The sequence below is a fragment of the Aplidium turbinatum genome, chromosome 14, assembly GCF_918807975.1.
Source record: "Aplidium turbinatum chromosome 14, kaAplTurb1.1, whole genome shotgun sequence".
NCBI lineage: Eukaryota > Metazoa > Chordata > Ascidiacea > Aplousobranchia > Polyclinidae > Aplidium > Aplidium turbinatum.
The window spans coordinates 18312534-18438673 of NC_137485.1; the positions used below are offsets into that span (position 1 = coordinate 18312534).

General features: G+C 37.7%; 4 protein-coding genes and 1 pseudogene across 4 annotated transcripts; 1 reads left to right on the top strand and 4 right to left on the bottom strand.

Annotated features, from left to right (window-relative positions):
• Positions 1-12313: 12313 nt before the first annotated feature.
• Positions 12314-29265, bottom strand: LOC145782701 (phospholipase D1-like). The gene is made up of 11 exons (XM_082594453.1): positions 29136-29265; positions 28806-28924; positions 28214-28333; positions 25240-25350; positions 24706-24860; positions 18201-18301; positions 17593-17730; positions 17033-17135; positions 16387-16600; positions 15718-15831; positions 12314-14576 (listed from the first exon to the last, which is right to left on the bottom strand). Exons 1-11 carry the CDS (start codon positions 29263-29265, stop codon positions 14469-14471), a joined length of 1413 nt encoding a protein of 470 aa, XP_082450579.1. The 3' UTR covers positions 12314-14468.
• Positions 18412-20184, bottom strand: LOC145783556 (SCAN domain-containing protein 3 pseudogene; annotated as a pseudogene).
• A 661-nt stretch (positions 29266-29926) lies between the features above and the next one.
• Positions 29927-71976, bottom strand: LOC145782700 (phospholipase D1-like). Its single transcript, XM_082594451.1, has 27 exons — positions 71856-71976; positions 71061-71217; positions 70418-70546; positions 67384-67498; positions 62386-62451; positions 61464-61522; positions 58377-58484; positions 56112-56255; positions 55270-55419; positions 54495-54660; positions 52413-52554; positions 50984-51135; positions 49987-50133; positions 47756-47786; positions 46985-47034; positions 46111-46192; positions 41570-41725; positions 41239-41357; positions 40647-40766; positions 37993-38103; positions 37473-37627; positions 36439-36539; positions 35390-35527; positions 34804-34906; positions 34148-34361; positions 33338-33451; positions 29927-32162 (listed from the first exon to the last, which is right to left on the bottom strand). The coding sequence occupies exons 1-27, from the start codon at positions 71959-71961 to the stop codon at positions 32055-32057; spliced, it is 3243 nt and encodes a 1080-aa protein (XP_082450577.1). The 5' UTR covers positions 71962-71976; the 3' UTR covers positions 29927-32054.
• Positions 71977-90247: 18271 nt separating this feature from the next.
• On the top strand, positions 90248-95803 carry LOC145783128 (multifunctional protein ADE2-like). Its single transcript, XM_082594910.1, has 5 exons — positions 90248-90731; positions 91142-91330; positions 93311-93430; positions 93950-94087; positions 94777-95803. The coding sequence occupies exons 1-5, from the start codon at positions 90318-90320 to the stop codon at positions 95374-95376; spliced, it is 1461 nt and encodes a 486-aa protein (XP_082451036.1). The 5' UTR covers positions 90248-90317; the 3' UTR covers positions 95377-95803.
• Positions 95804-97572: 1769 nt separating this feature from the next.
• LOC145783493 (adenylyl cyclase-associated protein-like) lies at positions 97573-116962 on the bottom strand. Its single transcript, XM_082595381.1, has 11 exons — positions 116810-116962; positions 112105-112205; positions 111424-111498; positions 107519-107757; positions 105125-105236; positions 103823-104003; positions 103378-103559; positions 100457-100577; positions 100125-100207; positions 99435-99578; positions 97573-98909 (listed from the first exon to the last, which is right to left on the bottom strand). Exons 1-11 carry the CDS (start codon positions 116904-116906, stop codon positions 98820-98822), a joined length of 1425 nt encoding a protein of 474 aa, XP_082451507.1. The 5' UTR covers positions 116907-116962; the 3' UTR covers positions 97573-98819.
• Between the last annotated feature and the right edge of the window lie 9178 nt (positions 116963-126140).

Sequence of the window (126140 nt, forward strand, 5' to 3'; positions counted from 1 at the left end):
ATGTCTCACTGGGTACCTCCATGAATTGTCGTTGCAGCAGCTTCGTTTCCCTTTCCACGTCTTTGCGTCTTCCTGTCCTGTGGACGGCCATACAACGAAAGAAGCATAAGCTGTCTTGACCTCCGCTGGGTGGTGACAAAGACAGCAATCCTTTGTTATTTCTGATGTGGGTAGAAATTTGTGTTGAGTTGCCTATTGGGAAATTGCCCACGCGGTACACGTAAAATGTCACGTTGACAATTTCTTGGACAAACCAACCTGATGATGGTTTTTGCCTATGACACCATTCTAAATAATCCACATCTTCGATTCCATCTAGGAATTCCTCAAAGTCTCTAATGTTTCTAATCAGATAAGGAGTGCTGTTCACTGTCGTGTTTTGTGATGGATGAAAATACCTCTCTTCTCCTGTTCTAATGTGGCGTAGACGAAATCCAAAGCTGAATGTCACTTTAAACTGGGTTTTTTCGTTTGAATATATTTCTTGCAGTTCCTCGCGTACCATATCCGTAACTGTTGTAAAATTTTGTGGCAGGGGAAAGTTGTATACGCTCATGACTTTTTTGGAAATTTTTCTTCTCTTCCTTATACTCGACCAATGTCTTTCCATGAACTTTGATCGCTCACCATCATTTCTTTTGCTTGGGGTGTCTGCTTCTTCAACCCTATATTCGGTTGCGACATCAGAGTGTGCTTGTTCCTGGTGGAACTTCAACTGGAATGGGTTTGCATATACCACTCCACACACTTCGCATTGCGTCTGTTCACTTCCCCTTTCTTCTGCCCCGTTGCTTGCTTCGCTAATCTGACGGAATGGAGTACCACGCTTGGAATGTGCTTGTCTGAAGTGCCGGTACAAATTAAACTCTTTCTTGAACATTTTTCCGCATTCTTCACACTGATACATGGTGCGAGTTTTTGTTATATTTTTACAAGCATCTGCTTTTAACTACCTCTCTTTGATCCCACGGTCTTTCTTTTTCATTTTTACGAATGCTCTGTCATTGCATCAAATAATGCTTGGAATGTGTTTTGCCCGTGAGCTATTTGTGCATGCAAGAACTCTGGGCTGTGCTATTCATTAATTTTTCTTGAACCAGTGGTGACAACTTGATCGCTTCCGGCGGGTTTGTCAAAATAGCTTTTGTGTTGTTTCTTTCTGTTCTGAACAGCATTTTGCTATTCATCAATTTCTCGTACCAGTGGTGCCAAGTCCACTCCTTCTGGCCTTGTTATTAAACGCCTAAGGCTTACTTTAATTTTCACACTGTCTAGCTTTTCCTTGATGGATATCAACTCTGTTCTTAGTCTGTACGTCATTTGCTTTTTGTGTTTTTTCTTTCTATTCTGTACAGTATTTGGTATTCATCGATTTCTCGTACCACTGGTGCTAACTCTATCCCTTCTGGCCTTGTTGTTGGGACGCCTAGGGCTTGCTTTAATCTTGATCTTTTTGGGTATTTATACCGGCCTTGCATCAGTCACTAGCATCTTCTGTTTAATCAACAATTGCAATGTCATTGTCCGACTCATTGTACGATTCTGATGTGACTGAGTTGGATTCGTCTGATCACATTCCGGTTGCGGGTTGGACTCCCCCTTTGAGTCCGGTGGATTTTTATGATCACGTAGTAGACCCTGCTGCTGAGGATGATCCAGGAGCGGTTGAGGACACACCCCCTTATCAGGCTGATGTTTTAGAAGAAGCTCAGCCCTTCCTCGATCAAGACCCCGACATACCCCCTTTTCATGCTGAGATTTTAGAAGACGCTCAGCCCTTCCTTGACCTAGACCCTGTCGATTATTATGGTCAGGTCTCTCCTGATGAATTGGACTGGTTATCAGCGTTTGATCCGGATTATGACCTGGACACTGGATATTTTGAATTGCGAGTGCGTGGAAATCTTCGATATTTGTTTCACCCTTCCTTAGGATGGGTTTTACTACCACGTCTAACCGTTGATGCATTACCACTCGGGTCAGAATCACTGTTATACCAATATAGCAGTTTACATGGGACTGCCTATTCACCTTAATCCATTTTTTTTTTGGTGTCGCATTGCATCGTTTTCACAATGTCTGCTTCGTTTGTTTAATATCAGCGTATGTCTGCTTTTTATTGAGTTGTAATAAATACGTCTTTGCATGCATTTCATAGCAGTTTACATGGGACTGTTTATTTACCTTAATCCATTTGTTTTGTGTCGCATTGCATCGTTTTCACATTGTCTGCTTCGTTGGTTTAATATCAGCGTATCTCTGCTTTATTGAGTTGTAATAAATACGTCTTTGCATGTATTTCATATGTTTTCAACTTTGGTTTAAAATACCTGTGTTTATGAGCCCTCGGGCGTTTGTTACTGCTGTTCGTGTAATATGCCCCGTGTTATTTCATTGCTTTATTACAGTCATGTTTGAATATGATGTCGCATACCGTCTTGATGAAACATGATCTTGGTTATGATGTCATACTTCCGCGCGACGAAACATGTGGGTTTCTAATATCCTGTTATGTCTTGTCACTTTGATGTCCAATGTGCTTCGGTGGTTGTGATGTCACGTATTGTCCTGACGTCACCTGTTTGTTGAAATACCTGTGTTTATGAGCCCTCGGGCGTTTGTTACTGCTGTTCGTGTAATATGCCCCGTGTTATTTCATTGCTTTATTACAGTCATGTTTGAATATGATGTCGCATACCGTCTTGATGAAACATAATCTTGGTTGTGATGTCATACTTCCGCGCGACGAAACATGTGGGTTTCTAATATCCTGTTATGTCTTGTCACTTTGCTGTCCAATGTGCTTCGGTGGTTGTGATGTCACGTATTGTCCTGACGTCACCTGTTTGTTTTCTATAAACTGTCATTCCATGATGGCGTCATCCAAACATCGTTGTCTCAAGTTTCATTGTACGTCATTGCACAATGTCGTCAAACAGCTTCGTCAAGTGCGACTTCACGGCTTCAATGTTCGTCATCTTATGGTGTCGTCATTTCGGTGTCGTAATGTTATTGTGACGTCAATCACCAATCCGATTCGGATTGGTGTTTGCTTTACACTATGAAGCCCGTGGGTTTCCAACATCCCGAAGCACAACAAGCCAGCTCACGTCATCGCATGATGTCGTTATTCCCGTTTCGTCATCGAATGATGTCATCAATCCAGCAACGTTATACGTGATGTCATAGTGACGTCAAGCACCAATCCGGAGGATTAAGCTCACTCTTAACTACTTTTAGGGAACCCCCGAATCAGATTGTGGATAGGCTACTCACCAATTCGTTCGCAAACTAAAAGAATACTTCGCCAGCATCCGCCCTACACCTCCACGCGTTCACAGTGAAGTAACTTCATATGTGGACAAAAACCTCTGGACTTGCAAGTATGTTGTAGTTTGATACGACCACCAACAGGCCCCACTACGTCCCCGATTCAGCGGACCATACGAAGTAATCAAACGAAATGAAAAATATTTTATACTTTCGATAAACGGCAAAGAAAAATCCATTTCTATTGACAAACTGAAAGTTTTTTATAAACCAACCGACGAACCAGAACGGAGTGTCAGCAACGGGCAGAATGGCAGCAATGCTCACCCAATCCCATGCTCTCGGGAAGAGGATACCTGGCAGGCTGTTGTACAGACACGCGCTGGTCGCGTGGTTGTGCCGCCGTCAAGGTACAAACCATAATCCATTCGTATATTATCCTGATTAATATTTTTTCTTTCTTCAGGAAAGTTGCATGGCCGTTCATAGTTGGTAGATCGATTGGTCTGGCCAATTCCAATAATGAACGAAACTCTGACCTGATAAATACCCGGCCGCTCGCTGACCGGCGACGCCGTTACGGTGGCGCCGCCACAAAGGAACGATTGCCGGCGCTCGCGGAGGGACAGGCGCCGTTCAGCCGCACGAGAATGAGCAATAACAGGTCTGTGATGCCCTTACATGTTCGGGGGCACACGCGTTCTACACTGGTCGGATCAGCCGGAGCCTCTTCGCTCGACATCCCGGCTCGAAGGGACCGGGAAAATCCAGCATCCCCGCACCGCCTAGGCACAAGTCTCGCACCCCTTAGTGGTACGTGCACCCCTGGTTAAGAACCCTTGATCTAGACGTAACACATCACTGCGTTTTGTCGAAATCGCCTCCTCTCCTGAAATTACTTGCTGGATCCACCCCTTCACGCTTTCGCATGGTAACGAAAAGGGTTATTAGGACTTTGCTTTCAAAGTGACAAAGTGTAATTTTTTGTACTGATTTGAATAACCTTGTTGAATCTTTGTCAACTTGTTCATCAAAACAAGGGTTGTCTTCGACAGTCTCTTCGATTTCGTTTTCTCTTTTGCAAGCGTGTATGTTGGAATTGATTTCGACCTCCGATTGCTGGCACCAGTTCTTGCGAATTCTCTTTAGGCTTTTTGATCAAACTTGTAATATTTTATCGTGATTTCTTTCTGTTTATTATTTCGTTGTCGTGTTTTGCATACTCTGTTACTTTTTGCATAGAAAAACTTAAGAGTTGATTTTTTTTCTTCAGCCATGTAGAATAAGAAGCTGTTTCTTCTCAATACAAAATCCAAGTTAAACATCGTTTAGGTGATCCTCAGTTATGTTATTGTCACTTTCTTATGTATTGCATTATTTTGTACATCATTCATTTTTTGTCGATTCACCATTTTTGTTTGGATAATCACATGGGTCATCTGGGGAAGGGCTGGTGTGACGTTTGGCTTCGATCACCGCAAGCCCGCGCGAGAAACTAAATTAGTCTCGCGCTTGCCTTCAGATGATCTCACATTTTTTGTAAGTTACACGTTTCATTTTTTGACTACGTTGAGAAAAAATTCATCAGTTCTTAGTTTGGTTGAGGTAAAGAATGGTCGTTTTTTTGCTTGTCACTAAAGTTTGAGAAAAGGAAGAAATAAAACAGAAGATGCACAATTGTTTCTATTTATTTTCATAGCGTCAAAACTTAGACAAAAGAAAACAGAGGAGAACAAGCCCGTTTGCGCACAGCTGCACCTGTCACTCATCGTTTTGTAAATAATAATTGTAGCCTACAATTTGTACATTGCACCTCATTTTATCTAGTGCAGAATAAAACATTCATCTCTTCCAGATCAATCCTTTAATGATAATAGTGAGAATGTATTTCACTCCATCAGTGAAATGTATCCTCGCCATAGATAGGTTAGGTCCAGATAGGATAGATGGGTTAACAAAAGGCGTGGAAGGACTTCACTGAATCTATTAACAAAAACGTCCAGGTTTATTTTCTCGGTCATTTTCTTTTTAAAAGCCAACAGAAGCAAGTTCGCCTGTCTCGTCTGGAACATAGACTACGTGTAGGCTTGTCTCCGGGACATAGTAAAGTCCCGAGCTTGCCGGGAAGCCACTTTCACAAACCGCACCACTGGACCCGAATGATGCCACTGTAGCGGCAAGTTTACATACATTCAGGAATGCCAGTCGTTGATTGTAGCCTACTGTTCTTTTAGTACTACAGTATATCGGAATTCTGGTGTTGTGCAAATTGCACATGGTCATGTAGAAACTCTTTTGCGACTTGTAATTACACCTCTGGTGGAATATCTATCTTCAGTTGCGTATATAGTGGCATGAGCGATTAACGGTCCAAGAAGTTTTCATTTTTTTGGAATGGGCACGAACAGATGTGTAAAACCATGAATTGTCTGCAAATCTAAGTGTCATGTCCAAAACTATTTTGTCTATCACAGCATACATCAGTACCTTTCTCAGATCCCTTTCCTCCTCCATTCCTCCAGCAACTGGTAACTCTTCCATCCCCAGGAAATCAATAATGCTTGTATTTAAAGTAGGCTTAGGCACGGCCCACTAAACGCAGGGCTTCTCAAACTATGGGTCGCGACCCCAAATGGGGTCGCGTAATGAAATTTTGGGGTCGTATGAAATAGTTTAATTTAGTCTAGTGCCGGTAGGTTGTAGTCTTGCCATGATGTCAATTGACTGCAACCGTTGGTGTGAAAAGTCGAACGATAAAATATAACCAATCGGAACTCTTCAAGGAAGAAACTGCAACATTTTTACTTGTAAAGATAAAATTGAAGCTTTTATTAAAAAGCTTACAATGTGGAAAAATAGGGCAGAAAATGGTAATTTGGAAATGTTTGCTGCTACAGATGATTATTCAGCTAACAATAACTTGTCCAATCTCTTGATTGTCAAGGTCATAGTTGATCATTTGAATAACCTTCATGCACACTTTCGGAAATACTTTTCTACCGACATTGATTCAGAAAAAGAAAGTTAGATTCGTGAACCATTCGTAAGCAAACTGTCAGATGTCACACATCTGCCATTAAAAGCCCAAGAAGAGTTTGCAGATTTATCAAGTGACAAAAGTTTGGAACTTATATTTTCAAAACAGACTTTATGTGGTTTTTGGATAAGCACAAGGAATGAATACCCAAACCTTTCTGACCTAGCCCTTGACAAACTCTTGCTTTTTTGCAAAACATATTTATGTGAAGCGGCATTCTCAAAACTCACCACCATCAAGTGTAAAAACCGATCCTCTCTGGAAACTGTTGAAGATGCTCTTCGCTCTGCTTTGTCTTGTATCATTCCACGAACGGATCACTTGTGCAAGAAACATCAAGCGCATCCATCCCATTAATTGATTTGTTTTTATTCACTTTTCATCTTATTAGCGGATTTTTTTGTGATTCGTGAATTGGGTGCATTTGTATTGTTTTGTTATAGTCTTAATTAGGGTCGGATTATTCGTTTGCTATTTCTTGATTTCATTCGTTGCTTTTTTCATGTTTCATTGTTGTTGTTTTCATGCTCCTTTCGAGATTGTTTTACTTTTTCAGTAAGAGAATTATAAAATAAGCCAAGCCAAAAAGAACCGAAACAAATTGAGACAAAAGAACTAACCTCATTTTAATATCATTAACGTGGATGTCCCCATAATGGGGTCGCATAGAAATATATTTTTCAAAATGGGGTCGCAGAACAAAAAAGTTTGAGAAGCCCTGGGAGCACAACCAAACATGTTGCTATTTGGGAAAATTTCTTAGAGCCTTAATTGTTACAATCATAGCCATGACTGTAGAATTTTGACGCAAATTCTAAGTTAAAGAATATCTTTCTCACTGGCGCCAAACAGTGGATGGGACTATTATCTGCGTCGCTTAGTTAATACGGTTTTGCGACCTCCAAAAGACAGAGAAACAAGCCAGTAGATTGAATCTGAACGCGGGCTTGAGTTCTATTGGTTTATTGTGGCGGAAAGGTCAGAAGATCACAAGTTTACAAGATCAGAAGTCGCAAGTTTGCAGGGCACTAGTTTACAAGATCAGAAGTCGCAAGTTTGCAGAGCACTAGTTTACAAGATTGCAAGTTTACAAGATCAGAAGTCGCAAGTTTGCAGGGCACTAGTTTACAAGATCAGAAGTCGCAAGTTTGCAGGGCACTAGTTTACAAGATCAGAAGTCGCAAGTTTGCAGAGCACTAGTTTACAAGATTGCAAGTTTACAAGATGTCGCACGTTTTCAGGGTTGCAGGTCGCAAGTTTACAAAATCAGAAGTTGCAAGTTTACAAGATCAGAAGTCGCAAGTTTACAAGACCAGAAGTCGCAAGTTTGTTTAACAAACTTAGTGCGCAGATATAGGCTGTATACTTCAATCCTAAATAGAGCTGGTGTAAGGGACAGTTCAGTCGACTTACCAGGCGGCAGGACTTGAAGTGATAATCCGTAAAAAATAATAATCCAAATGATAATAAAGTCGTAACAGTCATACAGCAATTGATTCTACTAGTGCATCTTATTCAAATAGAATACAAAATTTACAATTAGTAAATGATCAAGAAATATTCAACATAAAGTTTTTCAATTTATGCTTAAGAATTAAGATTTAAACAGCTCGCTTTAAAAAATGCAGCTAATTTAATTCTGAAGAAAATTTCTGGTCTCTACTTTCACGAGTAAACAATCGTTCGCTTTGCTAGCTATTATGCTGAGATTGCAAAACACAGAGAAGATGCGTTAAATCAAATATAGTTATTACTATCTGAAGCCTTTTTACAAATTGTTTCACCTAACGGATCATCAGAAGGTCTGAAAAAACATGCAAACAGTAAAGAATCGATAATTCTGAAAAGATATTCAATATTACAACTGTAATTTAATCTGCCAAAAAAAATCTCTAAACTTGTACTTCCTGAGAAGATATTAAATATTACAACTGTAATTTAATCTGCAAAAAACCTCTAAACCTGAATTCTTGAAAAGATATTAAATATTATAACCGTAATCCAATCTGCAGAAAAAAAACTTCAGAATTACTAAGGACAATCTCCATCCATTACGACAAAGTTTCAATCAATTTGTCCCAATGGAAACCAAGCAACATGATGGCAACATCTATGACATCACAAAGAATCAAAATGCGATTGTGATGATCAGCGCAAGCTGCAGTAACCTGAACAAAATGAATCAAAATTGTTTTTAAACCTGTAAAAATTAAATGAGATTTATAACCTGTAAAAATCAAATGAAATTTAATTTTTTCAAAATTATAACCTGTGAAAATCCCAAGGAATTGTGATGATTTAACCTGTAGTGACCCTAACAAATGAAATAAAATCTGTTTATAAACCTGTAAAAATTAAATGAGATTTATAGCCTGTAAAAATCAAATGAAATTTTTTTAAAAAAACCTGTGAAAATCAAAAGGAATTCATTTTATTTTGAAGTACTTGAGTTTAAATTTGTTTCTATGACGACATTTGCCGACCAGTTCCGAACGCTTGTTCAAAAGGTGGCCACTATCAGCCTTCAGAATGGCCAGCTTTTCAGCCAAACATAGGCCACAATTGTTACGACCACCTCCACTATAAGGCCGAGCACAGCTGTGGATGGACCAAGTTATTATAGGATCAACACCCTTGTCTTTAAGGTCCCAAACTGCTTTAGATAGTTCGGTGCTGTTTCGTTTAGACCTATCCATGAAGGTACATTTATGGTTGGAAAAACGTTTTTTAAAAGTAGTTTCACAACAACCAATGTAATTAAGAACCTTCGGGCTGTTATCAATGGTGGCTTTGTAAACAACGGCCTTCTGCAAGCATTGCCCATTCAAAGGACAATCTGGCCTCACCCTACAATTGCAACCAGGCTGCGATGTTACATTATCAGCCTGCAATATTGCTTTATTGTGGGAGGATATGACGCTTGCAACATTCGGAGTACAACTGTAGCTCAGCTTAATAGTATTACGGTTGAATATTTTGTGCAATCTATGATGGGGTGGAAAGTGTATGGAAACAAGCCTGAAAAATTCCCTACCAATATTGCTATCAACCTGCAAGCTGAAAGGAGGGTTAAACCATAAAATTTTCCGGCTCCTTTTCCTAGATGTTCGTAAGTTATTAGCAGGGTTGTAGCAAACTCTCTCCGCAAAACCACTTTTCAAAAGGGCATCATTATAAACAGATGCGGTCTTATCAAATTCATATTGGCCAAATGATGTGGCGGACAATCGCTTTGAAATCATAGTCGGGATTTGTCTCTTAATGTTGGGTGGGTGATTGGACTGGGCATGGATGTAAATTGAATCATTATTGGGTTTTCTATAAGGCCAGAATTTACCAGATAGCAAATTCAAAGTGACGTCAAGAAAATCAGTTTCAATTAGTCCAGTATCCACAGTAATATTTAAGCCATGTTGTTTAAATAATTGAATGACATTTTTTCTCAAACGATCAATTTTAGGGCCGGATAAATTACGCAAAATAGCCAGATCATCATCACGATATAAGCCAAGCATGTCTCTGTCAACAATAGCAAAAAGTTCGTTCAAAAGAAACAAGCCGACCAACTCACAAATCTCAGCACCATCAAATGAGCCCATTGTAACATCAAACAAACCATCTTTCTTAGCCCAAGTTTCACCACCATCAAAAAGCAACGATTTCCTAGCATGGAAAATTGTTTGTATGATACAATCATCCAAATCCATAAATGGTTTGGCAAATTCAATTGCTTTACACAAAAGTTCCTCCGTAATGAATGGATAAAAATCAACAATGTCAAATTTCATAAAGGTGCATTGACGTTTAGATGGAATAGCCTTAAACCAGGATAACACAGAGTCTGTGTTTTTCCATTGATTCAGTCGTGATGCATCACGGATGGTTACGTTAATAGAGTCCAAGTATTGTTTACTTACACGGCCAATCTGGGACTTGGAAGGGTTAATCAACCTGCATTTAGGGTTCGATGTAAAGTTCGGTTTATGATCTTTTAGCGTAATAAACGCTGGGTTGCTTGATACTTTTTCAACCCGATCATCAACCTTTAACGCCTTGGCAATCTTTTTAGCCTCAGTATTGATCGTGTCACTGATAGCAGGATTCACCTTTTTGTATTTTGCCGATACATTATCATTAAGCAATTTTTTATAATCCTGGGTTTTAACTTTGTATAAGTTAGTAGTTTTATCTGCTGATATCAACAAATCCGGAGAGTTAATAATGTTCTTAATGTCATTAGTTAGTTTTCTCTGAAAAGAATTGTAAATAGGTTTGAACTTAATATTACGAACCATCTCGTATAAACCATTCTCAAATGGTATCAAAGCACCATGCTGTGGAGGTGTTCTTTCAGTCGTAAAGCCAAAGTTATTAAAATGCTCAGACTGAGAAACATCCTGCTGGTTAAGATCGAAAAAATAGGCCTTCCAACGTAAACGTTTAATAAAATTTTCAATCTTACCTAACATCGTCTTCAAATATCGATCCTTACTTGCGTTATATATTCCTTAATGCGTTATATAAAGACAACGAGGAGAAAAAATAGCTTCAATAATATGCCTTGGTTGAAGCAAGCAAGCGGATAACAATCGTTCGGCAACGTTGATACAAGATCTTTCAAGATGCGGCGAAAGCTTCGAAGAAATACTGTGCTACACCAAATATTTAAAGTCACATACAGACAAACGACATTTAGACGTTGAATTAAACGTTTGCCATGCTATGCCAACATTTAAATGGATGATGAAAAACAACGATTAATTTTCAGCCCACAAGATGACATAAAATTGTTTTTTACAGCAGGAAGTTAAAAATAGCGTTTCTAAAAACAACAAACTACAGATACTCTGGCGCACTCTTATGAGTCAGCTCTTGCAAATTCAGTCCTTTGTCTAAAAACTGACAGCAATTATTTAAACTTGTTTTTCGGGAAGAATAAGGAATTGCTAAAAATGTAAATTGTTTTTGTACAATTCGATAGACCACTAACTCCGTGGAAAGAGAGATACGAAAACGCAAGCTTTATGTCTGTAAAAGTAACGTAATAATTCCATCAACACAAAGACACGATTGACGTTTCAGAGGTTTTCTTAAAACAACAAAGACTCGCTTGTTCGGCTGGTAGGCTACTTGGACATGATATTCAAGTCGCTTATAAAATTAACTATGACAAACCTGTCATTTTCCCACGTAGGCTACAGAAGTTTGTAAAAAAGCAATATTTGCATCTAGACATCTTTTTGGCTTGTTTTGCCTGAGATTAGATATATATGTTAAGCACAATTTATGCAATAATTATGTAAATTATGTAAGACTTTCTAACTGCATCCTGGAGGTAGTCTCATCATACAGTCGTTACGTTTTTTGTAATAATGTCTTTTTAGACATTACTTTTAAAGAAATAAAAAAGAGTCAAAAGGCATGTAAATTTCACTCTGTGTGGAGCTACATGTACTTGAGAGGTTAACTGTTATTTTTTTTATTCAATCAATAAACAGTATCATAGCCGATGCGGCCTTTGATGAACTAGATGCTCAGTTCGTAAATTTTTCCAGTGTTCCCTTTGTCGCGCAGTGTCCCAAAGTGTTCTTGGTTGGCTGATTGATGTATTGAAATTGGATATAACTTAAATGTTGTTCGTTGTCTGCCACGAGCACGTTTCCCGAGAAGGCGGCCGCTTAGATAGAGATTTTCGAAATCTTCTTTTCTGATAATGTGACCGAGAAATTTGAGTTGCCTTTGAGTTATGTTGTTCAATAGTTCCTTATCTTGATGTACCTGGTTTAAAACTTCTGCATTTGTGATGTGATCAGTATATGAAATCCTGAGCATTCTTTTGTAAAACCACATTTCAGCTGCTTCAATGTTACGCCTAGTTTCTGTGTTGAAGGTCCATGTTTCACAACCATACTGGAGAACAGACCACACTAACACTTTGAGAAGTCGCACCTTCAGAAGAATAGAAAGCTTGCGATTCACTTGTTGATTTTTTTATTCACTTGTTGATAAAATTTACTTTTCTCTTCACCATCACATCACTTTTATTTTCTGGAAGCGGTTTGCGCAAACCGCTTCCAGAAAATAAAAGTTTGCAGAACTGATTTGAGGCTAACTCTTTCGAGAGGACCTAAGATATAATCACCGTACGCAGGGTTGCCAGATGTGACTAAATTCAGTCAAAGAGAACCGGTTGCTAACTAGATTAAATCCCACCACTGCCAAATAACTCTGTGTCTTAGGTCATAGCAAACGTATTAGTCACAGAAAACGTCAGAAGAAATACAATACCCACTTTGGAAATTACACATGAAAATTAAATATTCTTCGCACAAAACGAAAACTGAATAATCGACATCACGCGTAAAATATCTGCGTCACCGAACCATCACAGAAGTTTTCAGCACTAGGCAATGCAAAACATTAAGATAATGTCAGGTGTTACATAAAGCAGTCTGCAGAATGCTTTTTTAAGTGTTGGGTCTGTGTTTTCTTGCTGAATTTATTATTTTATTGACCTAACGAAAGTTTGACTGAATGAACCATTGTTTCTTGTATTTTATATTTAAAATAAGGCTACATCAACGAAAAAATGACGTTTTAGTAAACGTTCTTGGAAACTCTGACGTGTCGAATTGAAAAAACGTTACGTAATTTATACGGCAAGTACTGCATAATGAGAGGTTTTTTTAAACGATGGATCTACGTTACTTGATTCGATTTAAAAAATGACGCCTAAATACGTTGAAATAAAAAACAAGTTCTCAGACAGCAAAATCCGCTTTTTTAGACGTTGAATCAATGTAAAAATGGCACACGTTGCTGTCTGGGGTTTCTAGCAAGAAAGTCAGTGCGTCCTTACATTGAATCAACCTCAACAGACGTTGAATTATCACAAATGAGGACCGATCACTCGCTGGGATTTTGCGAGCTCATCAATAAAAAAAGCTGAAAGGCAGGTTCACATTAAGTTGGTCTTGATGAAAACCATACAAGAAACAAGCAATTCTATTGAATTAAAATTATCCTGAAATACATACGCGAGGATGATTTAAGGTGGAGAAGTTTTCACCAGCTTTTCCTCAACACAAGTGCACAATAATGTCCACGCGAAGTTTCTATAGAAGCTTACAACACTGCTTAAAAATTAACATCATATACGCAAAACCAGAAAGGTGGTTTACTCCTAACGTTATTTTTATATTGCTTTATTATGAATATTACACGATTATTAATAAATGCACCAAACGGAACAAAAACGACGATGATCACAGAGGAGATTGTTACATTGATTCAATGTCTGTAGACGTTGAATCAATGCAAAAAAACGGTTGATTTGCTGTCTGGAAAGTCATTGCATGAAACAAAGGAAGCTCAAAGAGTGGAAAAAAACACCAAAACTTAAAAACAGTTACAGAAATTTATATGCCCTTTTTTTGAACTGCTAATGTACTAAAATAACTGAAAAAATTACGTGTTGCTTTGAGAAGTTAGCTAACGGTAAAACAACATCTGCAGGCGTTGAATCAATGCAAAAGAGACTAATTTGATACACGGACATCGCTGGAGTCCAAGAATCAAGTTCAAACAAAACATCGGAGCGGGATAATTGTAAAATATCGACAAAACAATTGCAACGTGTATTATGCTCGTTTACTTTCGCAAGAACTCGATAGATTTTGCGTCAATTTTTGATTATGATTATTATATTGGAAATATTGAGGACGTATTGGAAATATAGGATAAATGGAAATATTGTTACGTGATTGGAGATATTGATAAAAATTAGGCTAATTATTACAGAAAAAAACACAAAAAATAACATAAAAAATACCAATACACACACTTGATCGGCAAATCCATATACTGTACATTCCGGGATCCGTATATATATACGGTATGTCGCACTGACACAATACTCAACGTGTATTATAAACATATACAATATACATACATAGAACTACAAAACAGAAGTTTTACAGACATACAGAAACTGAAAATGGTGCCTCGTGCATTGCTTGTTACGACAGTAAAGATGTGGAGGAATGTTCTTTGATGGCGATCAATCACGTGGCAATACCCACAATGCATCTGTTTCAGGAAGACACAACTTTATCTGGCCAATTGTGAGGTAACTTTACTACAAAAACACGTCGATAAAACATTAAGTCCATAAATCAGTCGGAGCAATGGCTTCTTTTGTCATGGCATCAGGTGTGAGGTCTTCGTCGGTCAGAAAATGCAGAGGAAGCAAGACCAGGTAGCCCTTGACCTGTAAAAATGGATAGCCTTTAATATATAGTGTACTACATAGTATTTTTTCATAGCTAGATACGTACGACTTGAAGCAAGGTAATTTTTTTCAGCATTTAAGTTACAGTCAGTTACAACATAAATTAGGTTAATAATTTCTCAATATCTAATAATCCCCTAAGCATTAGAAATATATGTCTAGAGCACTTGGCCGTTGCTTTTTTTCCCTTAGCATCTATGTACTGATTTTTTTTCCCTTAAGAACGGGTATCGAGCAGTTGACATCGCGAAAACCAAAAAAAAGTTTCCAATGTATACCAATTTGAAAATAATTACATACATAGTACTGTATAATGTAAAATTCAGTACTTCAATCCTACTACATAACGTATTCGGGTCACAGTTGAAGCGTCACCACCATAGCTATAATTGTCCATCACAAAGCGAATAGTAGGCTACGGTTCCAAAAGCAAATCAGTTGTCTGATTTGCTGTCTGGGAGCAACCGGTTGCATTTGGTGTGACGCTAAGCACATCACGCAAATCTACATCTTTTGGCATTTGCGGTACTTGGAGGTGAATCCGGCCACCCTCGGTAACGGGTCATCACCGGGTTAAAACTGGACTACTACTACTACAGGTGGAACATGCAGAAAAAAGCTAAGTCACCTAATTTTACAGAGTTTCGATAAACACAACTAACCAGTTGTCACTAAATGTTGCACCTCTCTTGTAGCGTTGAGATGGGGCATGGCTAACAAGATAAATCAGTTATATGATTAAAGAAATTCCCATACTCTCATAATGGGACCAGCTTGGTCGTACAGTCCCCAAGTGGTATTTTACGTGTTTTTTTCGTGACCCATAATGCCTGATATAAGCTTGGCTAGTCCCAAATTACGATTTTGTTAAAACGAATTCATGAGAAGATCCGGTTCATGAGAAATTTAATTATTTTAATAAATACGAGAGTTTTTAGAAAAAAAGAAAATACAAAATAATTTTGCAGTAGAAATGAATTATAGTCGGCCAAGTGACAACCATTTCTGCTTTTAACATCTGGAATTCATCCCCATGCACCACAAAGGGTGTTGTGAAGTGATGTAACTGAAAATGTGAAAGACTAAAACTATGAAGCATCCCACAGTATTTGTGACCAACCTTATTCAGCTCCTTCTCAGCGGCTTCAACATCGACGTCACACAATGGATCCTTTTGGAAGTCGTGGATTTGCGAAAGTGTGCGGATGTAATCGGAGGGGACACATTTGAACACCTTAGAGGAATCGTAACAATTAGGTCGATTATTATTATTGTATTAAATGCCTTTAATAATTATTTTAAGGTCTGTTTTTTTATTTTAAGGGAGGGTAAGTTCTTTCTTAACTTTCTCCTTTATGTTTTTGGTTGTGTTTGAATTAAGATAACTCATTAACAGCGAAACAACAGCCCAGCTGCGAATTTGACCCAGTGGAATTGGAGTGTGCCGAAAATAAAAATCTCTGACCATCGATGTCCATCTTGCTGCTCTAGTTTGGCCCATAAAGAAACACTTTAAGCCAATTTCTGTTCAGTTTTTGTAAGAGACAACCCCTGCTGCCCATGCATCAACAAAAGCAATTATGCGTAAACACACCATACAGAACAGTTACAAAAGCACATTGACCATCGTTTCCGACATTACTCGTCTGTCCATGAATGTTAAGTAACATGATTTTTATATTCAGATGATTCCAAAAATGCATTTCTTTAAATCTTCTAAACATTTTTCCTTACAACAGTTGTATTACTAAACAGGTCTATTGAACAGTTAATTGTTAGAAATCTCTACCTTTTCATACACTGTTGTGTTGACTGCGGCAGTTTTTGTCCACACGTCCTTAAAAAAGTGATCACTGGCTACGTCTTCGACATTGGAAGCTGATTGGTGGGTCAAGGGGTCAAAGGTCGCATGCGTGCCGTCGAAGTCTTCAGGTAAAAGACCGAGATGTTCGCAGAAACAACGCCGACGCAAAGCTGCCGCATATTTTCCAACCTCAACTTTCCTGGGAATAAAATACGTCAATAAAATTAGGCTGCCTGAGCAAACCAAAGTCTGTAAAACTAAGACTAAAAAAACTTGCCAATAGAGTAAAACTAGGCCTAAAAATGAAACTTCTAAATGCTGTAGGCCAACATTCTTCGTTTAACAGCAATCGAAGTCGGAAGTGGGTATAATGAATGAGGTTCCTTATTACGGCACAGCCATTATATTCCGTATATCCTTGAGTAAATGACATTGCAATTTGTACCTTTGATCCAGCTTCGTGCCATGTAGAAAAAAGTAAAACTATTGTAAACAAAAAGTCATCAAACGAATTTTCCATTGTAAACGCCCTCAAAATATATCTTCTGCTTAAAGTTTGCTACAAGAATCGAGTTGGGATCTGTTTGAATTTCGAAGTTCTCTGGTGAGGAGTGACGTTGTGAATACATACTTTCCACCCAACGTTGCAGGGACAAACTCGGTGTCCTCCACCAACATGGCGACCTCGCTATCCCGCTGACCTGTCATGCTTCTGTCGTTGATGTTGGCGGAACCTGATATACGAAATTCAATGAATGTAAAATCATATCAAGACAACGGGATCAAGAGAGACGTGAGTTCGATCCCAACATAAGTTGTTCTTTTTGTATTTATTTTGGTGATCATCGTCGCAAATATGGTCTTCTTACTGCAAGTCGACTTATAGCTTACACCACGTATTAAAATTAAAGAATAAACGTTTTTCGTTTTCGAAATCAAGGCGGCAAAATTAAACATTGAAAGAAGCATAGAGGCAGATAGAAAGTTAACTTTCTGCTTAACACACAAAAACACAAAGCATTAAAGATAAGCAAATTCAACTGTGATTTTCAACCAACCATATGATGGAGAAAATTTAGCAAGAACCCAGTCAGCAAATCAGTCATTTTTTAACTGACTGAAATGACTAGTTTGCTGATTGGAGAAGCGCAATTGGATCTTTCTAGGTATACGCCAATGGCGGCCACCAACCTATAATAACAAGCCTGTCATCCACAATCAGCATCTTGCTATGGACGTAGATCATCTCCGTGAGTGGCTTTCCGTTTAGTTTTGAATGAGTCCGCAAGCCACAGAAGGAAATGTACTTGGAGGTGTTGTGTTGGCCAACTAAAGCGAAGTTTCAAATGAAATTTATTACGCAAAAAGAAAATTTCAAAGGAATTTACCTGCAATCTAAATGACTTAACATCGAACTGGTAAGATTAAGTTTACTTCAGCAAAACAAGCTTGCGACACACCAAATAAAAAAATTTTAACGCCATAACATTAGCTTACCAGTCGAGGATGTAGTCATTAAAATAAAGTACCACACAAAACAAATATGTTAGTTTCTAATTGGTGGGTCGTGGTAAAACACGTCATTTAAAGATTGGTATGATTAGGATAGACAAGCCTCATGGTCAGGACGAAATGTAAACTAAACATCAAGAAGAAATTTAAAGAAACAAATTAAAACCCTAAAAAATTAGTACAATAAGTTGTATGTTTTGTTAACTTGGGTGTGGACTTTCACAAGGAGAAATATTGGGGCAAAGCATAAACACAAGCTGTTCATATCTGTTGTGGACTATACTCACTAGCCTCGCTCAAATCCTCCATCAGAGACCCGGTTCCTCGACAGATGCTTTTATACTGCCAATGCAAAACCGTGCGAATAGCTTGACTTTTTTTCTGATCACTAAAATTGAAAAAAATGACATGATTTTCAAAACATACAAGCAACAAATTGAAAAAAAGACGTTTGGTCAAAACAAACTAACAACAGAAAGGTCATGTAAGGCAGGGGTCGGCAACCTTTTTTGCTCTGCGGACCGGTTTTAAAAATGAAATTTTTTCGCGGACCGGTCTTTAAAAAAATCTAATGTTCAATAATGAAAGTTTATTGCAGCTCATATACTGCAAGGTCATTATTTAATGTGGGCCTTGGGCTTGTTTTGCCTCAACGAGACGATCCCACCTAGGAAATATAGAACTCAACGACACCCGCAATGTTTCTCTCACGTCCAATCTGTTTCGCGGTTTCGTCTTTGTTGCTGCCATTACAGAAAATCCAGACTCGCATAAATAGGATGTCGGAAATGGCAGCAAGGTTTTTAAGGCTTTTATGGCAAGGTCAGGGTATTCCGGCAAGACTTTCATCCAAAACGTTGGTAGAGTCGTTGTATGAAAAATAACTTTCAAGCTACCGTCATTAGCAATATCCAGGAGCTGGTCCTGTTGTCGAACAGGCAAGGTCGATTCACCAGGTTTGAAAATATGTGGATTACGGATCCAATCCTTTGCATTTCGAGGGCCTTTAGCGCTTGGAAAATAGCGCTTGAATTCTATTAAAAGAGTACGCAAGTGTCTGCCGACAAGTTCGGAGAACTCTTGCTCAGGCTCACTGTCTTTCAAAGTCTCTGCTAATGTTTGAAACATGTCAAAAACCCCTTTGTTTACGCGCTGCTACCACAATTTTAGTTTTTCTGTAAACGCAGCCACTTTATCTGCCAACTTGAATACAGTTGTCATTTTGCCCTGAAGTGAAAGATTTAGTTCATTGAGCAGATTGAATATGTCACACAAGTAGGCAAGTTTGAGAACCCATTTTTCATCAATAAATTTGCTAGCAAGATCTGAATTTTTCTCCAAAAGAAACCTTTGCAGTGGCTCACTTAGTTCAAAAACTCTGTTCAGTGATTTTCCTCTGGTGAGCCACCTTACTTCTGTGTACAACAGAAGGCATTTGTGCTCGGCATCTATGTCCTCACATATCTGCTCAAACAGCCGAGTGTTCAGTGCATGCGCTTTTATAAGGTTGATCATTTTTACTACATCATTGAATACACTATGAAGCTCGGATGATATTTTTCGGCTAGCCAGCATTTCTCTGTGAATGAAACAATGAGTGGCCTCGCACTCTGGTGCGACCTCCTTAATTTGAGCAGTCAAACCAGACAGACGACCAATCATGGCTGCAGCCCCATCCGTACACAGACCGACACAAAAAGACCAGTTTAGTTTCCCTATGAAATATTCATTCAGAGCCTTCCACAGTTCGGAGGCTGTGTTTTTTTTTGGCAAATACAAAGCACATAACATGTCCTCATGAACATCCTCTTCATAAAGATATCGAACAAAAACTAGCAGCACAGCTTTGTTTTCAACATCAGTAGATTCATCACACTGAATCGCAAACCATGGTGACTTCACCAACCGCTCTAACAGTTGAGCTTCAATGTCTATCGCCATGTCCTCAATACGTCTCGCAACAGTGCGCGCAGAAAGCGAAACCTGCGCTATCTTTTTAGCTGCCGATTCTCCTAAAACTTCACGGCAAATATCACTACACGCTGGTAAAATCAATTCTTCTCCGATAGTAAATGGTCTATTAGTCTTAGCGATGCGGTGAGACACCAAGTACGATGCTCTTAGCGCATTTGGCTTTGTTGATAAACCTGTCCTTAGTAATCGTTTTTCAGCTTCGTGATCACTTTTTCTTCTTTTAAAAAAGTCCAAAGGTTTACCTTTTAGTTCGGGATGTTTTGTGTGCAAGTGCCGAATTAGTTTTGAGGGCTTCATAGCGTCGTTTGATAACTTGCTGTTACAAATTAGACAGAGCGGATAAGGTGTTTCGGAATCACAAGTTGAAATGAATCCGTACTTTACATAGGATGACTTATAATGGCGAATGAAAGAAGCCTTCCTTTTTTTTGAGGTTGTAGATGTAGACCCCTCGCTTGCGATATCAGATTTTTCAAATACTGTTGGCCCACGGCCATTTCCAAAAAAACTCAACATAGATGTTTGTTTTGTACTCATTTTTCTCGGATAAATCTGTAATATTTTACCAATTAAGTTTCAGTAACAATTTCTTAGGTCCATCTAATTTACTGAGTGTCGGAATGAGGGTTAATTCACCGTACTACAACCAAAAACCAAATCCAAACCCTAACCCCAACCCTTACTTAATTCTAACCCTAATTCCGAAAAATCGGATATTTCGATATTTTCCTTTCCGACGTTAAGTGTCGGAATTATGGGAATGTTACGGTCTACGGAAACCTAACACTAATCATAACGTTCACCATAAACCTAAATCTAATCCTCAGTCCTCACCCTAAGCTTACCCATAACTTCCTGATAAATTGGCTTTTATTCTAAATATTCCGATACTCCGACGCTCTTTAAATTAGTTGGACCCCAATTTCTGTAGCAGCTGCTTTGTTAAGTGTTATGCTGGTATTACAGTCTAGTCTTACCATAGTTTGACTTTATGAACTTTTAATCAATAGTCAAACTGCTACTCCCAAAAACTTCTGCACTCTATCTTCTAATTTCACACTCACAAATGAATGGTCAACGTAAAAGCAGGGTTGCCAACCTGTCTTCACCAAAAAAAGCCAGACCTAGTCACAAAAAAAGCCTAAAAAAAGCCAGAAGAAAATAGCTGAAAAAGCCAGTATAAAATAGCTGAAACAGCCAAGAAAAAGCCAATTAGTATTCATTAAACATACACATATAAAAATTGCACAACCAAATAGTGTTCCACCGAACTTTGACTTCAGCGACAACGCAGAAACATAGTTAATGAAAAGACAAGCAACTAGAAAATTTTCTCGTTTCGGCTTCAAAACGACATTCGGTCGGACACTACAACCAAATATAAGTTAGAAATTACTGCTCCGATTGACGCTGACTGAATTTTTTTTCTAAAAAAACGGGAAAGATAAAATTAAGCCAAAAAAAGCCAAAATTATGTTGGCTTTTTATTAAGTTGACAAAAAATCGATGAAACATGAAAAAAAGCCAGAAAAAGCCTAATTTTTCTGGCTTTTTTTATTTAAAAAAATAAGCCAAGGGAGTTGAAAAACAGCCAGATTCTCAAAATCTGGCTTCAAAAAAGCCAAATTGGTCACCCTGCGTAAAAGTTAAGTCACTCTTTTTGAAAATGAATCGCACAGTAACTGTTGTAAAATGGCACCTAGAGAAAAGTTACTATGACGTAATAACAGCATTGCTGCCTCGCCAGTCTCAACAAGCTCAAGAAAATGCACGTGGTAGAGGTTAGCAGTTTAATGAAGAAAGGACGCCTCTACACAAGGGCGCGGGAAGTAGGGGTGCTCAAGGGGCTTCAGCCCCCCCTGGAGCTAATTCAGCCCCCCCTGGAATTTTCTAAAACTGCTTCAGCCCCCCCTAGAAAATTCTGAAAATTTAAGGTACATAACACATTTTCAGAAAATTATTCGAGCAATAATTGCTACGATGAATCGAGTTCCTGTTACATGTGGTCGCGCTCATCATTCGCAATAAGAGTCGTCAATCACAGGGAGCTATAATACCTCGCAGTAGCTATACCAGCCACCCTCCTTACTAACACGGCGGTCCATCGTCTATTGGACATCATTCTGCATTTCTGCAATATCCACTTTGCAGCATAAAACAGCAAGAGATCTGGTTGTTATAACGGAGTGCGGGCCAAACTTAAAGCATTATGCCCTGCAGGGCGCGGGAAGTAGAGGTGCTCAAGGAGCTGCAGCCCCCCTAGCACAAATTCAGCCCTCCCTGGAATTTTCAATAATTGATTCAGCCCCCCCTAGAAAATTCTGACAATTTAAGGTAGGCCTACATAACATATTTTCAGAAAAACGTTTTCGAACAATAGTTGCTACGATGAATCGACTTCCTGTTACGTGTGGTCGCGTTCATCATTTGCAATAGCCTAAAGAGTCGTCAATCACAGGGAGCTATACCTCGCAGTAGCGGTACTAGCCACCCTCCCTCCTAACACGGCGGTCCATCGTTTATTGGACACCATTCTGCAATATTTACATTTCATCCGTACTTCTGAACATTACAATAATACATGATATTGCTTTGTCATGTCTGACTGACATGACAGAAGATATTGCAATGAGAGGAGACGCACATGCAAACATAGCCTATTCGGCTTGCTAAAACAAGCACGCACGATGCGGCTTTATTTTGCGATTACCTGCAGCGGTGAAGTTTATCAGCCTACAGAAGCCGTCGCAAGACAGCTCCAAAGCAAGATCTTTACTTCTTCAGCTTTGGAATCAATCTCCATTTGCCGCGAACGGATCAAAAGTCTCAGAAAAGATGAATTTGTTTCCAAGCTTATGGAAGCAGCGAACGTCTTTGCGTCTGTCAATAACCTAAAGACGCCAAAGGATCCCCGAGTGAGCAAAACTCCAGCAAGATTTCGAAACACAGAGGAATCGGATGCTTTGTCGTTTGCGGGAGAAGGAGCTTGGAAATGGCAATACATCGAAGCCCTTGATTTGGTTCAAGCTGAGCTTGATCGAAGATTCGACCAGGCGGATCTTCTTACAGCAGACAACAGAGAGAAGGCCCTTTTGAGGTGTGAAAACGGTAAGGAAAGATCTGATACGGAGATCAGCTTACCCGATGCCATCGCCTAAAAACGGAACTTACTTTGCTCAGCGATGTTGTAACTGGAAAAACCGCAAACTCCGTTAAAGGTTGCTAAGCTATTTCGCAACTAAACCCTCAAACACTAGATCTTTTCAAAAAAACGCGAAAATTCGTGGAGCTCTGCCTTGCCTCTCGGTTTCAGCTGCATCATCACAACGTTCCTTTTCTGCTCTAAGACGCCTGAAAACGTGGTTGAGAAACTCAATGACAAAGAAAAAACGTATGGTGGCCCACTTATCTTGCGTTGATGCATGACCACCAAAACATTTTGGACACTGTCGATGTCAAAAAACTCATGACACAGTTCTTAGAGAAAACACCTGAGTGAAAATCAATCTTCGGAAGCGTGTGAGAACACATTTTCACAAACTGTCGTTTTAATATCACTTTCTAATTTGTTCGTTTTCATTCTTCATTTGTTACAATTTACAATGTGTGTGATTTGGCACCATTTTTGTTTTTACACAGGAGGTGACGAATGCCCACTATCAGTTTGAAATGTTTTCCCACATAAGGGGGTCTGGGGGGCGAAGCCCCCCAGAAGCTGACAACACTACGGCAGCTTCAGCCCCCCCTAGAGAAAAATAGTTCCCGCGCCACTGCCTCTACATGTGTATTGATTAAAAAGATTAATTTGAATTTTTATCAGTTAATCTTAGACCACTATAATAATTCTGAACGTTCACTTAATTTGTAAAAGTATATGAACTCTTCGCGGACCGGCTATGAACTCCTCGCGGACCGGCAGCGGTCCGCGGACCGGTGATTGCCGACCCCTGATGTAAGGAATGCAAACCTTGCACACAGCACTTTCGAGTTCACATTTCAAGGTCAACCATACAACAACAAAAATTTTGTGAACAAAACATTGACGAGATTATTTCAGTGAGAAAACTAATAAGCAGCAAAAGCTTTTTATAATATATACAGTTTCAGTTTTTCTGCTTTCACAATAGAAGTGAAGGAAAAAGAACGTTTTTATTTGATTTTTTTCAACAACTTATAGGAAAGATAGAGCTTCGGTAGAGAGTTTGTCTTGTTGAACCATAGGCATACGAAGCCGAGCAACGTGATTTTATAGGAAAAACAGTGCAACTTTCCAACAATACCCGTTCAGGCTGCAACACTGCATATCATAATTTATTGTAAAGCTACTGCGCATTACGCTAATCTTATTGTATCATAACAGTTTCTCCTATTGGCAGCTGTAGTTAGTATCCAGGAAACTCAGCCAGTGCTACAACTGACCAGATCTTAATCTGGAAAGCCAAACACAGCAAGGGAGTAATCATCGATTTCGTCAGCGATGATAAACATCGTCCGACGAGCGATATTTGCTGAGTTTCCTCACTTACTCAGCAAATGTGTGCTAAATTCTCGCCGGCGCAGTCAAGTAAAGCTGCGAAGACACGCTTGACTTTTGTAACATTTTTTTTCACGAGGAAACTTTCAAAGTAAATACCTTTCATACAAACGGACTAAAATAGAAGCGAAACCAGAGAAGTTAAGTTCATTTTTAAACTATTCTTATTGCATGGTCTTCAAACCTTTCAAATTATTGTAAGTGTGTTCAACGCAACAAATGCAAAGAACAACGTTAAAAGAATAGTGTTAAAAGTTGATCTCTGGTAACCGGCCACTACCCACCTGATATCCCCTTCAAAACCAGGTACCAACGGCATCACAACGTACACCTTGAAGTTCTCTTGCTTACGGTGGGCTTGGACGATCCTTTGGTACAAAGCCTCGGCGATTGTGTTTCTTACTTGATGGTGACCACGACAGGATATGAAGAATTGGTTCTGTGCGATAAGAAGCAAAAGTTTTAAGCTTATAAATTTTTCTTAACAGATGACCAGCAGCAAAATTGGTTCTTTTTACATCGATTTGAATATGTAGCCTCAAATATAACATTTTCTCAGTGAGATACGACAGAACACGGTGCGCATATGAGTACACAGGAAATTGATCGGAATTAAAATCTTGCAGACGGACATGATTTAAATGAATCTACTGTACGTCACAACTAACAAAAGTTGACTTAAAAGTGAAAATAAATGTATTTCACGGCATCGGAATCTTTAAGAAACACCTCTAAGAATCTCTGCCAATAAAAAAGTAAAGAATCTCTAAATAAAAAAGGAAACTTTCAAAAAGCGTGAAAAAATTTATTTCCAGTACCTCTATATAAATAAAGTGTTGAGATTTTTCGATCGCATACAGGTAGGCGTTTTGTATGGATCTGTCCACTACGCTAACTCCCGCCGACCATTCACAGGAGGAACGTATGATCTGCAAAGTAGTGACAATGAAGTGTGTGATGTAATAAGAAATCAATTGCAGATGAACGTAATAAGCAGAATTGAAATCATCAGCACTTGCAAACAAAAATGCCATGTACACATACAACATACAGTATTACACAAAAAGAGACGCTTTTACTGATATACTTGGAAGATTATTCACAACACAAAGTCTTGGGTGTAACGAGCAACGTAGGTTTCTCCAGAAAACTCCAAAACAATTTAAACCTTTGGTTTATAAACCTAACTGTACAAGTAGATATAAAACTACAGTGACACGTTCAGTAATAAATATCAGAGGAATGCTTTGGCTAACGGTAGACAAACCAGAATTTGAGAAGGTCACATATTTTATCGTACCGGCAGAGTACGTCATTCGGCGTACTGGACATACATTTAAAAAAAAAAACGACACTGACAAGTTCTGGGTTTAGTTTAACAACATACAGTAAGCAAATTGGCAAACAGTCTTTCAATACTGTGACCCTTTCAATATCCATTTTGTTCGGATCAGAATAGGAATCAATTAGGTCTGGATGCGATTGTCACTTATTTATGGATATGTCCTTAAGATTACGCTTCGTTCTGTGAAAAGTTAACTTGACACTACTTTTGGCTAATTTAAATTTTAAATATTTGCAGCCAAATGCAAAATTTATATGATATTTAGCTTATCACAAAACGCTACTGTAACAAACACATCCTTTCATTTTTTTTTGCATGATTGCATACTCTCATACTTGCAGTTTCTTATTCTCACGAGGTCAGGTATTTTAGAGATCAAAAGTGGGAAAAACTAACTGGAAAAGGTGATCTGGTACAATGACACTTCCTCAAATGGGCGATCTACCTAATACAGAAAGCAATCACTAAGAAAACAAATCAATAGCTTTTTTTCTTTAGTTTGAACCTTAAAACATTTGACCAGACTAACACTCACAATAGTATTTCAATAAAATTTAATTTGTATTGTGGAACAGGTTTTCTTCCATTAGGATTCGTCAGCACAACTGAATAGAAACAAAAATTAGCCTATAATATAAATAGATGTCAGCACAACTGGACCAAAAACAAACGAAAAATTACATATTAATTAGATAAAAATGTTCATGACCTCCATATGCAAGTGTTTGCCGTTACTTGCTCAAGCTAGGTCAAATTGAAATTATAGTATTCGATAGTTGCGTTTTTGCTAAAACAATGAAGAAAAGGAAGAAATAAAGAAAAGAATATGGAGGTCATGAACATTTTTATCTAATTAATATGTAATTTTTCGTTTGCTTTTGGTCCAGTTGTGCTGACATCTGACGAATCCTAATGGAAGAAAACCGGTTCCACAACACAAATTAAATTTTATTGAAATACTATTGTGAGTGTTAGTCTGGTCAAATGTTTTAAGGTTCAAACTAAGGAAAAAAAGCTATTGATTTGTTTTCTTAGTTATTTTAGAGATTCCATTAACGCATAAGCTGAAAAATCAACTTTTATTTACAATCCAAAAAACGACAAAAAATGTCACAGCAACGCTTGATATAAATGATTTGGTTTCATGTCGAGAAAGATAAACAAATTTATTTTTACGCGAGTCAATTCAATCTTCAACGATTAACAAATCGATTTCGGTTTGCAAAATCATCTTTAGTTATGTTAATTCAAATATAATCATAATATTTTGTCGTCAGTGAAACCTCTACAAGTATGCGAAACTACCAGGATTAAGCTCTGCAAGAAGCTTTCCCAGTCCGAGGATAAAGACTCAATCAATCAATACAAGTGGAATACAATAGGACTCTCCATGTCTATTGCTTTAACATCATGGCAAAGTGCGGAAATTATGCTGCAAACTAAAACAACCTGAGCATGGTGAAAAATATTCTGTTCAGTACAAAACGATATTCAATAAATTATTTTCAAAACTTATCGAGTACCAGCAGTCAAGTGCTTGCGTACCGGCACTGGAAAGCGTATCACAGTTTGAGTGGCATTGGGCTAAACTAAAGATAACATAATGAGGACATGCGGTGGCAAACATAGAATGTTGTATTGAAATCACGCCACAGGGGTTGGTGTTTCAATGTAAACATGTTTACGCAGCGGTTAGAAAAAAACAAATTCACAAAAAAAATTAGGCCCATACACCTTTGATTTCCAGCAATGCAAAAATTTCTGAAGCGGACAGTATTGTTCAAACATAAAATCATTCGGCCAACTTTCAATTTTCCGCATGAGAGATACTGGATAGGAAAACAATAGAAATATTGCCTTAATATTGACGATAATTAGACGGTAATATTGCCTTCATAAACTTGGCAACCCTGCTTCCTAAAATTGAATTGTTTTATTCGTGTCAGTGAATTGTTGTGCACTGCTGAACAAATTCTTTGTGTTATTTTTTGAGAAAATAGCGCACAAAAAAATTATTTTTTGGTTAAAATAAATGTTGGTGGTGATTTAAACGAAATTCCTTTTAATTCTCGTTATACGGCGTATAATGTACTGAATCAATATTCATTAACGTGCTACAGTATATGTTCATCAAAAAAACAAACACACAATAAGGAAATTGTTCTCTATTTAACCGCTTGTTTACATAAAAATACAAGTAATTATGTATTAAAATCATAAAATTAAAGTCTCTACAAGCAGGAATAAACAAGACAGCATACATCGATTTAAACTCAATACTTATTGTTAAACCACAAAAAAGCCAACAATCAAGCATTATCCAAACATTTGAAAAATATTATGGCCACGCCTCTCGCTCATTTGACTCCTGAAAGCGCACTTTTCAACAAAAGCCAGTTTACATTCAATCAACGTGGTATGATGAAAACACTATTATGGCCATCTACCTGCACTTTAGTCTTGACAGCTTCAAGTAGCACCAAGTCTTTGGGGATTTTAATAAGATCATCGAAGTAGGTTTTTGGAAGCAAGAAAGATATGTGCTCTCCTTTCTTTGCTTTTTGAATCTATGAGAAAGTGTTAAAATTGATAAATAATTTATTCTTGGACCAAATCTGGGTTTACTCATTAGCATATCAGGTCACTAACTTTAAAACCTGATCATGAATTAATTCATCATCGCACGATAGCAAGGTACTTTCCCAGAGAGCAAAATCCGTCATTTTGCATTGATTCAAGTAGACGTTGAATCAATGCAAAATGGCGGATTTTGCTGCCTGGGAAAGTAGATGATAGAACTTTACGACAAAATTTACAACAAAGGTTTGTAGTCAAAAATGCAGAAAATACACAACAGCCTTTCTATCTCTCTCACAGAAATGCATAGAATGTTTCTATTTCCTTGCTCGAAATTTTCTGTTGAGGCCAGTCAAGTATTTATGAACTAGAAGTGGACATTGTATCAAAACTGTTACAAGTGATTGTATGTTATTAACTTAATGAAACAGAAAAATGACTTGCGTTATTTCAAACAGTTACTTTCGTAAAGTTCCACCGTTGAATGAAATGTCTTGCCACATCCCTGGCAGCCTTTCCATAAGTGACACAGGCGATGTCATGCCATGGCATCCGTGCCACTTTGTTGCGATCAATCTCGTCTGCGTGAAACACATTTCTTAGGATAGCCGAGACTCGTTATGTTAATAGAAGAAACTCTGAACAAGAAAGTTTCTGAAATTTGAGTAACTGAAATTCTATTTGAATAAATATTAATGATGCAGCACATAAATTGATGAAATATTTTACACACACTGAGTTTTCGTGATGTTTTTTTCTAAAGTAAGATTACAACCGACTACTGCTCCCCACCCTCAAACGGGTCGTCCAAGTTTGTAAGATCCTTGAGAATAAAGTTGTTGTAGTCCTTTCCAATCCAAAGTCGCGCTTGACTGGCTTGTTCCACTTGACTGACCATGGCTTTGTACTTCTCCAGATACATAGATCCCTCACCAGCTTGCTTGCCATCTAAAAGGTGAACTGTTTTTCGACAAAAGGCTTTGCAATTTGATGAGGTGCACAATTTGCTAGTTATTATTAACCATTACGGCAGCGATTTAACTAACCGAGCTATCCCATTGTTGTTGAAGTGTTTTAGCCTACAGGGTATATTCCATCCACCAGATGTCGCTGAGTAGAGAGCTGTCCGTACGCTGCTCAACGTAACGTTTTGCATAAACCCCCCCCTCCCCCTCGAAGGCGTTACGTAATATTTGAACGTTCCCCAGGGCCGGATCAAGCTTTTTGAGGTTCGTGTCATATCAGTATTATTTTTTACATGACAAATCTAAGGTTCCCTGCAATCTTCATCGTTGCATTTCGCTGTCAAACTTCCGATATTCGTACAAATGCCTACTGTGGGAGGGTATTTTTACAACGGCGTCGCTCCAAGTACAAAAAAACAATCTTATGATTAAAACAGTAGAATAGACAATCAATCCGACGAACTAAAGCCGACTAGGAAATTCTCGCTAAATGTAGCAACTTTATTTTGCTTTAGGGTGGGAGGAATCTCTTCTCCGTTACTGTAACGGTAGGTAGGGTGGTCACAGAGTGAATTAAATTGTTTATTGTAATTGAAATTTTCCACATAAAATGCTTACTGATAAAATTTATGTTGCCTCTTCATCACTGCGGAAATAACCAGTGGTGGAATGTAGCCGGTTCGCACCGGTTTGCTCAAACCGCTTCCAAAAAATAAACGTTTGCATAACTGGTTCCTGGCCAACTCTTTCGAGAGGACCTAAGATAATCACCGTACGCAGGGTTGCCAGATGTGGCTAAATTTCAAAGAGAACCGGTGGCTAACTAGATTGAATCTCACCACTGCAAAATAACCCTGTCAGGTCATAGCACACGTATCAGTCATAGCAAACGTCAGAAAAAATAAATACCCGCTTACACATGAAAATTAAATATTCTTCGCACAAAACGAAAACTGTATAATCGACATCAAGTGTAAAATGTCTGCATCACAAAACCATCACAGAAGTTTTCAGCACCAGGCAATGCAAAACACTAAGATAATGTCAGGTGTTACATAATTATAAGCAGTCTGCAGAATTCTTTTTTTAAGTGTTGGGTCTTTTCTTGCTGAATATTAAGTCATGATTTCTAGGGCAAGTTTTTATTGACCTAAAAATCCCAAAAAATTGACTTTATTGACCTAACAAAAATTTAACTGAATGAACCGTTGTTTCTTGTAGGCTATTTTATATTTAAAATAAGGCTACATTAACGAAAAAAGAAAGAAGATTTAGTAAATGTTCTTGGAAACTCTGACGCGTCAAATAGAAGAAACGCTACAAAATTTACACGGCAAGTACTGCATAAGAGGTTTCTTTAAACGTTGGATCTACGTTGCTTGATGCGATTTAAAAAATGATGCCTAAATACGTTGAAATAAAAACAACTTCTCAGACAGCAAAATCCGCCTGTTTTAGACGTTGAATCAATGTAAAAATGACATACTTTGCTGTCTGGGTTTCTAGCAAGAAAGTCAGTGCAATCAACCTGTACAGACGTTGAATCGTCACAAATTAGAACCGATGACTCGCTGGGATTTTGCAAGCTCATCAATAAAGAAAGCTGAAAGGCAGGTTCACACTAATTTGGTCTTGATGAAAACCACGCAAAAAACAAGCAATTCTCTTGAATTAAAAATATCCTGAAATACATATGCGAGGATGCTTAAAGGTGGAGAAGTTTTCACCAGCTTTTCCTCAACACAAGTGCACAATAATGTCTACGCGAAGTTTCTACAGAAGCTTACAACACTGTTTAAAAATTAACATCATATACGCAAAACCAGAAAGGTGGTTTACTCCTAACGTTATTTTTATATTGCTTTATTATGAATATTACACGATTAATAGTAAATGCACCAAACGGAACAAAGAAGACGATACCTACAGAGGAGATTGTTACATTGATTCAACGTCTTTAGACGTTAATGTAAAAAACAGTTGATTTTCTGTCTGGAAAGTTATGGAAGGAAACAAAGGAAGCTCAAAGAGTGGAAAAAACACCAAAATGTAAAAACATTCACAGAAATTTGTATGCCCTTTTTGAATCGCTAATGCACTAAAATCACTGCAAAAATTACGTGTTGCTTTGATAAGTTAGCTAACGGTAAAACAACATCTGCAGGCGTTGAATCAATGCAAAAAAGATTAATTTGATACACGGACATCGCTGAAGTCCAAGAATCAAGTTCAAACAAAACATCGACGCGAGATAATTGTAAAATATCGACAAAATAATTGCAACGTGTATTGCGCATGTTTGCTTTCGCAAAAACTCGATAAATTTTACGTCAATTTTTGGTTATGATTATTACATTGGAAATATTGAGGACGTCACAAAAATTAGGCTAAATATTATAGAAAAAACACAAAAAAAAATAACATAAAAATACCAATACACACACTTGATCGGCAAATCCATATACATTCCGCGATCCGTATATACGGTATGTCGCACTGACACCATACTCAACGTGTATTATAAACATGTACAACGTAGAACTACATAACAGAAGCTTTACAAACATACAGAAACTGAAAATGGTGCCTCGTGCATTGCTTGTTACGACAGTAAAGATGTGGAAGAATGTTCTTTGATGGCAATCAATCACGTGGCAATACCCACAATGCATCTGTTTCAGGAAGACACAACTTTATCTGGCCAACTTGTGAGGTAACTTCACTATAAAAACACGTTGATAAAGCATTAAGTCCATAAATCAGTCGGAGCAATGGCTTCTTTTGTCATGGCATCAGGCGTGAGGTCTTCGTCGGTCAGGAAATGCAGAGGAAGCAAGACTAAGTATCCCTTGACCTGTACAAAGGGACAGCCTTTAATATCTAGTGTTCTACATAGTACGTACGACTTGAAGCACGGTAATTTTTTTCAGCATTTAAGTTGCAAGATAAGTTAGGCTAATAATTTCTCAATATCTATAAATCCCCTAAGCATTAGAAATATACGTCTAGAGCACTTGGCCTTGATTTTTTTTTCCTTAGCATCTATGTAGTTTTCTTAACTAAGAGCTATGACAAAGATTAGATGAGCCGTAATAAAAGCGAGGACATCCATGCACGAAATGACCAACTCTTGACAGCAGTTAGGCTTATTTACCAAAGTTGGTGGTTTTTGAACACGCTATATGTTTTGTTTTTTTATCATCGACTTTTTAAAGAATGGGTATCGAGCAGTTGGCATCACGAAAACCCAAAAAAGTTTCCAATGCATACCAATTTGAAAATAATTACTTACATAGTACTGTATAATGTAAAATTCAGTACTTCAATCCTATTACACTAACGTATTCGGATCACAGTTGAAGCGTCACCCCTATTGTCATAATATTGTTCATCACCAAGCGAATAGCACGGTTCCAAAAAGCAACTCAGCAGTCTGATTTGCTGTCTGGGAGCAACCGGTTATATTTGTTGTGACGCCAAACATATCACGCAAATCTCCATCTTTAGGTGGAACATGCAGAAAAAAGCTAAGTCACTTAATTTTACACAGAGTCTCGATAAACACAACAAACCAGTTGCTACTAAACGTTGCACCTCTCTTGTAGCGTGAGATGGGGCATGGCTAACAACGTAAATCAGTTATGTGATTAAAGCAATTCCTATACTCTCATAATGGGCCCAGTTTGGTCGTACAGTCTCCAAGTGGTATTGTACGTGTTTTTTCGTGACCCATAATATCTGATATAAACTTGGCCAGTCCCAAATTACGATTTTGTTAAAACGTATTTATGAGAAGATTCGGTTCAAGAAAAACTTAATTAGTTTGATAATTACGAGAGTATTCAGAAAAAAGGAAAATGCAAAAATAATTTTGCAGTAGAAATGAATTATATTCGGCCAAACGACAACCATTTCTGCTTTTAATACAGGCACTTCATCCCCATGCACCACAAAGGGTGTTGTGAAGTGATGTAACTGAAAATGTAAAAGACTAAAACTGTGAAGCACCCCACAGTATTTGTGACCAACCTTATCCAGTTCCTTCTCAGCGGCTTCAACATCGACATCACACAATGGATCCTTCTGGAAGTCGTGGATTTGCGAAAGTGTGCGAATGTAATCGGAGGGTACACACTTGAATACCTTGGATGGATCATATCAATTAGGTCGATTGTTATTGTAATTTAGGTATTGCACTTTCAGTGAACTGCAGTGTGTAAAACTAATATAATAACCTGGCTAAACGTTCGAAATTCGAGTACAAACTCGACCAAGCTAACTGACTGCAATAAAACACAGTGCTTTTTCAATAGTGAAAATCATAGTCGAGTAGGCCTACACGAGTAGTAAAACCATGATAGATGGTCTGCGATGTAGGTTAACACTGTATGGCACAGGTGTAATAATGACCGACCGTCTGCTCTTAAAATGCTAGAAATGCAATTATTGACAGATAAAATTTTAGAAATTTGGGGGACCATGGCCCCTTTTGGCCTCCCTTGGCTACGCCTATGTTGTAAACTATCGTTGGCGGAACATTGATCAAAAAAGCCAAAAGCTACTGCTGATCACAAATGAAAGACATCAATTTGATTAGTAATACGTGGATGCGATCGCTTTATAGCATGTTGGCGTCGATGTTAAAATGTTATAGTTTGGAAGTTGCCACTTCATAAAAATTGCAAAGAAAAGGTGAGAAAAAAGTATGTTAAGTAACACGATTTTCCTATTCAGATGATTTCAAAAATGCATTTCTTTAAATCTTCTATGATATTTTCCTTGAAAACAGTTTTATTACTAAACAGGTCTATTGAACAGTTAATTGTTAGAAATCTCTACCTTTTCATACACTGTTGTGTTGACTGCGGCAGTTTTTGTCCACACCTCCTTAAAAAAGTGATCACTGGCTACGTCTTCGACCTTGGAAGCTGCTTGGTGAGTCAAGGGGTCAAAGGTCGCGTGCGTGCCGTCGAAGTCTTTAGGTAAAAGACCGAGATGTTCGCAGAAACAACGCCGACGCAAAGCTGCCGCATATTTTCCAACCTCAACTTTCCTGGGAATAAAATACGTCAATAAAATTAGGCTGCCTGAGCAAACCAAAGTCTGTAAAACTAAGACTAAAAAAATTTGCCAATAGAAAAACTAGGCCTGAAAATGAAACTTCTAAGTGCTGCAGGCCAACGATCTTCGTTTAACAGCAATCGAAGTCGGAAGTGGGTATAATGAATGAGGTTTCTTATTACGGCTCAGCCATTATATCTCATATACCCTTGAGTAAATCACATTGTAATTTGTAAGTTTGATCCAGCTTCGTGCCATGTAGAAAAAAGTAAAACTATTGTAAACAAAAAGTCATCAAATGAATGTCCGTTGTAAACGCCCTCAAAATATATCTTCTGTTTAAGTTTGCTGCAAAAATCGAGTTGGGATCGGTTTGAATTTCGAAATTCTCTGTTTGTGGACATAAGGTGAGTAGTGACGTTGTGAACACTTACTTCCCACCCAACGTTGCAGGGACAAACTCGGTGTCCTCCACCAGCATCGCGACCTCGCTATCCCGCTGACCTGTCATGCTTCTGTCGTTGATGTTGGCGGAACCTGATTTACGAAATTCAATGAATGTATAATCATGTCAATACAGCGGGATCAAGAGAGACGTGGGTTCGATCCCAACATAAGTTTTTTATTATTTATTTATTTAGGTGATCATCGTCGCATATATGGTCATCTTACTGCAAGTCGACTTATAGCTTACGCACCAGAATTTTGTTTTTAAAATCATTCCACGTATTAAAATTAAAGAATAAACGTTAATCGTTTTCGAAAGCAAGGCGGCAAAATTAAACGTTGGAAGAAGCATAGATGCAGACACAAAGTTAACTTTTTGCTTAGCACACAAAAAACGCAAAGCATTAAAGATAAGCAAATTCAACTGTTTTTCAACCAACCATATGATGGAGGAAATTTAGCAAGAACCCAGTCAGCAAATCAGTCATTTTTTGACTGACTGAAATGACTAGTTTGCTTATTGGAGAGGCGCAGTTGGATCTTTCTAGGTATACGCCAAAGGCGACTACCAACCTATGATAACGAGTCTGTCATCCACGATCAGCATCTTGCTGTGGACGTAGATCATCTCCGTGAGTGGCTTTCCGTTTAGTTTCGAATGAGTCCGCAAGCCGCAGAAGGAAATGTACTTGGAGGTGTTGTGTTGGCCAACTGAAACAAAGCTTCAAATAAAATTTATTACGCAAGAAAAAAAAAACATTTCAAAAGAATTTACCTGCAATCTAAATGACTTAATATCGAGCTGGTAAGATTAAGTTTACTCCGGTAAAACAAGTAACACAACAAATAAAATATTGTAAACGCCATAACATTAGCTTACAAGGCGAGGTGTAGTCATTAAAATAAAGTATCACATAAAACAAATATGTTAGTTTTTAAGAATGGTGAGTCGTGGTAAAACACGTCATTTAAAGATTGGTATGATCAAGCATGGCCACCTGGAGATGTGGCCTGATTTGTCACATTTTGCGGATTTTGATTACAGCTACTGCTAGTGCTTGACTGACATTTTTTGAGATGTTTTTACTTTTTGCGGTTTTCTAATGACATAAAACTTTTTTGTTGCCTTGGGGAAGCAGTAGCAAATGAGAAAAAGTAAGTTAAAAAACGCAAAATCAGACTGTTGTTGAAAATTAACAGTCTGACTAAAATCTTCGAAATCAAATTTTCTTTGTTTTTCAACATGTGAGAATGTTAAAACCTACTGTGTCGTCTGGAGAAAAGAATAAAGAAAGCGTAAAAATCTAATTTTTAGAAAAATTTATTTGAACGTTTGTCCAAAGTTAGAAAAACCTGGAAATTTCTGCAAAATGTGACAAATCAGGCCATATCTTTAGGTGGCCATGGATCAAGATAGACAAGCCTCATCAAGTCAGGACGAAATGCAAACTAAACATCCAGAATAAATTTAAAGAAATGAATTAAAAACTTAGAAAATTAGTACAATCAGTTGTATGTTTAGTTAACTTGGGTGTGGACTTCACGTGTGGAGTTCCACAAGGAGAAATATTCGGGCAAAGCATAAACACAAGCTGTTCATATCTCTTTTGCACTATACTCACTAGCCTCGCTTAGATCCTCCATCAGAGACCCCGTTCCTCGACAGATGCTTTTATACTGCCAATGCAAAACTGTGCGAATAGCTTGACTTTTTTTCTGATTGCTAAAATTGAAAAAAATGACATGATTTTCAAAGCATACGAGCAACAAATTGAAAGACGTTTGGTCAAAATAAGCTAACAACAGAAAGGTCATGTAAAGAATGCAAAGCTTGCACACACCTTCCAGTTCACATTTCAACGTCAACCTTATAACAAGAAAGTTTGTGAACCAAACCTTGACGAGATTATTTCAGTGAGAGAACTAATAAGTAGCAAAAGCTTTTTATAATACAGCTTCAGTTTTTCTACTTTTACAATAGAAGTAAGAAGAGATCGTTTTTATTTGATTTTTTTCAACAATTTATAGGAACGATAAAGCTTTGGTAGAGAGTTTGCATTTCTGAACCATAGACAAGTAAAACAAAGTAACCTGAGCGGGTTTAATGTTGTATGTAATACATTATGTTAACCCCGTTAAAGTTACTTTGTTTTGTTGGTTTATAGGAAAGACAGTGCAACTTTCCCGCAATAACCGTTCAGTTTGCAACACTGCATATCATAATAGTATCCAGGAAACTCAGCCAGTGCTACAACTGATCAGATCTTAATCTGCAAAGCAAACACAGCAAGGGCGTAATCATTAATTTCGTCAGCGATGATAAACATCGTCTGACGAGTGATATTTGCTGGGTTTCCTCACTTGCTCAACAAATGTGTGCTAAATTCTCGCCGGCGCAGTTAAGAAAAGCTGCCAAAACACGCTTGACTTTTGTAACATTTTCTTCCAGGAGGAAACTTTTAAAGTAAATACCTTCCATACAAACGAACTAAAATATAAGCGAACCAGAGAAGTTAAGTACATTTTTAAACTATTCTTATTGCATGGTCTTCAAACCTTTCAAATTATTGTCAGTATGTTCAATACAGCAAATGCAAAGAACAGCGTCAAAAGAATAGTGTTAAAAGTTGAACCCTGGTAACCGGCCACTACCCACCTGATATCCCCTTCAAAACCAGGTACCAACGGCATCACAACGTACACTTTGAAGTTCTCTTGCTTGCGGTGGGCTTGGACGATCCTTTGGTACAAAGCCTCAGCGATTGTGTTTCTAACTTGATGGTGACCACGACAGGATATGAAGAATTGGTTCTGTGTGATAAGAAGCAAAAGTTTTTAGTTTATAAACTTTCTTAATAGATAACCAGCAGCAAAATTGGTTCTTTTTACATCGATTTGAAAATGTAGCCTCAAATATAACATTTCCTCAGTGAGATACCGCAGAACACGGTGCGCATAATAAGTACACAGAAAATTGATCGGAATTAAAATCTTGAACCGCACATGATTTAAATGAATCTACTGTACGTCACAACTAACAAAAGTTGACTTAAAAGTGAAAATGAATGTATTTTACGGCATCGGAATCTCTAAGAATCTCTGCCAATAAAAACTAAAGAATCTCTAAATAAAAAAAGAAAACTTTCAAAAAGAGTGAAAAAATTTATTTCCAGTACTTCAATATAAATGAAGTGTTGAGATTTTTCGATTGCATACAGGTAAGCGTTTTGTATGGATCTGTCCACTACGCTCACCCCCGCCGACCATTCACAGGAGGAACGTATAATCTGCAAAGTTGTGACAATGAAGTTTGTGATGCAATAACGAAATCAATTGCAGATGAACGTAATAAGCAGGATTGAAATCATCAGCACTTGTAAACAAAAGTGCCATGTACACTTATAACATACAGTATTACACAGATACAGACGCTTTTACTGATATACGTGGAAGATTATTCACAACACAAAGTCTTAGGTGTGACGAGCAACGTAGGTTTCTCCAGAATATTCCAAAACAATTAAAACCTTTGGTTTACAAACTTAACTGTATAGTGCCGGTCTTAGGGTATTTCGGGCCTTGTGCGGAATATGCTTTGCGGGCCCCAATGACAATGATCCAATCAGTAGCGTAGCTAGGTATTTTGAAAGGGGAGGGGGATTTTGACGGCCAGTGGGGGTCTGGGGGGCGTCCCCCAAAAAATTTTGAAAAATTACTCTAAATTTGGTGCATTCTGAAAGCATGTTCAACAAAAATTTGGGTATGAATATTACTGTAAAATGGTGCTGTCCGGTGGTGGCCCGACGCGACAATCTCAGCGCTTGCCTCACCCTAAAGCCGCAACTGACTCCAAGGATACCGGTACTTGCTTGTGAATCGAATTTAATTTTTTCCATTGGAAACGGCAAAAATTACTGCATTTTCTGAGTAAATTGCGGGCCCTGTGCGATCGCACGGTTTGCACACCCCAAAGACCGGCACTGCTGTATAAGTAGATATAAAACTACAGTGACACGTTCAGTAATAAATATTAGAGGAATGCTTTGGCTAACGGTAGACAAACCAGAACTTGAGGGGCAAAACTTTATCGGTTTCAGCGAAACGTCATGTAGGGCTAGTGCCAGTGCTACTTAAACGTTTATAGCGCGTACCGGAAGAGTACGTCATTCGGCGTACCGGTCATACATTTCAAAAACGACACTGACAAGATCAGGTTTAGTTTAACAAGATACAGCAAGCAAATTGGCAAACAATCTTTCAACACTGTGACCCTTTCAATATCAATTTTGTACGAATCAGAACAGGAACGATTGTCACTTATTTATGGATATGTCCTAAAGATTACGCTTCGTTATATGAAAAGTTAACTTGACACTACTTTTGGCTGATTTCAATTTGCAGCCAAATGCAAAATTTATACGATATTTAGCTTATCACAAAACACCACTGTAACAAACACATCCTTTCATTTATGTATCATTAATTTCTTATTCTTATTATCTTATTACTTTTATTCAAAATCCAAAAAAAAAAAATATGCAATGATCAAAAAAAGGAAAAAATGTATTGATATAAATGATTTGGTTACCTGTCGTGAAAAATAAACAAATTTATTTTCACGCGAGTCAGTTCAATCTTCAGCAGTTAAAAAAACGATTTTGGTTTGCAAAATCGTCTGCAGTTACGTTAATTCAAATATATAATCATATATCAAGTCAGTGAATATAAGTGAAATGCAACAGGGCTATCCATGTCTAACGCTTTAATATCATGGCAAAGTGCGGAAATTATGCCGCAAACGAAAACAACCTGAGCATGGTGGAAAACATGCTGTTCAGTACAAAACGATATTCAATGAATTATTTTCAAAACTTATCGCGTGCCAGCAGTGAAGTGCTTGCGTACCGGCACTGGAAAGCGTATCACAGTTTGAGTGGCATTGGGCTAAACTAAAGATAACATAATGAGAACATGCGGTGGTAAACATGGTATGTTGTATTGAAATCAAGCTACAGAAGTTGGTGTTTTAAAGTAAACATGTTTACGTAGCGATTAAAAAACAAACTCGCAAAAAAAATTTAGTTCCATACACCTTTGATTTCCAGCAATGCAAAAATTTCTGAAGTGGGTAATATTGTTCAAACATAAAATCACTCGGCCAACTTTCCATTTTCCGCATGAGAGATGCTGGATAGGAAAACAATAGAAATATAGTGAAACGGACGTCACAGAAATACTATGACGATAATATTGCCTTCACAAACCTGGCAAAACTGCTTCTTAAAATTGAATTGTAAAATTGTTGTGTAATTGTTGTAATCGCACAACAACAGTAAATTGTTGTGCGCTGCCGAACAAATTCTTTGTGTTAATTTTTGAGAAAATAGCGCACAAAAAAAATTTTTTTTTTCGGTTAAAATGAATGTTGGTGGCGATTTAAACAAAATTCCTTTCAATTCTAGTTATACGGCGTATAATGTACTGAATCAATATTCATTAACGTGCTATATGCTCATCAAAAAACCAGAAACACAATAAGGATATTGTTTCTATTTTAACGCTTGTTTAGTGAAAATACAAGTGATTATGTATTAAAAACATAAAATTAAAGTCTCTACAAGCAGAAATAAACAAGACAACACACATTGATTTAAACTCAATACTTTTTGTTTAACCACAAAAAAGTCTAACAATCAAACATTATCCAAACATTTGAAAAATGCTATGGCTGCGCTTCTCGCTCATTTGACTCCTGAAAGCGCTCTTTCCAATAAAAGCAGTTTATATTTAATCAACGTGGAATGATGAAAACACTGTAATGGCCATCTACCTGCACTTTTGTCTTGACAGCTTCAGGTAGCACCAAGTCTTTGGGGATTTTAATAAGATCATCGAAGTAGGTTTTTGGAAGCAAGAAAGATATGTGCTCTCCTTTCTTTGCTTTTTGAATCTATGAGAAAGTGTTAAAATTGATAAATAATTTATTCTTGGACCAAATCTGGGTTTACTCATTAGCATATCAGGTCACTAACTTTAAAACCTGATCATGAATTAATTCATCATCGCACGATAGCAAGGTACTTTCCCAGAGAGCAAATTCCGTCATTTTGCATTGATTCAAGTAGACGTTGAATCAATGCAAAATGGCGGATTTTGCTGTCTGGGTTAGTAGATGACAGAACTTTACGATAAAATTTACAACAAAGATTTGTAGTCAAAAATGCAGAAAATACACAACAGCCTTTCTATCTCTCTCACAGAAATGCATAGAATGTTTCTATTTCCTTGCTCGAAATTTTCTGTTGAGGCCAGTCAAGTATTTATGAACTAGAAGTGGACATTGTATCAAAACTGTTACAAGTGATTGTATGTTATTAACTTAATGAAACAGAAAAATGACTTGCGTTATTTTAAACAGTTACTTTCGTAAAGTTCCACCGTTGAATGAAATGTCTTGCCACATCCCTGGCAGCCTTTCCATAAGTGACACAGGCGATGTCATGCCATGGCATCCGTGCCACTTTGTTGCGATCAATCTCGTCTGCGTGAAACACATTTCTTAGGATAGCCGAGACTCGATATGTTAATAGAAGAAACTCTGAACAAGAAAGTTTCTGAAATTTGAATAACTGAAATTCTATTTGAATAAATATTAATGATGCAACACATAGATTAATGAAATATCTTACACACATTGAGTTTTCGTGATATTTTTTTTCTAAAGTAAGATTACAACCGACTACTGCTCCCCACCCTCAAACGGATCGTCCAAGTTTGTAAGATCCTTGAGAATAAAGTTGTTGTAGTCCTTTCCAATCCAAAGTCGCGCTTGACTGGCTTGTTCCACTTGACTGACCATGGCTTTGTACTTCTCCAGATACATTGATCCCTCGCCAGCTTGCTTGCCATCTAAAAGGTGAACTGTTTTTTGATAAAAGGTTTTGCAATTTGATGAGATTCACAATTTGCTAGTTATTATCAACCAAGTCATTACGGCAGCGATTTAACCAACCGAGCTATCCCATTGTTTTTGAAGTGTTTTAGTCTACAGGGTTTATTCCATCCACCAGATGTCGCTGAGTAGAGAGCTGTCCGTACACTGCTCAAGCGCATAGCCTACCCTGTTACTTCTTCATTGTAATCTTAGAATTATTCAAAAAAGTACAAACACGAATAAACAAAGTAGGATATTTATTTATGAAAGGTTTAGACTTTAACTAAACAAATCGAGCGTTTTTGGCATTCATGGAGCTAAAAGTTAGTCATTCCACACTGCAACACCCACACTCAATATTCAGGAACACACAGCCTTTATTGGTACCGTAATTTTCATATGTTAAAACAATTCTAAAACTGTCGTATTAATTGGATGTGGTCTGTAGAACTGATTAGTTGTTAACAACTTATCGGGCTTTGTGTTTTTCCATTTGCAGCGTCTTCTGAAAATTTAGCATTATTTCGCGTTTATTTATTGTTTATATTTAAGTAAAACCCTGGTTCGAACTTCAATGTACGGTAGTTCACTTCCCAGACAGCAAATCAACTGATCAATGCAAAAACGGTTGATTTGCTATTTGGGTAATGACATAAGCTGACAAATCAGGTGTCTACAGACGTTGAATCAATATAACAAAAATTGGCAATAAAGTGAAACTGGATAAAAAGTACCACGTTGATAATACGTAAGCAGAAATTGACAATTACAAATGGTGCAGTGGATGTTGGTATCACGTAAATTGATGGGCAAACTACACTATTTCATGAAGAACAAAAGCATTCTCTAGTCCTCATTAGTTCTCGTGTCTACGAGGTGCATAATAGCTGTAGCGGGTGACTTGATACAAGAGAAATGGTTTAAAGTTAGAAGCAAATAAAGCGCACAGCACGTAACCAACATTGACTAAATTTCTTTCATCGAATGCAGCCTGCTCCAGCAACCATTGCAAATGTTAGCAATTGGTACATCGAAAGTCGTTAGTATAGCTAACAGCCATGCTCATACAAAAGGTCAAGTTTGCGCATTTTAACAAGTTTTCAACGTTAGCAGTTCATGCAAGTGATTTACGCTTTTTGGTGAAGTGCTTCTTTTATTAATTAATTTTCAGAATCTTTCCAAACAGAGTCTAGATCAAAAATTCAGTTTGCAAAGCAGGCATATCCTAGCTAGTCCTTTTTAACATTGATTGAATGTCTCATCATCAACAGTATCATAGCCGATGCGGCCTTTGATGAACTAGATGCTCAGTTCGTAAATTTTTCCAGTGTTCCCTTTGTCGCGCAGTGTCCCAAAGTGTTCTTGGTTGGCTGATTGATGTATTGAAATTGGATATAAATGTTGTTCGTTGTCTGCCACGAGCATGTTTCCCGAGAAGGCGGCCGCTTAGACAGAGATTTTCGAAATCTTCTTTTCTGATAATGTGACCGAGAAATTTGAGTTGCCTTTGAGTTATGTTGTTCAATAGTTCTTTATCTTGATGTACCTGGTTTAAAACTTCTGCATTTGTGATGTGATCAGTATATGAAATCCTGAGCATTCTTCTGTAAAACCACATTTCAGCTGCTTCAATGTTACGCCTAGTTTCTGTGTTGAAGGTCCATGTTTCACAACCATACTGGAGAACAGACCACACTAACACTTTGAGAAGTCGCACCTTCAGAAGAATAGAAAGCTTGCGATCCAATAGAATAGGTCGTAGTCTATTAAAAGCGTCTTTAGCTAGGCCTATTCTTCTTCGTATCTCTTTCTTACATCGTGCGTCCGCTGTTAAGAGATAACCAAGATAGTTGAAAGAAGACACTTGTTCAATTGTGTTGCCTCCCTGGTGAAGTACAAAGTGGGGTTCAGGACTATGTTTGGAGATAGTCATGCATTTTGTTTTTTTGTCATTAATTTCAATTCCATATTTTGCACTGATGTCTGAAGTTTTGTTAATTAGTGTTTGTAAACCGTTCGGGGATGTCGCTATGAGCACAGTGTCATCAGCATAGCGAATATTGTTTAATGAGATGCCGTTCACTAAAACTCCCTCATCAATACCTTCTATTTCTCTGAGAATCATTTCACTATACAAGTTAAACAGATCTGGTGACATCACACAGCCTTGTCTGACCCCACGTTGAATTTCAAAATATCTAGACAGACCTTCCGGTAGGCGAACTGCAGCTTGTTGTTGGTAATACACATTCTTAATTATGCGCAGGTCCTTGTGATCAACGTTAATGTTGTCTACAGATGTTATACAGATGTTATATCCATGTTAAAAAGGACTGATACGTTGATTGAATTAGCTTTTCACGAGTGAGGAGATATTGCCTTCATAGTACAAACCCGAATCCCAGTCCCTCAGATTTCGATTCAAAAGCGCTGCAAGTTTGAGCTAACAATAACTGGTTTCTTAGCATGGCAAACACACCATGAAGAGATTTATAGCAACGCATCCAAAGTGTATTTTTGATCCAATAACAATCTAGTTCTACAGTCTACAAGAAAATGTACTTTCTTCATAGAAAATGTTATGTCGTCAAATGTTTTGAATTTGACCAACGAACGCTAGGTTTCGAATTCTGAAAAGTATTAAACTATTTCTTACTTGGAGGTGTTTTCCGGGAGACGTTTTCGCCAGTAACCAAAGGTGTATACTCATCAACAGAGCCGTAACCTGCAGCAGCGAATTAAGCATGCAACAGTAAGCTGTGATTAGTGTGTTAGTACAATTGGAACTAGGTGATAGCAGGGGTGGTCAATTTCAAGCATCAAGCGGCCACCGAGCAAAAGTGATCGTGCATGTTAACTAAATGTTGACTGATGGATTAAAGGTGTGTGACCGGAAAATAAACGCAGGGATTGATTCATTTTCAATGCCAGTAAATTGCACTGAGGATAAAAAAAGTTTAGTTTTCGAAACGTGAGCTGAACATGAGTTTAGTTTTAGCATCTACATGTTCGGTTCTCTATTTTTTCATTAGATTGACCTGCGTTTCAACTATTTTGCTCCTACTAGAGATATTTTTAAAAAGCAAAACTTTTTTTAGTCGATGTAATCAACAACTCAATGAAGTAGAATAATCTGTTACATTGAAATGTTTGGCAAACAAAATATTTCAACGATTCTTTTTATTGGTTGCCCGGTGACGTATGTTTGACCACCCCTGATCGATAACGCCATGAGTGGTCAAGAATTAGTCAGTGAAGTAATTGAGGGCAATTGAAAGTAACCTGTTCTGTTCCGTAGATTAGACCATGGCCACCTGGAAATGTGGCCTGATTTGTCACATTTTGCAGATTTTGATTACAGCTACTGCTAGTGCTTGACTGACATTTTTTGAGATGTTTTTACTTTTTGCGGTTTCCTAATGACATAAAACCTTTTTGTTGCCCTGGGGGAGCAGTAGCAAATAAGAAAAAGTAAGTTGAAAAACGCAAAATCAGACTGTTATTGAAAATTAACAGTCTGACTAAAATCTTCGAAATCAAATTTTCTTTGTTTTTCAACATGTGAGGATGTTAAAACCTATTGTGTCATCTGGGGAAAAGAATAAAGAAAGCGTAAAAATCTAATTTTTAGAAAAATTTATTTAAACGCTCGCCCAAAGTTAGAAAAACCTGGAAATTTTTGCAAAATGTGACAAATCAGGCCATATCTTTAGATGGCCATGATTAGACTAATCAAAAATATGGTGAAACTCCTGTGTTTATTTATAAATAATTGTTTACGTTTCGTCAACAAAGTGTAACTGAATTCATCTTGGATGTACAATTATTAAAACAGGTCCTTGATGAATTCAATCTGATCTCATTGACGAAACGTCTAAAGTGCATCAAGCAACCACTTTTTTCATGAGTGATTAACCCATGAAAAACTATCACGTGATCTATCCGTGTGATACTTTAACTGCTCCTTTCACCGACATTCACTGAACGAAGAGAGCAGCTTCGAAGCCAATAGCTCACTTACGCAGGTTAAACCTTAAGTTTCTTACACCTTTAATATCATCCTTGTTTTCATCGCTTTAAGAATGGATCAAAAGAAAACCATCGCAGTGGTAAGAAAAATTGTTACTACGGGTATTTTCCTTCGATTAGATTGGTTTCTAATATAATTTAAACCTTCACTGAACTTGTGCGAGGAATTACATAACCAGAATCTGTAATACACACGTCAAAACAGCGATAGAAAGCTTTAAAAATTATGGAATATTCACAGCAAAAATAATAAAAGTTCACTCTTCAGCCTTGCTGCACAGAAATCCAAACCCAACGACAGCAGCTTTCGGTGCAAGGCAGAAAAAAGTACCTGAAAACGCGGTGGAGGCTAACGCGGATCCTTCCCTCTTTACCGGGGACTCTTCCGGATTCCTATCAGGCACTGATTGCTCCTGGAAGAAAACAAAGTCAAATTTTAGGCAAAACACCTGGCTCACACTAAGAGGAAGAATCTGATCGACAGAATGAATGCGCACTGAAAGCAAACGATCACACAGTAAGCAATGGATAAATCCAGCTGTGCTACGGTATAAAATTATCGTACAAATTGCCAAAAAAAAAAAACGGCCTTATGTCTTGAACCGGTTTCTAAGATTTAAAACCACATACTGTCCATCAGTTACAACAAAACTGATCACTGTTTGTCCAAATTGCTTTGGTTCAATGTTACAAAAAGACATTCTTATTGATATTATTCAAAACTTTTCAGCAATTATGCTGTGAAACGAATTTAAGGCACTCAGTGGTCGTATGATGCAAACAACAATCACGATCATCGCACACACATTCGGTGCATGGAACCGCGTTGCATTGATTGTGTTAAAAGGAGCGATCCTCCTGGCACCAGCCCAAGGCTGAGTACTCACTATGGGACAGCGAGCATTGCAATTCGGTAACTATATCGGCCAGGTCAGTATCCTTGTTAACCTTCATTACAGAAAAAGCTGCATAGCCGAGTGGTGAAAGCCCTGGAACGGCAATCGAAAGGGCACCGGTTCGACACCGCTCAAGAGCATGCGGCTGTGTCTGTGGCAGGACACTTAAAGACATGCCTGAAGGTGGACACGAAGATTGGCTTCCTTGCCTTCCCGTCCACGTAATCCAAACCTTCAATCACTGGGTGTAAGCCTGGGTGCGGCAAACAAAAACATAGAATAAGCGAAAATTTAGTTTATGTCCCAAACCTTTTTGGCTTTGGAAAGAAATTTCTTTATTTTGTCTCCCTTTTTTGAGCCTGCAAATAGTGGTCGTTTCAGCATTAACAAACGGTAAATATGTAAACTAATGATCACAAATTCAAATAACCAGTACGAAATCATGCCCTTTTCTAATAGTCTATGACCTGTCCTTCAATGAAATGTGTAACGCTGTCTTGCAACTAACTTTGCATGGCGTTAGGTTAGCCTATGATTGCACGGGATGACAGACTGGTGATTTTGCGACTGTTGTAAATACTACTCTTCAAAACAAATCTCATTGCGGTGCACATGGGAAAGAACACGGAAATGAAACAATGTATTTATATTAAAACTAATCAAACATTAATGCCTTGAGAAGGTCTTCAGCTCATAAGACACTTGCGATATCGAACACTAATTTCGGTCATTTTCTGAAGAAGAAATATATAAACATGAAATGAATATTTCACGGGGCGTGGTTAAAGATGTAAATGAAATTATCCGTTATCACCGTGTTTTGACTCATTTTCATAAAAGGTGGTAGCTAAAACCATGATCTTGGATCGAAAACGTCCAGGGGGTGCTGAATAGACATTAGCGGATAATCCACGTTTTGCAATCGGGGAAACTGAAGTCCTGTTTACATTTGTTATCGCAAAAGAATCAATAAAATACGATACGCTGGTTGTACATTAGATCAGACTAGCCTCATCGCAAACGGCTAATTTTACCAGATATCAAGAACATTGCCAAAGTTCGGTGATCGTATCATCGTACCTGCACTTCCATTAGTAGAAGGAGCGATTTCCTATAGAAATACATTAAACAAAGAATTATTCTAAACGCAGTAAAAGCTATGGGTCACCCAGCAAAGACAAACAAAAATATACAGGTCGAGCTTCTTGGCCAGCTGTTGCTAATTTGACAAATACAAGATGCCATAAAAGCAATGCTAGTCTTTATGTACCTCCCATGGTGTATCGTTCGTTAATATAAAGGTTTTAGTTTTCAAACCGTGAAAGTGAAATTCATTTAACCTGTAACTTAGTGCTAATTTCATTCAGCAATGCTTAACTGAGAGCAAAAATTACTGTAAAGAAAAAGAGTTTCGAATTTTATTTTGCGTTGATTTGAAAACATAGCCATCATCAGTAGAGCCCTCGTGCATGCGCGCCAATTTTTGCTACTGGTCATGTTTGAAAAGCATTTATTTAAAGCTATCTGGTTTGAATACTCACATTCTACAACTCTACACTTTTAAACGTACAGAAATGAAAGTAATCGTATTCTCCAAAGTCCAAACCAAGAAACAGAGTTTACCTAGCACAGTGGTTCCCAAACTTTTTTGAACGCGACCCAAATTTGAGTTCTGTTAGCATCTAGCGACCCAAGACACAGGTAACCTGTACAGTGGCGTAGTCAAGGGGGGGGGGGGGGGTTTGGGGGTTACAACACCCCCTTTGGCACGTGTGTGACGTCACGATATTGAGAATGATGCTTTCAGTCTAAAAAAAATTGCCTAATTTTAAACAAAATTGCATTAAAAGAGCGAGTTTTGCCAATAATAAACATTCAAAGATCTCAGCCAGGAATTAGCAACAAGAAAACACAGAGACTTAGCTTTATTTCCGAAAAATGCCGAAGAAAACATGATCTTATCCTTTTGCTATGTTACCGGACAGCACCATTTTACAGGAATATTCGTACCCACATTTTTGTTGAAAATGCTCTCAGAATGCATCAAATTCAAAGTAATTTTTCAAAAGTTTCTGGGGGAGGGCCCCCACACCCCCCGCCGCTGGGTGGTCAAAACCCCCCTTTTCAAAATTCCTGGCTACGTTACTGAACCTGTATAATTAATTTTACCACTCCACTGTTTTTGCAATCTTTGCCTGCTATAAACAAGACACAGACAATCAGTTGTAGGGTGGTCTGCTGTAGCTCGTCTTCCTCATGAGACTAAGCAAAAGTGCTAGATTCGTTGCTGAGTCGAACCGGCTTGGCTCCAGTGCCTTGTCGGTGCTTAAAAATACGCTCATATTTTGCATGCATCGGATGTATCTTTAACTTGTTCTTCTTTAAGAATTCGTTTGACAACATTTTGCATCACAGCCTACGTAGTGGCTTGCCAGCACCAGGGTCGCAGAAAAAATGAACTTCAAATTAAGAAAAAATAGTTTAGAAATCTTAAATTGTCAACTTAAAGAATAATTTACGTTTCCCGTGATTTATTGAAGGAAGTGACTGGAATGCCGGGAAAACTGCTTGCCATATTGATTTTGATAAGAGAAGCCAAATAAAAGCATACTATGAAGCAATAATTGTCGATGTTGGGATTAAAACAACTCAATAGAAAAAAAAGTTTATTTATAAATTAATTTACAACAGTCCGATTTTGGCAGATTTGGATCGTCTCTGCACGACCCATTTTTTGACCCTTTGCGACCCATGTTTGGGTCGCGACCCATAGTTTGGGAACCACTGACCTAGCACAACTCAATTATAACACCGAAAACAAGCTTTTCTCTGAAACGCGACAAGTTTGTGATAAAGCTTGTCGATAAGCCCTTTCGAAAATGGTCTTGGAATGATTTTCTGTCAGAGAAGAATATCCGACTATTCATATTTAATGACGTTTACAGCTAAATTTTTGCTTCAACGCACGGGACAACAAACGAGATGCTGACCTAGCCAGTAAAACAGATCTTTATTAGCATTGATTCAGCGTTTGCAAACGTTGGATCAATGCAACAAATGGCTGAGTTGCAAACTCGGAAAAATCTTTACAGATGACTGAGATGAGTAGCATAGAGCAATGTTGAGGTAATGTAAAATGGTTATCTTTGGTTTTTGAGAAAAAATTATTAAAAACGCAACAACACAGCTTCACTCCAGCTAGCAAAAGTTGATCTTTTCATATCGTTATAAATCAATGTAAAAAAGGCAACTTTTATAGGCGGCAGTGTTTGCAAGAAATTTGAAAGTCCAACTTTTGTGGACGGACTTACCTTCTCTGGCATTTGGTCTTTGGACACTTGGCTCACAACACCCATGGTCATCGCTCCAAACATGCCGAATACCATGCCGGTGGTAGATGGGCCTGCAGGAGATGCAGTTGCTTTCCCCCCTCCTGATGATCCGTCCGTAGCTGTGCACTAAAAAGGGGATGACAATTATGAATTATGTTATTACCCAGGTAGTAAAACTCCATCTTCACATCGTATTAAGGTCTAGCGACGTTGAAATAATGTGAAAAAAAGGTTTTGGTGGAAAGTAGATCATTTCCCCAATACGAGATGGAAAAATAGTAAATGTGGCCCATTTTCATGTCGAAGACGTTGACATAGCGTCAAATAAGTTGATGCATTTCATTTTGAAGCACCGGTAGCATTAAGCAGAAACTAAATTAAAACAAATAAACATGGTAAATGGATATTATATATGTTTATATTTTGTTAAAATGGTGTTGAAAAAACATCAATACACAATAAATAATTCCAAATGATGGTATCTATATATTTCTTGTGACTTCAAACATTATATATCAGCAAACAAGTCATTTTAGAATCACACGAATGGAAAAGAAAAGGATCCGGAAAAATTTGGTCATGTACCGCCAAACCCACAAAAAAGAACTTTTTCTCAGGTTTTGCACATTTTTATCTCTTCATTTTATCTCTTACATTTACATTAATTTTTATCAGATAAAAATTACATTTTTATCTCTTCATTCTCCGCATCTCAATAATTAAATCACTGTAGTATATCTAACTTGCAGTTATTCAAATACATTGTACGGCTCTTGCATGAACCTATGCGAACACTAAAAGAAAACAAAAAAATCACAAAATGTGTAGAATATTAGTTTAGTTGGTTTTAGTTCTGATCATCTGGAAAATAAATGGAAGATTTCTACGATGGAAATGATGTTGGTAATAGTCTTACGTATGGAAGTAGCAAAAATAATGATGAAACGATAACAAAAAGGATTCTATCCCAACTCACTTCGGTGGCTTCAGAGGCAGGAGATCCAACATCAGTTAGTTTATGATCCTGATCATCCCATCTTCCATAACACAAGTCTATGCCTCCTACAAAGGCTATGACCTGATCGATGACGGCTATCTTCTCGTGATGGGCCCAAAGCAGAGACTCGCCTGGTAGAACAGAGATTGAGGAATCACAATGATGCTATTTTAAAGTTATATGCAAAGAAGTATAATGAAAAAAAACACAGCATTTATGGTCTTCAGACGAGTGGTGATATTTCACTTCGATTTGACAACAACTGCACAAATCGATGACAGACAGACAAATAATGAACACAATTACATGTGGGCTACAGTGATAACACATAGAAAATGATCGATAACTGTTAGATCGAGTCGGAATACCAAAGCGTAATCAACACAAGGGAAACTCTCAAACGTAAGTTTATCAAGAATGCAATAAAAGCGCCTCTCAGTGTTGAATGCATCAACAGCGGATCGTTTAAGAAGCAGATTAAGCCAGCCGTCTGATTGAAAAATCGTAAATTTGATCGCGTCAGGTTTATATATGGATCAGTAATCAGTGGATTACAGTTGGTACATCCGATAAGAAATTAGTCAGCGAAGTAAGTTGCTTCGTCGGTGGGTCATCGACTATTGGACATTGGTGCATCCAAACCTGAATCTATATGAAAAAATATGCTTTCAATCTGATGTATTTCTTATCTGCCTACACGCCGAGGCCAATGTACTCGAACGAAAGAACATGTTTTGGAAAGCAAGGTTCTTGAATTGAAATGTTCAAGCGTGTTCTTCATGTAGCGAACAGCTTTCGTGTGGACGACGGATAACTAGTCACTCTTTTGCTCAAAGCAACGTTAAAAAAAAACTAAACCAATCATAGACATTACGTCTGAAGACGTTGGATCAATGCAAAAAGGGCTGACCTGCTGCCTGGGAACCAACAAGCAGTTGGGCAACGTTTTGACATCCGAGTAATTTTCTATCTGCTGTTAAAGATTAACAAACGGTATGGCCCAAAGAGTATTTGACCCACGCATACCAAGTTTTGTAAATAATGTACTACAGGTTCGCTTACATCAATTTGACGTCAATAAATCCTAAAAGTATGCTAGTATTTTGTGTATCAAGAAAGATCAAGAGATAGCTGACCATGAACGATAGCTGTGTTGTCAGGATGTTCGATATCACAAAGCACAAGCTGGCAACACAGAAAGGTAACAACTTGCTGAAGAATAAGAACAATCTGCATGGCTTGAACAGCGAGACCAAACATTTAACATCGGCATGCCGTCCCACATCACAAAGTCTGTACTTTGTGCATTGATTCAACGTCTGCAGACGTACTACTACAACGTATAATGTAAAGCTTGATGACCAAGATGAGCAGCGAAAGTATCTTGTACATAATTTAACTTTAGCACCTGGGGATATGTCCGGATGCCTCATGACGCGGATGTTCTTGGAATGGAGTTTCATCAGAGTCCGCTTCGTGTATGCGCTATCAAGTCCAACTGCTACCTCCACTTCTTTGTAAAGTTGGACATAAATTTTCACCCCTTGCGCCTAAAAGGAGTCGTAAGATAATAATATAATAGAAGTTTCAATGCCATATAATACTAGATGTTACAAATGTGGTGTCATTGAACCAGAAAACCCAAATTTCCCTTTTTTTAATATACAAATTTGTGAATTTTGTTGCATAAAAAAGTCGATGCCTCCTACTGCATTTATGTAATCTTGTATTCATTCCTTTATCACAATATGCATCACGCTTCCGTGGTTTTTGTTGTTGTGCTAGCCACTCTATAGACATGTATCTTAACATTAGAATAAACTGTTCAAGCGCGTTTCATCCCAAATAAGGTGTAACAGTATATCCCGTTTATTAATGGGAGCGAAAGAAAATTTGGAAGTCATGTGGGATTTTTCGTCTTATTTCTCTTATGAAGTTATAATTACCACTGTAGTTTGGATACAATAACACAAAAATAATCAAATTCAAGACAATAATGACGAAACAAAATGAGAAGTTTGGAATGTGTGATCAACACCGACAGAGAATTCGGTCATTTTTACATTGATTCAACGTGTGCATACGTTGAATCAATGTAAAAATGACGGATTATGCTGTCTGAGCAGGCACCGCAAATAGGAGCGCTGAGTCTATTTGAAAGTAACAACAACCGCCTTGCTTGCAGCCAACTATTTGTCATGAAACTGACACATAGACTAAATAATAAAAGACGCAAAATATGATTTTCCATTCCTTTAAAGATGAAGAAAGATTGTAACATAACGATAAAACATGAACGAATTTAATAAAGTATTAAAAAATACGAGTAGAAGCACTCTACGCAAAGTAATATAAAACATGGATTGCAAACGGAGACTTGATGACCGCAATTGAGATGGCGCTGACAGATAGCTACAATGTTTAATAGTAGGTGTGTAAGTTTGGTGAAGGCGTAAATCAATATTTAATGTGTTCCATTGATTTTTCTTTTCAATGAATGTTTTAAGCTATCTCAATTACGTCACATTTTTTCTTTTCATGTTGCCAACTTTGTGCGATGGTACATTATCTTTTACATGGTTATGTTAAAAACAAAAATCAGAAATATATAAATTAAAAGTCGTCATCGCTTGAAATCGATGAATTTTACGGTTGAATATTAACCTGCAGTGCAAGTAAACTGGCCACTAGTTCACTTTTTATTTCTGTTATTATAATATAATTACAGAGGCTAACAATTTGGCAAATGCAAAAAAAAATGTCCAAGTGTTGCCAAACTTTAGATATTTTGAATTTTTCACTCAGAAAAATAGGTATTGGAGGAAACATCTGCTGTGTTTACTGAAGATGTTGTCATGTTTGATTTTGCACAAGATACAAATATTTAAATTGGTGTCAGATAAAAAACAGTGCTAAAACTATCTTTCCAAAACGTAACACGTTGTATCTAGTCATCGTTGAAAAATAAAATCAACACTTTAAAGCCGAGTTCTTCTTTTTTTCAAACGTTTTTAGATCGGGAATAAATAAACATCGTTATAGATAACCATCTCCTAAAAATATATCGACAATAAAAATTATTTAAGAGATGACTACCTATAAAGATGTTTGTTGAATTCAGTTCTGGCAAACTAACAACACAAAATTGCTTGTTGTTAGTCGGTGACGTCAATAAACATAGCAACTCTTTATTGCCTTACCACGTTTTAAATGACATTGATAACCTGTTGTGTTGTTCAAAATAGACCCCCAGACAGCGAAACGTGCCTCACTCAGGTTTTTTTCAACGTTGCTAGACGTTAAATGTAGTTTCAGTGTAGCCAGGCGTAAAAATATGTAAAAACAGCAACTTTCACTGGCTGATGTAGGAGGAGTAGGCCTAATGCATTCTTAATGATTATTGGGCTTCGCAGTAAAGTACAAGCTTGTGGTGGAACAAAAACTTGGAAAAGCCAAAAAAACTAACAAACAAGATACATTATAAAATTACCGCTTTCCGTTTCAAGACCATATCCAACCGCCAATGATCTCCGTGGGTAATGGGACGCTTTAGGTAAATCTCAGGAGACAGCCACCAATCTGTGATGAAGATTTCCTCCTTGGCTTCCTCCATTGCATCAGCAAGAGCATTGAAATAGGTTCTTCCATCCACAAACCTTGAAGAGGATCTTGTGAGGTCTCACCAGGTATATGAGTGGTATTTTTTATGAAGTTTAACACCTCATAACAAAGCAATTTTTTGTTGTTGCAGAAATAACAGTTATCTGATGTTTGAAATGATCTACTTGTCCAAAAACAAACGAATTTATGCCCATTAAAATAGTGTTATCCATTTGAAGTGATATCGTGAAAAAAGTCACATCAAATAATCTAGATCTCGACAAATCAATTAGCTGGCATTGATCAAACATCGATATTTGCTGCAAAAATTGAAAGCTGTCCCAAATAGCTTTTTATCTTTGCCTACAAGAACAAACCAGCAACTAAAATTGTCTCTTTAACATCGCTAGACGGCGAAACGATGTAAAAAAGGTAACTTTTTATAGTTGCAACATAGCTATGATAAGAATTTGAACTTAAGAAAAAAAAGAATAAAAACAAAGAAAAGTTAATTTGAAAAGTATGCAATAAGCCAAAAAATAGAAATAAAATTGAAAATTTGACTATTTCTTAAATTGTACAGAAAAAAAATCAGATATAGAGCAAAGATATCTTCAAAACAGTTAAAACCTTCTTAAAAAAGGTAACTTCTCTGCAGCTCTCACCAATGGGCAAGTGAGTTTTCTCTGACAGGAGCGAAGGACTGTAACCTTATATCAGGGTCAGACAATCCCGCACTGTGGGTAGTAATACAATTTTCAATCGCTTTCTTCCACTCCAGCGCCTGCCTATCGGTCCAACAATTCACTTTCAAGCTGTTAACAAAACGATGGAAATTCAAGCTCTCTACAGTAGAGAATAAAACCCTTATTTTTTTATGTTCCAGGATGAGAGGTCGGCCACTTGTTGATCAAGTGTATGTCCCAATCAAAGATGGCATCTTGCGACTTCAAGGCTGTTTGTACTGGAAATTCCAGAATACAAACAGTTGCCGTTGAAGATGAAGCTTTCACGCAGTGTATGCTTATACATGTGAAGCCGATACTAACGAGAAATTTAAAGACGGTGCAAAAAGAAATGAAATTATGCAAAACAAAAGTGACCGGTAATATTGAGCAATATAATTAATCAACTTGGAAGTATCGACCTCGACTTGGGATTGAAGTGCTCAACTAGCTGAAGTGATGCAACAGATTGCATTAATACCACAAAAAGAGTGCTTAATAGAAAGCATGAAGTATTAAAAGAAAAACGCTTTTTAAGTAGGGCAGACAAAATATTTTTCACCTTCCCCTGTACAAACGGTTAATATACAAACATCCAGCACTTTACATTGTAGTCACAGCACTTTACATTGTAGTCACAGCACTTTACATTGACGTCTGTAGACAGACGTTTAATCACTGTAAAAATAAACAATTTTCTCGACGAAAAGCTAACAATAGTTAGAAAATCACAGTAAATTCTGTACTCAATGCAATGCATGCCACCGTTTGGGTTATCATACCTTCTGGAAGAATTGCTGATCACTAATTTGTTGGATGGGTTTCGATGAAGAATGGTTATCAAACTGTCGAAAAGCAATACACCTTTGATCTTATCTTGGTCAGGGCCCAGATAGGCAACGAACGTGTCTTTGACGACCAGCCACCTGAAGAAAACAACGTTACCGTTGCAAACGAGTTCATATTTGAACGCAACCAGGTGACTTAGCTCGATTTATGTCCATGTTTATTTTTCTTTCAGACGCATGCCGTCCTAAAAAGTGTCTTTGTCACAACTAACCTTGAGTTAGATGCATTAAATAGCTCTTTTATCACCTTACATAAGATGCGAGGACGACTGAGATCTGCTTAAGGGAATTCCTGTGTTGTCGTTTTCGTTGCATGCGATGTTCTAGCACGGCTTAGCTGTCAACATCATGCTGAGTAATGCTCGTCACGTGCTTTGTCTTATCATGTTTCGACTTTCTACTTCAGGGCGCATTGTGACGAATTTCCCAACTTTCAAAAGATCGCAATGTTATTCGCACCGGCTTGTAACCGAGTCGGCAAATCAACTATTTTTTTACATAGTAATGCAAGGCATGCAGACGTTGAATTCACGCAAAGATTACATATCCATAGAGTTCACGTAAAAAGGATTTATTTTCTGACTCGGTAAACGTTGCCGTTTTTTGTTTCCGCTTTGAAACGAGGCAAAATAACAAAGTTGCCGAACAGTATCCCAGAGAGCAAATGGAATCTTGTTTACACTCATTTAACGTCTGCAGATGTTGAATAACGATCCCTTTAACCCTCTGACAAACATCCAACGCTAAGATAAAGACACAAAGGGTAGAAAAGTTGAGAAGGCTGCCACAGGAAACTTGCAATGAATTAAAAACCAAAAAAGTCGCACACTCTAATGAGTAAACAATTCCCAACATTTCCTATCAACTGACAAATGCTATGTAAACATCGTCTGATAAAATGTACATCAGGCAAGTTTTTAACAGCCTACGAGTACGACTATATCAATACAATACGTGTTCTTTAGGGCTCAGCATATCGTAGGCTACTCATTTTACTGTTTACACTTTTCGTCGGTTTATCGAGAGCTCTCGAAGTACCGCACGAATTAACCTGGCTACATTTCAGTAAACACCGGTTTAAAGTGAAATCTTTTATTAGGCTACGAGTTCACAAGGAAATTTAAATAAAACCAAGGCAAAGCATTTGGTGTTGAAACAAAATGACTCGAATTAGTTTTGCCTTATGGCCTACAAAGAACAATAACTCGCATCAGTTCCAATCGTAAGTTTGTAAATGTCACTGCAGACGATTGCGGCACTTGGAGGTGGATCTGGCAATCCTCCCAGTAACGGGGACATCACCGGATTAAAACTGGACTACTACTACGACTACTGCTTGGCATAGATTTCAACGACTTACCTAGCCAGGCAGTCTCCGTCAATATCGCTTCAGACAAAACAGTGATGTTATTTTGCATGTATTGTCACCATGCGACAGCTACCATCTTTCAGCAAGCGTTCGTTTCCACTTAATATCGTTTTACAGGCAATTATATGCCATCTATTACATGCGTTCTCACTATCGATACCAATAATAATCGATACCGTTTCCAAAGTGTTTGACTCGCCCTACAGGAAATTAAACCCAGGCTTACTAGACGTGATCTTGACGATAGTAACCGGGCATCTACTGAATTATTTGATAATTTCAGTAATAAAAAAATTTCAATTTTTTATCTAACGTCAATGCCAACTTGCAACGTAAGAGTGAGCTCTGCAGCAGGCACCGAAGGCTCCAATGCAACAGCAGCTGCAGCACATAATTTTTGAAAAGAACTGTGCTCCCTAGACGCATCCCAGCATAGGTGCCATTCGAAAAGCGCATTCCGTACGCTAGATGGGTGAAGATTTTGCTTAATAAGCATTTTTTTTTAGAAATGTGTATCCCACTGCGTTGCAACTAGGTGCTAGAAACTAAGAAGTGATATACGAGCACAATTGAGCGCGAGCGCTTATTAAAGCCACATCTCTATATGCATGTGCAGACATCATTTCATTTTGATGTAAAGTTTCTTGGTTTGGCTTTATTTTGAATTCATTTCCTTTCGAAGGGCACTACTTCCTACTCCCCCGCAAATCCACCCATTAACCTTCCCAACCTAAATCCACTTTTCACATCTTTTCAACGCCCCTAGACGTTAAAACCTTGTAAACAGGTAACGTTTGTTGGCTGGGAACGTATTTGAACTGAGTTATCACCTATTTCTCCACTTTGCAAAGAGTTCCCGGCTTGTGATGTTGCAGCATTTCGCGCATAAATCCAACTTGATCTTGTGACCACCAGACCTTTTCTTTACGATTCCTTCCCTATGAAAAAGATCGTTAATGATGTCACATGCTGCGGATGAATATTTACAACTTAGTCATCTGCATGTAAGCAAGACTACAATGTTAAAGCAATACTTCAAACTTTAAGTCGTAATTCTTAATGTGCATATTTTGTAATAGAAAAAGCAATAGCGTATGGAAATATGTGAAAAAATATCAAACAAAGCAATAAAATCATTTGTCACTCTGTCAGTACATTCTTGACGTGCGCAGTAATTTTGTAGTGATTTTAACACAAGACAAAGCAACCTTCCTCTTATATGTCAAGCTATGTTTAAAGCATCAAGCAAGCACTTGCTGTTCCGTTGAAATTTGCCAGGTCCTAAGGCTAAGCAATACATTTCGGTTTCTGGCCTGGGCTTAGAAAAGTTGTTTCATGGTTTGTCAAGGGTATCCCCAGTCGCAAAGTTATGTGAATAGTCCAGGGTGCATGGAAACCCTGCATCGCCCAGAATTACTTCTCAAACGGATGAGGCAGTTAAAATTGCAACACAAGCAGTTCGAATTTTCCTTGAAATCGAAAACCTAGCATTTCCATATCGGCTAACTTAGATAACACAAAGCTAACGATATATATTTTAATAACATCCCTGTTGTCTTTTAAGTTCTGCGAAAAAACGCAGAAATGTGTGACTGATAGAACAAGCAACAAAGCAGAAAGAATAACTGTTATCAAATATGAGCATTGAACTGCAAACGTATACTGTGCTGAAGAATTTATAAATACATGTTTCAAGAAAAAAGAGAAATTTAAACTCGGAAAGCCAACACAAAATCTTCGCACTTTCACGCTGTATGCATTACACGTAGTAATACAAAACATAACTGTCCAACCGATGCTGAAGCAAAAGGTCTCGAGAAACTCGCGTAGAAGCATTGAAACAATCTCTGTTGTAACTAGACGTTGTGGTTTTAAATTGAAATAAAACATGGATGCTATGCTCAGTGAGATTCAAAACGTCTAGAAATTTCGATCGTTCGAACTTAACAAACATTCTTGCTTCTGATTTATTTGTACTTGTCTTTTCAAGCTGTAAGAAACACTGCAAAAGATGACAACAGCAGCAGCCATTCGGCATCGTTGAATGAAACACGACAAGAATATAAACTTAAATGGGATTCGGGACTCTAAAAGTGTTTTCCATTCGAACTATGAGATCAAAAAAATTTCTAACACGCTGAATTGTTGTAATTCTCAATAGCAGATTAACAATCGGTAGTTGGCAATTACCAATTAATTTTATTTTATTTGTATTAATTTTATTTTAATTTAGCAGACCTTCTGTGTTTGGTGTGTGATTACGGCAGTTACTTAATTGCAATATTGAAATTACTAAAGATGAATGGCTTCAGCTGTATTTCATATTGTTATTTTAAGCTGAGCTATTTTAGTTTTTTTTTATGTATTATGCTGCCGTCGATTGAGACAACCCAAGCAAGACTGGTTACCAGATAAAACTTATTTTCTTGTTTATTAGTTTTTCTATGGAAACACATTCGTTTAGACTAGAGTGAGTTGATAGACACAGTTGTAGACTTGTAGTAGTGCTTCTTCATAAGAAGACTCCACAAGTCTGAGTCTGTTCGCTGCTACAAGTGCGATGACTGTGCACGCATATAGGTTATTAAGTATAGCATATTTTCCAAATTTATTTTTACTTGATGTTCCGCAAGATTTTGTTAGTGTAAAACGTATCTCGTGGCTCAAAAAGGTTAAACAAAATGGTTTGAATTTGGTTTAATTTAAATCAAACATTTAACAATGAAAAGCACAGTGAATACGCATCACTGCCAATAAAACCATAGTTTTTCAAGTCTTCATTCGTCCCAGTAAAATCGATTTTTTTACACAGAAATCAGTGGATATTATCACCGTTAAGAAATTGATTACAATCATCATTATCAGCTTTCGCAGACCACGATGTAATTTTAAAATTTCGGTTATGTGTCTCATTAATATCCGATGCTAAATCTTCTCTGACAGACACCGTCCGCGTAAAAGCTGTGAAAATCAATGGTAGATGAAATGCTGGCCGCAGTGGGAGAGCATTCGAGTTTAGACAAAATCGGTAAAGAACCAAAACATAACTAAATAAAAGATGACAGGTAACACACCGAGATTTGCTTTTCTTAATTCTTTCTTTTCTAAATTACATGTGTTATCATTTGGAGTGAAACGTTGTGAAACTAATTCAGTACAATAATCATGTGCTTTTAAAGGGTCCAGAATACTTGGTGCAATTTAGTCACATCAACAGAATGAAATGATTTTTTCTGCGGTGCTTGCATTAGCTCGAGTTTCTGCTGCAACCTTTGAATACAATATACAGCAGTTCCTTTGGTATGGCTAAGATAAAGGAATATTTCAGAAAGCACAACATTGCCCAATAGTTATGCCTAAGTATGTAAAAATGAAAAGGTAAATCCTGTCTATTTGATAATTTTGTTCATACACAGACAGCAAAATTCGTCATTTTTACATTGATTCAACGTCTGCAGACTTTACTGCAGATTTTTCTGTCTGGGTAATGTCATTAGTGGCGTTGAAGATGGAACGATGACGGTTAAGGAAGCATAGAATAAACGATGTGAGATGTCTCCACGTAACCTGTTATCTGCGTAATCATAGCAGCAAAACGTAACCTTGCATCAACAATATCCAGTATTACTAAAATTTGTGAAGCGACAGGCTTTTTTTCTTGACATCTGTGGGTTATTGTTGTACCTGAACAGTTTTTGTTCATAAAAAATAAAAGCTGAGTGAATTCGTGAAGTGTTTTTACGATTCTAGGTTATGAACTTATGAGCACCAAGCGTTATTGCGATTATTTTAAGAAAACGCGACAATGCAAACTGCCTAGCAGCATTGTACAATGCTCCATTGACCGGCACACTAGCTTGTGTTGATCTGAAAAGGAAAATTGAAATCGACCCCAAAAAAATTTGCACTTCACGTACTTATCTTTAACTCCAAGGTCCTGGATGAAGGAAATGCGACTGACCTCGATAAATCGTTTCTGAAACAAACATTGAAAAGTGTTATACTTTGAGGCCAAAATTTCACGCAAATGTCATCCATTTAACTTTAACGCATGCGGTTTGGGTATTATAAATCGAAGTGGCCTGTGACATACAAGCCAACATATCTGCGATAGCAACCAATAAATATTTTGTAGCAAAAACGCTTCATGTTGGAGATAGACGGTGTATTTTAGTTTGTAGAAAATAACGTGTTAAAGCAGTGCCTTCGACGGTGAAATTCGCGGAGTGAAGTTTCACAAAAGACACGGCCAGCAATAATTCTTTTCAAACATCAGGGGTGCCCCAAGTACAGGCCGTATGCGCTCGTGAGAATAATTTTGCGGCTCCTTTTACGCTTATTTCCACTATAATCTTGAAGTTAAAATCGAAATTAAAGGGTCAAAATTATTATTGAAATCAACGTCGTTGAAGAATGAAGAGCCTAATAAATGCTGTTTAAATGACACTGTAGCAATGGAAAGATACGACTTCTTGCTCTATAGGCCACAAACATCAATAAGTAGGGTAGCCAGTTTCTTTTTCTCCAGCGCTTATCTTTTAGTTAGAAGCTACGCCAATCCGGTTAATAACCTCTACAATTTACATTAAACTCAGCGACAATTCTAGTGTTCGTTCTAAAGTTCGGATTTAGCCTCCAAGTCATTGGTAAAATATCTCTTTTTTATTGATTTAGCATCGAGAGATGTAGAATCAACGTAAGAATTAGTATAACCAGAACTTCTAAAATCTGGCATGATTTCCTGCTTACAGAACTGTTATTTTACAACATCGTTCATCGACTATGGTAACGACGTTGAAATGATGTGAAAAGACTACTTTTTGGTAAGTGATTACCTACCGTGGCATTCTGGCTTCTGTACAGTCGACTTTCAAGAACAGCGTTAATGTATGACTCCAGTTGATTCTAAAATAATAACAACTTATTGTCACATGGACTAAACATAGAAAAAATTACATTTTTTGAAGGGATTTGCCACTATTTAAAGTATTTGGTGTTTGCCACTATTAAAGGTAAGCACAATTAACACCACCTCTTGAGGAGATGAAAACCATGGACTTCTAAATACTAGAATCTAGATTCTAGTATTTAGAAGTCCATGTGAAAACAAACCTACTTCGAGGTTGATAAAGGAGTTAATTGACTACTACACTCTGACGCCAATAGTTAAAGTAAATTGTAACATCGCATGTTCTTCTGTCGCATGTCAGTCAATCTATGTAAGCTACAGGTTACAACCATTTACATTTTTATCTAACCACTGACTGATTTGAAGATTTCATATAACTGACTGATGTCGGCTTGAGAAATGATGCAGGTACAAATATTGTGTTACAATAGCAAAACTGTATAAATTGCCTTTCATGTTAAATCCAGGACTAGCTGTCTGTTACATGGTAGAACACGTGTTAATAAGGTCACTTACAATAATATCTTGCAATAGTTTAGTTTAGCAGTTTAGTTTAGCACGGCGCAGTGTGCTTTAAATTAATCCGGTGACCATTTTTACGGAAGTTTTTATTGGTAAAATCATAAAACTTAACGATGAATGTCGAAAAGTTTATGAAACATGATTTGTTTTGATATTGATCGCATTACTTCGCAACTTCAAATTAATATTGCCGCTGTGAAAGAGATGAATACCTTCCTTGTTAGGGTTGCGCTTAGGGTTGAAATATCCGGATATCGGTTAACCGTTTAACCAAGGCATTTTCATCTATCTGATATCCGGATAGTTTTTTGTCGGTTAAACGTGTAATAAAAAAGTAAAAGTATTACTGTGTGTTGAGTGTTTTACGCCTCTTTTACAATTTTGAAATCCGATATTTTAGCTATGGGTGGCCAATAGCAACCCGCAGTTATCTGCACTCCGATAAACGCGGTGTGGTGACTTCCCACAAGAGGTGAAAACTGCAAAGTCGGCAACATTAGAAGAAATATTTCTTAGAAGTTTGATTGATCTAGACGGCGGCTTTTAGCGCTGTTACGACGTCACTGCAGTCTGCAAGTCTTTCTATTACCACACGTCCTCACCTCACAGTCCAAAAGTTAGATAGGCGCAAAACGCCATGAAAGAAGCGTGAGACAGTAGGCTTATATCTTACTTCGAGTGTATAAAAAAGACTGAAATGGAGTTCAAACGTTTTAAAAGTGAAAATCCTGTGTGGGCCTACTTCCTACGTTCAAGAAATGGCGAGAAGACAAAGTGTGAAACGTGCAAAACTACTATTTCCTGCAAAGGAGGATCTACAGGGGCCATGAGAAACCACTTGCATTTGAAACACAAGATTCAGGTTGAGGCTAAAAAGACAAAAATGCAAAGTTCTTCTTTGGCAATGACAGACAGCAGTTCCACTAGTACAAGCAGGATTGACAACTTTTTTAAACCAGCCAAAGATTCGTTAGAGAGAATTGTTGCAGAGCTAGCAGCTGTTGGCAGAATTTCTTTCAACACAATTGCTACCAGCAATCAAACGAGACAAGCATTTTTATCTAGAGGATATAAGTTACCACAAAGCGTGGTAACTGTCAGAAATCTTGTCATGACATTCTACCACCAACTGAAAGCAATACGAAAGATAAAATCGAAATGGAAAAAATGAGTACAAAATTCTGCTCTATCACGCTTGATGAGTATACAAGCACAAGAAACAGAAGATACATGAATTATCTAAACCTTCACTATCACGAAGATTACATTAATCTTGGAATGGCGAGGATAAAAGGCTCCATGCCAGCTAAAAAAGTAGAGGATTTGGTGAAAGAAAGATTGCACGAATTTGGCCTAAAGATAGAAGATATTGTTGCAGCCACCACAGATGGAGCTACTGTGATGAAACGTTTTGGAAGGCTGGTTTGTTGCATCCACCAGCTTTGCTTCGCAAATGGTTATCATTTAGCTGTCATGGATTTCTTGTATGCTAGGCAAGAAAACGTTGATGAACTGGAAGAAAGCGAAAATGATGAAGGATCGGAACATTTAGAAGAGGAGATGGAAGAAGTAGAAAAAGATGGTCTAGATTTTGTGAAGGATGAAAGTAATGGCTTAAATCTTCAAGAATTTGTTTCTGAAGTGATAAAGAAGGTTAGAAAGGTGGTAATTCTGTTTCGCAAAAGTCCTCTTAAGAATGAAATTTTGCAAAAGCACGTTCAAAGACAGTTCAATACCGAGCTGAAGTTAATTCTAGATTCAAAAACCAGATGGAACAGCCTTTTACAAATGATAGAACGCTTTGTAAAAGTGGAGAAATGCATCAGATTGGCTCTTGTTGAAGTTAATTCTCCCATTACAATCAGTGAGAGGGAAACAAAGATCCTTCAAGATGTGGTTAATGTCCTTGAACCTGTCAAACATGCAGTAGATGCACTTTGCAGAAGAGATTCCACGCTGCTGACAGCTGAACGAATTCACGATTTTGTACTTAAAACTCTTTCTGATACTGATTCTGCGTTTTCAGAATGTCTCAGATCTTGCCTTCAGACCAGAATCAAAGAAAGGCGAGACACAAGTCACTCACCTACTTGAATACCTGCATGATCCCAGATTTCTGATGGATGATAAACTTGACACGTTTGGTGAATTCGGAAAAAGAAGCAAGGTATACGCTCTCGTAGCAACCCTATTGCAAAGGTTACTTGGAGAGGTTGCAAGAGATCCTGAACCTAGAGTAGAAGATGAAAGCAACTTGGTATCAACTACTTCTGCAAGGGTAGAAAGAGGGCCTACATCTTTGAAAGAACAACTAGAGCAAGCCATCATGTCAGCACCTGTTGCTACTACTGCAACTACTCCACCTTCCAAATCCAATACCATAGAACTTAGCAGAAGGACAATCCGAAAAGAATGTGAAGTCTATGAAGCAACAGTGAAACGGCCGGCCAATCTTCAAATTCTTTATGAAGCGCTGCTTACCATTCAGTCCACTTCTGTAGAAGCAGAAAGAGCATTTAGTGCATGCGGGCTTTTTGCTACAAAACTCTGGTCTCGCCTAAACGATTCAACTATTGATGCGTTGTGCTTTATTGCAAGATAACATGTGTATTTTAGTGGTTAAAAGACCAGATATGCTGCGACAGGGTAGCTTTCAGTGTTCCTTCCAATATCCGGTTAACCGGGTAATAAAATTATCAAATATCCGTATATATCCGTTATTCGGATATCAAGCTTTTACAACTATCCGTTCAACCCTAGTTGCGCTATTGCCGTAGGCATTCAGACCAGCCGTATCAACCAAAACAAGTCCAAGCATGTACAAAACAAAAATATTCTTTCACTCCATGTAAACCGTGAATATTTTTGTGTTAACGTTTACAATTTTAAACGAACAATTTTAAACAATTTTAAGCAAACGTTTACAACAATTGTTGTTAACGTTTGTAATTGTTGTGCAAATGTCAGCATTTGATGAATGCAAAATAGCGTTTGCAATCAAGATGAAATTCCAAAACGTTAAACCATAAATGTGTCGTTAAACCTGCAGGTTGCCATGATTTAAAAACATCGTGCTATCCGGTGGCAAAGAAATACGAAATGCTATGGGAAATGCATATATTCTTTATTACTACAAGTTAGATCCTTGCAGCGCAGCTTTGCATCCGCGTCGATTTGAGACTCTCTGCTGGCAGATCTCGTTTTTAAATCAACGAAACCTGTCAAGGAAATGTGTTACCTACCAGTGACATCACGCAAATGTTTTGATTTGACGTTGCTTGGCAAAAAAATTGATGATGCTGACAAATCAGTTTTTAATTAGCTTTGAGAAGAAAAGAACCCGCCTATAAGTATCAAACTTTTAAAAACGACTTCACAGATTGTCAAAAGGCAACTCATCTGAATCTGATAACGCAGGTATCAGGTAGAACAAAAATATTTTGCAAAACTTCAGTGTTTCCACTTTAGCCCATGAACTACAGTAGTAGTCCACGCAATCAACCATAACTTAAAATTAAGTTGAAACCGAACTTTTTGGAGTTTGTTGTTGAACCCGATGACGTTGATGCAACGTCACACAAAAAGATACATCAGCGCCCAGCCATGACCTTGCAGTGACGTGGATAATAAGATATCGTTACTGTTTCATTGTTTAAACGTTCAATCAAAGTTAAAATATAATAGCCTATAACACAACTGATGTTCTTTTACAAATTTACATGGTATCAAGTTACAAAAACATTTGAGGCGAAATAAAACTAGAACATGAATAACTTTGAGCTTCCACATCTTCCACATCTTTCCATCCACTCTTACTGGTACACAAACAGCAAATCAGTCCTTTTTTACATTGATTTAATGTCCACAGACGTGGAATCAACCTGAAAAGACCTGATTTGCAAGCTGGTAACTTGCTTTGAGATAACGCAGCATCAAATTGCAACTTGAAAGATAGATCGAAAATACCTAAACGGCCAGGATGGTTGATTATTAGCAGGATTGGTTGCTTCAACACTAACATCAAATTTCAGTTGCAGTTTTACGGTTTTTACATTGATTTAAAGTCTCACAGAGGTTAGGTCATTAAAAAATGTCTGCATACTTGCATAAAGTTCAAACAGAGTGCAATTTGCTAAGTTTTGTTTGAATAAGTATGTATGAAAGTCAAAAATCAATCACAACATTTCATTGCCAAAATCAACAAACATCAAAAGACCGCGACCAAGCATTAAATGTGCTAAACGCAACCAGAGTAGAAAAACAAACTTATGAAAAGTGGTCATGCTAAGCAGGTAAAGCAAAGGAGTGATGGCAATTTATCTGGCAACACTGCCATGAATCAAAGAACCTTGAACGCACACCATGGCAAAAGGCGTCGTAAATATAGCCGCTTTCAAACAATTAACCTTTCGCTTGTCGAGTTCTTCCGCTGAAACCCATACTTCGGGTTTTCGGGGGAACCAAGGTATTTTCGACTCCTCCTTCGACAAATTGTGCCTTGATTTTCTCTTCTCTTTGTGCCTGGAAAGAAATTCATTGTCACTAGTTCCTGATTTTTAAAAACCATAGACAGACAATCGATAACAACTTAATAACATTGAATTGCATAATTCAAAATTAATACAGAAATGAAACAGATACATAATTTCAAACGTTTTCGGCAAAACTTTCTGCCCTCTTCAGGAAAATATCTTAATTCATCTAAACAAAACAAAATTATTCGTGAAATGTTAATAATAAATGACTGAAATTCAATAAAACTGCACTGACCTGCGTACAAGCAACAACTGACGAACAAGGTCCAAGGAACAGGTCAGTGCAGTTTTATTGAATTTCAGTCATTTATTATTAACATTTCACGAATAATTTTGTTTTGTTTAGATGAATTAAGATATTTTCCTGAAGAGGGCAGAAAGTTTTGCCGAAAACGTTTGAAATTATGTATCTGTTTCATTTCTGTATTAATTTTAAATTATGCAATTCAATGTTATTAAGTTGTTATCGATTGTCTGTCTATAGTTCCTGATTTAATGTTGTTTCAAGCATTTAAGTATTTATTGTAGACAATAATTAATTAAACTACCATTCAACGTTTTATAAGCAGAGAAAACTTTTTCTCAAACCGTAGAAAATTTCATTATCAGATCACCGCTTCAATGCGTGATGGAAATCTACAGATAAATCTGCATCAAGCATTGCAGAGTGCAAAAAACAGTGTTGCAGAACGCGTTTTCGAATATTAAATTCTCATCAGTGCAACTACGTTTATGAACGCAATAACAACGGTTAAATTTAAACTCAATACAATACATTACAAACATTATAAGGACATTATAAGGACAACATTGTAGACAAGCTGCGGAAAAAAATGTGTGTTGCGGGTTGGACAGGGGACATGCACAGGCTCATGATCAGTAGAAGAAATGATTTAGAGCTAAATCAGTAAAAAACGATCCTGTAAAAATTTAAAAAAATCTTGTAAGAATTAAAAAAATATAACTTGCAAATATTCAAAAATTATTGACATCTCAACTCGCCAACAACTGGTATAGCGGTAAGTGATTTTAACAACCACACTTGTCAACGATTTACTTCGTCATGATTAGGGTCCGCTCAATTCAATAACGTGGAGGGTTTTTTTTTTCAGGGTACTAGCTAGTAGCTACGTCATCAAATACCCACGTTTTCTTCGGTTTATAGGTTGACATAGAGTGAAAACTTTGTGTAACAAATTGCTCAGAAAAAAAGTTAATTTGGAGCTTTTTATGAGCAGTTGCAAATAATTCTGAATATTCTTCTGTACAGATTTTAAAATAGTCTTTCTATTCAACATTTCGTGAGTGGTGCATGAACAAACGTAAACATTACCGTCATCATGTACGTACACCATCAAACCGTATACAGTAGAAAGCTGATGTCTGATGACAACGAAATGTGAACAAAAAGCTATCGCAAGTTGCCCGAGTTGCCTTCTCTAAACTGTTGTAACAAAAATCTGTGCAACAAAAGTTAAAATTATGCGGAAAAGTCGTTAAAAATGAGTTTTTGCTGGTTGGAAGTGCAGTAAAGGTACGCAACCTACTTGTTTATACTGTTTTTCGCAATTCGCAATCCATTCACAAACCTATGTGAAAATCGTGTCGGTGGCTAATGCACGGATTGCCGTGTACCAGGCTATCTCAAGGGAGAAACGTTCAGCCCTCATCGGACAAAATGACCGCATTTCATCGATTCAACGCGAAGTCATGTTAATTCGATGCGACGAACAGGAAGAGTGGGCTAAGTGCTGTCACATTTCCTTTAATACTTAATAAAAAAAGGGGCTTAAAAACTGATGCATAATTACATTAATTAAGTGTGAACTAGCTGTAATTGTATTACGACTGAGTCCAACAATTACAACTCACAGCTTACACATGGTCCATCGGTCCTCTTACACATTACAGGAGCCAGTAAGATATATATAACAGCCATACACTGCTACCTGTCTACCGAACACCTAAAGCTGCGACGCCAACCTGAACACAATTATATTACGTCATCGATGACACGTGCGTTCAAAAAAGTTTAAAAATCATTTCTACGCGAGCAATCAAATATGAACTCGCTGACTACGGTCAAGAAAATAAAATGATCATAAGTTCTGATGACACATGTAAAAAAACGGAGCGTTAAACAAACGCTTTGGTTTGGACGTTTGGACATGTATCACGCACATCACAAACATTGCCCTGTAAGTTTAACAAATCCCAATATACATCATGCATTGCATAGTGACGGGAGTCGTTTTTTGGGCTTGTTTTTTTTTTTTTTAAAAAGCATGTTTTTTTTAAATAAAACTAAATTAAAAAAATGAACATTTTTTTTGCACCAACAACCTGTTTAAAAAAATTTTTATCGTTATTTTTTTATTTTTTTTTATTGTTAAGTTAACCTGTATTAGCCGACTAGATTGTCGATTCACCAATTAGACTTTAAAGAACATAAACAAACAAATAAAAGACATTAAGACAAGCAACACAGGAGGTTCATTGTTGACATGGTCACCACTGGGACCCTTTCCCAGGAATTATCATCCGAACAAGCCTCATCATTGGTAGCACTATGAAACGATTGAAAATAGAATAAAAAGCGAAAAAAACAAAAAAATGTAAAAAAACAAATAAAACGTAAAAAAAAACGATTAAAAAAAACAACTAAAAAAAACGTCTTTAACCATTGCTAATCACGCAAATCGTGCATGAGTATAACATTGTTTTAAAGCGAAATAACTGGTTCTGCATCAGCATCAGTTCAATTGGTGGAAGGACATAATAACTAATAACATAATAACATAACTAAACTACTCGAATCATCCATGAGAATAACTGATTGCGAGACAGTTGATATACCTACGACCTATTTAGGCTAAAGAAAAAACGATGATATAAGTGCACGTACTTTCTCGAAGGAATTGGAAGCTTCAATGAAGCCCTGTAAGCCCAAAGCTTTTCATGCAGATCTACAAAATGCTTGTACCGCTTGTAGATGGTCCATGTAAATTGGCCATGCGTGATTTCAATCGTGTATCTGCACAGCAAGGTAAGATAGGATGCTTGCATATTGAATACAGCACTACTCGCACAACAGCAGCCATCCTTAGGATAAAATAACTAGCTTAGATAATTAACAGATGCATTATTTTTGTTTATGTAAGAACAAAAACGTTTTATTGTACAGACAATGCAAAAATATCGCGGTACGCTACTCGATGCATATGCCACGTTATTGCTTTTTACAAAACGACTAAAAATCCTTCACAAAACTCTTACTGCATGCACAGCAGTGGCGCATGACCATTTTCATGGGTGTTTACATGTTTTAAAAAGTTCCAAGCAAATGCTGATTTGCGCAAGGACAGTTACATCGTATCACATCAATTTATTTTGATATGATTTGACCAAATATTGAGCAAACCTAGTGTCTGTTTAAAGCCTGATAACAATACGTAAATACCCAAAAAATGGTTACCGCTGCCAACGCTCAGTATTTTGTTGCGAAAATTGAATATGAATGCGAAAATACGATAATGACATGTCCTTACAAGTAAGGGTTAAGTGGATGACGATAAGCTATATCTCGTTTTGCGTCCGTCACTTTGCATATTACTTTCGTCTTCGGCAAATATGCGGAGGCAAGTCCAACCAAAATGCGACTAGGACTACTGTATACTGCCATGTAAGGAATAAGTGGCTTAAATCCTGAAAAATAGGAAAAAAAAGAATTACAAGTATCAAATGCTTTTTGCACTTTCAGCTGTTCTTTCAGCACTTTCAGCTTTTCTTTTTCAGCTGTTCTTTGTGGTTTTCAACATGAACTAAACATGATATTCGTTCGTCGGATGGCTATGCAACTGTTTTGAACGAACCATGTGATTATGCCATAATGAGGTGTATGGAAGCACACCTTTGCTTGTCTTTTCAGTAAATTAAAAGATTAACATTTAAATGGGTAAATTATAGAAGCATTGTAGAATATGAAGTAATTTTGGAAATACTGCAGTCTGCAGATGCTATTTTAGAGTTCAACCTAATGCTCAATTGAGTTTGGATTGTTATACTACACAACACAGGCATATATGGAAAATGTGACTACTTTTGTAATGGTCTATGAATAAACCAGCAGCACTATAGGCCTAATCAATATCAAATTTTTTTATTAAAACTTTGTGTGAGGAATCCAAATTTGTGTACGGGCAATGTTTCCCATCAATTGTTGATTGTGGCATTTAAACTTTAAAATCTTTAAAATCTATTGCTGAGTAAGAGTCTTAAACAAAGAAATTAATTGCAGGAATACATACATTATCAATATTGGAATTACATAAACTACAACTAACTTAAATCAGCAAGAGCTCCTCCTTCGCTGTCGGACCCCTCAGCTCCTTTGGATGAAAGAGGTAAAACATCATAGTTCTCACCCCCATCAGACATAACTACCTCCATTCGGATCTGTCGCTGTTTTCTCTAATAAAAGAAGCAAAAAAAGTGAATAATCTGATGGTCATCTTTTAAACCAACATTCAATATCACTTTTACAAACTGTTGATTGTTGACAGCAACATAATTATCTTTAATTATCAATGTTTTTCAATGCTACTTTAGAACTGCAGCTTTTGAAATGCCCTGCCAGCTGTGAGCTCACAATGTTACACAAATTGACAACACCATGAATTGAATATTGGGCAGTAAATTGTAAATCAAAGTTAGACTACAAAACAATTACAATATTCTATTTATTGCACAATACTCCGCTATACATAAGACATTTATCAATAGGATATTACTAATGAAATTACATTGTAAATAGGCACAAAAATATTGCATTTTCACAATTATTAGAAAATACCATAAGTTAACTTAGACAGGAAGCTGAAATATTTTCTGCATTTGCATAAAGCATTAAAAGTAACTCTACTGTTTTACAAGTTAGAATTTTATTTTCAATGTACATTGTGCATTGATGCTTTCTGTAATGAGATCAAGACGTTAGACCGTTGACTCAAAGCTGGCAGTACAAACTAGCTCAGTGGTCAAGCGGTTAGTGCCTTCTGCTCTAGTGCTGGTAGTTTTGTGTTCAGTTCTATGTCATTGTCAGGCCATACCAAATATTTTAAAACCACTAGAGTAGCAGTAGAAATAATAGTAGTAGAAATGACCTGTGTTCAGGGTTGAGAAAAACCCGTTGTTTTTTAAAAAAGCCCAACCCGCCTGGTTTTTTTTAAAAAAACCCGGGTTTTTTTGGGTTTTATTGTTTTTTTTTTTTAAAAAGACGCAAAAAAAGATAGATTCATGCTTACTTTACCTCAAAACTACTTTTTACGAATGAAGTGCCTTTCACTCACAGTACATGCTTGCATAACTCAATAAAATAATGCACTAGGGCTGTTGTTGCTTGAATGTTGCATCATCCATTAATTTCAAGATCAAGTTGGATGTTGCATCATCCACTAATTTCTATACCAAGTTGATGCTACCGTGGTAGAAACTACATTATTGCATCATTTGCTTTAGATATGAAGGCAAGGAGCATTTATGCCATCATGTTTAAATATTATTCATTTATTATATATATATATATATAGCAATAGATGAGCAATTGAGCGATTGCGTGGCCAATGGCCATTTAGGCAAATGCTCTGAAACAGCCATGCGTTAGAATCCAGAATCTGTAATTGGAAAATAGCCTCCTAAATTGCATTTCACATCATATATACAGACTACAGTAGAGTAGTACTTTCACCAGTTTAACTATAAGGCCTTCTTGCATAAATGAGTTTTAGTGTAGTATACACAAAGTGGCATTACTTGATTTTTGTGTACTGTACAATATCCACTGCGTTTTCAGTTTATTCTTGGAAATTTACTTCACAATCACATCCTTAAGTCCTAATTTAAAGTTTGTTTTAAGTACCTTGTAGTGTTTTTGTTCATTTTTTTAATTTTCTCATAAAAACTGGACAAATATGATGCTCTGGGTTTTTTTATGGCTTTTTTTGGGTTTTTTTAAGTGGGTTTTTTTAAAAAACCCACCCGGGTTTTTTTGGGTCGGGTAAAATAGCAACAACTCTGCCTGTGTTAGTCAAATAAATGATCAAAATATCACAGCTCGATTAAGACTAAACAAGTAATAGATATACATACGCGACCATCAGATTCTGTTGGTTGCTCATCTGCATCTTTAGTTGACTCTCCTGTGTCACTTTTTATTTGATCCACAGAATCAGACATGCTTAATTGCTTATGCTAGAGTTGAGAAATTAATGACCAAAACACACCGACTCAAATTTTGCAGGCAAATTTCTGCAACATCTTTCTATAAAGACAATGTTTCAAATCAAATAATACTTGACATATTTATGGAAAATATAATAATGTGTTTTCATTAAATTTTTTCAAGCTTGAAACAAAATACAAACGACAATGAAAACTACACAATACCCAGACCTGAATAATACGATTTTAAAAATATTAATTTCTTGATAAGGGCTAACATGAGTACAACCAAAAACGTTAGTAATTTTTAGTTTATTTTCATATTATTACAGACGAAATCGGTTAATCGAATCACCTATTTGCCAGACGTTTTGATACGATTATACGATTGATTCGTTTAACCAATTTACTAAAAAAAAGGTTAATGTCAATGGGCGTAATTGTTGGGATGTCTGTGCTGACTAGGCTGCAACGCACATTACAACAGATGCTTCCTACAACTGTTTACAGTTCTGGTTAAACTTTAATGAGTTTACTAGCTCTGTGTTACATAACACTATGCTGTATGTTCCAGCCAGCAAAACTGGTCCTTTTTACATTGATTTATCATCTGCAGACGTTGAAACAATGTAAAAAAGAACGGCTTTGCTGACTTGGCTGAGCAGGTATGATCAAAGCATTTTTCTGCAAACTGCGGCAATCGGACTTCTTTTAATCTCACTGATCTCTGTGACATCACAACGCGAACTTTGACGTTGACGTTTTTGATTCAAGCGTGCTATTTTTAGCTCTGTACCAGCTGTGTAGTTTTGAGTATGGAACGTGGCCTACGAAAATAGTGGTATGGTAGAAAAACACGGCTCACACACAGGGCCGGATTTAACTGATGGGGGGCCCGGGGCACGTTTAGATCGGGGGGCCCCGTGCAAAAAAATTTTTCACGCCTACTGCGCGAAAAACCATCTCTACGTCTACAGTAGCATCAGTCCAGTAGGCCTACTGCACAGCATTTTGCAGAAACTTTAAAGGCCAAAAGGAAAAAAATAACACAAAATCACATTTTTTCCACATAGGGGGGCCCTTTAAAAGTTGGGGGGCCCAGGGCAACTGCCCCTCTGCCCCCCCCTAAATCCGAGCCTGCTCACACACATTGTTTTGAAATTGCAAAGTTTTTTTTCAAGTCTTTTGCACTGTCTGGTAAAATAATTAATTTGCAATGTTCTTCAACTGAACGAAACTGCACAAATGAAATTATGCACTGCATTTCACAACAAAGACTACTTTTTTTCAGCAATTTAAAAAAATTCTCCAAAGTTTTCTGGTAAAAAATTTTGGACATGCTTTCCAACACTTCCCTCTTAAACCGAAATAATTTGTCCATGTCCATTCCTTGGAAGGCCAGTCGCCGACGGATGACATCAAAAGCATTTAAACTTCTTTAGTGTGATTATTCCTTTTGTGTGCTCTTCTGTTTTAATGAAGCCCAGCTGTGCGAAAGTTGGTTCTTTGTAGTGTGATGTCTAGCACATAAGATTATGGCCTGGCATTACAGACACTTGTCTTTGTTTTGAGCGCATGTGTCTGTAAAAAGAGACATTCTCTTTTCGCTAACGGGTATAATTATACGATTAAATGAATGAAATAGGCTATGCAAACTAGAAGCAAATCCTGATGCTTTTATCCGACTTATTCTTTTAAGCGGTATGCGCTTAACCGATCATCATCATAATCCATCATCGGTTTGTTCCCCACTAGTGGGGGTGGCCGATTGTTTCCGCGCAGCAATTGTTTTTATCCCTTTTCTCCATTTCACCCTGTCCCTTGCATCTTCCTCCTTCAGTCCAACTTTTTTAAATTCATCCTTCACTTGTTGTTTTCACGTTCTTCTTGGACGACCGGTCGACCGCGTTTCCTCTTCCCATCCACCTTTAGATCTAATGCCTTTCTAAGAAAACTTCCTTCCTCCCTCCTTATCACATGTCCATACCATCTTACTCCATTTGCCCTTGCCATTTGGTCTATGGTCTCTCTCATCTCTAGCATATCCAACAATTCTTCAGTCCTTTTTTTCCTTTTTTCCCTTCTCGTTTTCACCCCACACATTGCTCTCACCAATGACCTTTCCGTTCTTCTCAGGATTGCCAGTTCACTCTCTCTCAATCTCTAAATACTCTCTCAATACCGATGTTTTTACTTAACATCAGATTGGATTTGGTTTGGGATATCAGGTTTTGATTCAAATAAATGATTGATACGTTTAAGCAGTATACTATTAACTGATTTCGTCTGTATATCATGTTAATTGGCGTGTGGTTGTTAGGTATGTACGGTAATATTAGATTCATAAAATCATCAAATTTAAAAATGTTGTTTAAGGTATCATTCTACTAGGCTACCAAACCATTAAACTGTAAATGCATTCATTTAAATTAAGTACTGTATGGTTAGCTAAGTTAGTGATATAATCGGCTAAATAATTTTGATAAATTTATAACGACAGATTTTTTTTTTTTCGGACCACTCATTGATAGCAATTAATACAGATCTATATGTCGGATCTATACGGTATGTCAGCTGCATAACCGAGTGGTGAGAGCTCTGGAACGGCCATCGAAAGGGCGCCGGTTCGACACCGCTCAAGAGCATGTGGCTGTGTCTTTGGCAGGACACTTAAAGGCATGCCTGAAGGTGGACACGAAGATTGGCTTCCTTGCCTTCCCGTCCACTTAATCTAAATCTTCAACCACCGGGTGTAAACCTGGATACGACAAACAAAACAGATCTATAAAACAATGTTTTTATTATTATCATTTTAAATTATGGGGCAAGACTACACTGCAAACCTACAAGTTGAGTTTACACCGTACCAGCTGCTGGTCTTTACTTGATCATTTGTGGAAAAACTGATTTCTTTTTTCACTGAAAACCTTTTTGTTATCTTAATTCTGGCAGTTTTATATAGCCTATATCTGTTAATACAATTTAATAAACCGCTACCTAACCTGCAAATATTTGAAGTTTCAATTCTAGGTTATAGGATAATTGTTGAAAGTTCTGTAACTTTTTAGCCAAAAAACAACTTAATAAGTAACTGAATTGCAACAACCATTCAATGTCACCCCATCTACATCTTTCTAACACTCAAATGTATTACGGGATGTATTTTCTGCGCTGATTAAAAACAAACTAAAGAATTAAATTTGACACGTCCTAAACCTTAATCTGCAATTGCCGAATAAAATGCAATGCAACTTTGTGAAGTTAAGGACGCCAGAGTAGCCATGCTTCGGTAATTTTTTTGTACGCATGACTGAGTAGACTAACAATTTATATTCTTGCGAAGGGAGTTCTGAAGTTTTTACATTTTATACAATTTTATTTTTTGCTGCTGGCACAAAGATGTGAAAAATGGAAAAGTAAGCACACAAATTTGACACCAACAAAAATGGGAAAGATGGAAAAACCAAAAGATTGAAATATGCATAAAACAGTGTTTGGTAGTCACTATCTTTAATTTATACATACACCAGGTGTATTCACCAGAGATACAGGATACCGGAGCCGAAATTCCAGGCTTCGATTGAAGTGGAGATTTGAATTCCTAGACAAAAGGGGAAGCAGGAATGGAGCCTGATTTGTTGCTGATCGATGTCCCGGGTTGATACTTTCAGAGTCGGCCTACAAATATTTGCGCTATAGCCTACTTGGTGCCTTGGTGTAGTTGATTGATTGAATCTTTGTCCTCGGACTGGAAAAGTTTATTGTGAATTAATTTAACCATCAACAATCTGAATCATACAAATGAATCATAAAAAAATGAAACTTGCCTAGGGTGCAAAATGGTAGCAAGGCCGTTGACAGGATTTTTCGAGCCTGGTACCAATTTATTTTTGGGCCCCTTTTATCGACAATGTTATGAATATAAAGGTTGTGTACAAACTTTTATTGATGTGCTGTTAAAATTAGGATGACACATGCCGTTCAAAGTAGAAAAGAGGAACATCATTTATATATTCTCAAAGATTTGTTGTATCCACGAACTTCCCCCACTGCGCAATTACGCATTAGGGATTTCTCCGTAAACAGCAAAATCCTTGCTCTCGATCACGATCTTCGTTGGTAGCTATGTTTAAAGTTGTTGGAGTTTTCGGCTGAAATTAATTCTTTGCAAAGTAGACGCAAGTAGCTAGAAGTGATTACCGCAAAAAATATATATATTCAGAATTAAAGAGTGTGTGAAGAAAAATATTTCGGGTTAGGGAAATCACTAGCCTAGACCCGGAAGGGGTCCGGTACTTTACCATCTGACAGCTAAAGTGGCTGTTTTAACCTCTGATGGCAATTCCTTTAGATCTGATTGTATGAAGATCTTGATAATGTTTGAAGTAGCGGGGAATCGTTTAAATCCGGGTCTCCTAAATAATCCGGGTCGGGGTCCAAAAGTATCACCTAGACCCCTCTGTCAACGCCACTGGATGGTAGAAGTAGCTTAGGGGATTGCTTACTGAAAAGTAAGGTGGACAACTGGAGGGTCACAATGTTATGAAAAAAATTTGATGCAACTACACCTTGAGGTCTACTGCCATATGTACTCAGGTGCAGTTTCTATGACATGCCCACGTCTGTACAAAGTGTGTATCGCCAAAATAAATGTTTGAAATATGTGATATCATATTCAAGTTATTATAATGCAGGCAGTATCGTAGGCAGGAATTTTGAAAACCCCTCCAGGGTTTGCCGTCCGGCGGGCGACAGCGACACCCAGCGGCGGGGGTCTGGGGGCCTCCCCCAGAAAATTTGAAAAATTACTTTGAATTTGGTGCATTCTGAGAGCATTTTCAACAAAAATGTGGGTATATATATTCCTGTAAAATGGTGCTGTCCGGTGGCATTGCAAAAGAATAAGATCATGTTTTCTTGGGCATTTTTCGGTAATAAAGCTAAGTCTCAATGTTTTCTTGGTGCTAATTCCTGGCTGAGATATTTGATTGTTTGGTATTGGCAAAACTCGCTCTTTTAATGCAGTTTCGTTTAAAATTAGGCCAACTTGTTTTAGAGACATGGAGACTGAAAGCATCATTCTAAATATCGTGACGACACACGCGTGCCAAAGGGGGTTTGCAACCACCCCCCCCCCCCCCCCGGCTACGCCACTGAATGCAGGGGTAGACTTCACGCAACATCGGTGACGGTAGGTAGCCTCACACTACTGCAGTAAGGTTTTGCAGATTTTCTAGCACCCAAACATTTAACCAAATATAGCAATTCATTTGATGAGAATGAATTTACCTAAAAGCAAAGAAAACGTTGTGCAGTTCTACTAATTTTTGAATTTCTTAGTAACCCTCCAGCTGTCCATTTCGCAAGAAAAATCATTAAAGTGAGTCGGACCGGTATTCCACTGCCTCTAGGTGCAAAACAGCTTTGCGCAGGTCCTGTTAGTAGTTGAGTTGCATTTGGAGTTACAGACGTTGGAGATTGGACCGAATTGCAACAATTATTATGTAAAACATACAAAACCAGGACAACTTGATACTACTGTAGAGAACAAAGATTAAGAAGTACGATACGATGATATAAAGGTAGGTTATCCTTTGTAAGCCACACAAACTAGGCGAGATGAAGTAAATGTCATCAGCAAACATAGGCCTAGTATGATTTCGACAAGAGTTACCAACATTGCTGATCAATATATACGAAAGCTGATCAATATATACGGCAAAAAGATAGGGGCTTAACAACCCACCTTGTCAGACTCCATTGGACACAGTAAATGATTGGGACAGGTGACCTCCCCACCTCACTTGCATGGTTTGTTTACCTACCAGTATTCAAATAATCGAAAAAATACATAGGCACGTTACGTGCTGTAGCGCACCCAGCATGGAGCTAAGGGGGCTCAAGCCCCCCCCAAAACCCACCACCAAAAATTATTTTTTGTATGTTCCCCATTTATACCTTTTGCTTAGGCTACAGGTTAGATATCAATAGGACACAACAATACAACAGGGCTGAGCATTATAACAATATATTTTACATATTTACAAATAGTTTTAACAGTCGAACGTTTTCGGTTTAACTTAACCCCTCATCAGAAATCTGAAAATATTGCTTCCTATCATAACAGTAAATTTTGGTGTCAAATTGGGATTTGCTTTTGTGTAAAATTTTAAATGAGTCAGCAGAGAATTTTCGACCAGTGCAAAAAGAACACTCCATGATATGGTCTTTGATGGCACTTTTCTTTAACTCTCTAAAGTTCAGATGCTCCCGTACTCTCGTGGTCAAATGTCTGGTGAACATACCGATGTAGCCTACCGTACGTCAATGCCGAATCACACGGACCTGTAAAACTGTATACGACATTTGAGCAGAGAGACGAAGGCGTCTGGGACTTTAGTTGAAAATACGAACTAAATTTGAATGTTTTGTAAGTAGGAAAAACGTCCACATCAAATTTGCTGTTTACAAAATTAGTGTTTTGTTTCAAATTGTTTTCGTGTTAGTTGTTGGTTTCGCACTTATCTGTGTTGGCAAACGGAAAGCTAACTCTATTTTGTCATACATCACAAAAAAGTCGAGATCTATAGAAGATTGCGAGAATGGACGTAGGGATGAGGGGTCTGCTACTATTCGGTGAGTTCGATTCGGTGAGTTCCTAACCTCTAACCTCAAACCCCTAACCCTAAAACGGCAATGATAATTAGGCTACGGTACCCGATAAATTTAAAAAAAAAATTGAAAAAATCCCCCGTTAAGGGATCGGACTCACCGAAACGGGCTATTCCGAGGGATGAGGATACTGATGGTGCTAGTAGCATGGGCAGGCGCAGATTTATGGAGGGGGCCCAAGGCCCCCCCCCCCCGAAATTTTGTGAGGAATTGTTGAAATTGTATGTTTCGCATCAAATGGTTTGATATGCTTCTAAACAGCTGATCTTAGTCCCACAGTGGACTTAACTTATCCCGGAGGGAGGGAGGAAATAAATTTTTGTTATTATTATGGTTGAAATTATCCATCGATCAGACTCCGTTATTTTCTTTCATACAACCGCAAATACATTTTAATGGCAACATTTGTTGAAGCTGACTCAGCTGACTGAGCTACCAACGTTGAACCAAATAACGTCAGTTGAAACAATCTGAAACCTTGAATTGCTGTTTTATAGTTTTTAGTCTTCATTATAATTTCAATCAATTACCATATAAGCCTGCAAACATACAAATATCCAATTGATTATGGACACTGTATACAAATACAGGGTTTTAAACCAGATTTCAAGTTTACTTTGCATGCTTAGCAAAATTTATTTTTTAAATATTCACAATTGATGAAAATAGCTGTGTCGTAGTATCATTGTTCATATCTGTTTTATCTTTTTCTTTCCTTTTTAGCCTATTGATTTTTAAATTGTCTGCCCCCCCCCCCCTCGAAAAAAACTCCTAGATCCGCGCCTGAGCATGGGGTTCACTAGGCCAACTTCTATTCTGATTGAGAGAACGCATCATGATCAACCGGTGGGTTGTAAGTGCTTTTAAATACCGTATTTGTAATGTACTCAGTGTACTCAGTTGCGCCTCTATACGGCTGCATTGACACTGTCTGCTTTGTAAAGCGCTGTGGAGCAACGCATTCTGCGATGGATACAGCGCTATATAAAAACTAACATTATTATTAATTAAAGGGATGGGTATTGACCTATTGTCACTGTCACTATTGTCGCAAATCACTCGGCCTGCATTTCTGAATTAGCCCCCCCCTAAATTTTTTTCTGGGTGCGCTACTGGTTACGTGTGATTAGAGTTTAAACAATAAATGATGATTGGCTTTTCCGAAGGATGTTGAAACATCCAAAAGACAGAATATACAAGAGTGTTATGACTGATATAAGAGGACACTGCTTGTTTTAATTAAAAAAAACACTCATGTCAGTAGGCTACTAAGACCAGACTTAAACCCAAATTGATTGTCACAGTTATTCAAGAAAGGCAACAGATGATTCAAAATAAAACGTTCAAACAGTTTTGAGATTACAGTAGCTACAGCAATAAGTAGGGCCATTTTTATATGACCTTAAAAAATCAATAATATGACTTTATTTTTTGGAAAATATGACTTTATATGACTTTATGTGAAAATTGTTTATTTTTACATGCGAACAACGTCACGCACGGAACTAAAGAGTAAAACATACGCAACATAACAGTAATACACATCCATTTTTATTTTAAACCACTGTTGTAGTACAGTTTCATGTAGTGTGGAATGTTAGAGTCTTTGAAGTTACGATTTGGACGTAAAATGACTTTAGTAAGGAAAATGAGCGCTCCACAGACGCTGACTTGGGTTGACACTTCTGCAGTTTTGCATAAAGCGCTGGTGAAATGTCTTGTCTTTGTAGCTCCATAATTTGTTTCACATCGGTTTTATCCAATCGCTTCTTAATGTAATTTTTGAGCTCAAGCGGATCTTTTCCGAAATCAAGGGCATTTAGATCAGCATGGGTTTCTTTGATGGTGTACATACAACTTTCCATTTTGAGTATTAAGTTTGAAATATTATTGTAGTGGAGGCATATTTCTGTTAACTGACTAGTCAACTTTGGATCGTTGACTGAATTTTTGACGCTCTTTACAATAACTCCTTCACCTTCCCATGCATTGACTATTTCTTTTACTTTAATGCAATATGTGACCTCATAAAAATGGTCTGTGACTGTAAGTGTTATGTAGGCTAATCCTACAGTTTGCCTTCGTTCAATCAGAAATTGCCTTACTTCTTAATGCTTAATTGCTTCACCGCTTAAATTGGTACTTTTTATTTAACGTATACAACGGTATGACTTTATAACTCAAAAATATGACTATATAACTTAAAAAGCTGATTTATGACCTAACCAGGAAAATATGACTTTATATGACTTCATAACTTTCTTAATTTACCTCATAGGGATGCCGTTTTTGCGTTAAAATTGATTTCACGACTTACTGATGCATAGAAAAAAATATGACTTTAATGACTTTAAATGGCCCTAGCAATAAGTCTATAGTTACTTGAATCTTGAATGTCGCCATTCAAATTCTTTATTTGTAGTGACAAAAGAACGCAAAGAGTGAGGCACTAGAAAAATTGATACTTTTTAGGATGAGTCTGCTCCCCGTCCTTGCAAAAAACTGCTTGAATTTAGTATGTCATGCAATAAGCAACGTATCCACATCCAAAATGTATAGTGACATAGACCACGGGAGAATTTTTGTCGAGTAGGTAGGCTAATGAAGAAAAACAAGCGTTTTCATTTTTATCGTTTAAAACGTGTTATTCGCATTTGTTTGTTAGCAGAGTCCGTCGAGCGAAACCCGACAGACCCAGCGGAGTGTCTGGAAGGTCTTTCCCAGAAAATGTTGAAAAAAATGCCTTGAAATAGCGTATTCCGAAAGTACTTCTAGCCTAAATCAACAGCAAAACTCTGTCAAATGATACTGTAACAGAAAGTGAAAAGATTATTATTTAAAAGTTGCATAAAACGGAAACAGCAGTAAGAATAAATTAAATGAGTTTGGTTCAATGGGTAGGTTTCGGTTTGTCAATAAATACCTTTCGCACGAATTACAACGCAGAAGTCTAGTAGACTACTTATCTAATGTTCATATTAAATCTAAGGTGTAGCCTTTGCCGAATGTAGAAACAAATATTCGACATTACAGTCAGGGCCGGATTAAGCTTTTGATGGACCTGGGGCTATATGGTAATATGAGGCCTATATTTCATTCCCCTCATTGTACCAATCACAATTAAAATAAAATAACAAAAATTATTATACCCGAGGTAAAGTAGGTCTATTTACTTATTAAACACATTCAAATGACATGTTTTCTGGATTTAGACAAAGCAAAGCTGTTAATAACATCATCGGTGTCTATTTTATCCAAAATTTCGTTTTCAATGCAGAGTAAAGCTAAGGAATGCAATCTCTTCTGGCCCATGGATGAACTCAGATAATTCTTTATTCTTTTAAGCCAGGGGTCGGCAACCTACGGCCCGCGGGCCGGATCCGGCCCGCCAAGCAAAATTATCCGGCCCGCAGCATTTTTGCAAATTGTAGTTGGCGGGCCAAAACGAACATCCCATTATTTTATGCTGCCATTTGGTTTTACATAACAGAATTAAGATTACTAAATGTTATGTAAAACTTTCGCAATTTTTACTTTTCCATATTTATCCGTAACGCTCACTTGTAATCACGTAGCCTGTGTATTGTGCACTTATGCCGCAACAATGCTTAGTTAGGGCATGGTCACCATTTTGAATTTCCTTGATATTCTTTCTCTGCGAACTGCATTTTAGAGAGAGCGACGTTGCAGGCCTGACAGATAGTTTGATAGATTTGAAGTTTTAAGAATTAGTTTGTTTGAAGGTTGATAATTTAGAAATATGTGTAGCTTAGGAAGCAGGAATTGGCCTTTTTAGTGACAGCCGGTCCAGACTTTTAAATTACTTTATTTTTTAGAGTTATAATTTACTCCCAGTTCCATTTTTCCGTTTTTTTCAACAAGTGATTCTTGTCTTTGAAGAATTTGCTGCTTGTTAGAATCCACCAAGCATAGGAAATTATCACAAAGCGCCTTTGTACCCGCGACCTATCGATCACGGGTCGCTTTGTTATAGTAAACTAGGTTTGGGGCAAAATTTAGCTTAAGCTTGCAGAAGGTAGCATCAAGGTACTTGGCAGTTTCACCTTGAAGTCCGGTTATATTAGCCTATTTACTGCATGCTAGTTGCAGGCTACATGAGTTGCGTTAGTAATAGTCAATTAACCGTATATTTAACGGCAAGTTGAGAACACAACTTACTGATGACCACTTGCAAGATGTTATGATTCTTGCCTCATCCAACCTATCACCTGACCTTCAGAAACTTTCTAGCAGGAAACAACATCAAATATCACATTAATGTTGTGCTGTCAATAAATAAAGTACTTGGTGTTTTTCGTTACCAATTGTTACTAATTTTCTTTATATTAATCTATATAAGCCTATAGTAGCTAAATATGGAGATACTCTGATAAGAACGCCAATTTTAACAATATTATGAAAAGTAAAGAAAACGGAAGTGCAAATGGAAAACTTGTACGGCCCGTTGACATCTACGCAGTTTTGTTTTGGCCCGCGACTGAAGAAAGGTTGCCGACCCCTGTTTTAAGCACTGAAAACGAGCAATCGCCTGAACAATTAGATATCATCAAACAAAGATACATTCTTAGTAGGCTACTGTACAACAGATACGTTAGGAAATGCATACATAAACTCATTTTCATTGATGAATCTAAACATTTAGGTTTCTTTGCTGCATTCGCTGTTAAAATGGTGTTTTAGCAGTGCAGAAAAATGAATTATCTCTTCAGGCAGTGATTCGTCTAGATCAGGGGTGGGGAACCTTTTTAGTATTGCGGGCCACATAAAATGAGAAATAACACAGGCGGCCACTAAAGATTTCGAAATTCTATTTACAGATAAGAAATGCAGCGAAGACAGTTCGACAGTTAGAAGACAGTTGGTAGACAATGATTATTTCACTTTCACAGCTAGTGGGATGGCTGAAAGTTTTTATTTTTGGTGAGTCGTGTGATGTATGCTGACACGGAAGATGTTGCAACTCTTAATTGTAACTCAACTCTTAACTGCAACTCTTAATCTTCTATGATGGATTAACTAGTCATAGAAGGCCATTGGCAATATACCGAGAATGCAGAGCCTACTCTTTTTTGAGCTGTTGTTTCAATATATTTTGAGTAAAGAAATTGTGACGCGGCCACATGGAACAGTCACGCCGGCCGTATTCGGCCCGCGGGCCGCAGGTTTTCCACCCCTGTTCTAGATTATCTGGATAATAGTGAAGCAATGGTTTAACACTCTCTTCAATTTTATAGTTAGACATAGCCTAGCGTTTAATTCCGCCAGAAACGACAATCTTATTTGAAGACGATCATATGCTGCAATTCGGGATTTCATACACAAAATAATTTGGTCAATGATTGGCAAATATGAGTATACTTTGAATCTGCTCGATGGATCAGGTGATGTGTCTTCCGATCTACATTCGCTATCCAAGCATAGCCTACTTTTCTTCTCTTCTTTCTTCAAATTTCTTCAATATAATGATGACAGCTACTAAATACTCTACCCTTTTTTTCGAATTCTTGAAATTGGGATCTTAATGTTTGAACAAAGTCATGTAGGCCCTGAAGCAAATTTGTTGTCTTATTCAAAGTAATTTTGCTATCCTGCAGCGCCCGACTAGTTTTATGAAACCGTTCATTATGCACGATCATAACTCACTTAAAATAATGGTTTCAATCTTTTCCATTGACAAGATAAACCCCTTGGCTGTTTCTCTAGTCTGTGATTGTTATTCCATTGTGATTCGCGCACCCTTGGAAATTAGCTGATGCGCTCCTTGGGAGGCGTGCCCCTGGTTAAGAACCACTGGTTTACACAGTTAGAATTAGTTCTATGATTTTGTCCTTTATTCTTTCGATCCTGATAATAAGCGTGTCAGTTGCTCTTAGTAAGTTGTTATCGGTGGGCCTATTTTTTGGTGGGCCTGGGGCTGCAGCCCCATCAGCCCCCGCCTTAATCCGGCCCTGATTACAGTAGCCTAGGCTACTGGTAAGCAAAATATTGAAAAAACCAAGTTGCATATCACAGCCCTTTACTAACGTTAGCAGCGAAAGAGTTACGTGGCTGAATTCCGCATAAATTTGAAAAAAAAAACTTTTAAGCACATCTTTTGCAGCTTTTCCATGGCTTTTTTTCAAATTTTCTCGTAACTTTTCGGCAAATAGGCTGATGTAGGTTGAACGTTACGTTTTCTGAACTTCAAAAAGATTTCATTGATTTAGAAGGTAGTGGCGTAGCCAAGGGGGGAGGGGGTTTGGGGGTTACAACCCCCCCTCTTTGGCACGCGTGTGACGTCACGATATTGCGAATGATGCTTTTAGTCTAAAAAAAAAATTTATACAAAACTGCATTAAAAGAGCGAGTTTTGCCAATACCAAACATTTAAAATCTCAGCCAGGAATTAGCAACAAGAAAACATAGAGACTTTTGCTTTATTTCCGAAAAAATGCCGAAGAAAACATGATCTTATCCTTTTGCTAAGCCACCGGACAGCACCATTTTACAGGAATATTCATAGCCACATTTTTGTTGAAAATGCTCTCAGAATGCACCAAATTTAAAGTAATTTTGCAAAATGTTCTGGGGGAGGCCCCGCCGCTGGGTCGTCAAAACCCCCCCTTTTAAAATTCCTGGCTACGCTACTGTTAGAAGAATTGGAAGGAATTTAAAAATATTTATTTTATTGTGCGCTCTTCGCCGTGTCAATCTTTTGTACCCGTGCCGTGCGTTGTTGGTGCGAATGGAACAGTTGAACAACGTATTAGTTTGATTGTGACCAGCTCAGTGCCCGAGTAAGTGGTTTCGCCTTCGGCTCTGATGCTGGTAGATCTGAGATCGATTCCAGGTCGGGTCAAACCAAAGACTTTAAAAACCGCACCGATTGTGTTCTATCCTGCATAGCGCAGTGAGAATGAGTCCGGTGATAATGTGATAACATCGTAAACCTGATATAAATTCAAAATGAGCCCTGTCGCTAAAAGACCTTAGCTGTTGTAGAGCGACAATAAATAAAACCATAACATTATTATTATTAGTTTGATTGTACGCTTGGTCAAAGCAACATGACAGCGGAAAAAAAGCTGCTAAAAATCTGTGTTCAGTAGTTGTATTTTTAAACAAACCCTTAATTTCAAATAATAAAATATTTGCCACCTCTCTCCCAACAGTTTTTTTTTTAATTTTCTTTAAAATTTTCTTTATAGCTACATCACCGCAAAATTCTACGTCGAAACGCAAAGAAACATGTAGAAGCTCAGAAATATTTTAGTTTCGAACTTTTTTGGCTTTATGTTCTCACCAACGTTGTATCGGCATGATTTTCAGTCAATGTAGAGAAAGAATTAAATTAAAAAGAATTAAAAAGATGTAGAGAAGTCACCTATCATCCTACAATTAATAGTAACGTCCCATTCGTACTATGTTATGAGCTCACTCGTAAGTCCTAACATTGCTAAGTCGCTACTATATCGTATTTACCCACGTGGTGTAGCGGCGGGAAGCCGTAGCTTTCAAAGCTTTTTTTCAGATGTGTTATGCCTATTAACGTAATTTTTATGCAAAAGTGCGGGTCAGCCGAGTGCATGTTTTGCGTCCATCCAATCTTACTCATCAAAGAAAACGCTTGGGTGGTAGTCTGGTAGCTAGCTATGAGGCATTTCAGTCTTGATAATAATAGCGACTAGATGAAAATATCTTCTCTGCTGTCGAAGTCATTGCCACAATCAAACTAGAAAGATCTATCCTATACTCTAAAATTAATTGGTAAGGTAGGCTATTGCGCTATTGTACTTCTGTAACTATTCTTGTGTGGTTCATTCAGATTAATTAGGCTATATTGTAATTTAAAGTCCATATTGTCTGACTCTGACCAGACGCTCCAAGTTCATTTCAGACACATAACAATTCGGATTAGGCTACTTGAACTTGAAAAGAATCTCTCCCGGAAACGAGTCTAATATAGTGTAGTAATATTGTCCTGTTATGTTAAACAAGTTTCAGTCTAACAGGTCGTATGTTTCTGCACTTGTGAAATAAACAACGAACGATCATGCTGCTTAAAGCGAATTAGACAAGTAATTTCGACAAGTAAGTTAACAAAACCAAATTCTGTTACAAGGGGAGTCAAGTTAATTTTTCCTCATAAAATAGACTTCTTTTACTCTGTAAAAAGTTGCTTGGATTTCAAAGCGAAATATGTTGAGACGAGGGTTGTTCGTTTTTGTGTTTTTCGTCAAAAAAAACAAGTTTACGATTTGCCAAGTATTCTCCCTTGTGAGTACTTAACCCAGTAGCATTGCCAGGAGTGTCCAGGGGGTACTTTTGGTCTTCAGTTCAGTTCAGTTTGTTTTTATTTCTGACCATCACAACGAAAAAACAATAGCCTATATGACAAACATAGCAGAGGTCTAGAAAAATGTAGAAGCGACAAAACGCAGACGTTATAGCGTGCATGATACCAAAGCAGGACAATCAGTTTAAAATATGGCACGTTCGCAACACCGGTCTTGCACCCGGGATTATTTTAGGGGCACTGAATCGCGAAAAACCACTGCGTCTTCTTTGGATGTAATGCGTTTTTCTTAGAAGTGTCTAACTTCGGTTCCGAAGATCTCATTGGTACAGGGCCCAAATATCCTTTCAACGGCCCGGGCCTAACGCAACTGTATTTTTGAAATTGCTTTCAACTAGATCGTCCTACGAAAGCACGTGGGCTGATCGGCTAATACCGCACGAAAAGTCGATGAGATCACGTAGCAGTCATAAACAACTTGATTCACGCGTGTGCGGCGTGGTCACAATGTGGTTGTCATTGACCAGCTGCCACATTAACCTTTTTTACGTCGATTCAATGTCTGTAGACGTTAAACCATAGGAAAAAACGAATGCGGATAAACCTGTGCTGGCTGAAAGACTCTGAAATCACAAACACCGGTTTCTTATTTCAGTGTTGCCAGATAAAAAAAACTGAAAGGTTTGTGGAAAATAAAACTGTGATTAATGATTGTTCAAATATGGTCCCTGATATGGTTGTTTTTGAAATATGTCCGGTGCATCAGAGGTGGAAGAACCAATTACTTTTGATCATCAGAATATTCTGCTAATAATGGTTAAGTTTTTCAAAGATAAAAACGCTTTTGACCTAAAAAATGATATTGGCATCATCTATAGTAAATACAGTTTTTTTTATTGTAGAAAAAATACCACTCACTATACCTAAGTGTAGGTAAAACTGTGAAATGTGTGTTGTGCACTACAGTGGGAAAATTTTAAACGAACCCATAGAAAACACACAGGTGAGGGTGTTGTTTTTTATTATTATTTTTACTCTGTAAATTGTTAAAAAGTTTCATTTTCCTTTTTTCTTTCTTTTTTTTTCAAAATTTTTGAAAATGTTGCTAAGGTGTTGCAACATTGCCACATATTTAAATGATTGTCCTGCTTTGGTATCATGCACGTTATAACGCCCACGTTTTGTTGCTTCTATCTTTTTCTAGACCTCTGCTATGTTTGTCATATATTGTTTTTTGTTGTGATGGTCAGAAATAAAAATAAACTCAACTGGCAACGCTGTGTTTTTCACTTTCCGTTTGTAAGTTTTTGTCAATAAAAGCGATTCACTCAGAGTCTGAGAATGGGACCAAGGCTCATTTTATGTTGTGCTGTGCGTATTTGACGTTTTCGTTAATGTACTACCGGTACACTATCCTTATTTCATTACAGTAAAGTAATAAGCCGCATATGTTTGTATGTTGGCCACGTGCGTTGTATTAAATCTTAGGCTAAATCACTTGTCCTCATATTTCATTTACCCCATTTTGAACTGTGTTATTTAAGGTCACTAGGCAGTAGGTGTCATTGACATATTTTTTTTTGCAATTAAACTAATTTGTTCTAAATTTTGCAAGAAAATGGAAGGGGCAAAGAATACCAATGGATCAACCAACGGAACGGCTAAAACTCATAAGCTTGGAAACGATGATGATTTAGGACCTGAGAGCAAGATAGCTAAAACCATGAATGATCATTCAAATGCTGGCCCAACAACAATGTTTGAAACTAACAAAGAGGACAAGAAAATTGAAACATGTGATGATGCTTTCACTATGGGTAATGTCATTATTGAAGGCAAAACAAAAATAGTGTATGATATTGATTCAGAAATACCTGGACGATGTTTAGTTGTGTCCAAAGATGCAATTACTGCTTGGAATGGTGTAATGAAAGATGTTATGGTTGGTAAAGCAGAAGCTTCAACAAGTACTAATGCCGCTGTGATGAAAATATTGACCTCCTTTGGAATGAGAAACGCTTTCATTAAACGGGTAATGTTGTTCACTATTTTCCTACTTTAATTTTTATTAATTGGTAGCTTGCATGTACTACTACTAATCACTAGCATTTGCTACTAATATTTGCTTGCAATTATATAAACTAGCCAGATATTATTTTAACATGCTGTTGGCTGTAAATGAGACTGTTCACAGTTTACCAGTCATTTAATTAAAAATGCTTTAGTACCGTAGTGCATCTTCTTGGTAGTGATTGTAATCTTTTAATTTTTCTTCACTACTTTGCTTTTCTATGAACCACACTTGGGAACCATAGTTTAACAATTTTTCTTGATGCTTTGAAATATTCTATGCATTTTATAGCCTAGTACAACTTCGCTTGTATTAATGACTGTTGCCAAATTCATTTTAAATACAATTTTTATCTCTGTTTTTGTTTTTAGGTGAACAAAACTTCGTATTTAGCTGTGAAATGCAACATGATCCCAATCGAATGGGTTGCTCGTAGAATTGCAACTGGTTCTTTTCTACGTAGACATAAGGGAGTTCCAGAAGGATATCGATTTTCCCCACCAAAGATGGAAACTTTCTATAAAGATGATGCAAATAATGACCCACAGTGGAGCAGGGAGGTAAAGCTGCACAAATTTGATATACAAGTTTAATTAGTTTGATCATTATTATCCAAATTTAGTTTTTTTCTTACTAAGGATAGTGATTCCTCCCTTGCAGCAATGGTCTTAATCCCTTTTCTCAATCTCATTCTGTCCATTTTATCTTTCTCCTTTAGTTTGACCTTTACCTGTTTTTCACTTTCATAATCTTAATAGAAAATGTTGTGTAGTTGTTTCTAAACAACAATAAACTTTACAATTTTGCAACCAAATTTTGGTTTTGTTTGCATTAGACAATAGACATATTACCATTTGACCAACACCATTTTCTTGCATATACAGTAGTAATGCTATGCGGCATATCAAACTGGTATCAGTGTCACTGTTACCAAACTGACTTTATTACTTCATCTTGAAATTAAGTAAGTCCCAATAAGTTTATGGATTTGATATGATGCTTCCAAAATAAACCTCTCAAACAGCCAAACCATATCACAAATTTCATGAGATTGTAGCATTGTAATCATAGATTTTTTTGAAGAGCATCTGCTGTAATTTAACGTAACTCAGGCACGTTCTAAAAATATAAATGAGACATGCACAACAACAACAACACAGTTTAATGATAAATCGCTAGAGTATCTTTCTAGCAATCTAGGAAACATTGCTGTAGTATTAGCTTGGAATGCCATGGATATAAAAGTTTGTCCTTTCAATGCGAATTGTTAAAATGTTTATGAAAGTGTTGATGCAATTACTTATTTGTGTGAATCTGCAATATGCCTCTTGACCGAGCTATGGTCTGGAAAAATTTTATTGGCTACATTACAGGGGTTCCCAAACTTTCTGTTCATCAGTACCCTTTGGTCAATTTATAGATTCGCTCATGTACCCCCAAAATTTTCTCATATTTTTGGCTTTTGAAAGTTTAGATATTGCAACAAATTAACAGTAGAGCAGCATTAGAAGACTGCATACGTGATATTTTGTGCCAATCAAAGCACACAAAGTTATTCATAATCATGTAATCCAAGGTTAAACAAACACTACAATCAAACAAACAATATATCGGCTGAATAACCCCAGCAATCCTAGCTAATGTGATGGATGAGCCTGCTTTTTAGCAACAAGCTCATTAATACGAGGTGAAACATCAGCAACAGCACAACGAAGATCATGTTCCGGTGTTTTGAGCTGTGATGTGTTTTTTGATTTGATTCCAAGCAGCACTGAAAATCTTGACTCTTTCTCTTTGTAAACCTTTGTAATTACGGTTCTCATAGCAATCAATCAGCTGTTTTGTCTTGTGTGCTGTGATTGAACAAAATAAGTCATGTGAACTTGGTAGCCTAGTTACTGTAGCTTCTACTGGGGTGAAAATGTGACTTACTAAGTTCTTAATCTCAGGTCTTTAAATTATTAACATCATCAGGTGATAAAAAATATTTTAAGGCAGATTAGAAGTTATGGAAAGAATATCCTTATATTTAATCTAATGTACCCCTTGAAAAGTCGAGATGTACCCCTGGGGGTACATGTACCCTAGTTTGGGAACCCCTGGGCTACAACCTACAATTGCTTTCCAGGAGGTTACCCGTCATACGAAACAACAACAGTGGGCTACTGGTCTCACAAAGCAATTGCTTACATTGCTAGAGAAATTTAATCACAAAAAAACAAACAATGAATATGCATAATTCTTAACAAGGCAAAAGAAGTTGTACAGTATTCACAAGGATGAAAGTACATTTACATTTTCTTACAGAAGAAACTTTATTTGCTCACAATTGTGCCACAAAATAAGTTTCTTACTTTCAGATTAGCTAACTTTCGCACGTGTTTCTCGGCAGCAGATTGTAGCAAGCATTGACTGCGATAGACACGTATTTCGCCCATGAGGCTTCGAGATGTATTGCTACATTTTTATTAGGTTTGTAAAATTATTATTGACATTATTAAAAGATTAGCTTCATTGTCTTCACTGAATGTTTTGCTCAGGTTTTAGAAGAAGCAAAGTTGAAGGTTGGTGAGCGGACCATAACTTCTACTGACATCGACTTGATGGAAAAAGCTACAGTGGCGATATTTGAATGCCTTGAGCAAGTTTGGAAAACAAGGGTAAGTTTGCTGTCAATGTGAGAGCACGTTCAATGTACGGTAGTAGGTTGAACTGTAGTTTTCATGCAAATATCTTCCACGCATGTCTTAGATATACGGTCACTTGATAATTCAAGAGAATCATTGAAGACCCAAGTACAGCTACTGAAAACAAACTATATACGATGTTTTTAACTGCTCGACAAATCAATTAGATAGATTCATCTATTTAAAGTAAAGTATTTAGATTTTGCACCATATTTCAAGATTGCAGTCAAGTACACAATGCTCGATACAAACGAGAAACGACTCTAGACTGGATGAATTTATAAGGATACAAAACAGTTGAAATAAGTCAATTCAGTCACATGTAGTCTAATTCCGGAAACCGGAGTGCTAGAAAATGGTTTGGTATTGCACCTAAAGTTGAAGATTTAGTTGCGAAGTTTCTTTTAGCCACGCGATGTAAAATAGACTCACCGGAAAGCAAACTGGCCGCTTAATATGTAAGACGAAATTGTTTTCAGTTTGTTTTTTCAGGATGTTCATTTGATTGACATGAAAATCGAGTTTGGTGTTTGCGAAGAAACAAACGCCATCATTTTGTCTGACGTCATCGATAATGACTCATGGAGAATTTGGCCTGGAGGTGACAAAGCACAAATGAAAGACAAGCAGGTTGAAAAATTGTAAACTTTCGTGTGTGCATAAGGCTTCGTAATTTTGTAAAATACACAATAAAATCTTATATCAATTTTTGCAGCATTTGTTTTTGATATGTATTGTGTCTGCATAGCTGAACCACAGCAGCAACAACAAACGAGAGACGTAGTTTTTGCATAGTAATTGGGAGTTTAGGAATTTTGTAACAAATTGTAGACTCACAATAGTGAAATAGCTTCATCCAGCTGAGTAAATCTCGTACGGTAAGAAAAAATATGCGTGATTTATTCGTAGCGAGAAGTTTTGCAATTTTTTTTTAAACAAATGCTCATTTTCAAACAAATTACAACTAACAGTATGAGCCCTTTGCATCGTTTTGGTGTCTACGGCAAATGAAGAAATAAATTTTTTTGCATTGATCAACGTCGACAAACGCCTCAGTTTAAAAAGTCTGAATTTAGCAGCAATCTCTTATGACCTTCCTTTTGCATTGTGTTTGCAAAGCTTATCAGCTGAAAATGTAACAAGCGACCAGTTGCCTACAACCACAGCTTTGCCAGCTAAATGGACTTTAACCTTTGCTTCAAACCTTCCAATACACACTTGATGATTTATTTGAGTTGCCGTTAACTAGGGTATAATAAGATCACCCATTCGTGAAGATTGTGGCAGAGTATTGAATCTACATCTTGATTGGTTTTCAGGTTTATCGCAATCTGACCAAGCCCACCAGCGAAGAAATGAAAAAAATCAAGGAAAATTACCAATGGGTAGTGGATGAGCTGGCGTGCGCGCTGGAACTTGTGGAATCGCCTAAAACAAAATGCAAGGTAGACATCATCATGGGATCTTGCAGCGACTTGTTTCACTGCAAGAAAATCGCAGCAGTTTGCGAAAAGTTTGGCATCATGACCAAAATGCACATTGCGTCCGCCCACAAGACCACAAATGATGTGCTCAAGATCGTTGCTAGAATAGAGGCGGACGCTCTGGTGTGTCCATCCGTCATCATCGCAGTCGCTGGTCGGAGTAACGGGCTTGGCCCTGTTATTAGCGGCAACACGATTCTACCGGTTATCAACTGCCCTCCAATCACCGAAAAATGGGGAACGTCCGACATTTGGTCTTCTCTGCGCCTGCCATCTGGCCTGGGCTGCACAACTGCTTTGAGTCCCGATGGAGCAGCACTCGCCGCCGCCCAAATTGTCTGCAGTCACGACCTCGGGGTCTGGGGAAGACTTCGTGGTCATTTACTCGGCATTTGGATGTCAGTTCGCGAGTCTGATGTGATGTTAGTGGTATAAAGAATGCATGCTCCTTGATACAAGACTTTTGATTGATATCATACAACCCTTTGAAATGATCTCAGTTCTACTCCTTTCGTAGATACTGGACACACATTTCAAATCATTTTCAATTTGAAAAACTTTTTCTTGTGCACTCACTGAAATTCTGTGGAAAATCTTACGTATTTTGCTGTGAATTTGTGGATATTCTAATGATCAAAGTATTACTTCACGTTTGGAGACAATGCGTAATAACGTTGGGAGGTATATTATACGTAATGACGTTACGCAACGCAAAACTTTCAATTTGGCTGCCATTGTGTCTCACTGCTACTGTGTATTCCTTTGCTTATTCCATTTCTGCAATCGAAAGTCACTGCCTTTGATTGTATAATGCGAACTGCTTGTTACCTATCGTTGCAAATAAATCGTCGAGTCTATTCTGCCTGATGCTAATGCTTTGTCTAAACTGTGCGGCAAGTTTGTGTTTCCCCATGAGTTTAACGATTACAATTAGATTGATTGTGAAAAGTTTCTTCTTGGGCTGAGAAAGCATCCTGGGAGCTTAATTCCTGACAGCTTTAGCACATTTTTTTTTCTTTGCGCAACGCTCAGAGTTCAAGATGGATACCACTACATCTTGCAGGTTTACAATTTTCCATATGAAATGGATTTGTTTCCTGTCTCATCGTTAGTGCGTCCGCTCCGGGAGCCGTCTACACACCCAACCACTCAGCATGCACACCATACTTACATGGAAGATACCTACCAGGGAGGCGAGGGACTCACTACGACCGAAGGGACCCACCGCGGTAGGTGGTAGTCTGTGGATGTAAAAGTTTGGTTTTTGGCTGCCTCAAGCTGATTTGCCTGTCTCGACTTTCTTCTTGCTGATCTTGGAGCAGACTAGGAGATGGCGGGTCAAGCATGAGAACTAGCGCGTTTTGGTAGAGAGTTAATTTTTATTTGAGTTTGTTTGTGTGTGTGTATCTTTTTGTTGTCCGCTTGAAGAAGGGCACCTGTTTGTAGAAAGCGGGCCACTGCAGTCTGACATCTCATTTGGCGGAGATGCCAGAGAGGAGCGGCCAGAGGGAGGGTAGCTTTCGCTGACCCCAGAGTCATCTTGGAATGGGCCGCTGCAATCCTGTCATCCAAGGGCGAGTGGGACAACGGAGAGGGACGGTTAAAGATCTCCCGCTGCAATCACTCTTCCGGCATCAGGCCGTTGCAGATGAGTGAGAGGGACGGGTTAAAGATGGGTTGTTACACCCTTGACTGTCTAAGCTTCTTCAAAGATGTTCTACGACCGTACTGTGCTAGTGAGACCCACCGCTGCAATCAGTCGTCCCTACCACCGAGGACGGCTGAGAGGGTCTCGACTGGTTCTTCTTTCTTCTGACCGTAGGTCAGTGATTTGTTTCCTGAATTATTGATAAATGTGACCGTCCACCGCTCAAGTTGAGACACAAAAATAACCTGTTTTCTATCACGCCTCCCTTGGCCATGATCACATGCTTTGTTACCACCGATGTGGTACGAGTCAGCTTTTTTTTATTGATCATCATTCATCAGGTATGTATCACAGATGCTTAACACAGTTAACTAGATTTTTATTTGAGGTTAACTCCAGACATTTTCCAACCTAGCTTAAATCTTTCAACTCTCAGCCTGATCTTGAAAGCAACTGCAGCAAAAAATGCGATTTTATAAAGATATATGGAATCGAACTCCTTTGGATTTCCAAGAATTTAACGTGGATAAATAACTGGCGGAGAACGTTGTAAAACACCAGGCGGTGGGATGGCGCAACGGATAAGGCGTTGGCTTTCCAATTATGCAATCCTGGTTGACTCCCGGCTTCAGCTGGTTGTTGAAAACACCGCTCACCTCTACCTAGGGTGTAATAAATTAGGTGGGCATAATTGCTGCAGGAAAGGCGGCCTAGAGAAAGGAACTGGCCACTCTACTCTCCTTAGTGCCGAAGGCTTAGTACAATGAGAACCTTACCCAACACTTGAATCAAGTATGGGACCACCTTTACCTTTTTACCAGGCGCCACTAAGCCGAACTGTCCTTGAACCGCACACTCTGAAAGTTGAACCGTCCTTCTTGATTTTACTTTGTTTATAAAGTCTATCAAAGTAGTAGACGAACTTTAGTACGGTTTGAATCACCTGGACGAGACTGGGCATTCACAAGTTATGCACACCATGATTTAAGCGGAAAGTTATATTTCAAATAAGCGCAGCAGTAAGTTGCGGAATGCATCGGCTCCAGCAACCTTGGAGATAATGTTCAAAAATTTCTCATGCAAATAATTTGTCATGGCGCTGCAATCCAATCACAAAACATGGTTCCCAAGCGTAGTTTTGCTCTGCTGTTACAACATAGAAGTGGTGTAAAAGGAACTACCGTACTTTGTAAGTTGAACTAAACGTTCGCAGTAGCCTACAAGCAGCAACGATACAGCGGCTTATTAATTTTCAACACTGAAACGTGCTCTTTTCCCGGGAGTGGCAATGAGCTCATTGGTTTACTACCACTGATGCTTTTGTATGAAATACTCCATAGCTTACTTTATTACGTGTTGAAACCGGAGAAAAAAACAGAACCCAATTTCATGATTACTTTGTTTTGCATTGGCATGAGTGTGCGCACTAAACGGTGGAAGGCTACACAATACTTGATTGTGGTATAAGTCACTTGTAACAACATTACTTGGGAAACCGAAATCACATAAAGTGTAGCTTGCAAGGTTTACAAAGTAGCAACGGACCGAAACATGTAGTATTTGCCCTAGTTTTATTTAAGCACAGAAATAAGTCACTTGTAAGTTAATTGCAATTTGATCATCTGTATTTAACACTGTATCATCACTTCTGTGGACGATTCTTGGGACAATCATGTGAACAGCTTCAAACAAGATTTTGTACAAGAACTTCTAAAGTACGGTATTTAGAAGTGTAGTTTCGTTGGTAAGTAATGTCTAACAAGCGGCGTTAGTTGCTCTGCAGTGCCATCCAATTATTATTATATCACAACCAGTCCATTTTTACATTGATTTAAAGACTGTGGACGTTGAATCAATGTAAAAACGGCTAAGAGTACGCTGGGTCGCATGAGAGTAAAACATTGAGCTCGGCTGTAAAGCGTAACAAAGTAGTTGCTTGCCTGACAACATTGCATTTAGGAGTTGAAAATACAATAATATCTGTGCAATAATACAAAAGCTTGATTAGTATAACGGGTATAAATGGCATCTGGAACTGATTATGTCTTTTTAATGTCCATCGTACTTCTTTTATGGTTGATGGTTATTAAAACGACTTAATGCAGCTTCAAAAACTGTCAATTCTTGATTAAAAGGCGGATTTCGTTGGCACACAATCACGTAAGCTCGATTAGAATATAGATATTACATCCATTCAATATGGAATGATCGATTTCGCCGCTGGCGAGGCTTAGCCAAGCTGCTCACTGGCGACAGTCACAAAAGTCTTCTTGTCTTCATCCCATAATGTTCGGAATTGCTCCACGATGGGAAATTCCTCCTAACAAGACGAAAGGTACATAAATTGAGGCAGAAAACTTGCTCTGTATCTCATGCAATGACAATCGTTCAGAGAAGATTTCATACAAACGGCATACTGCATTTATGTTTGCGCTTTCCATTGCGCATAAGTGTTTTGTAACAAATGTACTAACCTATTGGCATCTCAAACGAGTTAGGAATAAGTAGTGACGGAAAAAAATGAACAAAGAAAGACCAAAGAAAATATGGGAAGACACTGTGCAGGACCTGACAAAAGGAATTTAAAAATTGAAGTTGCCAACAATGGAGAGAAATAGAGGAGTCACTGCAGACAACTGGTTGACCTTCATGTTTCGGGATGAAGACTAGACTTCGTTGAAGCAAAATTGGAGAGACAGTACAATAGCTCAAGAGGTACTCGTCCTTACCCTGACTACCAGTGAGCTTTTCTTTACTTTTAACTCATGTTCTCGGTTTGGCGGCCAATTTTAATGAGCTTGAACAAAATATAATAAACGCCTTTAAGATCATATGAACCACTTACGAAGTCTCCGTCTTCTTTGGGAACCGAAATATTCATCTCAGACGACTTGGCTGTGACAATATTCACATCCATACATTCCTTGCTGAGGAAGACGATGCATCCGTCCGTCTTGTCGATGGACACGCTGTGCATCTGACCTTGCGCCTGTCAAAGAACAAAGTTCACTGATTAATCCATTGAAGTTGGTAATTGTTGGACTAGTGCGGCCCACGTCAGAGTGAAAAACGGCCGACACCTTAGAATAAGACCGATGACATCTGAATAGTTTTACTCCATAGTGAAACATCTGATCAAATGTCCTGGTTTGAAAGCAATGTGCTCTGCACGAGACCTGGCGGAGTTCAACGGTAGAACAAGTGCTTGTGTGATGCTTTGGACTACGGCCGTGTGACATACAAGAAAGACACAGTAATGACAAGTGTGGCGTTCACTGACAGACATAACATATGGCAGGAAGTCGTTCCTAATAACGAAAAACGTGTGAAAAAGGTGCATTGCCACGGCAATGTTTCTGTTGATTCACTGAGGAAAATTTGTTCAGTTACATCCAACGTTGTGCAAGGTAAGATTAAACACAAAAAAACATAAATAAAAGATGGTGCGTGACAGCCAATTGCTGCTTTTGTTTGTAGGGTTGCCGTCAAGCTTAGCTTTTCCCGGAAAGATCACAGACGCATTTACTTTGCTTACCTGAGCCTGGACGCTTTGGCAGTTAATGATCTCAACCCCACTAACCACAGAAGAGAACACAATGCCCGTTTTCTTACAGGAATCTAAGAGACAATAAGACATAAACAAATTTACTAGCTTGTCGAAGTCAAAGATCCTTTATCTTTCAGAAACTTATTATTACACAAAACATCTCGAGGATTCTTCAATGAATTTGCACAATTTCGTAAGTTAGAAGTTGATTTGAAAAAGGTTTAGCAACACGATTGCAAATACGTAGCTCACTTTTAGCAAACCCAAGCTGTGACTAACGACTTAGAAAACAAACAAGTCTGCACCTATTTTTAACTTACCCAAAACAATGGAGTTAACTTTCTTGGTAACCGATATAGTGCAGCCATTACATTTGTACACATAAACGGTATGCTTCATACTGCAATCATCTATCGACAGTGTTGCCTTGTCTTGATGTTCCTGAAAACATTGAGATAAGATTTGTTCATGTTCATATATAAGACGGTTTTCTCTGGAAACGTTTCAGCAATATATCACTGGTGCTCAGATTAGATGTTGGGAAAATAAGCATTATGGGCTGGTTCAATACATCAAGTATACCTATACCTAATTTAGTGTTGTTTTTTTTTAAATCAATTAATCTTCACATTGCCTAATATTAATAATGTTAATGAGATAACCATTGATTAAAAACCTGTAGCGTTAAAAACCATTGATTAAAAACATTGTGAAATTGCTGAGACGCACGCACACCTTGTTTAGGGCAATCTCACAGCTGACGAAAAATGCATTTTTTATGTGTTCAACATCAGACGATGTGCAAGTTTGTTAAATAAAGTAGGTTCACCTTAGTAAGCTCGCATATAGCTCACAGCAGTGCTTCATACACTGGATACTAGAAAACACAATTGAAACAAAAACAAGCTTTTTCGCACAATTGCCAGTATCCGGTGTCACGGGTGTTTTTCACAACACGTTAGGTTTTATTTGAGTAATTTTTAATACACTTTGATGTCAATTACAGGTTGCTTCGTGTTAACTGAACTGCTGGACATGAAATCAACTAAAGTACTCAGGTTTTCCTGAACCTTCATTCACACACAACTTTACGAACTGTTAACAAACTAAACTAGGTAATACTGTTAGGAAAATAGCGTTCTACATAACAGTCAGCACAAAGCTGAGCAATTGCGATTCGCTAAACATACCGGTGAAGCTTCCACGCTAGCCATTAAAACCATCCAATTAACAACATTGCCGAGACACATACATAAACAAGATATATAATAATATGATAACTTTTAAATTATGAATAAAATTTTCCCAGAAACAACAAAGAATAAAGTTTTTGATTTTTTTGAAGAGTCTATTTGGGGTGCGTAAATATTGAAATAGATCGAGTTTCGTTTTCAGCAGCATAATCGTTGCTTGCTTAAACAATTTGTAGATTTTAACGACCTATTTTAGCCTGATGCTGCGAGTTTGCTGTGATTACCACAGTGAACTCGCAGTATCAGGCTAAAACAGGTCGTTAAAATCTACATTGTGTGTAAATATTGTTCATTTTCGACTACGTGACAAGATTTATCATTACCAAGTTCATTGTCATTTTTATGTTTAATACCAATTTCATCAGTTTTATACAATCATGTACCAATAACATCACCAGTGTCCTTCGGTCATTTCTCGCAATTAAACCTGTGTTACCGTTCAACCTGTTGCTGCCATTGCGTATCAACCGGGAATTAATAGTAAAGCATAAAGGAAATGTGAACCCGTCGTGGAGTAGAATAGGTCATTGTTTCAGGGTTGCCAGATTAGGCTTCCAGAAACTTCCGAATGGTCTTTCTCTGTAGCCAAAGTCTTTTGTACCCTGGTTTTGTGTACAAGTATGATACACTAGGTCAGGGCTTCCCAAACTTTTTTGCTCGCGACCCCTTTTAATCTCCTAAAATGTTTCGCGACCCTTTACGATTAAAATGCCGAACAATGCGAAATACTGTGTAGCCTATTTATTGAAAAGCTTAAATCTAACGAAAACCAAAAACAATTTACCGTTCTCAGTTCAGTTTGTTTTTATTTATTTCTGACCATAACAACCAAGCCTATGGGTAGCCTGCTGGAAACAAAACAAAAAAGCAAACACATTTATCCGGTGTGATGAGTGTGACTGCTTTCTGCCACAAAGCCAAGTCCAGGCGTGGCTCAGTGTTTGTTAATGCAGGTCTCAAGGCGGTTTCGATAGTGCTTAGGCTACAACGGTAGGCGAAGTGAGAACATTTCAGATAAATCATTTTGAAATTTTTGTTTCCAGATGTTCAATTTTTTGATGGGCGCATCAATTTTATATTTCAATGCAAAGTTTTGATGTTTTCTCCTAGGAGGGGACGAATTAAATTCGTTTAGTTTTTCAAGCAAATCTGACATTTGACATAACTCCAAAAGCTAGATGTTATTGCGAAAAGGATGGACCAAGACTGAATTTTATTCTGTTGGAAAAATCACAATTTCGGTTTTCAACGTTAATTGGCTAGCCGTTTTAAAGCTTTGACTTTTGAAAGCCACCTCACTTCACGATGCAGTGAAAGAGTTTTTAACACCGATTCCATTTCACCTCATAAATTTTCAAAAATACGGGCAGCTTATTGAGTGCATGACTCTTAATAAAGTTAATAACTGTCACAGCATCTCACACAGAAGTGCTAATACAGTACCTTGTGCAAATTGGTATACTTTCTGCGACACCTGAAGTTCGTTACGCGGCCCCTTGGGGGGTCGCGACCCCCAGTTTGGGAAGCTCTGCACTAGGTCACGTTTGCATAACTTTGACTGATCAACTAAAACGATTTTCAGACAAGGCAAGTCAACTTACTTACGGTAATAACCTTAGAAAACGCAAAACATTATTTTATAATGGAAAACCTTTGATAATGGAAAACCTTTGCTGATTTTCGGACTAATTTCGCAGCTAAACCCAATTTCACCAGAGTGGTGGCGTTAAAAGTGGCTACTGTACTAGAAAGTGTATTCCATTTAACAGTTAATTTTAAATCATAAACGACTATGACTTTTGGCATTACGTATTTTTACAGTAGTTTACCTCAAGGCACGGTATAAAAATATTTTTTCTAAAGTCATAGATCCACCTACTATATTCAATTTCATATGCGCCAAAATTTCTCATTACTACTCAGTCCTCATGCAGTGTCACCACATTACCTCGCTGGAATAGATATACATTACAACGCTATTAACTTACCACAATCCATTTCTTGTTGTCTTGCAATTCAAATTTAGGTGGTTTGGCAGGCGCCTGTGCAGGCTTTGGTTTTCCCATTGGCTTGTAAGCAGTTGGCTTTGCCTTGTAAGGAACTGGGACGTGGTGCTTTCGAAGTTCCGGGTTTTTGTGCGTCTTCATGTCATTGGTCACCTTTTTCAAGCCTAAGAAAGATACCGGAGTTTGTAGAAAAAGCAATAACAAAAGAGATAGTTGTGCGAAAAACCTGTCCACGAAACTAGACGAGCTTTTGAACAGTCAAATTTCAATAAGATACTTCAAAATATTGCTCAAGCCGAAACATTCCATACAGCAACGCCCGTAAATGCAGAAGAAAAGAAGCATGTTGCAAATTGAAATATAATAGATTACAATCTTTCATGATAGATCCATACACGACAAATACATCTTGAAGAAACACCATCACCTTTAGTAACATCTGCTCCTTTGTTAATGTCTTGCAGCAACGCATTGACTGAAGCCGCAGCTGGGGCGGGGGTCGGGGCTGGAGCAACAGCCCCTGGTGGTGGGGGAGGAGGGGCTGCCGGGGCTGCAGGTGGTGGGGGTGGACCCCCACTTGTTACTGCTTCTGGTGACGCTGAGGGGCCCTACACAAAATGTGGAGTTTAGTCGACTTTGTACTTTGACATGACTGGAAAGATAAGTTGAATATTAAATCAATATACATATCTAAAACTTCCCAAAATAATTGCACATGTTAGTAGCTGGTTATGATCCTAGAACATCCACTAAGAGGAAAAACTAGCAAACTTTATCTGTGCTTTATAGCATTCACTTGACTTAAAATTGAATCCATTTATAAGGAAGTGATTTTGTTGAGCTGGACTCTAGGTAAATCATGATATGCCACCAAAGATCTGGTTGCAAATTAGACTGTGAGGTAGCAAGCGGCAACAAACTATGACTTAAGAGTGAAACCACAAAATATCACAAACAGGAAAGAAAAGGTTTTCTTTTCTGCCATCACTAAATTGAAACCAAACAAGAATTAAAACTAAAATAGACAGAGGTAGTCCCTTTAGAAAATTATGGTATTTTGAATAACTTTAGAGGGCCTCCACTTTAACGCCAATGACAGCGCTGGTTTGTAAAAATAAAATATAAGCAAAGTCGTAGTAATGGACAAGTAAAACCGTTAAATCGGTCGAAGTATCAAGAAAAGGAAAGAAACATGTTTGACAGATGGCAAACCTACAGCAATCCTTGATGTAAACAACTCGGTTGCATGTCTTGTAAATTGTCATAAAATAAGTTTATTTTCACACTTTAAGTCAGTTCAATGTCGGCTGCGTAGCCGAGTGATGAGGACGTCTGCGCGACGTTCGAAAGGACGTGGGTTCGACACCGCTCCAGAGCACGCGGCTGTGTCTCGGCAAAGACACTTAATGGCAAGCCAAATTAAGGGGAGCAGCTGACTCGAAGACTATATGTCACTTCGCTGCTTCCTGTCGTCTGTTGTATCTCATCTGTGATCGCAGTGCACTGTATGTTATCGCAATGGGCGCAAATAAAAGCATTATTATACTTTGAACAGCGTGATATTGGTTCGATCTGCTCAATCATCTTCACTTTAAAGCTTATTCTAGCAGAATCGATTTTGAATAAATTCATTCATCTACGCTAATGTGAATGTTACTAATATTTTAAATTCCAACTATCTAGCAGTCTATTGTGGCTACTCTAATGTATTGGATACTGTTACAATTACCCCAGCGTTCCAGCTTGGTCCAGTTGTGTGATGTTCTTTAATGTAGTCTCTCAAACCGTCGAAGAACTTCACGTACGCTGCTACCCACGCCTTGTGTTGGTCGCTTTGTTCACTTAAAAGTAGACAAGGTCAATTTACAAGAGCGCACGAGAACCGAGAATACGGCACTGGAAATCCTCAACAAAAGTTACGCTATAATTATATTCAACTGCTCCAGCTATCCATGATTCAACTAACCTAGAAGCGAAACTGAAACAATAGCGACAATGACATTAAATGAAAAGAGTGTGTCGAAACGGTCCACGACATTATGACGCGGTTCAAACGACTTCAATTCGAACGACGAGATCCGCATGCCTCTTGATTATTTCTTGTGTATGTTCTGTACCTGTTATTTTTAAGATTTTCTTTCAGACACCTGTCCACGGAAATGAGAAATAAAAAAAAAATCGACCAATGGCATCTAATGTGACTTTGCTTTGGTAACCTCTATCTATCCGACATGAAGTGTTTTGTCTCCAGTATTGCGAGGCTTGGACGCCAACGAATGTATATTTTATCTGATGGCATTTCTCCATGCCACATGGTCCTGAGAGTCGACAGAAACAAAATCTTCTAGTCGCAGATTTTTTCGAATGTTGTCGAGCCAACACTGCTTTGTACGTCCTAGAGGACGTCAAAGGACTGGATTTTCTTCGGCCACGCGCCTCTTTTCATGCGTTGCACGTGTCCGCACCAACACAACCATCTCCATCTCATGACATCTTCAAGCTGATGGATGCCAAGCCTTGATCTCAGCTTTTCCATCGTCACTCGGTCAGAAAGGAGCTTGGAACAAATCCATTGTACCACGGCATTGTCGTTGCGACAAAGCTGATTTACTCTTCAACAGTAATGGGCCAGGACTCAAATGTCACCAAGATGACAAAATCAGGCACGACGTCAAATTCTGCATTACCAATTGTAAGCTTGTCACCAGTTGGCTACTCCTTATATCAAATAAAAAATGTCCGAATTTTTTCAAGTCATTTCAGACAAATGACCGAAAAGTCTCAGCGAAAAAAAATACCCAGGTTCCACGTCCAGGCTTAATACCAAACTGCATCGGATCAATATCGGCTTGCTCACGAATGATAGGCTCAAACACCCTCTCAATGAGTTTGAGAACTTGGTCGTGTAACGTGAGGCTTCTGTAATTTCCTCTGTCAAGAGTATCCCCTTTCCTTCTCTAACAAGTGATGATGAAGACAAGTTCCATTCATCAGGCACTCGTTCTTTTCGAATAATAGCACTTGCAAGCTCAGCTATTAATTCTGCTGCAATATCACCACAAGCTTTAACCATCTCGACAACGATCCTTGAAGAGCCTGGAGCTTTGCCATTTTTTTTTGTGCTGTAGCGCCTATCCTATTGATTAATAATTATGTCCTCAATTAGCACTAGGCGAGCCAATTTTCACACTAATCTCACTAAGTATATCAGGGTTCCAGGGGAATTCGGTGTCGAGCAATCTATCATAGTGGCTCATCCAGGCTCCAATCATATCAGCATTAGAGAAAACAATGCTATTGTAATCACATCAAGCAAGGGGTGTGCAACTTTCAGCGCTTTGGGTCAAAAACACATAACCAGCTTGGTCCACGGGGCGCAACTGAAAAAATTTATTGTTCCCTTTATTATGACAAATGCGCACGCAATAAATGACCACGTAGCTACCTCACACCTAGCTAGTCTAAAGACGCCTTCGGACGGAGCGCGGATAGAGAGAACCGCAGCGAGATGCTCAGCGGATGAATGTTCACTTCTTGCTCAAACACAGTAAGCCATTCTATTCAACCGCATAACAGCAGCAAACTTTTGTCTAGTTTTTCACACTGGTTGAACTTGTCGGGTTGCCAACCCAGACAGCAAATCAACCAATTATTTACATTGTTTCAACGTCAGTAAACGTTAAAATAATGCAAATAACGGTTGATTTGCTGTCTGGGAAGCAAAAAATAATGTTAACTAAAAGCGGCAAACTTGAAACATAAATGCAAATCGTCTAGTGGGCCACAAAGTATTCTAAATCTGGACCTTTCCACACAGTATTCCAAATCTGGACCTTTCCTTGGATCTGGACCTGACCAAAAGTTTAAGCTCGCATGCCACGGTTTGCACACCCTTGCTCTAAGTGAAACCTTTAAACACCGCAAACTTAATAAACAAAAGAAATAACCAAATGCCGCGCCTTCCGGTATAGGGGCGTTCGGACAGCATCATAAAGACTTGCTTAAAAATGTGTTAAAAGCACAAAGCAAAATCACGACCAATCAAAATCGCTTTCAATGTTAAATGCATAAACAGCAAAAATTTAGATATATTCTGAAATGATTTATTTAGAAGTATACCTACCTGGCTTTAAACTCAGTGAGGATTTTATTGGTATAGAACATAACGGTGTCTTTGGTGTCTTTGATGTACTTCATTGGAGTTTTTGGGACACCAATCCAACCAAATGTCAATATACCTTCGCTGGCAGCACGAACGTGGTTGACTAAATTTGATTTTCGATCTAGTTTGTTTTTCAAGGCCTCCATTTTCCCCATAAGTTCACTCATTGGAGCAGCTAACTTCGAAAATACAGCAGCGTCCTGTGGATGGAAAGTTTTGATTAAAAAATTAACAAAATCTGAGGAAAGGGAAAGTAACCGACTGACATCCACAATTAAAACAACTTTTGTGAAGCTTCCAGAATGAGTGCCCACACCATCCAGTTTAATTAAACATATGCACTGCTTTGTATCATACTGTTGCTATTTCTTGTCTACTTAAACTAAGATATTGGTTAACCTCAAGAAGGTCGCATTTATCAAGGGGACAGATCTAACAATCTACAAAAGAAACAACTCATCCAATAAAAAAATTAGACCCATTTTACATTGATCTAACATCTGCACAGGTTAAATAAATGCTGCATCGTACACATTTTCTGGTTTGGTTGTGATCGTAAGTCCTAACCTAAGTTTATTTATTTTACATCATTTACTTAAATATCATGTTTGGAAGAAAACGAAGCAAGAACTGACAACCAGTACTATAAAGAGAAGGAACAATAAAAGCATGGTAATGTTGGTTGAAGAGAAATGATAGAATAGAAATGGCTGCCATTTCAAACGATCAATCACAGGTAAGGTCACAAAGTGTAAACGATTCTCACACAACATTGCAGTGCACACAATGTGTTAACGCACGCTGGGCAAGGAAATTACAGCAGGAAACAAAGCAAGCTTCCAAACAAACGCCAGTGAGTATGAAAATCACGTTCTTAATAGAGAGGAGAGAATTAAACAGTTATGGTGGAGTGACGTTACAGTGGTAATGACGTCAGGTTGTCAAAACAAAATCTAAAAATTGAAAGTAACGAATTGTCACAGACCCCATTTGCACATCTTACCAGAAGTCATGCGACAAAACTATTAATCATTAGGCAGTATAGGCCTATATCAAAAGTAGTTAGTTAGCTCGGTATCATTTCATCCAGCAACACCTTTTATGGTTTGGACGTGTTGGTTGGAAAATTGTGCATAACCATTAAGTCGATGATATTTTAGGAGGAAAGGGAATAGAATATGATGGTTAAATTTTTACAAGTGAACGCAGTTGTGAGACAGTTAACGTTGTTTCTAAAAAGTGTATAAACTATGTGTACCTATACAAAAAATACACAACATGCACGAAAATGGTACAATCTGTTAAACATAGTTTCTAATGAACATAAACATGAAATGTCTCTCAGAATTAAAACCAATATATACCACAAATATCAACTGAGTTAATGGTTTCTTAGAGCAATTATCATATCTTTTAAATATAGTTGCTGGACATTGGACAATTGGAAGTTGGTAAATAACAAGGCTGAAAAGAAGATGGAGAGATTGTGTGGCAGAAGATATAAATAGTGAGACGCAGTCTTCGAAATTAGCATATTTTTACTTCGGCAAAAACATTGCCGAGGTCAAACGGCAAAAGTTGAAATTGCCTCGGCAATTGCTGTGAACGTTTATTACGAAAAAATTGTAGGCTGCCACAACATGTAAAACGAGAAGTGAAAAATATAATAGAGTAGTCTATCAAGACCGCATTGTTTGATTTGTTGTGATGTAATAATACCTAAAGTAACGATAAAGCGAGCAACGCGATACGCACGCTGTTACGATAATTCATGTTAAATAACTCACGGGGGGGGAAGTATGTTAATTTTGGGTTGATTCAACCTTCGAGTAAGCACAAATCGATTTAATTTTCCCGACCGGTTGTTTTGCGTAACAACAATGCCCAATAAGAGATGACGACGACGACGTCTTGAAGCTTAAGCTTGAAGACGCAAAACTTCCCGTTTATGAACGCGCGATGTCACATGATCGGAAGCATTACTTTTCTTTACTGCCGAAGTACCATTTATCCAATTTTGTACTAGTTTTTTAACTGGGCCCCGTAGCTTTTCTAATTCCGATTTGTTTCCGTCATATAATTCTTTACAAATTTTGCAAAATACTACACTAACTTTTCCTTGTTCTGTCCCCTCTGTTTCATAACCTATAGCAGGTAAATTCCACTTTTTAACTGTATATTCCTTTACCATGATTTATATTGGCAATGACACTGGTAAAGAACAAGCATTCGATGAAAGAATAACTTTCGCGTAACAATTAAGCCAGTATTTATAAGATTGCAAACTTTTTTTATAGTTCACATGAGCATTGTCAGCGCATAAAATTGCACCTGTTGTTGTTACGCAACCAGACATCTATCACAAACCGCAATTAACAAAGCTCACTCTAAAGGTTAACGCGTTAACCTATTACTTACATGTATTCGACGTCTGTTGATGTTGTGTGGTTCGTTGTGAAATCGTTTCTGATGCAGCTGGACGAGATAACGGAAGGCGAAGCACGATAAGGAGTAAATGCTTACAATAATTTGACGTCTACTGGCGTTGAATCAATGCAAATAGGGTGATATTTCTATAAAAGATTCAATTCTCCCAGCTGGGCACGTGTCTAAGCGGCGGTGAAGTAGAAAGTCACCCAAATAAAAACATCAAGCAATAGTACGATTGAATCAACCTCCTAGTCTGGTGTGGTCTAAGAAAATTAGGGTTATTTTTGTAATCTTGTGGTCCTTACAAGCGCTCGTGTGGCCTCGGCAGTTTTATTGCCGAGGCTAATGTGCCATTCATGCATCTGCCTCGGCAATCACCTCGGCAATTATCGATTGCCGAGGCTAATTTCGAAGACTGTTAGAGAGTGAAGGAAGATGCTGCTGACAGAGTGATGTGGAGGACTGCAATCTTCAACAGCAATCCCACTTGAAGGGGGAATAAAGCCAGAGGATATTAAATATAATTGCTAGTCGCTTAAAAACTCTTATAGCCTGTTTCACCCTAATTAAGACAATCAGAAGGCTCTTAGTCAAATGGATCAGAAGTTCTCAACCAGGAATCCGCGGACCCTCAAGGGGTTTGCAAAGCATATTCAGGGGGTCTGTAAAAGTTTCTGAGCTTGCAGCATGATTAAGAAATTATAACATTTAAAAATTGGTTACAAGTACTTTATTTGTGTATTTTACTATTTACAGTGATTCTCAAACTGTGCAATGTGCATCATGATGCCCTGGTGCGTCATTTGAAATTTAAAAAAATGTTACACAAAGATTCGGTCTCCTAACTAAAATAAATTTCATATAAAACAGTTACCGTACATCGTTTATAAGGCTATTGCATGTTTAACTTCATTTGTTTAGACAGCAGATTATGGATCAATGCTTAACTTATAAATGCAAATGATAATCAGCAGTCTATCAGCACTCATTGTTTCGCCATGACTGTGATTACAACTAAATATTGATTACAATGAAAAAAGGAAAACTTCTGTGTAAAAGTCACAAACATTTCATTAACTTTTGATAAAATTTATCGAAAAAGATTAAATCAGCATGACTTTTGATCCTGTGTGCCAACATATAGCTCATAGCATTACTTGTCATTACTTTGCCAATGATATGAGCATTGTTGCGGCACGCCTCCACATTTTCACTACCTCATTTTGCCTGTGCATGCAAAAAGGTTGTTCAGCCCTGCATTAGGAGTTTCAATATGATATCGAAAATTCTGATAAAAATGGTTTAGGGGTCGGCGACCACTTAGAAGACACCAAATGGGGTATCACAAAATAAAAAGGTTAAGAACCACTGAAATAGATTATACATATAGATAAGTAGAAGGTATATATGTATGTATTACATATATACCATCTTACCTTAGGTGCTGAAAATCGAGAAACAACAACCAGAAACTTTCTTTGTTCATCACATACAGATTTGAGAAGTTTTGCCTTCAAGTAAAAAACAAATATATTTGTTTTGCAAAATGCAATGATATAATTACAAACCTACTTTCTTTTTAAATACAACCCTAACTAAAAGTTGGCCAAGCAAATCAATTGTCAGTAAAAGCATGTTGAAAATCTTTAAAACGTATTTGAATTTCTCAAAAGCTTGAAGCTGCTTTTCAGACCTAAGCAAACTAACATGTGCATGAATTTCACAATTTGTTTTAATGTATGTTAGTACACAAGTTTTTATAAAAGGTCTATGGCACAAAGTGAACAAGAAACATTGTCAATATATAATATCCGAAAGATCGCAAAAATTGTGGATCATGACTTATACAGTTGGTAGTGGTATGAGAGCTTCTTTATGAGCAATCCACCATTTCCACATGAAACATTAACTTTGAGTTATCATCATAAATTGAAATCATGGAATAATAATTTTGTTTTGCGAGTTAATTTCAACGAGCTCTTGACTCTGCTGTTCGTTGCATAAAAAATATATATAGAACAGTAATTCTGTAAAAACAAAATAATCATTAAACTAACAACTAAAAAACACTATCAACACCACTTATGCATCAGCATGGTCTATTAGACTACTTGTACCTGTTCATCTACAACATCACCGATTGCAGATGATGCATTTAGGTATGGTGTGACATATTCCTCTACAAATGCATCGTAGTCTTCAATGAACTGAACAGAAGCTGCGGAAGTGCACAAAACTACATTAAGTCAAGAAGTACAATTTACCTATTGCATGCTTAATAATGTACTGTAACTAATAGAGTAGTAATTCAATAGCTGCATAATATGCTGATCAAAAATTACAGACAAGTCATACAATTAGACACTTTATCATCAAGAACAGTCATCTATTGTAACTATTGTAGGGCAATTGCTGTTACTTTGAAAAAAGCAAAGCCAGCTATCAATTTAGGGACTATTATTGCGCAACTGACAACTATTTAAATTTTAAAGCTGTCTTTGCGACAACACAATAAAACCCCCCATTGAACTTGATATTTATTTACATTATTTATATATATAATTAATATAACAGATTATTTCTAAGACTATTGTAAATTGCCATAAAATTTCTATTTTGTAGGTTAGTATGGTAGAAAGTGCCTTGTAGATGAAAGAAAACATATCAGTGCCTCAATATTCAAGTACTGCCAATGATTCTGCCAAGAACCCATCTAACAGACTAACACACACACATACAGTAACACAGATACACGCGGGGCAATGCTCTGCAATAGCACAAACTGAACAAGTGATAGCCTACAGGAATGATTACGAGTAAATAATTGTGCTTTTCAGTTAGGGATGGGCAAAATAGAATACCGAATATAGAATAACCGGTTGTGAAGCCTAATCGGTTTCAAAATCCATATGAAATCGGATAAATGAAACCGCTTTAACGATCGACTCCGTACCGCTCCGTCTGGTCGCAACGAATTCGCTGCAGCGAAAGTAGAATTGTTTATCGATTTAGAGAAATCCGGCATAGAAAAAACGTACGAGTTTCGTTGTTCGCATTAAAGATATCTTTCTGGTCAAGCGCAAAATTTTTGTGTAACTGCCACATCTGCTTCTTCAGAGAGATGTTTTTCAAGTACAGGTTTAACTGCCACTAGTGTTGGGCGGTATTGAAAAAAACAAAACGATACAATATTTGAAAAATACTTGATATTTCGGTACTTTTCGATATTTTTGTTCTAATTAACAAGAGTTTCTCAGTCTTTGAAATTAGTGTCAGCAATAAACATGCCGAGGCCACACGAGCGCTTGTATATAAGGTTAGGGTTAGACATTCCTGCCAGTCGTTATGGCACAGCCATAGATGTGTTCCTTAGTCAACACCCTGATGGAGCTATGCAAAAAAGGCGTGTGGATGGGTATCAAAGCACGAAAGTCGCAAAACTTGGACGCTTTATTGCAAACGGCGAAGACAGTCAATAATCAATAATCATACAAAATACACGTAGAAAATGCTAACTGATCAATAGTGAAACTTGAAATGCATTACAGAAGGTTATCGTTAAGTTCAGCTGACTTAATCCATTTTTGCCACTTGATTTAGATACATAGACTACATTGTGCTGGGTGAGAGATGCTATTGAAATTGTGGCAGACCGTGACCCTCTTGCACTTGATCAGAGCTCTTTTCGAGCAATGAAGCGTGTATTCTAACATCAAGTGCAATGGGTACCCAGATGTTAGCTACCTTGAGATGATCGGTTCCACGTTATATTGTATATGACTCCAGGCATTTAACGTTTGTGGTGCCCAAGGAATACATCTCATTGCAGGAATGAAGCGACTGCGACAAAATCACTCATGCATGACTGTTCGTATCAATTTTTAATAACTTTTTTTCTGTTGCTCTGAGACACTTTTTAATATATTTTTTGAACTCCTTACCCCCAAAAACCCCTTGACAGCAACTTTCACCATTTTTCTAGTATCATTTGGCAATAAATTAACAAAAATCAGTCATGCGTGACTGCGTAATCTGGGTACTTAAACGGTCATAACTCTGGTACCGATTGTCCAATTTTAATAAATTTTTTTTCAAATTCTTCAGCAGAAGAAATGTTTTCAGATAATCTAGATATCAGCATACTAGGTTGAAAGTAAAGGGGTTTTAAAAAGGATTTTTGTAATTTTTATGAAAAGTTGTTGCTAAGCAACAGCAAATAACTTCCCAGACGTTGATCGAAAAAAAATTTTTATGCATATTTTTGAAATCAGCATTGAAAACCCATGCAGAAAAGTCACAATATAGATGAAAACAAAAGAAAGTCCGGGGATTGGGGGAGGTCTATTGCAGATATGTAATTCCTGATGAGGACACATGTATACTATATAGTATATATACTAGGGTGGCTCTTATTTGGCAAAAAATGAAAAAAATTTGAATTTTGTGTGGGACACCCTTTTAAAAGGTGAGGTTGTCAGAAAAAATAACTCCTGCAAAAAATTTTTGAATTTGAAATTGATTTAGAGGTGGCCCTCCCCCCCTAAAGTTTTGCTCCCTCCTCCAAAATACCAAATCTGCATATCTCAAAAACTGCTTGAGCTAGAGATACGGTTTTTGTGTCAAAAGATGCAGAAAGCATGATTTCCTATATGCTTTGTGAACAGTGATTGCGTTTATCTTGAGTAGAAAAGCAGTTATTTAGAAAAAACCTGTTTTCGGTATTCTAGCACAAAACAGTGCTAAACAAGTATTGTGGCCCAAGCTATTCAATAAACAAAGTTCATAAACTAACCGGTAAAACTGGTAAAGCAATAAACGAAATAAGTATTCCTAAACTTTTATGTATTCATGCATAGCTAAAATGCCCGTTTTGTATCATATTCCTTGGAGAAACTCCTGAGCGTGGAATCCGCTTTCAAGCTTCAGGTGCTATGCATCGCACTTGTTGGATGGCAAAGGCGATTTATACAAAAAGCTTGGTGTGCATTTATGGTATCTGTCCGAAGAAATGGTTGGACTAGCCTTGTTTGACTCTCGATTGTCTGTGGAAAGTAAAAAGCTAATGGTGGCAACCATGTTAGATGAAACAGGAGAACGTCCACCAAGGAGACCAAGCATCAAAGTAGATGCGTTTCTTAGCAATAAGGGTCTAGAACAGTATTGCACCTCTAATTCAAAATGGCTTCTTCAGCTGTTGGGTGAAGATGAAGCAATAATTATACTTTCAAAGGATCCTGCTCATTGGACTGAAGATGGTGCATTTATTCAAGCTTTACACATGGCAAAGGGACTTTCAGTAGTCAATGACAGAGCAGAGAGAGGAGTTGCTCTAAGTCTAATCCAGGATTTTAACAAAATCTTAACTGAAGATGAGTACCAACTTCAGTTTCTTTTGCAAGTTGTTACTGAACACGGAAAACTGTTTCCGAATTCCAACAAGAACAATATTGTCTATTCTTCTTCGTTTAAACCTTCTTTGTTACTCCAGGGGTCAAGGGCTCTGTCTTTTACCACTCTTGGGCAGTGGCGATGCGGTTTAGATGCTTGAGCAGGTGTCGAGCAGCAATCCTTTGATTCGTCCATTGATTCGTCATCCAGTTCAAGCAGACCACGCACACCATTTGGCGCAGTTACAGATGGTGTGGTCTGTGGTTTGTTCCTCTTTGCCACACTCACAGATTGCGGATGGAGCCATCCCCAATTTGTGCATGTTGGTGCGAAATAGTCTGACTCCAGTAGGCTAGCCCAGTACGCAGGCGGTTGAGCCGCACCCAGGCCTTCCTTGGCAAATTATGCATTCCGGTTGGATGGGGGCTGGTGTCGGAGATACAACTTTAGAGTCTTGAGGAGTTCTTCTTCCACTCTGAGCTCCATTTGTTGTTCTCCCAGGTAGCCGCGCTGATGGATTGGTCTTCAGCGGTTTTCATCAGAAGTTGTGCGTCACATACAAATGGGTGTCTCGATTTCAGTTGCCGAGGATGCTCGATTGCTCGCTCACAGACTCGTAGAGATTTGAGTGGAGCAAGTGGTTGGGGTTCGTAGTGCGGCGAGAAAGAGACAGGATGGCTTCTTCGCGACGAAACTCAGCTGGTTGGTTGCCTGCAAGGACAGGGAAATTGTCCAATGGTGTAGGTCGCAGACATCCTGTCACGATGCGCAAGGCAACATGTGAAATATTGTCGATAATATCGCTTCTTCCAGTATGATACTGACCAGAATTACATTTTGATATGAATATCGTTACCAGTGTTCCCTCTAAGGTGCAAAAATTAAGACAAAAAAACGAAATTTTGTAGACGGTTTCGTGGTCACAAAAAAGGTTGTAAAATCAAGATTTGGTCAAAGGCGTTTTTTCTAAATAACTGCTTTTCTACTCAAGATAGATGCATTCAATGTTCAGAAAGCAGATAGAAAACCATGTTTTCTGCATCTTTTAACACAAAAACTGTATCTCTAGCTCAATTGGTTTTCGAGATACGCAGATTTGGTATTTCGAGGGAGGGCACAGAACTTTAGGGGGGGAGGGCCACCTCTAAATCAACTTCAAATTAAAAAAAAATTTGCAAGAGTTATTTTTTCTGACAACCTCACCATTTGAAAGGGTGTCCCAAGCAAAATTCAAAAACTCAATTTTAAGAGCCACCCTAATATATACGTGTCGAAAACATTAGAGTTTATTTTTAATTATGTTATATTTGTGTATTACTGTATGTAATACATCACGTTAAACCCGCTAAAGTTACTTTGTTTTATTTCTCTATGGTTCAACAAGCAAACTCTTTACGAAAGCTTTATCATAATATATATGCTTATGACACTTACCTTCAACACCAGAACCACCTCCACCAGATTTATGCTCAATTTTCTGCACAACTGCTTCAAGGCGAGACACTAAATTAGCCAAGTCAGCAGTAGACATGATGTCAAGTATAAAACTATGGTACGATACCTAGTGTAAATATGCTACCAGTAATATACGGTACCTTAGTATAAATGCACTCATTAAAAGAATAAAATAGTTTTTTAATGACCAACATTTGTTCTAGTCTTTTTTAACCATACGAAGGTCTAAATGCCACTTAACCAAAGTACCGTAGTGTTTAACAGGTGTTGGTGAGTGGTGAGTCTGCACAACGCCCAACTGACAATCTGCACAACGCGCAAAAGGATGTCCATTCAACACTGCTTTAAAGCACATAAGTAGCCTACATGGCTGTGTCTTCGCAAAACACTTAAGGAAATGCCAAAATCATGACACGTAGCTACTCCATGGCCCTTCGCTGCTTCCAGCTGTTTAAAAGTGCTGCATATTTGTGTCTCTGCAGTGTATGGTTATGTATATTGTCGGCTTGTCGCAATGAGCACAAGCTAGGCTATAGGCTAACATGTTTATTATTACGGTATTACCGGTATTTTCAATGTAGACAGTCACTCTTTGAATTAAGTTAAACCAGCCTATGTTTCATATGTAGCTTGGGGGATAGCCTATTGTTTATCAAATCTACAAGCACTACATTTATCTCACTTCTAGGATTCCAGTTAAGTGTTTTTGATTTTATTGATGAAGGCTTTTACCATAACCATTTTTGCAAGATATTTTCCGCCAATCTTGGATAGAAAAAAAGAATTTTGCTTTGTTCAATGCTCGTGATAGGCGTAGTGTTCCAGATTTAGACTGAGCCCGTGTATTATCCGCGTATTAAAATGTCGCAAACCAAACAAATCTTGCACAGTTGAATTGATAGCTACCGTATGAGGTTTTTTAAAGCTGAGGTCGCAAGCATATCATACAGTGCTTCCACTTTTACAAAGCTAGATTACCACTTGTATTACCACATTTGTCCTCAGATTACCACATTTTTTACTGTGATTTTTTACCCGATCTTAACCGTATTTCGACTTACTTTTACATTAACACAGTGGCTATTTTTACCCACTTGTTGCCATACTTACTATCAGGTGTTGTCAGAGTTAGGATTAAAGTTAGTAACGGTTAAGGTAGGACTTAGGAATAAGGTTAGGGTTTTGATCTTTACCCAGAACTAACAATTTTTCTAAAATGCAAATTTTTGTTTTCAACAGCTTTAAACTTTTCTCAAATTATGACAGAATTCCTTATCCGGCAACGCTATTATTTGGTTATATTTACACTATATAGTGTAAAATAAGGCCTAAAACAACTACTCAGTTTATTAACAGAACGTCCGAAATAAGAAAGCAAAGTACCAGTAGCTTAGCCAGGAATTTTGAAAGGGAGATTTTTGACAGCCGCCGGGCTTCGCCCGCCGGCCTCTTCGCCAAAGGCGACACCCAGCGGCGGGGGGTCTGGGGTGCCTCCCCAAAAAATTTTGAAAAATTACTTTAAATTTGGTGCATTCTGAGAGCATTTTCGACAAAAATGTGGGTAGAAATATTCCTGTAAAATGGTGCTGTCTGGTGGCATAGCAAAAGAATAAGATCATGTTTTCTTGGGCATTTTCGGTAATAAAGCTAAGTCTCTATGTTTTCTTGTTGCTAATTCCTGGCTGAGATATTTGAATGTTTAGTATTCGCAAAACTCCCTCTTTTAATGCAGTTTCGTTTAAAATTAGGCAAACTTTGTTTTAGAGACATAGAGACTGAAAGCATCATTCTCAATATCGTGATGTCACACGCGTGCCAAAGGGGGGGTTGTAACCCCCAAACCCCCCCCCCCTGGCTACGCCACTGCAAAGTACTGTACTTGACACCGCAGCTAGAATCTGAAAGACATCTTGACTATGAATATGATCACATGGTCACCCTACCTTCAAAGTCAAAAGTCAGGACGCATTCCAAAATCAAACTGAAAACAGCGGAACATGCTAGGCACATGCTGTTATAAGTAGTTTTTTGCATATCTGTTCGATTTTGGAGGACAACAGTTTAAATGGTCTTATTTATTGATAGTATTTTATGTCAAATTTTCAAAATTTATAATTTTCACATTTTGGCAACATTTCCACACAAAATTTCCGTATTACCACATTTTTACTACAAATTTTTCATTACCACATTTTTACCACAAGCATGATAAAAATTCCACTATTGTGGTAATTACCACAAAAGTGGAAGCGCTGATATCATATCAGAATTTTCTATTTGGCAACACTGGCATCACACATAGTTGCCGGTAACGCCTAGAACATCACACGCCCAGGGCGAAAGAGAAAATTGAATTGAGTCCTGTCTTTGTCATGAGTTACCATGGGGGATGCCGGTGGGGGGAGACAGGTTATACCTGGGACTGGTATCCCCTTTTGCAGAAAGCTGAAAGAACAAACGTGGAGCAGTGATTGGGTGTAAACCTACAAGGAGTGTGTTCTATGGCACGAGTTAAATAAGTTATAAATTTACTACAATAACCAAATCATTTTGTAAAATAATCAGTTCAGTTTGTTTTTATTTCTTGCCATCACAACGAAAAACAATATATGCCAATCATAGCAGATGAGGCATAGAAAAAGGAAGAACAGTTAAAACGCGGACATTAAAACGTGCGTTATAACGATAACTCTTTCGCAACCACCGAGGTCACGAAGTTTTAATCTAAATAACCAGACATTTTTCACAAAAACCTGTTGTATTTACGCGGTAATAATATCTCATGTGATCGACGTAGGCTAGACGCACAATCTTGACATCAAATGAAAGCATACATCTTCAGCTACCAGAAGATGAAAAGTTTTGCAATAAAATTTAAAACATTCAATGTACAACTAGCAACTTTCCAAACAATATTTTTTCTAATTTCTAAAAAAAATAAAAATTGGCAGAAAAGTATACTTCATTATAATCTTTACTACCCAAGCATGATACAATAATATGAAAATATATGTAGTTTAATCGAATGCCAAAACAATTCTGCACATGAGAAATTTTTTATTTCGTTTCTGCGCGCAATGCTTTAGGAGATACAGCAGAATGAACAAGGACAGGTAAAGACTATGGATGGATCTGCCATCATTTACTTTTTTTTTGCTTGAAGCACCTTTTAAACTTGGACGTATGGATACGTCCTTGGTCATCATGGTTAAAATCTCAAGACGTGTGTATACGTCCGTGGTCGCGAAACAGTTATAACGTGCATGATACCAAAGCAAGACATTCAGTTTAAAAGATGGCACGGTCGCAACATTTTAGTAATTTTTGTTTTAAATTTAGAAGAAAAAAAAACAAAGGAAAAAAGCATGTGAAGTTTTTTAACAATTTATGGAGTAAAACAAATTAAATAAAAAACAAACAAAAAAAAAACAAGACAAAATAGACAGTTGCTATGTTGATCGACCTTGGTGCGTTGTCAAAAGTGTGTTGATGGTCTTGGAACACTCTTGATGCGTTTGCTTATCGTGAAGAACAAGGTTGGCAAAGAAGCCCCCTGAAAGATAGGCCTACCTATCATGAGAAAAAGCCATTTCAGAACGCAACGCACTAACCTACTTGCAACTTTGCAAGACTAAGAAAAACGATACAGTGGATATCATTAAAACAACATAGAAATATAAACAGTTCATTGAAGACTTTTTTTTAGTTCACGTAGATAATACCACCAGTAGCCTAGTCATTGTGTTTACTTAGTCGTAAATCGTAAGCGTAGGCCTATATTGTGAGCGTTTTTCTTATTGTAATATTGTGAGCGCTCTTTTCAAAACATCTCTGACAAAAACGTTCAGTCGTCGTCAGCATAGCCCCGCGTTCCAGAGTTAGGGAGGCAGCTACCTCGACGACGAGGGCTCGATTTGCACTCCCCGCTACCACTTTTTATCTTGTTTAATTATCAAGTTTAAAGCAAATCAAGGCTTTGTCAGTCGAGGATAAAAATTCAAAACCAACCAATCAATTCTCTGGGCGAGCGCCAGAAGGGCTACAACAACTGCAGTCAGCTGGTCTAAAGAGAAAATTGCCTAATGTTCAAAGGATCTATGGTCAAAATTAACACCCCATCTGCTGCAGCGACCAAATGGACCACAAACACGTCAACCGGAATATGCTATGCTAATATTGTTTGCGACTGTGATAAAACACTTTAAAAATGTTGCAAGACAGCCGCAAACAGTTTTTCTGATTTTGGCTTCATCACAAAACACGATAAAGCGATCATTTTTCTTTATGCGCATGCCTACCGCGCATGCGCAAAACCGTGATATAATATAAACAGTTTGTGTTAAACCGGTTACATTTAAGCCACCGTAAATAAAAGGAAAACGAAATAGGGACAAACCACCAAGAATTTGGACTAATGATATTAAAGACTGGTCAGGACTTAATTAAAAAACTGCAAAAGAAATCTCACAAAACACAACAGAGAAACTTATCGCTTTATTGCCTCCCACCCTTGACAAGAGGAAGAAACTTAATGATGATGGTGATAAAATTCACCAAAACCTATCTTCAAAACTAGTTTTCAAAAATTAAAATCTTATATCGCCTAGCTTGTTTTGTAATTATCTGATTTTACTGAGTAAACGTCTTTGGCTTCTATCTGCAAAAAGTTACTTTTTATTTTGGATGTCCCTATTCTGAGATTTTTGGCTCAACCTCTTTTCATCTTGCTGTTTATTTTAACTGTTGGTTTCAGTTTAATCACGTAGATCGACTTGCCCTTGGTTACTAAGCTTCCTCTGTAACAAAACAACAAATTGAAACCTCAGGCTAACAACTGCTGCTCAAGAAGCTTCAACGGCAAAAGGCTATTGAGTGTAGAGTTGTTGTAGACCTGATAGATGGTGGTCGACGAGAGGTGGTTGCAAAGAAAGCTCTATCAAAAGGACACTAGACATTGCGCCAATACTGTGAAGTAAACTTTCATAAGGCCTTTCCTTAAATCCCCTCCACATTAGCTGTTTCAGTTTCAGTTTGTTTTTTATTTCTGACCATCACAACGAAAAAAATATACAATATGGTAAACATAGCAGAGGTTTAGGAAAAGGTAGAAGCGACCAAACGCGGACGTTATAAGTTACGTGCATGATACCACAGCAGAACAATCAGTTTAAAATACGGCACTGTCGCAACACCTTAATAGATTTTTTTATAAGTTTAGAAGAAAAAGAGAGGGAAAAAAAGATAGTAGCCTAAGTCACATATTTTTTGTTTTAACAATATTTGTAAAAGGGATATTAAAGGAAAAACCTGACTTGGCGATTGTACACGTTCTTTGTGTTTAACATGCTAACATAAAACGATTTTCAATAAAATTTTGCCCCATTGCGGTCTGATCAGCATTCCGCGCCGCTTTTGTCAGAGCTTTCAAAACGAGAATGTGCGTGAGCAGCGAAGCGTGCGACTGTACAGTTACGTCACTATAGGCGAGCAATCAGTTGATCGCGCAATAGTTGTTCCTGCGGGCGATTTAACTGTAGGCTATGTATGTATGTAGCCTACTTCAAAACAGCAGATTTCAACATCAAAACATCAGACAGTTTGCTCAAAGCATCAGATCTGATGTTGAAACATCAGAAGTGGTAACGTGGCTTTTGTTATTGCTGTCGATAGTGACGTATTCTCGAGCAGTGTTTGCACTTTTTGGTCATTTTTAAAAAAATAAAAAATAAATGAAACATTGGACTTTGGGCCTTGCCAGTGCCATTGAAAACAAATTTTTTTCGGTAATTCTTTTTGAAATGTATTCTTGAATGTTCAGTTTACGCATTTTAATGCTTAATTCCCGTTTGAAAATTTCATTTAGTATGCCTTTAAAGCAAAAAATTAAAAAAAAAAAAAACAAGACAAAAAAACAGTTGCTGTGTTGATCGAGCTTGGTTGGTTATCAAAAGTGTTAATGGTTCTGAGGGGAACAGGAACACTCTTGATGCGTTAGCTCATCACGAAAACCAAGGTAGGCAGAGAAAACCCCACAAAGAAATCCTACCACGGGCAAAGCCATTTCAACGCAACGCACCAGGTCTTGATAGACCAACAAAAAACAATACAGTGGACATTATTAAAACATCATAGAAATATAAACAATTCGTTGAATTCTTTTTTTAAAGTCAGTTACGTGGATGATACTGGTAGTCAGTTAATTGCGTCCCGCTTAATCATAATCGTATATAATAATGCAACCCGTAGGCCGCTGCGGCAGACGGAATGCTATACCTGCATGTAATATTGTAAACGCTCTTGCTGTATGCACTATGCAGTAGCGTTGATAGGTGGTCCACAGCATAGCATCTTTTCACATATAAGCTAGGTGGGCAATTGCCCACCTAGTCCCTTCGCTTGCCCCCCCTTGCCCTTTCTTTTCCCACTTAGTTTGAAACTAGGTGGGCAATCTTTAAGACTTAATTTTTGTTTAAATTTTATCCTAGTTTTATCTTAAAACAGCAAATCTGTAGTGTTTCTACATTCTTATGGAACACTTTACTTCTGCGATCTATCAGCGCTACTGAACGTGGGAATACGTTGCAGTTATTTTAATATTTTTATGCTATAGCAACATTGGGTGGCATTACTAGATGCCTACATCTTTTCTTAGGAACGAAACCTGCCTGCCAACGCAACTACTTCGCGATTCTCACAGCTTTTACCATTAATAACTCATACCCCAGGAAACTGATTGAGAGTGTAACCCTACCCCTGTCATCAAAGTAGTCCTTTCCAATTTTGATAAAAGTGATTCAGCAATAGCTTCTTAACGAAAAATGATAAAAAATATGTTTTGGCACAATGGGAATCGTCGTATTTTTATATTTTCAACTGGCTATAGGGCTAAAATTAAGTACAGTTTCCCTTTAAGTAGATTTTGTTTTGTAACTCTGTTCATTTACTTCTTTCTGGCTTAAACAAACTGATTTTTTTTGTTCTTTCTAGGTATATTGTGTAATAATTAGGACCATTTTTATTTTGACCGAAAAAAAAATTTTTTGACTTTGTTTTTATTATATTTTGGCTTTACTTTAACCTAACGAATTGCTTATTCGTAGAGGCCACAGTTCTTCCTTGAATTGATACCAGTTACCCAAACTTAATATTATATGTCGATTTCAGACTCAAACGTGATCAATAAAGGGGCTTGTTTAATGAAAGTTTGCCTTGATTGCGATGCTTGCTGTCGCTCCAATTTAGCTTGATGGCGTTTACTTTTCCTGTGGCTTTCAACAAAATACTTTTTATCGCACTTCACTATAAACTCGCAAAAATTGCACTTTAAATCACCCCCGGGAGTTGCATTAAATTCATCAGGAAAATCTCGACAAATCTGTCTAACTTTTGCTGAAGACGATTTAGCTTGCATAGGCATTTTTGTATTACAGATTGTCAGTAGGCTATTCCCAAAATCCAAACTGTTGATCTTCGAAAAGACCACGTTTGTGAAGAGGAAGTGTTTTATAAGAATAATTAAATATACATAACAATGAATAAATAGTGGACAATTTGCGAATAAAGTTACCCAAGTGGCCATTGTAACATATTTCCTGCTTTTATGGGTTAATATGGTTTAATTGTGTCGCAGTTCCTGATTTACAATGCTTCTACGAGGATTTTGACAAAAATTACTCCGAAGAATTACAAAAAGTTTGTCAAAAGCCATAATTTGACAAATTTTGACTTTATTGTAAATTTTGACTTTTTATTGTCCTATAAAAAACTTCTTAAAAACAGTCTTGTAGGTGCTGAAAACAATTTTATTCTGTGATTCGTAGACAGATGAGGTCCTTAAAAAATTTTGACTTTATTGACTTTTGCGGGCCCTAGTAATGATGCATTAGAATTAGCAGGTTATGCCGACTAAGCAATAATGTTTTATCAGCTTGTTGATGTCTCGCTGCTAGGTATTCATTAATGCTATTGTATAATAAGTGCGGACTGCTCTGCAGTTTGACAAAACTGCAATATGATCTTCTAAATTTCCAAAAGATATGGAAAATGATTTGCAAACCAAACAACAGCCAGGTAGGCCTACCCAAACCTTAGTCATCAATGACAAAAGAACAAGAAAAATGATAGGACAAGCTGCATAACAGGTTCTGCAGTATTTTTTATTTCAAAAATAATTTTTTATTAGGCATAACAGTTGTGAGAAAACTTTGCAGCTTTTCTCGATCAAACTTTTTAGATTATAAAAGTGATCAAGTAACGTTTTTGATGCTCTTCACCAGTGGCGTAGCTAGGGAATGTGCCGCCCGGGGCGGATCCAGATTTTGCCGCCCCTTCAAGAAAAAGCATGTGAAAATGAAATGCGTTTTTGTATCAGTTTATAATCAAAAATCGTAGTCTAAATGTGCCGCCCCCAGACGTGCCGCCCGGGGCAGTCCGCCCCCCCGCCACGCCACTGCTTTTCACATTTTGAACTATTTTATTTCTTTGGCAGTTAAAGATTGAACAGCTAAATGGAAAGCTTCAGCATATATGTAGAACTTATTAGCCTACCTTTGACCTTACTTATAATATCGTTAAAGTTCCATTCAAAGTACATATTATGCCCTTTTTTCCATCATTTATCCGCGAAAAGTGCCCGTTTTTGGCAATTTTTCCACCTAGTCCCACTTTGTGAAAAAATGCTATGGTCCACAGTGTAAGTTTAGACATTCTTTTCGATTTTTTTATATAACAAACTAGCCAAACTATTAAATTGGCAATCAGCAACGTCCACAAACGTTGAATCAACATAAAATACTTTACAATGTAGATTTTAACGACCTGTTTTAGCCTGATGCTGCGAGTTCGCTGTAGTAGGCTAATAGCAAATTGCATTAGCTTTCAGAACACATTCCCTGGTCATGTGCTATGACGTATGGTGTTGAAATCAGTGATTCGTTCTTTAATGCGCTCTTTTGTGGTTACGCATGACTTTTGGAAAGTGTGGAAGGAATTAAGGGACAGCATTTATTGCCACTACTGCTGAAAAAAGGAGAAAATTGATACAAAAAGATAGAAAATTGAGAAAGAAACAAGAAAATTGAAAAAACATAGAAAATCCCAGGTCTTTTTCTGTAAGGCTTGACCTATTGAGAAATTTCAAAAACTGAGTAGCCTATATAAGTTGCCTAAAATAAGCAAGATACCTTTCACCAGTAGTGGAGATAAGCGCTGCCCCTAAATCCTCCTACACTTCCCAAAATCATGCTAGACATCCAGAAATGTGTTTTGCACTGGTGAGCTATCAGAAGGACATTAAATAAAATGAAAACAA

Bases quoted from the DNA above. Each gene is read 5' to 3' on its own strand.
- LOC145782701 (XM_082594453.1), bottom strand. From the start codon at position 29,265: ATGTATCTGGAGAAGTACAAAGCCATGGTCAGTCAAGTGGAACAAGCC. The intron at 25,351-28,213 runs GTAGATGGCCAT...ACTACTTTGCAG, and splicing joins CTGTCAAGACTAAAGTGCAG to ATCATACGTTCCTCCTGTGA. The intron at 16,601-17,032 runs GTATGTATTCAC...TTTTATTCCCAG, and splicing joins CCTGCAACGTTGGGTGGAAA to GAAAGTTGAGGTTGGAAAAT.
- LOC145782700 (XM_082594451.1), bottom strand. From the start codon at position 71,961: ATGGAGGTAGTTATGTCTGATGGGGGTGAGAACTATGATGTTTTACCT. The intron at 58,485-61,463 runs GTACGTGAAGTG...TCTTTTTCATAG, and splicing joins GACCTTGGAGTTAAAGATAA to GGAAGGAATCGTAAAGAAAA. The intron at 46,193-46,984 runs GTTTGGGACATA...GTTTTCTTCCAG, and splicing joins TTCTTTCCAAAGCCAAAAAG to GAGCAATCAGTGCCTGATAG.
- LOC145783128 (XM_082594910.1), top strand. From the start codon at position 90,318: ATGGAAGGGGCAAAGAATACCAATGGATCAACCAACGGAACGGCTAAA. The intron at 93,431-93,949 runs GTAAGTTTGCTG...TTGTTTTTTCAG, and splicing joins AGCAAGTTTGGAAAACAAGG to GATGTTCATTTGATTGACAT. The intron at 94,088-94,776 runs GTTGAAAAATTG...ATTGGTTTTCAG, and splicing joins CACAAATGAAAGACAAGCAG to GTTTATCGCAATCTGACCAA.
- LOC145783493 (XM_082595381.1), bottom strand. From the start codon at position 116,906: ATGTCTACTGCTGACTTGGCTAATTTAGTGTCTCGCCTTGAAGCAGTT. The intron at 112,206-116,809 runs GTAAGTGTCATA...GCACTTCCGCAG, and splicing joins AGGTGGTTCTGGTGTTGAAG to CTTCTGTTCAGTTCATTGAA. The intron at 103,560-103,822 runs GTGATGGTGTTT...TATCTTTCTTAG, and splicing joins AGGAGCAGATGTTACTAAAG to GCTTGAAAAAGGTGACCAAT.